Genomic DNA, 144,179 nt, shown 5'->3' on the forward strand with positions numbered 1-144,179 from the left:
GCTGCACTCACTGTCCTCTCCATGTGTCCCTGCACCGGCCTCCGCCGCTCATACTCCCTCATCCCTCTGTGCTACAGCACACTGCTGTATTTCTCCTCCTATTTCATGAGTTTTATTGGTCAGGCCGTCCCACCTCCAGTGGCCAGACTTTCCTTCATGTGGACGGACAGCAGGTTGCGGACCCTCAGGCAGATGTCATCACACCGCTTATGGCAGTCTTTTTGTGTGCATGGTATGGGGTTCACAGCCGACACCTTCTGTGCCGCTTCTAACCCAGATGACCTTTTTGGGTAGTTGGGTACTCTGCCGGAGTTCATTGGCAAACAGTTCCTCAGCATGCAAACTCGCAGTGAGGGCAATTGTATACTGCCATTTGGACGGGTATTGGCACATTTTTCATCAATTACTTGTTGCACTCGTTCACTTGCTGTGTGAAATCATGGTACAAGTGCTGGGAAAGTAAGGATGCAGACATGCTTTGTTGTGGGCATGTGAGTGATGTGGATGATGGACCACTCCATGTGTGGCACACCTGACAGTGCATCCGTGCCGACACATCTGCTGAGTGTGACAGATGTTCATGGATGTCTGTGTATGTCAAATTAACACATTGATATCTCTGGGACAGGGATGTGACATCTCATTCCAGAGCATTTGGAGCAAAAGTGTATGTATGTACATGCTATATATGTATGCTGGGCCACAGTAATTTGTTCCCTGATATGTGTTGCGGTAAATGTTGCTTGCTTTCAGGTCATGCTGTCACATGTGCATGTTGTTGACAGTTTTTTTTGTGGGCAGGTGCCCTGGTGCTGTTCCCATGCCGAGGGTTCCATGTCATACCTTTGTTGATTGGTCATTGATTAGGTGGGGTTTCAAGTTTTTTGTGATGTGTTTTTGGCCACTCAACTCTGTGTTTGGTTGACATGTGCATACCTTCACACTACACTCATGCAGCAGTTTGCATGGGCACGTACATATGTGTGTGTATTGTGTGTGTGTGTGTGTCAGTTCCTGTATGAAAAATGCTGCATTTTTGATGATATTAATATTGTGTATGACACACATGCATTGACAATCATTACTCATTTTAATGCGTTTTGTACCATTTTCCAAATGTTGCTGCAGTTCATGAAGAGGGCAGAGGCATTGCTGTGGAGCACAAGGGCAGGGACCAAACCACCAGACCAAGGCACCTACTCTACCTAGCCACAGGTGAGACCACTTCATCTGAGGGAGAGTTGGCTGGGGGAGCGCATGCAACATCAGGTGGAGCTGCTGGGGGTATGTCTCATGGGGTTGTTATGGTGGGGGACGCCTCAGTGGCTGTGGGAAAGGCTGTGGAAATGGAAGGGCCATCCAGGGAGGAAGGCTCTCTGGAGTCATCCAGGGTGATGGAGGTGGTGGTGGAGGAGGCAGATGAAGGCCAGCACACAGGGTCCAGTGAGGGCATCCTAGAGCGTGTTCAGGCTGCACCCTTGGGCCAGGGACAGGAGGATGTGCAGTGCTCCGTGGAGGGAGCTGCCCAACTGCCTGTCCCTGCTCCATCTGCTGCAGCACTTACCAGTGTTGTGGGTGCCTCTACACATACGAGCCCTGCCTTGGGACCAGGGGGATCACCCCTGATATGCTGCATGCCGTGCTGGGTGGTATTGCAAGGCAGACAGCAACTGTTCGTGATGATCTGAGAGCTATTCATAACGAGCTCTCACAGCATCACAATTCAATGTGCCTTTATCTGAGCCAGCTGGAACGTGCGCTACTCTTTGGTGCTCTCTGTGCGCTTGCGCATTCATCTTCCCCCTCCTCCACTGCCACCTCTGTACCCCAGTCATCCTCCAGGGGGGGGGGGGGTTCCTTGTCAGTTCCCATGACTGAGCCCTCTGTTCCTATCCCACCCACACCACCCAATCTGGTGGCAAGCACATCCCTGCCTCTGGTGGAAGTCCAGGCAAGTACACAAGGGGTGGTCACTCTGACTGCCAGGCACTAACACAGTCGGACAGCTGGCACCCCAGGACAGTGCTGGTACTGTACTCCCCCCCCCCCCCCCGATTTGCAACATCCAGACGGCAGGGGTACCTGCGCAGTGTGCTCTCGGCCAGCCAGCAGTAGATTAGGAGAGCCTGGATGCAATTCTCGCAGGGGCCATCAACATCTAGGACTCAAGCAAGGCAGCATTGTTCAGTTATCGGGCAGGAGGAAAGCAGGAGAATCAAGCAGTTTGTGTGCATCCGAGTGGACTTTAGAATGCAGCTGATGACATAGAGGCAGCGGGCCAGGATGAGGCAGGTTGCTAGGGCTAGGGCAGAGGTGGTGGATAGGAGGACACTGAGGCAGGTTGTCATCTTGGAGGAGGCTTGCTGGGAGGAGGAGGGGTGGAGAGGAGGACGTTGGAGGGCCTGCAAGCTATCCAGCAGAGGACAGTGGCCCGCCTCCATGTGGAGGATGATGAAAGTGACTCTGACATGGAGGTGGTGATGAGAGACTATTGAGCCCACTGTCTATTTATGGTGGTCAGTCAAAATGTCGAATAAAAAAGTCGAATGACAAAAATGTTGAAAAATAAATGTCCAAAAAAAAATCAAATTTATTATTTTTTTATTTATATGTTTCTTTTGGGTTCGGTAAGTAAAAAATAGGGCTAAAATAAAAAAAAATAGAAAAAAGGGGGGTTGGGAGGGAACCCCCCATTTCGAAAAAAAACGTTTTGAAAAAGAAATTCTGAGTTTTGCCCTTAGACATTTCCCCCTTCCAAGTAGCAATTTTTGATAGTGTAAATATGTTATCACACAGTTGCTGGTGTCTCTTTATTCATGTGCTTTATTTGGTTTACTTTGGTTTGGGTTTGCATGTGTTCTGTGACTGTCACGTGGGTTGGGGGTCTCACTGCGGATGTGTACGATATCCAGTCGTTATTCAGTAGGTTTGGGCCTCCAGTTGCATGGCCACCCACCTACGCAAATCAGCTACCACACAGTGGATGCTCTCATGTCATGCTGCAAACCTGCCACTGAAATGATTAATCTTCATATGTGAGTTTTTTAAGTCTGGTTGTGCACATCATCCATCTCCTAGGTTCACACACTCTCAGACACCCTTCACATCACCCAAACACATGCCTGTTGATCTTGTTGTTTGTTGCAGGGCCTTTGATTGCTATGCTTTCCTACCTGACTCCCTCCATTCATTGATTTCTGCATGCTGCTATGCACACACATTTCATGTGACTCAGTCCTATCAGTGATGTATTGGACTTGTGTCCTCCTAGGTCATTCACCTGCAGAGTAAGGGGGGCTGATGGGTGGTTTCTGGGCTCGAGGGGGCTGGTGGGTGGTGTCTGGACTTGAGGGGGCTGCCTGGGGGAATTGGTGGAGGTGATGGGTGCTGGTGGGTGGTGTCTGTGCTCGAGGGGGGCTGGTGAGTGGTATCTGCACTCGAGCGGGCTGCCTGCGGGTATTGGCGAAGGCGAGTGGGGCTGGTGGCTGGTGTCTGGACTTGTGGGGGGCTGGTGGCTGGTGTTTGGACTTGAGGGGGGCTACATGGGGTATTGGCAGAGTTGGGGAAGGCTGGTGGGTGGTGCCTGGGCTTGGGGGGCTGATGGGTGGTGTCTGGACTTGAGGGGGCTCTCAGGGGTATTGTCAGAGGTGAGGGAGGCTGGTGGGTGGTGTCTGGGCTCGAGGGGACTGCCAGGGGGTATTGACAAAGGTGAGAGGGACTCGTGGGTGGTGTCTGGGTTCTAGGGGTCTGCCTGGGGGTATTTGCAGAGGTGTGAGGGGCTGGTGGGTGGTGGCTAGGCTCGAGGGGGGCGGGTGGCTGGGCTCTAGGGGTCTGACTGGGGGTATTGGCAGAGGTGAGAGGGAATGGTGGGTGGTGGCTGGGCTTGAGGGGGGCTGGTGGCTGGTATGTGGAATTGAGAAGGCTGCAGTGCAGTTGGGGTATATGGCAGCAATATGGGTGCATTGGGTGTCGGGTTTGGATTTAACAGGATTGCAGGGGTGCAGCAGTTTCTTACGGGGTGCTTGTTCAGGATTGCAGGGGTTGAGCCGTTAGATACATGGAACCTCATGCAGATTGGCAGGGGTTCAGCCATTACTGGCGGGGTGATCAGGCAGGATCACAGGGGTTCAGCTGTTACTTACATGGGACCTCACACAGATTGACAGGGGCAGAGGCGTTGCTAGGGGGTGACTGAGGCGGCTATAGCCCCAGGTCTTTTGGTTGTAGCCCCGGATAGAAGCTCAGGGAATACAACCAAAAGGCTATAGCTAGCCCCGAATCCCACAGTCCTGACATTAGCTTAGCCCCTGATCTTTTCAAGACCTAGCAACACCCCTGGACAGGTGTGAAACAATTTCTTACTGGGGTGCGCACGCAGGATCACAGGAGTCAGACGTTTGTAACCTGGGACCTTGCACAGTGTCGCGGGAATGCTGGATGTTGGGTCAGTGTTGGACGCGGAAGTTTGCAGAATTGTTGCTGTATGGCTATGTTTTTGGTTTGCGGAGGGCATGTTGTGGGTGATCCTCTGGAAACTTTGCACGTGGGGCTGCGCATTCATTCACCGTGCGCAGGCTTTGCGGGATCAATGCACACTTTTCCATGAATCCGCCCCTTGGTGTTTTATGATTAGGTTCACTCTGGACTAATCTTGAATGCAGTTGTTTAAAACGATAAAACGATTGCCTTTTCGTTCTTTTGGAAGGATGTTTATGTGCTATGCAACAAGGCTTGTAAGATATGTGTTTTAATGCACCCATGTAAGTGCTTCCGTTTGAAAGAATTTTAAGAGGACAATATCACAGCAGAAAAAAATCACTAGCAGCCTATTAAATGTGATCAGGAAAAGAAGTTAGACCATAAAATTAAAGCAAGCATCCTTCTTCTTCATAAGGGCCAATTCTATATCATAAAGGATCGCGCTTGTGCGTGGATGCAAGGCTGCTGCGAAGAAATTCATGTTTCCAATGAGTGGCTCCACAACAGCAGAAAGATGAAGACGTACTATATTAATACATTGAGTACAGCAGTGGTATGTAGAGGAACGAATACTTGCAGTTCAGTCTTGATCCATAGCAGCGGATTTTCTGAAACTGTTGAGTGATGTGTAACTCCATCAAAGAGATCGTGTATAAAAAAGGGTGGTCGGGGGAGGCAAACCAAGGTTTCGGGCATTGTGAAAGGCATAAAAACGGAGCAAGCCAACTAATAAGAAAACCACTCATGGGGACAAAACAAATAGGAAGAAAGATGTGTCCTTTCAGTGGTGTTGACATTGCATACACGTAAGGGCGGGCAAAATAATTGAAAAAAGTTCCCACACCATATCCCATGTAATAACAAATAAGAAAAAAAAAGATTTCTCAAGGCATCTCATTTATAGATCGGGGCAGACATAATTTCGTTCTTACTCCAACAAAATGTGTTGGAGCAACTTTATCTGCCCTCCTATTTATCATGGACGCAAATATGTTCTTCGTTTCCGTCGTGTGGCCACAACTTCAATTGTGTTTCACCTCTTATTATCAGAGCAGTTCCATGTATATTCCACCTCTAACAGTGAGAGGCATTTTGGCACCAGGAGTTGTTTCCTGCTGGAAGGCACATTCTTTAATCATTCTCTATTGCTCTTTCCTCTGTCACAGCTTGAGAACATGAACAAGTCTTGAAGTCAACATAAGAGTGTCAACATTTGACCGTCTCCAGAGGTGATCAGTGCCTTGGTGTAAAACGCTCTATAAAGCAATCAATCAATCTCAGATAAGCGTAAATCACAGGGCTATTCCAAAATGGAGGAAGAAAGCATGACGGTGATGCACATTCCACTTTGTGCCCCTCTCGTGTTTGGGCAAGGCACGAGAATGAGCCTGAGTGCAAATTGAAAGCGCAAAAGCATTGCACTTTTCTTTTATGATTTGATTTTGTATTCCGCTCATTGCAAAAAGGCCCATAAAGTAAACGCTGAATGCAAGTTATTTTTTTACAGACACGGGACTCATTACAAGTTTGGCGGTAGCCTTGACGGTAAAACCAGCAGGCTTTTGCCAAACTTGGTAATTGTTCCGGACCCTGGCAATGGGGAAATACACTGCCATTACAACCCTGCCGGACCCTGTATTTTCCCATTGCCAGGGACCGGAAAATGATACTTCTCATTCCTATTTGAGCCCCATAGGGTTCAAAGGGAATGGGGAGGCCGATAGCTGGTGCTAACGGCAGTGTCTGTTCACGGGTGCCGGTACGCGGGCGAGTAGGCACTCGCGAGCAGACCTTGTAGTTTGCTGGTCCGGTAACAACGGTACCGCCAAGCTTACCTGTATCGTTGTTATCGGACCGGCAAACTTGTAATGAGGCCCAAAAAAATGAATCCTTATGGAATCTCCCTTTGTTTAGTAGTTGCCAAATGGAGGCGGAGTTCAGAGGAATCAATTGATTTTATGCATGCATGTAAATCTTCTGAAGGCATAAAGTGCAGTGCACTTTGAAGACGGAGGAGGACATAGCACTGTTGCTTCTTCCCCTCCTGAACCTTCAAACGGATGAAGGGGAATTGGGTAGAATTCTGTATTACTGTACTTGTGATGGACAGATCGACAAATTGTTATTTTAAACGCGTTTACTGTACCGTTGACACATAAAAAAAATATTCTAGCCTTTAAAATACTGTAACAGACATCAGAAGCAGATGGTGCCTGCAAATTTGCCATTAGATCGCTTTTCCTTGGAACTCGGCATTTAACTTCAAGAGGTGCCTGCTCTGTTTTTGAGGCTCATAATCAGTGACCTTTAGCTATTCGGGATTGAACTCACTTTGGGAGGCAGCAGCCTTGCTTGAGCTTGCCTAGGCTTGGCTTGGCGGGCCGTTACCGCCCATCTACGGCCCCAAGCTGGGGCGTGATTGCTACAATCTGCTCCTTTGAGCTGTGAGTTGTTTAACTGTTTTGTACACATACATTTTATATCTCCATTTAATTCATTCTTATTTTTATATTTTTCATTTATTTAAATTTTTCTGGGAAAAAGCTAAGCAACTGCACACACAATCATTTTGTAACTCGATATAGATTTCCATTTGAGTAGATTTTTTATTGCATTTTCCTTTTTTTCTGGAAAATACTTTTTATAGTTTTCTATCCGAACAGCTCATTATTTGTTCAGTTAACATGTTAGTCAGTTTGTTTATCAGGGAGCAGATATTATTGTTCCATTTATTTTCTTTTAGTTAAAAAGCCTTGTTTGGCAGAGTTGCTGCTGAGTTTCTGCAGTCTGTTGGCAGCCTGTATACTTGTTTCATCCTTGGAGGCGCTGCTTACCTGAAGGTGTTATACGAGGCGTCACGGGAACTCGAGTTACCCTGGAGAGCGCTGAGTTGAGGCTGCCAGTATGTCGATGAATCACAGCCGAGGAAAGAGCAACGCTAGGAACTGACCCAACCCCCTCCTGACGATAAACGACAGGATGGAACTGAATCAGCTCCCAACGCCACGAGGAGCTCTTCTCTGTATTAACGTGACGTTGGGACAGTGTCACCACTGACAGAGAAGGCCAAGCTGAGTCCAGTATGGTGTTCCAGAAACGGGTCTTCAGTGTTCCCACAGAGATTATTGGCACAGGTACCGGCAGGGCACAACACAAGCAGGAGGAGGCAGGGTACCGGCAGGGCACAACACAAGCAGGAGGAGGCAGGGTACGGCAGGGCACAACACAAGCAGGAGGAGGCAGGACAGGTTCACAAGAGAAGAGAGCAGGAGGGAGGAGCAACCCACCCAGGGAAGGATCACTCCAAGAAGTATGAGCAGGGCAAGATAGTAGCCCAGGCTGGCCAGCAAAACCCAGCAACTGAATCAGGGGGCAGGCAAGGGCTAAGGAGCAGGGCAGAGGGCAGGAAGGACTGGGACCCAAGGGAGGAAGCAAGTAGGCAGGGCGAGGTCTGGCAAGCAGAAACAGGAAGGGGACTGGAGGCAGAGACAAGCAGGGCTCCAGCAGCGCACACACGGGAAACCACGTTGAGAGCATGTTCCCGTGTATGCAGAGCCTCTTTATAGTCCGGGGCCAACGCGAGGCCTGGAACGCATGCTCCCGCTACTGCGCATGCGCAGAACGTCGGATACTGACGATCCGCGCATGCGCAGAGCATTCAAGATGGCCACGCCCATGGAGCCGGCCCGGACCGCGGGACGTCGCGAGGAAAGACGCCAGCGCGGATACAGTCTCCATGAGGGAGACCTCCGCGGCCGAGGAACCAGAACCCCAGAACAGGTAAGTGGTGCGCGTGCGCGCAGCGTGACACCATACCCCCTCCCGGACAACCCAGGGGCACCAGGCTTCCAGGGATAGCGGAGGTAGAAGTCCCGAACCAAGCGAGGGGCATGTACAGAGGAACGAGGCTCCCAAGTGCGGTCACAAGCCGGATAGCCCTTCCAACCGACCAGAAATTGCAGCACCCCGCGCCTGATTCGGGAATCACAAATCTCCTGCACCTCAAACTCAGGAACACCCTTAACCAAGATCGGGGCAGGACAGGAACAGGGACGCCCCAAAACATCGGGTACACAGGGTTTCAGAAGCGAGACATGAAAAACAGGATGGATCCGCCAAGAAGGCGGCAGGGACAGACGAAAGGCAACATGAGAAATCCGCCCAATGATGCGAAATGGGCCAAAAAAGCGGGGAGCCAGTTTCACGGGCAAATTGCGAACCGGTAAGTTCTTGGAGGAGAGCCATACCTTATCACCAACCCGAAGGTCGGGCTCAGTCATGCGTGCTTGTGCCACTGCTAGGGTACTGGCCGCTAGACGATGCTGGTCGTGGATAAGAGATACCATGGCATCAGCCGACGGAACTGCATTGGGAGGCGTAGGACGAACAGGTAGCAACTTGGGGTGCAAGCCAACAGAACAAAAAAAAGGGCTGAGTCCTGTAGCAGAATGGACAGCATTGTTGTAAGCCACTTCAGCGGTGTCCAACCAACCTGACCAGTTGTCTTGAGTGGCATTTGCGTAACATCGTAGGTACTGCTCAAGGGTTTGGTTGGTACGTTCGGTTTGCCCATTGGTTTGGGGATGATAACCAGAACTCAAAGCCCGCTGGATATCCAAATGACGACACAGTTGATCTCAAAAAGAAGAAATATACCGAGACCCACGATCCGACAATATCTTCTCTGGGAGGCCGTGAAGACGGTATATTTCATGGAGGAAACGTTGCGCCATCTGAGAGGCAGTGGGCAGTTTAGGAAAAGGAACGAAATGAGCCAACTTGGAGAAAAAGTGTACCACCACCATGATGCAAGTATGCCCACCCGAGAGTGGTAGTTCGACTATAAAGTCCGTGGCAATAGTATGCCATGGGTATGGTGGTGTAGGTGTTGGCTGCAGAAGGCCAAGAGGTTTCTTGCGAGGTATCTTGGTTTGAGCGCATACCGGGCAGGAATCCACGTATTGTTTAACCTGCTTGGCCCATCCGGGCCACCAGAATTGCCGTGCAACCAGTTCTTGAGTGGTTTTGACCCCACGATGACCACAAACAACGGAGTCGTGACTGTTTTGTAGGACAATCCTCTGAAGGTCCCATGTGGGAACGTACAGGCGATCCTTAAAGAACAAGCAACCGTTTCGTTCACTGACATCAGTACGTTGCTGTATTTGAGACCTGGAGGGATCCATCTGAGTGGCATCTAGTAGTTGATGAAGCCAAGGAGTCAACATCGACAAGAAATGCTTCGAAGCAATCAAGGGTTCTGGGCTCTTGGCTCTTTCGATGTCATTCTCCAAAGAACGAGACAGGACGTCGGTCTTTATATTCTGTGAACAAGGTATGTATGTCACCACGAAATCAAACTGAGAGAAGAAAAAGGCCCAACGAGCATGCCGGGAGGTTCTGCATTGCAAGGAACGTAAGAATTGAAGGTTACGGTGATCCGTGCGTACTTCCACCGAATATCTACCTCCCAGCAAGTGATGGCGCCATTCCTCGAAGGCTGCTTTTATTGCTAGAAGTTCCTTCTCGATGACAGCGTAGTTTCTTTCGCTGGGTGTTAGCTTCCGTGAGAAGTATGCCACAGGATGTTCTGTTTCCGTGTCCGGATCATGCTGTAATAAGACCGCACCAATTGCAAAGTCTGAAGCATCGGTTTCGACTACAAACGGTCTTTCATCGTCCGGATGTTTCAGAATTGGAGCCGTAGTAAAGGACTTCTTCAAATCTTGAAAAGCCGCTTCAGCCAGAGTATCCTAGAAAAAAGGAACTTTATTGCTAGTCAGGCGAGTTAGCATGGTGGTAAGGTGAGAGAAATGAGGTATGAAGCGTCGATAGAAGTTTGCGAAGCCCAGGAATCGTTGAAGTGACTTTATGTCATGGGGCTGCTTCCATTCCTGTATGGCTTGTAGCTTCGTAGGGTCCATCCGTACTCCCGTGCTGTTGATAACATAGCCCAAAAACTCCAAGCTTTCCTGATGAAACTGACACTTTTCAACCTTGGCGTACAGATGGTTGGCGGCTAGTCTTCGGAGCACTTCCCGAACGTGCGTGACGTGATCCATGCGAGTAGAGGAAAAAACCAGTATATCGTCCAGATATACCCACACTGAAACTCCAACAAGGTCCGAAAAGACAACATCCATGAATCGCTGGAAGACGGCCGGGGCGTTGCAAAGTCCAAAGGGCATTACCCTATACTTGTAGTGTCCAAAGGGAGTCTTGAAGGCCGTCTTCCACTCATCACCCTCTTTTATCCGCACCAAGTGGTAAGCCCCTCTTAAATCCAACTTGGTGAAGATCCGGGCTGACTTTAGAGACTCAATGATGTTCCGGATGAGTGGTAGGGGGTACCTGTCCTTGCACATGATCTCATTCAATTGCCGGTAATCGATACAAGGGCGCAAAGTACCCTCCTTCTTCTTGACAAAGAACAGCGGAAAACCCGCAGGGGATTTAGACGGTACAATGTAGCCCTTACCAAGGCACTCCTGAATGTATTCATGTAGGACCCCCTTTTCTGTTTGTGTCAAGGAGTAAATCTTGCCATGGGGAATTACTGCATCAGGTAGAATGTCAATGGAGCAGTCGAAATGCCTGTGCGGCGGTAGCGGAATGCCCTCTGGTTTAGAAAACAATTTAAGGAATCCAGCATATTCCTGCGGTACAGACTGAGTGACACATAGACAATCAAAGGTGGTCGTAAGGGCTGGGGACCCCACTGACCCCAAAGCAGCTGGAAAGGTTTCAAGAAGACGACATTCCCGAGGACAACGGGAAGTGGTAAAGACCAGGGTTCTGGAAGTCCAATTGACCTGAGGGTCGTGATAGAGCAGCCATGGTAGACCGAGTACCACCGGAAAAGAGGGAGACTTGATGACGTCTAATGAAATCCGTTCAAGATGCCCTTCCACTGATAGCCATAGTGGATCGGAATGTTGGCGCACCGGGCCAGAAGACAAGAGGGTACCATCGATCACCTCTACCACCGCAGGCTGTTCCTTGCGGTGCAACTGGATCCCATTAGATGCTGCAAACGAGGCATCGATGTAATTACCCGATGCACCACAATCCAAAAGGGCCCGGGTCTTCATGCATTTCCCTTGCCAGGAGATACCTACTTCTAAGACCAATAGAGGTACTGAAGGCATCGGAGGAAGGTCTGATCCAAAAGGACAGCCCGCCGCTGCCTTCTCACCATACAGCGGGCCCGCTAGTTTTCCTGTTTCTTCAAAGGACGTAGAGGACAGGTGCTTAAATAATGGCCAGAACCTCCACAGTACAAACACAGGTTTTGCCGGCGCCTTCTCTTCTTTTCCGCATCAGACAATGGTCCACGAATGGCTCCCAGTTGCATAGGTTCGGGTCCCGCGTCGGTAGCGGTAGTCGATCCTGGAGGATGTACCGAGGGCCCCGGATGGTATCGGTCTGTTCGGCGACGTTCACTTCGTCTTTCGGCCAACCTGTGATCAATGCGGAGGACCTGTTCCAACAATGCAGGTAATGTTTCTGGCTCAGGAATATGTAGCAATTCGTCCTTGTACTCATCTCACAATCCACGGCGGAACAATGTTTTCTGAGTGATTTCAGGCCATTCGGAGTCAGTTGCTAGCTGCCGGAACCGACTAATGTAGTTTATGATGTCTCCAGATCCCTGTTTAATATCCATTAGCTAATTCTGGGCCATGGCAGCCAAATTTGGCGGCTTGAAGACATCCAGGAAGGCCTTCTCAAAGGCAGCAAAATCCCCTAACAAGGGACTGTTGGAGGAAACCAGAGGAGCGGCCCAGGCAAGAGCGTTGCCGGTCAGATTTCCAAGAATGTAACCAATCTTTGCCTTGTCCAAGTTGAAATGACTCGATCGAAACTGAAAATGGATCCTACAATGGGTACAAAACTCCGCTACTCGACGTGGATCACCATCGAACTTCATGGGGGTTGTGTAGGCCATGGAATTCTCGGGTTGTGGAGGAACATTCACACCCCGCTCCATCGCCTGACGGAGGGTGTCGTTCTCCTGGCGAAGGGCAGACATCTCAAGGCGCATGGCTCGCATTTCATCACATACTTCCCGCAGGTCATCCATGTCGAGACTGGTGGATAGGGGTCTCAATCTGTTATACGAGGTGTCACGAGAACTCAAGTTACCTTTCTTTCCTGGAGAGCGCTGAGTTGAGGCTGCCAGTATGTCGATGAATCACAGCCGAGGAAAGAGCAACGCTAGGAACCGACCCAACCCCCTCCTGACGATAAACGACAGGATGGAACTGAATCAGCTCCCAACGCCAGGAGGAGCTCTTCTCTGTATTAACGTGACGTTGGGACAGTGTCACCACTGACAGAGAAGGCCAAGCTGAGTCCAGTATGGTGTTCCAGAAACGGGTCTTCAGTGTTCCCACAGAGATTATTGGCACAGGTTCCGGCAGGGCACAACACAAGCAGGAGGAGGCAGGGTACCGGCAGGGCACAACACAAGCAGGAGGAGGCAGGGTACCGGCAGGGCACAACACAAGCAGGAGGAGGCAGGACAGGTTCACAAGAGAAGAGAGCAGGAGGGAGGAGCAACCCACCCAGGGAAGGATCACTCCAAGAAGTATGAGCAGGGCAAGATAGTAGCCCAGGCTGGCCAGCAAAACCCAGCAACTGAATCAGGGGGCAGGCAAGGGCTAAGGAGCAGGGCAGAGGGCAGGAAGGACTGGGACCCAAGGGAGGAAGCAAGTAGGCAGGGCGAGGTCTGGCAAGCAGAAACAGGAAGGGGACTGGAGGCAGAGACAAGCAGGGCTCCAGCAGCGCACACACAGGAAACCACGTTGAGACGCATGTTCCCGTGTATGCAGAGCCTCTTTATAGTCCGGGGCCAACGCGAGGCCTGGAACGCATGCTCCCGCTACTGCGCATGCGCAGAACGTCGGATACTGACGATCCGCGCATGCGCAGAGCATTCAAGATGGCCGCGCCCATGGAGCCGGCCCGGACCGCGGGACGTCGCAAGGAAAGACGCCAGCACGGATACAGTCTCCATGAGGGAGACCTCCGCGGCCGAGGAACCGGAACCCCAGAACAGGTAAGTGGTGCGCGTGCACGTGCGCGCAGTGTGACAGAAGGAAGGAAGAAGAAGAGTACGAGACTCATATAAATATATGTTCCTCGCACAGAGCGCTGGCACTGCAGACTTGCTGCTCAGTTTCTGCTGTCTATTGGCAGTCTTTACACTTGTGTATGAGCGCGATAGAAGTAAAATATCAACATCAATATCAATATCATCCATAGAGGAGTGGCTACTCTGAAGGAAGGAAGAGGGAGAGGAGGATAATCATGTAAATATTCCTTCCCAGCCCAGAGCGCTGCCGATTTGCTGCTGAGTTTCTGCAGTCTATTGACAGTCTGTATGCTATTTCATCATTGGAGGAGCAGTTTACCTGAAGGAAGGAAGAGGAGGAGAATCTTATAAATATTCCTTCCTCTTGCAGAGCGCTGCAGAGTCGCTGTTGAGCTTCTTCAGTCTATTGGCAGTCTGTATACTTGTTTCATCCTTGGAGGAGCGGCTTACCTGAAGGAAGAGGATGAGGAGGAGAACAATATAAATATCACTTCCTGGCGCAGAGCGTGGAAGAGTTGCTGCTGAGTTTTTTCAGTCTATTGGCAGTCAAATGGTAGGTGTGTTAAGGCACCCAAGAGGTCAACATCTTCTCCATAACAAAGTCAGTTTCTGCTGTTCATACGAACGGGTGCAAATTGTTTTGAGATTAAGACTAAGGTCCCGATTCATGGAATTTTTGCACGGAAAATATGCAACTTGCGCACTAAACCGTGACCGAAATCACGTTTGTCGATTCATAGAATCGACTGCCCTAGTCTTTTTCTTACTATACAGGACTACACACAGGCTTGGCACATCTCTGCGAGCAGTCAAGTGCCTTGCGCGAGACACCACACAGAACGTGGACACGGCCTGCGCAGAGGGCAGATTAGGGAGCGGATCTCGGAAAATGATGAAGAACAAGGGAAAAAAGTGGATGTTACGAGAGATGGGCCGCAGGCAGTCCATAGCACGCCCACAAATGCACATGACAAAGCATATTCATGGCTGTGACCCCACAACCTCTCACCTGTGAAATGCCCATTCAAATTTATTCATTTCTCCGCCACCCGAAGGCAGGCGTAAAGACACTTCCGCATACGAATTGCAGCGCAGAGATGAGTTTGAATGTCAGATTTAGGGGTGCAGGTACCCAGTCTTGGCTGCAATCTAACCCATGCCGACACCTCAAGCAGCATGTATAGCCGAAGTGCTGCATGGAACTTCGGGTTAGAATAAAAGAAAAGGATTGCCTGTGTAACTGTGGCTTCAGTTAAACAGTCCACACACACACACAATTGCATGACTTCCATGCATTAGAGTCATAGTTACAGGCCTCAGGGGTGTATCAAATAGGTCAGGACAATGAATTCCTTATGGGCATTTGGAGGAGCAAGCTATTGGGAGTCATTTTGGAGAGAGGAGCCTGGAGAGGCTGAGTGGTGACAGAACACGGGAGGTTGGGGTGGAGTTATGGAGGAGTTGGGGAGTAAAGTTAGGAGGCAATGAGAAAAAAGATCTAAGGAGGAGGTGAAACCTCAACCCAGTCTTGTCCCCTAGAGTAGCCAAACTGCAAAAGTGATCAGTCTGCCAAGACAATCAAACTGTACCTCCACCCTAAGGACCAAACTGATGAATGCAGAAAGGCACATTCTGAAGCACACATACAGATCATTTTAAGGATGTGAGGGCATCAGGGAGTGATCAGTAAAGCCGTAGGAATCTGGTTTCCTGAGAGTAGGGGGAGAGATGTCTGCAGACTTCTTTCTTTTCAAAGAATGAAGATATCATCCCTCATTTCCAGGCCATGAGCCACATTGATTTACTTTGTATTTGGCCTTGTGTGGCATCTTGTTGTCTTTTGTGAGATTAGCCTTGCGTCACACTTAAATAAAATTGTGAAGATTAGACATGCTGCAACGCTTACCTGGACTCCTCAGGAGCATAATGCCTTCTCAGCCTGTGGACCTGGTACCTTGGCACTAGGATTCTATTTCTGTTAAATAACAATGACAATAGAAATGCTATGACATCTACTAACGGAGAGTGTACTGCATGAGATGTATACTCCTTAAATCACTCCCTTCTCACCTGTGTTTATTTATTGTGGAGCTCTCCATCCTGCTTTTCTACAGGGGCGCGTTAGGATGAAGAAACAATGGTAACGTGGGTAGCTGATGTAATCTATTGATTTCTTGCCTTGAAATGTCTATATTTTTTCAGAATGAGTATTTGGGGTAAGTAAGCTGGCGAAAATGTAATCCTTAAGGGCTTGAATAAATTCCTACGTTGGAGAGATATCTCTTTCTAATAATTAGCTCTTTCTTTCCCTTTTTGCAGGTTCTCGGAATTTGGGATAAGAGTTATGACTGCGGATGGCTGCGGAGTTACTCGGGATGAGAAAACGTTTTAAAATGTAAGTTTGCCTATACAGAGTAACTGCAGCCTTCAAGGAAGAGCGCGGAACTAACTGTAAGGTTAAAAGCTTATTAAACATCTTCTTTTATCAACTGTTAAGTTTGTTTGTTAATTAAATACCTTTTGTGTTGTTTGCAGGTTTTCGGAAAGCTGAGGAAAAATACCTTTGGAAGATGCAGTGGCTATGGAAGAAACTGCTGACTGAAGATGCTGAAACTGTGAATGAACTTTCTGACTAAGGATGCTGTGCCTGTGAGTGTAACTTCTGCTGAAGATGCTTCAGCTACGAGCGACATATGCTGATGGAAGAGAGCACAATCCCAGTTTTTTGTTCACCACCTGGATGACGATTGCCTCGGGAAAGCCCAAGCAGTTTTTTCGAAAAGGACCCTTCTGTTACGCTCACCTGGTATCCACGGGGGCGCCACACGATACTGTATGGAGGTCTAAGCGATATCCCAGACCCCTCTCTGCTTGGTTATGTGCCAGACATTGGGTAGCACCTATTACAGGAGAATGGAGGGTTAAGATACTGGTTCTGTGATGGGTGGGCTCCCACCTCCCTCTGGTCCAACTCCCCTCCCTTGGGGTTATTGCTCACCTTAGGTTTTTGTGCGTTGAACTCTCCATCCTGCGTCTCTGTGCAGGGGCGCGTGGTTGGTGTGGGCGTTCCGTGGACCTAGTTGCTTCACTGGTCCGTGTGCCCTTATGTCGGGTCCAGACCGGCTGTGACTCCGCTTTGCTGTCTTCCAGGTGAGTTATAATGTCTTTTCTGTCTTTATTCTGTCTCTTTCTCTCCCTCCATTTTCTTTCCCTCTGTTTTCTCTGACTTCTCAGCATCTTGCTCCACTACGCTGTTCCCTAACAATGACTCTTTTTGTTTTCACAGGGATGGTTGTGATCTCAGAGTTGCCGCGACCAATGGCAAAGACCACGGTGAGTTATTGATGCATGCAGCGCTGCGCTGTTTATTGGTGTTGATTGCTAACCTGCGGTGATGTTCCGGAGTGATGAGCGATCGAAGCGCTGCTTGCCCAGGAAAGTGCTTTGTTAATGCTGACCTTGTTCCTTCTCCCTTGCAGGTTGCGGTAAAACCCAGAGATGGGCGAGGTAAGAGAAGCACAGGGTGCTGCCAGGACTCGCTGCTTGCCCAGGTTAGAATTGTTATTAATGCTGTCCTTGTTTCTTTACCTTCGCAGGTTGCGGCGAACTCCAGAGATGGGCGAGGTAAGCGAAGCGCAGGATGGATTCAAGACCGGTTACTTCACAGGCAAGTGTTCTTGCTCGTGTTCTTCCAGGATATTAATGGAATCCGGATCTAGGGCTTGAGGATCGGGCTGCCGGAGAAGCAGATGAGCAGGAGCTGGACACAGTGAGCATTACCCTGCAGGAGTCCAGAATAACGCGAAGCGTGTTCTGCTGTTTGGGTTTGATTTAAATAGCCCAGGTAAAGTAGTTACACACTCAAAACACTAGACCACATGGCTTGGTTCTAAAGAACTGAGCTGTGTAATAGGCCTCCATGTTGGATTAAGGTCCAAAACTGGTGTTGCTTTATTCCTAACAATGAGCCTGGCGCCAAAGGGGCCAGGACTGACTCCATTTATGTTTCTGATGGAGTTTTAAGGCCCTTGGGGCCAGTTTGAAGGGCTTTATCCCCACTGCTGCCAGGGGGCTGTTATACTTGAGGGGGTCAGGGGCATGGATCATGACAGCACTCCCCCCTAAGCCCCCTCTCAAGGTATTTCCTTCATCTGGCCCGGTTTGGTCGGATGGTTCAGATGAAATTGTCTTAACAGGCGTGGTGCATGGACGTGCTCCCTAGGCTCCCATGTCCTGTCCTGAGGGCCGTATCCCTTCCAGTCCACTAAATATTACAACTTGAACCTGGTGAGTTTAGAATCTAGGATGCCCTTGACTTCAAATTCAGGTTCTCTTTTAACTAGTACCAGATGTGGTGGTGTTTTTACCCGAGTTCCAGGCTGAACAGGTTTTAAGAGTGACACGTGGAATATGGGATGGATCTGCATATTTGGTGATAAAGCTAGTTTTACTGCCACTGGATTTATAATAGCCTTGATGGTATAGGGCCCTAGATATCTGGGACAAAATGTTCGAGTTCCTCTTATGGGCACGTGCCGAGATGCCAACCAGACTTCATCTCCGACTTGGTAGTCTGGGGCTTTTCTTCGGTGTTGATCAAAGAATCTTTTCTGTCTTTCTTTGGCTTGGATCAAGTGTTCTGCTGCCTTTTTGAAGGCTTCAGTCATGGTCGTATGTAAAGTCTTCACCGCTGGCATTTCCAAGGCCATGGGGGTATCTAATTCGGGAGTACGTGGGTGTCTTCCATATACGGTATAGAATGGACTCTGTCCGCTACTGGTGTGTTGTTTTAGGCATATTCGTCTATCCACAGCACATCCTTCCAGCTTTCTTCCACTTGATGTAATATGCACCATAGGTATTGCTCTAGTGTCTGATTCGTCCGCTCTGTTTGGCCATCAGTTTGGGGATGGTGACTAGTGGACAGACAAATATCGATTTGGGCAGTTGCACATTTGTTCCTCCAGAATTTAGATACAAATTGACTCCCTCAGTCAGAAATCAGGACGGAGGGGAAACCATGTAATCGTACGATTTGCTCTAAAAAAACCTTTGCCAGACTGGATGCGTTTGGTAGACCCTTAAGCGGAATGAAATGGGCCATTTTAGAGAATAGGTCAACAACCACTAGGATAGTGTTGAACCCTTGACAGGGAGGCAGATCTGTGATGAAATCGAGGGAGAGTGTGTGCCAAGGTGCAGGTGGATTATCCAGTGGTTGAAGAAGGCCCGCAGGTCTTCGTTTCTTGGATTTATTCTGTGCACACATGCCACATGACAGAAAAAACTGCATAATGTCCTTTCACCAGGTCAGCCACCAATAATTTCTTTTCACCTTGGCTAGAGTCTTGGCAATTCCTGGATGTCCTTCTATCAGGGGGTCGTGATAACCAGAAATGACTTGTTCTTGTAGTACCTTATTCGGTAGATATAAATGCCCTCTGAAATACGGGAGTTAGTCCTTTGTTGTGTAATGTTCACTTTCAGTGGTCCAGTTTTGTAGAGCCTCGGTGTTCATTAGGAGCCGAATTTCCTTTTGGAGTTCATCCAGAGATAACGTTGTTGTAAGTCCTATTATTTTGTCACCTGGAATAATGGGCACCGGATCTGGGGTTGAATATGCATTCTCATCCATCCCCATGCGGGATAGGGTGTTGGCTTTTCCATCCTGGACTCCAGGTTGGTACGTGATTATGTAATAATATTCTGTGAAAAATAAAGCCCAACGGAGTTGACAGGATGATTGAGCCTTTGCCGTCTTGAGGTATTGCACGTTGCGATGGTCGGCGATTACTGTGATGGTATGTCTGGTGCCTAGGAGGTAATGCCGCCAAGCCTTAAAGGCTGCCTTGATCACTAGGAGTTCCTTGTCTGTTATTGCATAGTTAAATTCAAGTGTAATACATTTTTGCAACCAAAAGGCCACGGGATGTAACTGGCCTGTTTAGGGATCCCTTTGGGAAAGAACAGCCCCCATTGCCATGCTGGAGGCCTCTGTTTCCACTACATATGGGAGATCCGGGTGGGGGTGTCATAGCACTGGGGCTGAGGTAAATCTTTTCTTGAGTTCCTGGAAGGCCTTCTTCGCCTCTTCTGCCCATTGGAACAGTTTGTTGTTTTTTTGTAATAAAGAAGTGATCGGGTGCACAATCTAGGAGAAACCCGGGATGAATCGGCGATAAGAGTTCGCAAAGCCGAGCATACTTTGGACACCTTTGACTGAAGATGGTGATGGCTAGCTAAGGATGGTGTCTATTTTGTGCATATCAATCCGGCCCCTCTGGGTGTGAGGACAAAATCAAGGAACTCGACTTTGGTGATATGGAAGGAGAATTTTTCAAGTTTGGCATATAGCTTGTGCTGTCAGAGTTTTGCAAGGACAGAGCGAATGTGCCTGGCATGGTCCTATTTAGAAGAGGAGTACACCAAGATGTTGTCGATTTAAACTAGGGCACATACGTCGATCAATTCCCGTAGTACATCGTTCATGAAGTACTGGAATGCAACAGGAGCGTTCCAAAGCCCAAAGGGCATCACCTGATATTCGTACAACCCATACTTAGTACGAAAGGCGGTTTTCCATTCGTCTCCTTTCTTTACACGCACAAGATGGTATGCCCCCCCTGAGGTCCAATTTGGTGTAAATATGGGCATCCTTGACTTGCTCCAGCAGTTTCCGGGATAAGGGGTAAAGCATAATGGTTTTTAACTGTTACCTGGTTTAGTACACGGTAGTCGATGCACGTTCTCAAGTCCCCCTCCTTCTTGGTTATGAAGAATAGGAGCGAGGCTGCCGGAGATTTGGACAGGCGGATAAAACCGTTTGCCAGGTATTGGTCCAGATATGATTTCAAGTGGAGATTTTCAGGTTCGGTGAGTGCATAAATTCGACTACACAGGATTTGTGCTCCAGGCACGAGGTCAATCTGACAGTCATATGGCCTGTGAGGGGATGTAAGGTATTAGCCTGTTCTTTTTGGAAAATGTCTTGGAAATCATGGTATTCGCTTGGTAGTGTCCTTCTTACACCTAGTACTAATGCCTCTATATCTTGGACAGGCGTCTCTGGGTCAGACAATGGCATTTCCACTTGGTAGCACGCATGAACACACTCATTGGAGAAGGCTAATTTCATGGCTTGCCAGTCGATGTTAGGATTGTGAGCCACCAACCACGGCATCCCTAAAATCACCCGGAACTGAAGGACCTTGATAAGGTCGAAGGCAATGGTTTCCCGATGTCTGCTTTGGCACAGAAGTGTCAATTCTGCTGTGTGTTGAGTTATAGGACCAGAAGATATCTCCGTACCGTCGACAGTGGTGACCTTCTCAGTTGTCGTTTTCTGACAGAGGGGAAGCCCCATCCTTGTTGCCAGGCCTTGCTCTATATAGTTACCAATGGCTCCGCTGTCTATGTTTGCCTCCACAGCATGCATCCAAGATGGTTATTGGTGACTGATCAGAATCACAGACAGGGCAAGGTGTGAGGTCTTGGCTCTTTTCCTTCGCTCAAGAAACGGACCTCTACGCTTGCCGGACCTGGAAGTTTTCTGACTCTTGTTCTCCTCCTTCTTTCTCTGTAGCTCCAACTGTTCTCCTAAGGGGTTTTATGGGACATTCTCTGAGGAAGTGACCTGATTTCCCACAGTACAGGCATAGTTGCTGTTGTCTCCTTTTGTCTCTTTCGGCCTTGCTTAATGGTTACCCCCCTAATTTGCCCCCCCCCAATTTGCCCCCCCCAATTTGCATGGGTTCCGAAGTTTTTCTGATGAACGCGGACTGTTCTCCTTTGAGCATACATACACAGTCCGATCCTCCGTTCTGGCTCGATCTGCCCTTCGATCTTGCAGCCTGTGGTCTAGCTGCACCACTAGGTTGATGAACTCTGGATAGTCTTTTGGCAGGTTTACCACCTTAGCTAGGATGTCTTTCAAATATGCTTGGCCCTTGGTATGTCGGGAGAACAGCTTCTCCGGAGTGCGGGGCTACGTCGTCTGGCAATGGAGGTGAGTGTCCAAAGTCAAGACTGCCAAATGCATTTACATGATGTATAGTCCCCCAAGACCTGTCAAAGGCACCGTCTCATGCTGTCTTCCCCCAACCCATATAATGCAGAGCCAACTGCCACGCATTCAAGGGCCAAGTGCAAGTACATAACGCACATCACTAATTTGCACATACCATCATGCACACTGTGCTGCAGGTTCGGCAGTGTGTGAGCCAGACTGCACAATACCAGGGCAGGATGAGTCACTCCGACACCTGCGTACATATCATACTCATGCACATGTACTAGTGCTGTTGCTACACCCAAAAGGCCACAAACCCCAAATGACTGAAATGTGAATCCAGCCATCAATGCTATTAGGGCATCATACAATCACTCATGTTGTCCCTCTCTTCTACCCCCACAGGCACTGATCATGACAGCGGCGAGCCCCAGACGAGGCGTCCAACCACCTCCATGGGCAGTGCCAGGGTCCGCCACATTCCAGACCGGACCAAAACACCCACGCCAGCTCCCGAAAGGTCAGTGGAGGATGCACCACCCCAATCCCTCCCTGCATCGGCGCCTGCCACAATGGCCACCCCAACGTCGGCAGAGTCTAGTATTGCTGGGGAGGTGGCAGCTATGGGCCCCCAGGAGAATGTGGACAGCCCTTTATCCATCTGTGGGGCGTCCGAGGAGGAGTTTTATCCCACAGTCCGCACCCCGGAGCCCAGCAATGTCCCCCTGGCATCATGCAATGACTCTGGGGATCCTGAAACACCTGGCCGTAGTGCTCCAACAGACACACAGGGATACGATGATCGTGGCCCAGGTTCACCAGTCCAGTCCATGCCAGAGCATGTAGGGCCAAGTCACTCCAGTGATGAGCACCCATCATTTGATACACGTCGTGAAACTCAGCTGACTGACCTCATCACTGTGTTCATGAAGGACAACACCCAGGCCAGGGTGGAATGGCTAAATGAACTCCGGGAAATGCGTCAGGCCGTCACTGAGAGCACTAACAGGTTGTGTGACGTCCTAGGACGCATAGATGATGCCCTTGAGGCTGCATATTCCAATCCGCAGCTTCAGCAGGAGGACACGGCCACATCCAGTCGTGACACACCGGCAAGTCCTCCGCGACGCACTCTGCGTTCCATGCAGCGCCGGGACATGCCTCCTCCGGGCCCTGGGAGCATGCATTAATCGTCATTGCTGCCACATGTGGCCTTAATGTACTACATTGGAGTACTGTTGTGGAGTTGGAGGGGAGGGGTGGGGGGGAGGGTTTGTTGTGGAGTTGGGGGGGAGGGGGGAGGGGGAGGGTTTGTTGTGGAGTTGGGGGGCAGGGGGGGAGGGTTTGTTGTGGAATTGGGGGGAGGGGGAGGGGGTGAGGGTTTGTTGTGGAGTTGGGGGGAGGTGGTTGGGCGGGTGGAGGGATTGTTTACACTCATCCATTCAAAATTTAAATACACCTTTGGAGTTGCAAAGTTTAACCTGTGTGGACATTCATCATTCAGCATGTGTATCATGACGTCTGACAGTGCATGGTCTACAAGTATACACACACCCAGGGCCCTGTGTGCCCATGTAATGCCAGCCTCTGCTGTCTTGTGTTTTGGTTATTATGTCCAAACGTTGTTAGCTACACGACATGTCCCTCTCATGCACCGCCTCCATGATGCTGTCTTGCCCCTTCCTCCTCCTCCTTCACTCCTTCACTCAATCTTCTTCTGGTACTAGCTTTCCCATGTCAGGGGACAGAGCCACATTCCAAGGGATGCACAATTTGTTGAGCTGTACCCATGACATGGGGGTCTTGGACACCACATTGCAGTAGATGGGTCCCCCACCAGTCCAGCTTTGGCAACTCATATGTGCCTTATGCAAGCCAGGTGGCTGCTTCATCTCCACACATGCACGGGTATGGCCATTATAATAGGGCTCCCTGGGCCTGGTCAGTGGGTTTCTGACAGGGGTCCGGTACCATGGTGTCAAGGGACAGCCGTCAACACTTGCATGTGTAGCCAATTTAGGTGAGTGTCTGGACTGTCATGTAGGAGAACTGTTGCTTGCCTTGCTTTCCGTCTGCACGTTGGGGCAATGGTATTGCTTGCGGTTGTGATCCACCACATGCATGCCATGCAGGTCAACCTAATCCATGTGGGTGCTGTCAGGGGCACCCATGTCATTGGCATGCCTTCCAATACATGGGGGCCAACCTTTGTGTCATATATCTCCTGGGTAGTCCTTGTTAGGGATTTGTAGCCCCTTGTGTGCCTGAGGAGGTGCTCCAGCACTTCGTTCTGCGTCTGTGTACTGGACGGTTGTGACATGCCATGCATGGGTCCAACTGTGTGCACCACCTTCAATTGTGCTGGGAGAGCGGTGTGTATTTGTATGCTGCTCAGTTATCTAGTAATTTCGCCACCAAATTATGGTGGTGAGGCTGTCACATTCTAGCGGGTAGGGGGTGTGTGTCTGATCAGGGGTTTCCTTGAGGAACAGGACCTGCTGCGTGGGAATGGGGGCTGCTGGGGTGGTGGCGGAGGCTGCACTGGTGCTGCATGCTGGGCCTGTCTCCCCCTCCTTCTCCCCCTGTGTCTCCTCAGTTGGGAGGCCTGGTGTTTTTGGTGTAGTTCTAGCGGTTGTGACCTTGCTGGCAGGGCCTCCTGCCTCATGTGCTGCTACCACTATTGGTCTTTTCTTGGTGTGGGAGGGGATGAGGTGTGTGAGTGTGATCCTTTTGTGCTGTGGCACACTCCATTGCCTCCACCTGTGCTGATTGTGTGCACCTGTGGCTCTGTGGACCACTGCTCAGGATTCTTTACTCCTTCTCTGAGATGCCTTTGTGTACTCCATGCCGGTAAGATACTTTACAGCCTTAATGAGGCCGTTATTTACGTGTGCTCCATACTTGTGATCAGCTCCGGTTTACGCCATGCCGCTAATTTCGGCATGGTGGGGCGCGCGCGCCACCCAAGACCGGTATTTACAGCATCGGAGATTACGGTGCCGTAAATAGTGGTCTGACCGGTCGGAATGGCCCGTAGTGGTAAGCGATGCCGGTAATCCTTTACCGGCATCGTTTTTCCCTTTACTCCAACCTCGGAATGAGGCCCAATGTCTCTTTTTGTTTTCACAGGGATGGTTGCGATCTCTGAGTTGCTGCGCCAATGGCGATGACCACGGTGAGTTATTGATGCGCGGAGCGCTGCGCTGTTTATTGGTGTTAATTGCTAACTTGTGTTCTCTTCTCTTTGTACAGGTTGCGGCGATGTTCCGGAGTGATGAACGATCGAAGCGCTGCTTGCCCAGGTAAGTGCTTTGTTAATGCTGACCTTGTTCCTTCTCCCTTGCATGTTGCAGTGAAACCCGGAGATGGGCGAGGTAAGAGAAGTGCAGGGTGCTGCCAGGACTCACTGCTTGCCCAGGTAAGAATTGTTATTAATGTTGTCCTTGTTCCTTTACCTTTGCAGGTTGCGGTGAACCCCGGAGATGGGTGAAGTAAGCGAAGCGCAGGATGGATTCAAGACCAGTTACTTCACAGGTACGTGTTCTTGCTCGCTAATGCTGTTCTTGTTCTTCCAGGATATTAATGGAATCCGGATCTAGGGCTTCAGGATCGGGCTGCCTGAGAAGCAGATGAGCAGGAGCTGGACACGATGAGCATTACGCTGCAGAAGGGAAGAATAACGCGAAGCGTGTTCTGCTGTTTGGGTGTGATTTAAATAGCCCAGGTAAAGTAGTTCCAGGCCAAGTAGTTCCAGGATCAGCCACACCCAAAACACTAGACTGCATGGCTTGGTTTTGAAGAACTGAGCTGTGTAATAGGCCTACATGTTGGATTAAGGTCCAAAACTGGTATTGCTTTATTCCTGATAATGAGCCTGGTGCCAGAGGTGCCAGGAATGACTCCATGTATGTTTCTGATGGAGTTTTAAGGCCCTTGGGGCCAGTGTGAAGGGCTTTAGCCCCACTGCTGCCAGGGGGCTGTTATACTTGAGGGTGTCAGGGGCATGGATCATGACACCTTTTTTTGCACACCCACAGATTAGCAGGTAGGTCAGTAAAGGCCTCAGCACCATAGGTTAGCACCGGTACAACTTTCGCAACACAGAAGTCTATAATTGTCTTAAGTGTGAATTTACAGTATTTTTTCTTCAGTATGATCGCCTGAGAAGCAAGCATATCAGCTTTCTGATTTTGGTGTAAGAAGGAATCAGAATCTTTTAGATGTCTTGTAATCCAGATCCCCAGCTATTTAAAGCACTTAACCTGGTCTATTTCTAGATGATTAAGAAACCATTTCACTGATTTTTTCGTCACCATGCAACCTTTTTTCAGCGTGATGAACTTAGTTTTGCTGATATTTATTGACAGGTTATTTGCCTCCGCATATTATTGTAGACGATTTAATTGTCTTTGGAGACCCACTGCAGTATGGTCTAACACTACTAAATCGTCAGCGTATGGAAGTTGGGTTATTCTCATGTCTCCAAATATAGATGGAAATCTTAATCAGGCTTTCATAAATTCCTCCAAATCAGCGATGAAAGAATTGTAGAGGGCAGGTGCCAGATACACATACTTGGTTGACTCCTCGATACATTGGAATTTCTTCTGTTAAATGGCATTTCATAGATAGGTAAATTCAATGGTTCGTGTTTGTATACAGATCTTGTATTTGCTACAGCAGGTCGGGCGGGCACTGTTTCTCTGCCAATGAATCCCATAGAAGTTGTTTGTTAAGGCTATCAAAGGCCTTGGTAAAATCCACAAATGCCAGATGGAGTTTGACGTTATTCTCTGTAGTTTTACTCTTAAATAGGTTGACCAAGAAAGCAGGAGGTGCTGTGCCAAGGCCTTTGATAAAGCCTGCCTGAAAACGGTTGTTCAAGCTATTTTTTATTGTTCCTTTAAGAGTGCAGGAATGACTCAAAGAATGAGGAGGTGCCCCACAACCTGGGAATGGTCAAGAACATGTTGGTTGTAAAGGATACAGTTCCAATCGCTGTTCCCAATGCTTTATGACATCACACCCAGATTGCCTTGATTGGACGGAATGGAGGGGGCATGCAAGGAAGGAACCCTACTAAAAAGTGTTGGGATGCATGAGAAGATTGTTGCCCCTCCCAGACGATTTAGATTTTGGAAAATATATGAAATTAATTAGAATGGGTGCAGGATGGTGTAGGGGTGCTTTACTGGTGGGACTAATTGGCGGGTGTGGGAAATCACATAGGGGAAACTAATCAGCAGTTTTGTAATAGAATTGCCTAGTCATAACAGAAAACAGTGTTGTATTTAAGCGTAGTCCTGAATCCTCAGTCACTGTTGAAAACACAGAACAACGAGGCCTCATCCTTTGTCTAACCTTTACAATTCAATTCTCAGACATGGGTGTACGTACGTGTTTTCTTGCCATATCAACTCAGCCTTTTTACAATTAATCACACATATGTGGAGCTGATGAGGTGAGGGCTGCACCCTAGCATAAAGGTCACAGGGCCTCATCGCGCCAGATCACGGGTTTGGCGGTATTGGAAGTCCCCATTCCCCGTTGAGCACATTCGGGAATGCCCCATTCCCCATTGGGCTCAATGGGGAAATTTCGCACTTATACTGCCAGCGGATTTCCCGCCGGCGGTATGAGTGCGAATTTTCGGCGGATTTCCCCCCAGCTCAGAGCTGGGGAGAAATCTGCGGAAGCCCTGATTTGGAGTACCCTTAAATCCGGCGGTAATAGCACTACCGCCAGATTTAAGGGTTACCGCCAAACTTGTGATGAGGCCCCGACTCTTGGGAAGCGAGGCAGAGGCCTTGTGTTGCCAAAACATGGACTAAGATTTAAGACACTAGCGGCCCACAGGATGATGGTCATTCTATTTGAACTACCAGATGTGTAGGAAAATGGGTCCTAAATCATTTGTGAACTATATTGATTAGTGGGATACTAGATTTACACTTCAGTAGGAGAGCTGATCAAGGACAAAGCAAAGCACCACTTGATCTATGATTTGCGCCAGGGAGAGCCAAGAGTCATGCCCATGCAGTGGGGAGGGCATGATGGGGGCGCCAACGTGTCTGCGATTAGAAAAGGGCTGCTCTGTTTGCAAGGACCAAACTGACCTCGAAGTCGAATGCTGAGTGCATGTTGATAACCAGGTGTACAGCACATGCTCAGGATTAAAGGTAGGGTGGTGCCTGTTTCTATGTAACCATTCAATTTGTAGTATTTCAAGATGGGCAAGGACATTAGCCATGTGTGGTGAAGATTGGTTAGAAAACAGTGGAACGAATAGGAGAATGGGCTATGTGTAATTATTAGCATGTACATAGGTGACAGCAATGTGGGTGGGGGATTAATACTGTATATCAAGTCCATCATATGTGATGATTTTTGTATTTATAACCTGATTCTTGTACTGAGGACAAGAGAGCTCTATGGCAGTGGATTCATAATACCCTGCCGCCTTTTTCTTGTGTATACAAAATAAAAGCTCTTTTCTTTCTCGAAAAATGGTGCACTTAGCTTCTTTCCCTAGTGGGTTGTATTTTCTTGGTCTGATCGCTGGGGGGTCAACCTACAAAAGCAAGGTGGTGAGACCCTTCTCTGGGTTTACTTTTCCTGTCTTGACACACTAACCCCACACCCTTCCCCTTCCCACTGACTCCAAAGGCAGTCCAGGATCAGCTCCCTGGTGTGAGTGTGACTTTGTCAGTGCTGCCTCTGAAGCACTGGTCCCAGGAGACCTCAGGGGGGGGGGGGTGGGTGGCTTCTATGCCCTGAGGTCGATGAGTCCATACCTACTGGAGAATCAAAGGAGGCAGCATCCTGGCTATTCTTTGAAAAGGCAGCTGTGGAGATCTTCAGTCTATAATCCAATAAACATCAGTCCTATCATGTTTCAGCCCTGCTCACAGAATTGATACTGGTATGATAATACATAGATATGGCTTCATAATTATGTGCTCTTTACCAGTCTCCATGCCACAAACAGTGTTCTATAAGAAAATTACCTGTCACCTGAATGATTGAGGCAGGCAATTATAATTGAGATGAAACATGCAGACGTTTAATTGCTATCTCTGCCTGGAGTGACTTTGTGACCCCACAGCTGTCAGGGATGCACAGGTGACATTTTAACCTGTTCTGTGCCAGATATCCTAAAAAGAATTAGTCATCACTCTGCTGCAAAAAAATATGTATATATTCTCTAGACTCCATTGTTAGGGAGAATTCTCTTATAAGGCTAATTTCCCAAACCTAGTGAGTCCGCCAGCAGCTTTGCTGGATTTTTGGGGTTTGTTTTTTTCTCCTGCTAAGAGTGAGACTCTTTTCCTTCCACTCCTAGGCATGATTTGAGGTATGTCTTTGACTTATTGTTTGCATATGGGCTAGGGGGTCTTTTACTCCATAGGTTATCATCTGTTTTAGTGTATGTGTTACACAGCACCCTCAGTGCAGTAACACAGGGGTGTCATAGTGTCCCCCAAACATAGACTCCATACCCTGGGACTGACTACTGTCTCCCAGGGCATGTCAAGTCACCATTGGCTTTACTAGTCCAAAATTGTGAACAGAACCAGTACAAACCATCATATTGTGGAAGTACTGGAAGGGGTTAATTAGATTGCCCCTGGGTCTGTTTCCCAGGGCGCACTATCCAGTCCCCCCTCGCCGAGTTTCTGGCTGGTGGCAGTGGTTACCACGCGAAATATTCCACCAGAATATTTCCTATGGGATTTTGCCATTGATTTTAAACGCACCACTTTTTTGGTGCAATGTTAAAGATACCGCTGGTTTATTTATTTAATATAAAATCACCGGTTGGGTCTTTTCGGCAGAACTCTTTTCCAAAATAGCATTTGTGGCCGTCTCTGTAACTCCAACCAAGGTCGGGCACTTTGTTCCACTTTTTGGTGGGCTTCTCCACAGAAGCCCTCCAACTGGTGCCACTTTGTCTGGGTTCCACAGGATGTGTGGGTGGGGGAATTGGCACCCTGGACTGTGTTGCCTTAGCAACTCAAGTCGCACTCTGTTCTGATTGGCCCAGTGGTGAGCTGCCCGGCTCACCACTTAGCATGTATGAGTGACAGCTAGGCTGTTGAATGGGGGTGTTTCTGCATAAAAGCGGGGCTTTTGGGACTGGAACTTCAGAAGTCGCCACAGGACCTAAGAAATCCGAAGAGGGGAGAAGCTGAGCCATCTGCAATGATGACACCACCGGTGGAGCCCTGCTGCAAAAACCTCACCACTTTCCCGACGAAAAGAGAAGATCTTCTGCTATAAGAGTCTTCTCCCTTTGAGCTGGTGGGGACAACCAGTTTGCCATTCGCCTTCCAGGATGTCCCTTGGTCCAATCGCCCGTGCCAAGCACCCCGGCGGCCGGATAACCAAGCTTCACCACTGTGACCGCGAATAAAACGTACGCACCTTTTAACCGAACAAACTCCACGGCTGGTCTCTTCCCTGGGCAGTGCAACGTCTCCAAGTTTCCTCCTCAACGAGATCTTCTCTTCCCCTGGTCGAAACCATGAACTGCACCCGCTGCCAGGAACAACTGCCACCGCTGGAGCTTCCTCACTCTTTAACGTACTGTGTTCCGCCTGGCCTCCCTTTCTGCGGATTGCTAAAGGTGACCCTTAAATCCTTGGTTTTCCAACTTGGTTGGCCCCCAGACCTTCTAACTTTACCTTTCGGATCAAACCAACCTCTTTTCAACATTTCTGCAAAGACTTGAGGAGTGCTTTTTAAACTGTGTGATCTTGGGCACATTTCGCCTTGCTCCATTTAAATTTGGCCTGGCCTATTAACTTTGGCTCTACAGTAGTCCCTGCCTTCACTAACTTGCTGTGGTCTTAGAAAAGTGTTGGGAACTGTTTTATTTCCATGACGTGCCTTTTTCTCTCCCTTTAACTTAATTATTGGAGTGCCATCAACGTTACGCGCTCACATCTGTTTTTACAAATAGTGGTGTTTTGACCTAGACTTGTCTAATAATTATTAAGGGAGGTGTGTGTACGTTATCTGACTGTGTTTGAACTTGCTTTGATTTATAGTGCTTAGTGTATTTCCTAAGGTGTGTTTTAAATAAATAATTATATATTTTTGATACCAAGCTCTGGTCAGTGTTTGCTTGCTCTACTGTGTTTTTAGCTCTATTGTGTATCCGCTGTATACTGCCCTACTCATCTTGAGGGAAGTCTGACTGCTCAGCCACAGCTACCAGGTAAATCTGAGTGGTGCCGACTGCTACCAATTGGGTTTACTACTTACTCCTGTAGTCTTAATCTTCTTGCAGTGTTCCCTAAGGGAACTGCACAGGATTCTGTCTAACATCCATGTCCTGTTCTAATTCCAGACCTAGCTCCAAAGCCCTGTTCTTCTTAAAATTGTTGAGTCTCGATACTTAGTAGCTACAGGACTTTATAGAAAACCACACGCTTCCAGGGGACTGACAATCAGGGTTGTGAAGAGGGAAAATGGGATGATCCCTTCCCTCGATCCTCATCCAGACCATGGCCCAGGAGGTCACGACCCAAGCACCCCCCACAAGAGGAATTTGACCCACTCACCGCCACCCCAGACGTCAAGATCCACTGTGGCCACACCCCACACAACCAAGGAGGCTGCCCATCAATCAAACCACGTGCCGACACCTCAGGTGAAGCTGTTATCAACCGCATGAATCAACTTGATTAGACAGCAACCACTAACACCACCATCGTTAGAGATGCCATGACGACATAGCCAGCGGACAAGAACAAACGTGCCACCAAGTACATTGGTCATACACACACCAATCCACACGAAGAACACACTCAATGCTGTGACGTAGAGGACCATTCACATTCACACATGCATCGTTGTTATTTTCCACATAGGCCAGCTACAGCACCGCGGAAATGCAAGACACCAGAAGAGCTCGTGTAAATGCTTGCAGATGCTTCCTTGCCACTAAAAACCATGACGATGTAACCACTGTTTATGGACTAATGCATGCGAATCTCCATCGCCCCTCGCGACCCCCATATTATGGACGAAGTACCGCCACCCATAAACCAGGCTGTGGTAGGCCGCAAAACCAGAGCGTCCAGGCCGTAGCAGCTCAGACAAAGCTGCAAGGTGCTGATCGTGCAGAACAAGGCCCCGACAAGAGCCCCCAGCCAAGGTCGCAATGTTGCAATCTACATGGCGCGCTCCCCGTGCCAAGGTTACACCTGTTACTGCTAAACGCTCTCCGAGCCAAATTACAAATCAAATGCTCATAATTCTGCTCCAGCCACGGTCCCGCAACACGTGACCAGGCCGACCTGATAAAATGCCAGGCCCCAGGGACCAGAGAAGCGCTGGGGTCTCACATCTGTGACACAGACCACAACAATGAAGTAACAAATCGGACACCAATAGCGATCGGAAAGACATGCACACCAGCTAATAGTCAGACCTGTCCATTGTCTGCCACTGACACATAGTCATACTTTGTCGCCAGCACCAGGTACACCGCAAGCTGGAAACAACGATGGTCTCAGGCATTGGGAGGTTGTGAGTGATCCAATCAGAATATGAGGGGCACACCGCTGATGCCATTATAGCTTAGCCAATCGTTAATCGTCCCCATGTAACAATTCACTTGTAGCGATTATTAGGGACGACCCAAGCGTACCACCTGACCCTTTCTCCACCACTAACTATCCTTTCTATATGTGCCTATACTAACCCCACCACTCGGAGAGCCAATCCAAGGTGGCGTTAGGTTTGGGGGCTAGTTCTCCTAGGTGACGTACGTAACTGCGTCATACAGCTAGAAAAAGGGCCTGTGAGCCCACCAAGAGCGAGTGGTCTCTCGGATTCCTATGACCTGTGAGCCCGTCCCTGTAATAAACAGCAGTAACTCTTTGCTCTTGTGTGTGCCTCATACTCTGTTGGGACACGGGATGAGTTGGGGCCTCCCCAACCCCGGAGGGCCACGGATGGCCCTGCTGGCCCCCAGAAAAATACCCCGACAAGTTGGAGGCACTGCTGAGATCTGCTGAGACTGGGTGAGATCACAGCGAGACTGCTTACGTCAAGGTGGCCCGGCAACATGGCCCCCTCTGCCTTTGCGCCCTTTGGAGGACTACAGGACCATCGCAGAACTGCGAGAAGACCAGACAGCGTAATCCGGAGATTGGCCGTCGGGAGCCGAATTGAGAAGGATCCCGCCCGCGGTTGGCGAGTGTCCAGACGTGATCCAGACGAGGGGAGGCGGCGAGCAGATTGGGAGGGGTGCCCATGGTTGAGCGGCAAAGGCAGGCGAGAACTCGATGTGAGTATGGCACACACAACCAGCAATATGATGTTGTGCGGGAGGTGGGAGGAACTGTAAAAAGGGTGGCGGGTGGTTCTTATAGGGTGTTAAGAAAAGATTTTGGCCATCGAGTGGCGATCGATGTGTAAGGTGTAACGGGGACTGGCACAAGGGCCGTCCCCTCTAGTGTTTCAGATCAGGCTGGGTGGGGTTTAAAGCTCCCACGTGTGACTACGGGATCGCGCTGATTTGTCAAGATTGCGGACACCTGTATAAGGAGGTGTGGCATTCCTATGAGTTGGCGTTGTGGATCAATGAACAGATGGAGATTACTATTGATTGAGTGTTTTAACTCTGTGAATAGATGACGTATTCCTGCAGGAGGTAGCTAGATTGTTTCTCAGTGCAGAAGATAATTGGCTGGTTAAGCTCCCCTAGAGAGGGGGCGTATCACACGCGAGGCGACGCAGAGTGCGCAGTCTGATTATAATAATGATGAAATTGACGAATACTCCACTCCAGGTGTGGTGGGAAGACAGCTGTGGGGATAACGGGGAACAAGTTTGTCAAATATGGCACGCATTCATCCCTTGTTGTAATTGTACGTACTTGGAACCCTTTGCAGTAGTTGGTGACGTTACCCAAATGGCTTGCATAGGATACTGCGGTCTTCTTCCTCCAAAAGAGATCAGGGATCTGGGCAGGGATACGCGGTAAGGGAGGGGTGAAGGGAGAGAGACGGCCGTGCACGGAGAACGCCGGCATGCACCCAACAACGGGCTTGGGAGGGGGATCAGAAGATCGTACACTGTGCAGACAGTGAGGACAACGGAGAAAGAGGAGGAGCTAGAAGTATGTTGCAGGTACGCCAAGTAGCAGTGGCACGGTAAAGGCGGGCAGCTCAGAAGCACGCTGCGTGGGGCAAGCAGCCGCAGGGGGCTGGTATGCCACAGGTCAAAGGGGGCCCTAGCTCCAGCAGGAGAAGCATAAAAGGAGGTGACACTGCTGTAGGAACAACGAGGGCGGTGGCGCCCAGCACAAAAGCATTGTAATAAAAAATTGTTTTCATTGCAGTGGAAAATCGGAGTTTACGGGTCCAGGTAAGGGTGTTGCTGAGAAAGTAAAGTTTTAAAGATGTCTATGTATTATGGGATAGGGGCAGGGTATAGGGCCAGAACCTTAACAGCACCACTCCAACATATCTGTGCAACACTAACACCACACAGAGATAAAATAGTAAAGCACAGCATTGAATGGACACAAGGCTCAGATAACAAAATAAGGATACCATGGCCACTCAACGGCACTTTTGATATGACCACCCAACATTCACTACTAGCGTATTTACATAACACATACAAGGGAAAGAAGTTGGCGAGCCACTTAGAAGTTTTCGACCTCTGGAAAATGTTTCAGGGGTGTGCACCAGGGGTACAAGGGGTGTTCACACTGCAGGGAGTAAAAGAGGAAAAGGTGAGTGGAGAGGGCAGGTGCAGAAATCCTGGGAAACACCCAGTGCTGAGGAGAGTGGGGAAGAATCAGAAGGATCATTCGCAGAAGTGAAGAAGGAAAGTGAGGAAGTGACACCCACAAATAAAGAAAGAAAGAAAGAAAGAAAGAAAGAAAGAAAGAAAGAAAGAAAGAAAGAAAGAAAGAAAGAAAGAAAGAAAGAAAGAAAGAAACAGAGGGGCTGTATCTGTTGAGAGAGTTGAGGGAAGCAACACATGCACAACTAACAGCAGCCAAGGGATATTCCAACCCTGCATACAGCCCACCACCCTACGCGCCGGTAGACAGTTACCAAAAGGGGGTGGGCGCGAGAAGTGCAGCGGATATGAAACAAACACAGGTACACAAAGGAGGAAAAAAATGGGTGCAGCTAGACTTAGCAAGTGTAGGACCAGGCGAATGGACAGCAGCACAGGTGCTAATGAAGCTTCGAGGGCCATTAACTGGGGAGGAGGAAGAAGCGGTAAAGAAGGCAAGTAAAGAAGAGACAGAATACACACAGAAGGGGTGCGTAGTAAGTAGAGAGGAGGAAGGGAGACTGACACTGGAGGAAGAGGAGATGCTAGAGGTAAGATTAGACAACAAATGACTACCCGCAGACACACCAATACAACAGACACAACTGGGAAGGGGGACAATATTGGGTCACAACCCATACACAGGGAACGGACAGTCACTGTATCCACAATAGGACAGCCCACAGACGTCTTTTATGTGTCCCATCCTATCGGCAACACCTAACCCTGCAGAGGAACCACGCTTAAAGGTGGCGATAGGTGACAAGACATTTTCTTTCCTGGTTGACACAGGGGCCAATAGGTCCTGTATTACAGAGGGGAAGTTCAACTTGTCAGGCGAACCTATGCACACTCAAGGATTCTCTGGGGCTCGAGGACTGGTTCCTTTCACTGATGACATCTCCTTATCTGTTGGAGATCACAACCTGTCTCTACCACTGCTATACTCAAAGCAGTCACCAGTAAACATACTATGGAGAGATATAATGAGCAGGTTGAACATGACTATATCCTTTACTGATAAATGAATAGTGTGCTCAACACCAGGCATCAACATACTCACAGCACGACAAATACTTCAGGCGTACTGTGGCAAAACAGTAGCAAGGGCAGAGCCCGTGGATGGGGACCTCTTCCAATATGGGACGGACATGGCACTAGCATGCCTACCAGGAATTGAGTGCAAGGTGTGGAGGTGACCAGCAGTTTACCTTTTTAGACCAGAAACAGCAACCAGTGAAGGAGAAGGGGCTATAATACCAGTGTGCACAGAAAGCATTGTGGCAACCACAGACTACATTGCAGTTCACGCACAGGATGGGGAGGGGAAAGCATGGAGAGCAGTAATAGGACTGGCAGAAGGATGCAGGCTAACACAGGTGTCAGATGAGGAACTGTTCTCAGACAAAGCAGGAGATGGGGAAATGGTTTACATTTGGCTAAGAGTGACATACAAGGAGGTAGCACAAAAAATAGCAATGGCACTAGAAGCCCCTACCATTACCCAGGTACCCTTTTACGAGGAAGATTTAGCTGAAGTACCGGCCTCTTTATGGACCACTAGTCCATATGACATTGGCTGCATAAAGAGCATTGGAGGAGTAAAAATAAAGCTAAAGACAGATGCAATACTGACCAGGGTGTAACAGTACCCACTAACCAAAGAAGCTGATGAAGGGATCTATGAAACAATAACTGCCCTAGTGGATAGAGCAATATTGGCAACATCAGAATCACCTTGCAACACTGCGGTGTATCCGGTGCGCAAGGCAAAAGGGGGGTCATGGCGTTTTATACAAGATTTGAGGCCCCTCAACCATATTGTAGAGGCAGAATACCCCATAGCAGCTAACCCAGCTACTACACTGTGCGGGATACCAGCAGAGGCGTCATGTTTCACTGTGATCGACCTCAAGAATGCCTTCTTCTCAATACCTCTACACCTTGATTCACAAAACTTAACAAGCTTCACATACCGCAACACAAAGTGGAAACACACTAGACTACCACAAGGGTACTGCGAGTCACCGTCCATCTTTAACACAGTAATACAAATGGACCTGGGAAACATTGAAATGGAAAGCACGGTGCTACAATATGTAGATGACATCATCATCTGCAACACCACCGAGGAGAAGTGCAGAAGGTACTCTGTAAAGATGCTCACAGTGCTGGCTGAGAAAGATACAAGGTTGACAAGGGGAAGCTACAGTACTGTCAAGAACAGGTGCGCTATATTGGGCAGATTATTTCACAGAAAGGAAGGAACATTGCACCACAAAGAGCACAAGCAATAACGAACACACAACAGCCACAGCCAATAAGAGAAGTGCATCAGTTTTTGGGCCTTTGCAACAACTGCAGGGCGTGGGTCTTTGACTACAGCTCATACATAGGACCACTGCTTGAGGCTCTTAGAGAAGCACAGAGGGGAGAAAAGAAGCTGGGATGGACAAGGGAAATGACAGAGACATTCAATGAGTTAAAACATGCCTTCTCAACTGCACCAGTACTAGCTACCCCCACTATGAAGAACAATTCTACATATTTTCACATTGTGATACTGCAGTAATGAAAGCAGTACTGACACAAAAAACAAGCATGGGACATAAGCCAGTGGCATTTTACGGTGGCCATCTGGATCCTGTAATGATGGGTCATTTTCTGTGCGAACAGAGTCTGGCTGCAGAAGCATTTGGTAGTAGAAAAAACATCCTCAATAACAATGGGATCCCCCACAATACTGTACGTGGAGCACGCACTCTTTGCAATACTGAACAAGCCAAAATCCACAGTGACAACACAAAGAGCTACAGGTTACGCGATTATACTCTCCAAACTGGAATTCAAAATAGTAAGGTGCAGTAATGTTAACCCAGCACAATTCATGGCAGAAGTAGTGGAAGATGGACAGTGAGCACATGACTGCACCCAGGCTATTGAAATTTACACAAGCACCAGGAAGGTGGAAGAAAATGCCCTAGGGGGGAGAGATAATGTACATAGATGGGTCATCAACAATTGACCAAAGCGATGGGATAAGAAGAACATGAGCAGCAGTAGTACGGTTGAGGGAAGAGTGCTCCTACGTCGTAGTGAAGTGTGTACAATTACCCCAACATTATTCAGTGCACGCAGCGAAGCTAGTAGCACTCATTTTAGCATTAGAAGAAAGCAATGAGAAAAGAGTAACTATATATTCTGACAGTGCATAAGTTACATCAACAGTACACTCCGGTCTAATAAAATGGCAAAGAAGGGGGTTCAGAATAGCAGACAGTACCCCGGTACAACATGCTCTCCTACTTGCTGAAATAATTGAAGTAATTCATTACCCGGAAGAGGTAGCATTGGTAAAATGTCAGGCCCACACTAACGGGGATGATCCAATATCAAGAGGTAACGAAACAGCAGATGCACATGTGAAAAGTAATGCGTATTTTGGTGAGACAAGGTCCCTCCCAGAAAAACTAAAAGATAAGGGGGGTTAGACAGATGTTGATGAAGGATGGGTACACACACATCCCAGAGACACAGATCATGGAATTACAGGCAGCAGCACCAATGGCAGAAAAGGAACTATGGCTTAAAAGAGGATGCATCATATCCCACATAGATGCATTATGGCGGCAGAATAATACCAGAAAGGTTGTGATGCCCCTGGCACTATTGAAAACAGCCATGACCCAATTACACTGTCCCACACATACAGGGAAAGAAGTAATTGCTGCACGAATAAAAGAATCATGGTTCTGTCCCGAGCTAAACTCATATGTTGCAAATTTCATTAGCAACTGCCTCACATGCCAGCAATTTACGGCGGGTCACACACTGCAAGTGATCAAAGGTACAATACCCCGGCCTGAAGGACCCTTCCTGCACTTACAAATCGACTACGTTGACATGATCAATGTATGTCAAGGCTACACATACATGATTGTAGTAGTATGCCCATTTTCAAGGTGGATCGAGGCTGATCCCTGCTCCCATGCAGACGCGTTCAGAGCAGCCAAATTTCTGGTGAGGGAGGTCTTCCTGAGGTGGGGGGTTTGCAAAGTATTACAGTCAGGCGATGGCCCACACTTTGCCAATGAACTGTTCCAGCACGTAACTGCCCTTTTGGAAATTAAACATACGTTTGCATGTGCATATCACCCGCAAGCAAATGGCATCTGCGAACGCCTCAATGGCTCCTTTAAAGAAGAGATAGCAAAGATTCAACAACCACAAAAAACAGCTGGCTGTACTGCCTTCCTTTGGCGTTATTTGAGTTGAGAAATAGGCCAGGGTCGGACCACCACCTCACACCCAACGAGGTGGTGACCGGACGTCAAATGCACCTCCCACTCACACCACCATCAAGGGCCACAACTGACTGACATGCCACAAGTACTTTTTTTGGTGAAGAAATGCATGAGTATGTCTCTTCCTTGGTCACTAGTGCTGCTTTTATCTCTCAACAGATCGAACGGGCACAGGGCGGGTCAAAGAACCATCAGCAAATAGAAGCAACCAACGAGGAACAAGAACAACCAGCACAGTGGACAGTAAAAGAAGGAGACCAGGTCCTCCTACGAAACATCTGCAGAAGTTGGAACAGTCCTTGATTTACTGGTCCATACTTGGTGGACGAAATACCCCCTAGAGCGGTGAAACTCAGGGGAAAAGACATGTGGACACACATCCACGACATCAAGCCCTACAAAGCACAGACCCACACTCACCTCGGCAAAGGGGCCAACGCTTCAGCAACGACAACTACCAACAACAAAGAAAAAGTGCAGACATTAGATACCCCAAAGGACATAACCGACCATTCACCCATAGCCCACCCTATGATCACGAGATCCCAAACAAAAGCATATGAGCTAGCAAAAATGTACTCCTACAACCACCAACTAATGAAGAACATTGTCAAGCAACTTGCAAAATACACTAAACTGTGTAAACACGTGCATGTTTTTTTCTTCACTTTTTGCCTCGCACATGCAGGTATTGCGTATTGCTACTGTGTATATAAGAAAGATAAGTAATATACGTCACTGCCCAGGAGTAAATGCTACCAGCGGACAATAACACCCCAGAAGCAGCACTGTCACACCAGTTTGTATACATTATAAAAAGGCCAAAATACTTAAGAAGAATAAGAATATGCATATATTATAACACGCTCCTTATGATAATAGCCCAACCATTTCCACACCTCCACGCAGCACTACCCGCCCTAAGAGATAGGACGGTAAGGAAAGCGTGGGTGCAGCTTTTCGTCTGGGCATTGAATGATTATTTGTTAAGCAGGGCTTGAATAAAAATACTAACAATATTAATGCATATTTTAAGAGATTTTCAGGCGGGCGGCTATATCATCTAGAGTAAAGGAGCTGCAGGACTGCAGCAAAGGTAAGAGAGAAATGCCTGTGGTATTAGCAACTGTAATAAAAATGTTAGGGATATTCTTTACTACTGGTCTGAGTACTGCCGCTGTCTGGCAGACATACTATGCTTTCTACGTGATGGCATCTCCCTCTACTAACATCTCCCCTACCATGGCTGCAACAAGCACAGTGTCAGGTGATACAAGTAGTACGGGGCACAAAATAAAGAGGGATAAATGTAGTGTCTCTATTGATGTGCATGTCATAACCCACAGAATGCGCCCCTTCTGGACTTCCTGGTCCTTGTCACGGCGGGGTTTGCATTAATTGTTTCTCCCAACATGGCCGTATCACGTGACACGCCTCACACCAGCCTTCACGGCAGACATAGTACATTCCATAAATATGCCACGTCCCCGCTGCCCCACGCATCTCAATGCTATTGCGAAGTAGCGACCAGGCGTGTGCTCCGTAGCTCCCGGTATTGTTTCCCTTGCTTCTTCCACTCTACCCCAATTCTAGTCCCTTTCCTTCCTTCCTTGATTCCTGGACTCGTGTGCTAGTTGCGCACCCTGTTATTTCCTGGATTCCTGGACCCCTCGATTCTGGTACTTGAACGCACGCTGGAGTCGGAAGAGACTTGTGCAGCCTTATTCAAGACACGAGCAGTACGCAAGAAGGCATCGATCAAGAAATCCAGCAAAGATCGAACTCAGGTGAGAAGGAGGGAACTCCTTGACAGTTTGAGACGCCAACCGACCGAACTCGATATGGACATGGAAGCGGCCGTCCAGGACCTGATGCGTGGCATGCAAGAGCTATCAAACGAGGTGCAGAATCTAAAGGCGGAAAACACTGCTCTCAAAGAACTAGTTCTATCCCGCGATTCTGCCACAAAAGAAAGTGTATTGCTGGGCGGTATAGTGGACAAATATGATGGCTCACCAAAAACCCTTCGAGGATTCCTGGATTCATGTTTGGTTCACTTTACTTTTAAGCCCTACTACTTTTCAACTCCCAGGCCTAAAGTGGGCTTCATAATTTCCCACCTTTCAGGAAACGCCTTAACCTGGGCCACACCCCTCGTTAATTCCGGCGATGTTCTTCTAGATGACTATGATGGCTTCATACAAGCCCTTAAAACCATGTTTGACCATCCAGAACAGGTCTATAGTGCCCAGGAATGCCTATTAGACTTTCAGCCAGGATCCCAGGATATGCTCACCTATGTTAACTGATTCAAGCAGTTAGTCAAGGAAGCTGATTGGTCCCCTGAGGCGAGTTTTGCCCTTTTTTTTTTCAGAGGACTGAATGAGGAGATTAAGGATGAATTGGCCAGAGTGGCTCGCCCAAACTCATTCCAGGCACTAATGGACCTTGCCATGCAAATAGATTTTCGTATCCAGGAAAGAAAGGCAGAGAAGAAGAAATCCAAAGCTAATCCTCCGAAGCCGTCCTTTGAGAGCACCACCAAGGCGGACACAAACCCAGGCTGAATCTCTGAACCAGAACCCATGCAGATAGGAGCCTTCCGTGGACCTGTATCCCCGCAAGAAAGAATGAGAAGGATTCATACGGGGTTGTGCATGTATTGTGCCTCAGACAAACACCTAGTTGGGGAGTGTCCTCTGGCCCCTTCTCGGCGTTCGGGAAACGCCAGCTCCCGATCCTATATGGAGCAGACCTGAAGACTGTGCCATAGATACAGATCCCTCAGCAGTGATTCCTTTTGGCAGAATGTTCATTCTTTCCGAACCTGAGAAAAAGGCCCTCAGAGAATACCTGGATACCAACCTTGAAAACGGCACCATAAGACCCTCAAAATCTCCAGCCGGTGCTTCATTGTTCTTTGTTTTCAAGAAGGACACCAAGGAACTCAGACATTGCCTCGACTATCGTGGCTTAAATCAATGCACCCTCAAAGATCGGTACCCACTACCCCTGATCTCGGATATCCTGGAAGCTGTGAGAGGCGCCGTAGTATTCACAAAGTTGGATCTCCGGGGTGCCTATTATTTGATCCGTGTCCGGGAAGGAGACAAATGGAAAACAGCCTTTAGAACACCCTTTGGTCACTATGAATATCTAGTCATGCCCTTTGGACTAGCTAATGCCCCAGCGGTTTTTCAACGTTTTATGGAGAGGGTGTTTTCTGACATGTTATTCCTTTTTGTCATTGTCTATCTGGATGACATATTGATGTTTTCCAAGGATCCTCTAAAGCATGAAGAGCATGTAAAGGCAGTACTGTAACGACTCCGTGAACACAAACTTTTAGCCAAACCAGAAAAATGCTTGTTTCACGTTACTTCTGTTCACTACCTGGGATTCATCCTTAGCCCAGAAGGAATTGGTATGCACCCATCAAAGGTAAAGGCCATACTGGCATGGCCTGCTCCCACCTCCGTGAAACAAGTTCAATCCTTCCTGGGGCTTGCCAACTTCTACCGGAAGTTCATTTCTACCTTTTCCGAGATTGTCCAGCCGATTGTTGCTCTCTTGAAGAAAGGCACTCCCTTTATCTGGTCTACACCGCAAGACAAAGCATTCCAACGATCGAAGACAGAGTTCATGCAAGCCCCCATCCTGGCCCAACCAGACATAAATCGCCCATTCCTGGTGGAAACGGATGCCTCTAACTATGCCATAGGAGCGGTCTAGAAACAGGAACTTGAGGATAAACTGGAACACCCCATTGCTTACCTCTCACGAACCCTGACTCCCAGTGAGACACACTATTCCGTCCTGGAAAAGGAACTGTTAGCCATCCGCCAGGCCTTCACTGAATGGCGACATCTACTTCTGGGTGCTAGATATCCAGTTCAGGTCCGCACGGACCATCGCAATCTTCAAATTCTACAATCATTGGAGTGCAGGAACAGTCGTCAGGCGCGTTGGGCCTACTTCTTTTCCCAATACCAATTCCAAATCACTCATGTTCCCGGATCACAAAACATGATTGCTGACGCCTTATCTCGATGTCCTGACTATGTAACTACTGAAGACAAGGCCTATCCTAAGATGTTTCCCCACACGATCTTTGTAGCTCAAGCAGTCAACCTCCTGGAAGAAATTCGAGTACAAAGCCAATCCTCTGACCTCTGGAAGAATATTTCAAGGAAGAATCCATGGAACCTAAGACTTAAGGAAGGATACTTATTCGAGGACAATGCACTGGTCATTCCTACACATAAATTACAACAAAGAATGATAAACCTCTGTCATGATACCCTTCACTCCGGACATCGTGGCATAACCAACACCCTCCGTCTTATACAAAGACAGTTTTGGTGGCCTGGAATGAAGACCGACGTACAGCAGTACATCAAAGCTTGTGCTGTCTGCAGTCAAAACAAACATGCTAACAAGAGACCGACGGGTCTTCTAATGCAACCATCGCTGCCAACAAGGCCATGGGAATTCATTGCTACAGACTTCATTGTGGAATCACCACCTTCCCGAGGGTACACGACCATCATGGTTACCATAGATTTGTTCACTCATATGGCTCATTTTACACCCCTGTGTAAGTTACCATCCTCGTTCGAACTTGCTGGAATCTTCCTGGAACACATATTTCGTTTACATGGACTCCCTTCCAAGATCATATCTGATCGAGGACCTCAGTACGTCTCTCAATTCTGGAAACATCTCTGTCGCATTCTGGGAATCCAACGCACCCTCTCATCTAGTTATCATCCCCAGACCAACGGGGCCACAGAACCTGCTAATCAGACCCTGGAACAGTATCTTCGATGTTTCGCCACCAAGGTTCAGTATGACTGGTCGCTCCTAATACCCGTGGCTGAATTCGCTTACAACAATTCTGACCATTCAGCAATTAAGACCAGCCCCTTTTATTGTAGCCAAGATTTCCATCCATCAGTTCTACCCTCTGTTCTCCCTCATCCTGCACCAGTACCTACTGTCGACTCCTGGATTGAAACCCTCATCAACGTAAACCAAGAGGCCAAAGAAAATTTAGAGAAGGCCAGAACACAGACTAAGAGGTATGCAGATTTAAAAAGGAGACCAGGTCCTTCTTATGCAATCGGTGATCAAGTCTGGTTGTCCTCGAAATTGCTACTCTTGCATCTATGGCCAAACAAGTTGGCCCCTCAGTACTATGGTCTATTTCCCATCAAGGAAATTATCAACCCAGTTTCATACCAGATTAGTCTACCAGACTCTTGGAAGAAATTTCACCCAGTATTCCACACATCCTTATTAAAACCCTACCACCAATCCTCCCGGAAATCCCATGACCTCCTCCTCTACTGGTCAACAACCAATTGGAATATCAAGTATCTCGAATATGTGACTCCAGGTATAAACAGGGTCAGCTTCAATACCTGGTTGAATGGAAAGGGTATCCTCCTAGTGAAAGAATCTGGGAACCACTTTCTAATCTCAAGACCCCTCGACTACTCAGAAGATTTCAACTTATACACCAGGGCAAACCTGGTGGAACAGGTTTTCGGAGGAGGCATGCTGTCATGACCCACAGAACGCGCCCCTTCTGGAATTCCTGGTCCTTGTCACGGCGGGGCTTGCATTAATTGTTTCTCCCAACATGGCCTTATCACGTGACACGCCTCGCACCAGCCTTCACGGCGGACGTAGTACGTTCCATAAATATGCCACGCCTCCACGGCCCCGAGCGTCTCAATGCTATTGCAAAGTAGCGACCAGACGTGTGCTCCGTAGCTCCACGGTATTGTTTCCCTTGCTTCTTCCACTCTAACCCAATTCTAGTCCCTTTCCTTCCTTCCTTGATTCCTGGACTCGTGTGCTAGTTGTGCACCGTTATTTCCTGGATTCCTGGACCCCTGCATCCCGGTACTTGAACGCACGCTGGAGTCGGAAGAGACTCGTGCAGCCTTATTCAAGACTCGAGCAGTACGCAAGAAGGCATCGATCAAGAAATCCAGCAAAGATCGAACTCAGGTGAAAAGGGGGGAACTCCTTGACAGTATATGGGGTGGACACATACCTTACAGAATCCACACACGTCTCTAACAACATGTGGTACAAGCACATGTCCAAAATTGGTAAGGATACGACTAAGGACAACTGCTATGTGTGCTCGTTGATCCCATATGCCATGAGCGCCTCAAGAACATTTGTGGCAACAGAAGTACCTGCAACAACTGCTGAATGCTTGTTGTATCTAGCATTGTTCCAAACACGTGGGCGATTCCAAGGGAAAAGAGCAACACCAAGATGGAAATCAAGGTCAAAGTACCCCTATGAAGATAACTTCATTAAAACACTACCAATGTATGATGAATCGTGGCAACTGACTAAAGGGCTCAATTACATAACAGAGGGATCCAACAAAGGAGAGACAGAAGAAGTTACACTGAATTACCTACCATGCGAGTGGTACATAAAAAGAAGTTGCTGGAGACCCGGGATGATATGATATGGCATTTATAATGCACCTATACACAAGTGTTTCAAGGAGCGACGAGGCGGAGGGGAACAAGGGGAGACAGACAACGATCCTACTAGGCCAGGTGTCATACAGATTGCGCAAGGGAAGAGGGGAGGGGAAAAGTGCAAGGGGGAAAGGGAGAGGGGAAGTGCAGTACAGGGTTAGTAGAATAACAAAATAAATAATAAGGGCCAGCTGGTGGCAAGTGCAAGGTAAGTGCATACAAGTGCTGGGAAGGGGGGCTGTAGGGATACAGAGACAGTCCCAAAGTGCAGGGGTTGCCAGGGAGGCAGTGCAAGGGAGAGTGGCTGGGCCAAGGACCGAAGTTCGGTGAGTGGCCCGGATTGCAGATTCAGTGCAGTTTCAGTAATTTTAGTAGGGGAGAGGGGGAGAGAAAGCAGAGGCAAAGAGGAAGGTTTTGAGGTGCTTCCGGAACCGGAGATGGTTCTCCTCAAGTTTCAGGGAGGCAGGAAGGCTGTTCCAGAGGGAGGCACCTGCTGCGGAGAGAGATCTACCCCCAACTCGTTGCTTGGAGAAGCGGCTGACCCTGAGGGAGTTGGAGGTGGATGAGCGAAGAGCTCGAGAAGGAAGATATTTAGGAACAGAGAGTTGAAGGTATTTTGGCCCAAGGCCCCAGAAGGCCTTGTGGACAATGCAGAGGGAGCCAGTGTAGTGATTTCAGTCCTGGAGAGATACGGTCCCTGGGCTTGAGGCCAAGGACAAGTCTAGCGGTCCTGTTCTGGATGAGTTGCAAAGGGCGGAGAGTAGAAGCAGGCAGATTTAGATAGAGGCTGTTGCAGTAGTCCAGCTTCAAGAGAACCAGGGCTCTAGAGACAGTGAGCTTCTGGGGGAAGGAGAGGAAAGGAAGGATACCTTTGAGGAGGTGTAGCTGGTAGTGTGACTTCTTAGAGACGTCAGATATGTGAGGAGTGAAGGAGAGATGCTGGGAAAGGCCTCTGATATTAATATATGGCAAGGTATACACTAAGGATGGATGGGTGGACGGAGTTGTGGGAAGCAAAATATTGACTTTGGCAAAGTCTCTGGTAATGACGGTGCAAGTAGAAAACGACAAATGCTACACGGAATGGACAAAGAGTGCAGCACTGGTGAAGTGGTTAGATAAAGTGGAAGATGGTTATTATTATTATTATTATTATTATTATTATTATAAAGAAGAGGAACCAAGTACCAGGACAAGTACTGTTTGCTGTTGCTGCCTCGTCTCTCTATTCGTGACTTTATTCTTCTTGGACCTTTTTGGATTGTGCACGACGGAATTGCCCAACATCTCTGTCACGGCCTGGAGGACGTCTTTTAAGGGTGCACTAACGTGCCTGGCCCAAAGGTCTTTCCTGTTGTGGAGGCCCCCCATATCGTGTCACGCCCTGCAACCTGCGTCCTCAAGTACCGGTTGCCTCGCGCACCTGCGCCGCGCACCAAGTACAGGACAAGTACTGTTTGCTGTTGCTGCCTCGTCTCTCTATTCGTGACTTTATTCTTCTTGGACCTTTTTGGATTGTGCACGACGGAATTGCCCAACATCTCTGTCACGGCCTGGAGGACGTCTTTTAAGGGTGCACTAACGTGCCTGGCCCAAAGGTGACTGTTTACCTAATTAGTGCTACACACAGAGGGCTCTCTGTGTTACTTGACAATTCCAGCATTGCACAACTGTGCCTTTCACAACTGTGCCCCTTTCAAATTGTGTGTTATAAGCAGTGTTGCTTTACGGCTTGTGCATGGCAGTTTTTTCCTTTGTGCTCCTTTACTAAAAATCGCCTTTTCTGCTTTCTTCTGCAAAGGTCTTTCCTGTTGTGGAGGCCACGCCCCCATATCGTGTCACGCCCTGCAACCTGCGTCCTCAAGTACCGGTTGCCTCGCGCACCTGCGCCGCGCACCAAGTACAGGACAAGTACTGTTTGCTGTTCGCGGTGCGTGGCTCGGGGCCTCCCGATACTGGTTTCCTTGTTGACAAAGGAGAATTAGCTACTGTGTGGTGTAGGCTTTACAATGGTGGTTAGTCTGCGAAGCAGTAAGAGCCTCGCTGAAGGCAATTCTCACGCAGGGATGTATGTCTCTAATCCAGTGCTATTACATGACTCCGATATGGATTTAAATTCAATTGCAGCGATTGGTGAAGATGGTTTAAACGATATAAATAACATCCCGTATAGCCTGCAACCATTAGCAGTAGAACCTAATGATGATGAATGCAATCATTTACAATCTTGTATATGTAATGCTCCGCCTGCAGATGGTGAATCATTTAAAAAGCCCACCATTAGTAATACTGATGATATAGCAAATTCAGAGGAGCCAGTAGGGAATTTGGCAGCTACTAAGAAAGTTGTCAAAACTTATGTGGCATCTAATATTATTTCGGATGTTTCTTATCTGGGCCCCGCATTGATTGGCGAATGGGAGAAACGCTGCCGGATTTCAATGACACCGAACTCACCTGTTGTATTTTTGCCTTCGGAGGTTGAACGCATCTGTTTGCATAATATTCATGATGGGCCCTCTATCAATTCATCTGCGTGTATTGATCCTTACCATCATGAACATGCAAAGCGACCCTCCTGCAGCTTGCCTATATTTTGTAAAACCTCTACTGATCCAGGTCCCATTTCAGCCCCTAAACAAATGGTGAATGAGACCTTTGATGAAGATTTGTGCTACGAGATAGGGGCACGATCATCACTAGTCAAACTTCAACAATCTAATCCCAAGGATCTAATTAAAGATGATGATCTAAGTAATTTTCCGGTGATTTCATCTCTCTTAAATCTTTTGGATAAGGGTCATGACTTAACTCACATGCAAATCAACTCCCTAAAAGAAATAGTGTTAACTCTCACTAATAAGGTTTCAAAAATTGAGGGCATGCTGATTTCGCAATCTGCTGTTCAATCAGAGAAACAGGCACTTATTGATGCATGCCTACTGAAAGCTTTGTCAATCAACAACCAAACGCGCATGAATCAATTTACACAAACTGATGATTCTTCTGTAACTGTGGCATTTGATTCACGCACGTATGCAAGAGCTGTAGTGGAAGGACCAAAGGAGGTATGCTCCTCTGTGATTTATGCTGGTTCTACTGCCTTAGTGGATGAAGTGAAACAGAACTCTCGGACATTAGATGAGTTAGTTCGTCTATTAACAAGGCAACATTCAGACTTAAAATTTGGTGGGGGACGTCTTGATGAGCATGCTGTTGCTATTGGTTCTGTGTCAATTCCAAAAGAGAACACACCTAATAGCCCCTCTCCCCTGGTAAATGTCATAATTGAAGCCGAAGAAGAACAACGAAGAAACGAAACTATTCTCGCTGAAAATTTGGTAAAATTTAGTGAGAAGGGAGTCATAGTGAGTGCTGAGTGTGATGACTTTGATCCTGAAGGGCCAGAGGCACCTTTTATGTCACGCAAAATGAAGCGAGCACATATTAGGGCAATTAAAAGAGAAAATAAACTGAAAAAAAAGCTATCAACACTGGATGTAAAAAAAACGAGCCAGGCTGATAGCAAAAAAAATAAAAAAAACAAAAAGAGAGAGGCTATCGCCGCTGACTCGGATGAGTTGCAGTCCTCAAACTCAAACTAAGGCTCAGCAAACGTCTCGAAAATTGACTTGACTCAACTGAATGATGAATCAAAGTTAGTCCTAAATGTGGTTCCTGCAACTGCTTCCCATTCTAATTTAAAAAAAACGAGAACCTCTGTAAAGCCATCTGTGGTAGAGTTGGGATTGGTTAATTCAGGACAGATGGCACAAGGCAGGCTTTCGACTTTTTATCCTATCATTGAAAAAAAAACCACGGTTAAGGGTCAAATGAAGGATTCTGCTCCAGATAAGCTTACCGGGGCAGTTACTAAACAAAAAAAGGCCTGCGCTATGTTGACGGAAAAAAGTTCGGCAAGGAACACAGATAATCCCCGATCTGACGAGGAATCTGAAAATAACGACAACTGTCCAGAAAGCCAAATCGATTCAAATGATGTTGAGGGGGCATTTATAAATGCAGAAATGGATGTTACTGATACCAGAGAATCAGTTGAGAATAAGCCTCTGCCGCCAGGCAGTAATGATAAAGAAGAAATTAATTATGTATTTGAAAGAAATGTTAGGTACTTTCTAGGCTGGTCTAGTGATCAGGCAATTAATGGTAAGCAAAGGTTGAACAGATCGTTTTTGTTTAATATCTTTAGAGAGTGCCCCAATCTAAGAACCCTCCGCATGGATGATATTGAGTGGTTAAGGCTAGCAAACCATAACAATCTCAGAATGATTTGTGCCCCACATTCGGCGATGATACTCCGGTTATTGTGGGACCATAGAGAAGATTTCAAATCCAGCGGGCTAACCCTACATTTATTTAGAACGATTGAAGAAGCTGAGATATTTCTGAATGAAACGTTAGAACCTGAGGTTGTGAGTGGTACCAATCGAGCAAACTCACCAGCTGGTTCCGAACATACTGTTGAATTAATTACAAAAATTTCTGAGCTGATGGAAACCACTTCGAATATTTCTTGGTTAGCTCCCCTTATGTCCTCCATTCTTGATTTTTCTAACAAGCAAAATAAACAATAGACAAATAATGTCACAGCTCAGAAGGTTCAGAATCTCAAAATAATATCTTGGAATTGTTGTGGGAAAAGTAACCTAGAGAAATGGTCATCCCATTTTGCTTCAATGGGTCCGCACACTATTATATTCTTACAAGAAACTATGTGTGTCGACAAATTGAATATTGAGGGTTATTCCAACTTCTGTGTACCTGCTGTGAGAGGTGTAATTGGTCGACCGCTTGGAGGTATTGGTATACTCATTAACAACAACATAAATCACATGTCAAAGGTTATGTACGCAAAACACGGAGTGTTGGCAGTTGAGTCTATCCTTACAGGCGCAATGTCAAATATAATGTTATTGGTATGTGTGTACCACAACCCAGCCAATGTAGCGATTGAGGCTGCATTGGATAACATGGATGAGCTACTCGAGGAAGCCATGGTTAGAAACCCAAAATATACGATTGTAATTGGGGGCGACTTTAATGCCTTCTGTCTATCAACGTCATCTAAGTTACTTCACGAGTGCAAGTCTTCCTTGAGAGCTTCGGAATCTATGGGGAAGCGTTGGGTCTCATATCTTAAAGATTGGAATATCCAATTGCTGGAATTTCTTACTGGCGACCACAAAGGTACATGGAAGAGGGGGATCCACTCCACTTATATAGACTATTTTTTTGTCTCATCCGTATGCATGCCTTTGGTAAACAATGTTTTAATTCACAATCAAACGATGAGTGACCATTTTCCAATAAGTACAAGTATTAGATGTGATCTGGCATCTTTAAATAAAGAAGCAGCGTTGGGATTGGTGACTCTCCATCGACCACAGAATTCTGTAGGCTGGTCTCCTAAAATGTGTAGAGAGCTTTCCTTTTTGGTTCATAGAGATGTGATTCGGGTTTATAACGGGGCTGAATTGTTTTTTGATGCATGTAGAAGAGAGGATTGGAACTCCTTCGTAATTAAAAAACATATTGACTATTTAGTCCAAAAAGTTCAATCACGTACCCCATCAGGTGAGAGTGGGTACAATTTGGAAATAGCAGCAATCAAGAGGGAAAAAAATCGATCTATTCGTGCTTTAAAGAAAAAAAATCTACAATCTTACCTGTTTCACTCCACAAAGATGGGTATCTTAAACGAACATAGGCATAAAATTGCATCTATAAAGTTTAATGCAAAACTATCGGCCAATCAGCAAATGATGAAGTATATCATCACTCATGATACCAGGAACATATGGGCAATACTCAACAATAAAAAGGGGGCGTTGTTGCATGACTTTGCCTCCCCAATTGCTGCAAGTACATGGATCGACTATTTTAAATGCAAATATAGTTTGCCTGTCCAATTTAAAATACATAACTCTGGTATACTTGAGCAACATTGTAAGGATCTTATATTATTCTCTATGAATTAAATTGTTGAGGCCATCAATCTGCTCAATTATTCCAAAGCTGCCGGGCCTGATGGTCTACCTGCCTGTATTCTAAAAGATGACCCATATTTTTGGGGTGCGATTCTCTATACTAAATTTGTATATATTCTATCTACCAATCTCATCCCAAAATCTTGGCTTAACGCCATCATAATTCCTCTATATAAGAAGGGGAATCCAAATTTACCCTCGAATTTCAGACCAATTGCATTAATGGATGCCTCTGAAAAGGTTTTTTCTATAATTCTACTTCAACGGCTCCAAAGTTTTATTAGGAATAAGAATATTTTCTCAAAGTTTCAAACAGGGTTTCGTAAGTACATGGGGACTTCGTTAAACGCTCTCATTATCTCCCACATATTTGCTCAAACCAAAATATCAGATTATGGCACAGTCTATATGGCTGCACTTGATATGAGCAGTGCTTTTGACTCAGTCATAAGAGAGGTTTTATGGTCAAAACTCTTAAAACTTGGTTTTCCAAAAAGATTGATTCAACTGATTGCAATGCTACACAACCACACGACGTATCAAATTAGGGTAACCAGAGATGGCGCCTTAACTGCTCCTATTATGACTATGACAGGTGTCAAACAAGGCTGCAATATGGCTGCCACTTTATTTAATCTATACCTTTGTGATATGGATATGTTGTGGAATGAATCTGGTATGTTTCCTGTGAAACTAGGGGAACTGAAAATTTCATGGTTATGTTTTGCAGACGATATCTTACTATTTGATCGCACTCCTAGTGGTCTACAGTTAAAATTGAATAGTTTTGCTAAATATGCAGCCTCTCACAATATATCACCCAATTCGTCAAAATCACAAATTGTGGTTTTCCGGAATTTCAGGAAAATTAAATCGTACAAGTGGCAACTTAATGGTATTGATATCGAATGCGAAAACTCGATTCGTTATCTGGGGTATCCCCTAAATGTCCAGTACTCTCTCATATTTTGGCAGAAATACCTAAAAATGAAGGTTCGTCCACTTGTGTCGATGATGAAGGTCATGCTGAGAACAATCTGTGAATTTTCATTGCAACCATTGATTGATTTTTATTTATTGAAAGTGGAACCGATTCTCTTATATGGGTTAGATATTTGTCTTCATGATGTCGGGGTCATATTGAATCAAATTCAGGGTAGTGTGTGGAAAAGTGTATTGGGGCTATCTACTTCAGTTCCCAATTCTATAATTAGGCACGAACTTGGTCTAGTATCTCTAGCAGCTAGATGGGTTTGGCGAAAACTATCACGCTATGCTGACATTATGGCACCTCAAAAATACTCTCTATATGTGGATGTACATGGGTTGGTTGTGCGGTCTGAATTAAAATCCATGTGTGCTTTTGTTAATCAAATGAATTCAATTCTCGTTGATTGTGATTGCACAATTACTGACCTAGTAATGAAACTTCCAAAAGTCAAAAGAAATCTTTTTGATCGGGACTGGTCAACCACTTTAGATTGTAACAATTCATATCGTCTGTATGCGGAATATGCCAAAAGGCCACGTAGGAGAGATATGAGATCGTCGTATTTGGCGTTATGTCCTTCAAGTAAGATACGGAGAGCATATTTAAGGTTTAAACTAAATCAATATCATACACTTGAAAGAATCTACATGTGGAGCATATATAAAGGTGCCTTTTCAACTCAACACTGTCGCTTTTGTGAATGTGACATTATTGAAACCATGAAACATCTTGTTATTGAATGCATTTTTTTTTAACAGGATAGGAAAAATTTATTGGGGAAATTTGCTCCGAAAGATTCTGATATCTCCAAAACATCATTATGGGACAGTTGTATGTATGGAGGGTCTTTGGTACTTGTCATTTCGCTAACTCGTTTGTTGAGTAAAATTGAAAATGCGTTAGAAAATGTAAATGTCTATTACAACCCTACAAGCTAAATCTGTGCATTTTAAGGTGTGTTTTATCAAAATCTTTGGTATGTCTTGCGCAGGCCAATCTTAATATGGGTATAAGAAGGTCGCGTGAAGTTACAAATCATAAAGATACAATGTAATCTTCTGAATTAACAATGCCAAATTTTAAGTTGCAAAAGAAACGGCTGATGATCTATCTGTCTGTCATCTGAAATTTTAATGAATAACTTATGAAATTTCGAAAGTTTTGTAAAAGTTTGCTTTTTGTAAAACTATAAACAAAACGTTAATAAAAAAAAAAAAAAAAAAAAAAAAAGAAGAGGAACCTATAACAATACTTCCACTCACTGCGCCCACACTGTGTTACCAGCATGATGGAGAAGTTGACGTTGGAGTAAATGAAGGTTGCAAGAGAACCATAAAGATTCCTGAAGGGGGTGCAGGAACAGCAATTCTGATGGATCACTATTGGGCATGTTGATTGAAGGCATACCATAGCCTTTCACTGTTGTGCCAAGATGCACGCCAAGATGGAAGAAGAAGCAAAGGGAGTGAAGAAAGACGGCAGCTGGTTCTCTTACATCTGGTCATGGATGCCATCTTGGCTCTCAGATGGTCTTAAGGTTATGGCAGGATGCATAATTCTAGGAATGGCTTTAGTGATGGGGATAAAAGTATGGAAGGAAAGGTCCAAACGTACTGTTGAAGAAATGATTGGTATGCACGTCCTAATGCCAGCAGAAGATGACAAACACACAGACGTCATTATTAAGGAATGTGTACGGCTGCGCCAACAGATAGTAGAAGCAGACTTATACCCTCCATCAATAAAGGTTGAGAACCCAAGGAACCCGAAAAGCTACGTAGGGAAATGGGTTTATTGCAAACCCGGTGTTGAATGTGTTTATATCTATTGGTTTGAAGATCATGCGGACCAGTACGGGCACTTGGCCAGGAATAACGAAGGTATGGTGAGTACGAGGAGACAAAAGAGTGGATAATTTTGTGGTCAACAAGTCGACCAGAGGGGGGACTGAAGAGGGAAAATGGGACGATCCCTTCCCTCGATTCTCATCCAGACCATGCCACGGGACGTCACGACCCAAGCACCCACCACGAGAGGAATTCGACACACTCACGGCCACCCCAGACGTCAAGATCCACTGCGGCCACGCCCCACACAACCAAGGAGGCTGCCCATATATCAAACCACGCTCTGGAGCCTCAGGTGAAGCTGATATCGACCGCATGCATCAACTCGATTAGACAGCAACCACTAATACTGCCATCGTTAGAGATGCCATGACGACATAGCCAGCAGGCAAGAACACACGTGCCACCAAGCACATTGGTCTACACACAACAATCCACACAAAGAACACACTCAGTGCCGTGACGTAGAGGACCACTCACATTCACACATGCATTGTTGCTATTTTCCACATAGGCCAGCTACAGCACCGCGGAAACGCAAGACACCAGAAGAGCTCGTGTACATGCTTGCAGACACTTCCTCACCACTAAAAAATCATGAAGATGTAACCACTGTATATGGACTAATGCTTAAGAATCTCCATCACCTCTCGCAACCCCCATATTATGGATGAAGTACCGCCACCCATAAACCAGGCCGTGGTAGGCCGCAAAACCAGAGAGTCCAGGCCGTAGCAGCTCAGACAAAGCTGCAAGGTGCTGATCGTGCAGAACAAGGCCCCGACAAGAGCCCCCAGCCAAGGCCGCAATGTTGCAATCTACATGGCGCGCTCCCCGCGCCAAGGTTACACCTGCTACTGCTAAACGCTCTCCGAGCCAAATTACAAATCAAATGCTCATAATTCTGCTCCAGCCACGGTCCCGCAACATGTGACCAGGCCGACCCGATACAATGCGAAGCCCCAGGGACCAGAGAAGCGCTGGGGTCTCACGTTTGGGACACAGACCGCAACAATGAAGTAACAAATCGGACACCAATAGCGATGGGAAAGACCTGCACACCAGCTAATAGTTAGACCTGTCCATTGTCTGCCATCGACACATAGTCATACTTTGTCGCCAGCACCAGGTACACCGCAAGCTGGGAACAACGATGGTCCCAGGCTCGGGGGCTCGCGAGTGAATCAATCAGAATACGAGGGGCACACCGCTGACGCCATTATAGCTTAGCCAATCGCTCATTGTCCCCATGTAACAATTCACTTGTAGCGATTATTAGGGACGACCCAAGCGTACCACCTGACCCTTTCTCCACCACTATCCTTCCTATATGTGCCTATACTAACCCCACCACTCGGAGAGCCAATCCGAGATAGCGTTAGGTTTGGGGGCTAGTTCTCCCAGGTGACGTACGTAACTGCGTCATACAGTTAGAAAAAGGGCCTGCGAGCCCACCAAGAGCGAGGGGTCTCTCGGATGCCTATGACCTGTGAGCCCGTCCCGGCCTGTTTTGTGTAATAAACAGCAGTAACTCTTTTCTCTTGTGTGTGCCTCATACTCTGTTGGGACGCAGGAGGAGTTGGGGCCTGCCCAACCCCGGAGGTCCGCGGACAGCCCTGCCGGCCCCCGGGAAAATACCCTGACAGTTGAGGTCAAGTTGTGGCTCAAAAGTAACACTTCTGGATGTGTGGGGGAACTTGCTCCAGTTGCTGAAGGTAGAGGGATCTGGATCTGTTGATAACCTTTTATAAGGTTGATCACCGGGTCCAGTTGGATAAACTTGATTCAGAAATAAGGCTCAATGCCATGGCTAGGAACTGGTTCTACTCCTTTCTTCATAAACTCGATGGCTATGAATAATACTTTGCCTCAATGGAATGTGGGGTTCCACAGGGCTCTTGCCATTCAGTGTCATTGTTTAATATAAACATTGAACCACTCCTTGACTTGTTGGTCAGGTAGGGGTGTCATTCTACTACTATTTGGACATCACCCAGATTTTGATGAGGCTGTCAGGAAACCATGTGGAAAATCATGCTTGCATCCAGACACTCTTTGATACCATTGAGACCCGGATTAAGGACATCCAGTTGAGTTTATGCCAAACAAAAACAGGATTTCTTCTCCCATACAGAAGGCAAGGTAGGGAGCTCTTTATCATTTTATTCCCACCTCTCAAACCCAGATAAATATGGCAGAGAAAGTTACATCTCTATGTGTTATCTATGGCTCCACCCTCTCCATGTCATCACATGCCAATGCAATTGAAAGTTTGTCCTTCTACCACCTGATGCTATTATGCCAAATTCAGTCCAGACAGAGTCAAAATGTGCAACCATTGCCTTTGCCATAATTGGAGCCGAAATTCACTACTGCATTGTCCTCTTTGTGGGGAAATAAATGACTTCTTTGTCATTTTCAGGTCCTGCTGGACAATGCAGCCAGAGCCAAAAGCAACTAATTGTGGCATGCTCACATCTCTCTGGTTATTAGAAGGCAACCTTGGCTGCTTGTGTAGGACAGGGTTACTTTTAAGGCACTCACATTGGGTCACAAAACCTTCTATGGCCATGCATCTTCCTATCTTAAAGATAAGGTCATATGGTTCAACGTCGTTCAGACTGCCATGCCATGGAATGCCTCACCTCTTAATGTTCATAGGATGGATAAATGTCTGACTTTCGGAAAAAACAAAAAAGCACTTCCATTCCAGTAATTCTTCAGTCACTCAGACCCCCATCGCTGAGATGCTTGGTGGGCCATGTCCACTATACAAATATCAAATCAAATCAAGCAGAGGAATAGTGTTGCCATAGTTAAGCAGTTAAAGGATATGATGGGAAGAGAAGACAATGTACACAAATAATTCCAAAAAAGTTGGTGAAAGAGTATGTATTCAAGGGTTATATTCACTAGAAAATTACTGGACCATATTTATTAGGTCTGAAGATTGCACCCAAATGAGAGATTACTAAAAGAAAAACTTTAATTGACAGCACAGAAGGAATGATGCCACTGTGCATTTATTCGCTTCACAACTGTCAACCACAGAACCCAGAAGAAGACATGGACCCAATACAAAACCTAGTCATCCTACTCAATGACGAATCAGACCTAACAGAACACAAACTACCTCCTGAGAATAATAAGAAACATCAGCAACAAGACCACATAGAGACGAAATCAAGAACAAAAGAGGACACTATAAAGAAAACGATACACTGAAATCTAATCAATGCAAGATCAATGTCCAAACACGCAAACATGAGTTATTATCTACTCTGCGATGGTGGCATTGACATCTTATTTGTCCCAGAAATGTGGATAAGTGATAACTAAAAAGTTACACTAAACAGCTGCCTGCACTGCAACTTCAAATGCATACAGTGTATGAGTGAGATGGGTGTGCATGGTGTGCCTTCCATCTATCAGACTACCAGCGATGTCTTGATGCCATCATTCGACAACAGTGGATGTAAATCTACTTTTAAGAGGGCTGCTCCTGTTCCCTGCTGTCCAGACCTCACCCAGAATTCACTAGAAGCACTAGTCTTCATCGCAGAAGCCGATTGTATGCCGCCCACACCTAATCAGGAAGCCCTGCTGAGCCGGGAGGTGATTCCCAACCTGGCACAATGGCTCAGGTCTAATGCCCCTGTCTCTCCCCAGCAGTGTGTGTGTGAGATGGATCGCCATGATGTGCTTTACATCTACCAAACTACAAGCGATGCCTTGATTCCAGCATTCAAAAACATTGGATGTAAATACACTTTTAAGATGGGTGCCGTTATTCCCTGCAGTCCAGACTTCACCCAGGATTCACTAGAAGCACTCAGCTGCATCGTGGAAGCCGACTAGAGGGTGCCCATACCTAATCAGGAAGTCCAGCTGAGCCGGGAGGCAAGGCCGTGCACAGCACAAAGGCCTGGGTCTAAGGCTTCTTTCTCTCCCTGTCTCCCCCTGGCTGGCTGAGATGCCCATGATCATAAGCTACCAAGCACGCTGACAGCCATTACAGGCCTCTCTCATCCGCTGCTGCATATACCCATAGCATGGAGCTCAGCGATGCTCTCAGGTAAGAGGCGTATGTGGTCCTCTTCGAAGCCCACTGCCCCCACTGCCACTGAAACACTAATCACCATCTGGCACCCCACCCAGCCCTAAATAATACTTGGCTGCACTTCTGGGGAGTGCCCGACTCACCCTACGTGCCTTCTGAGCCTTCCCCCTTGCTCCCTACCTTCACCAATCAGATTCCTGCTGGCATTATATCTGAACTTTGTGCCGAGGCTACTGAGCTTCCCTGCATCCTCTGCCTTCTGCCATTTGGTACAAACCCAACACCCTAGCCTCACACTGCCTGAACCTCAGCACCCATGCGCCTCTGCTCTCCCCACTCGCTTTACTCACCCTTTTCCCACAGAGGTGAGCTTAAGGTCCTTTAGGAACATGCATATGTAATGGATGGGATCACACAGAATAACTTCTGAATCCAAATAACCGAACCAACTCAGGAAGATGGCAAAGTACTGTTTTATGACCAATTATCTAAAACAGGGAGTTTACGACAAACATCAACAGGCGTACACTCAGGTTCTCCCAGTGATCTTTCCATAAACAATAGCTTTTATACAAAAAATAAGTCAGAGGTGATGTCATACTATGTGGCAATAATGAAAACCCCACTAACTATCGGGATTGGCTTAAGGGGAACATCTAGATAAACTTTCTATAGGAACTAGGATTGTGATTGGCTGCCAACTATCAGGTGGACAACATATGCCTACCTCTAAAATATGTAATCTTCAGAAACATTCGATACACAGTTTCTCATTGGTTTTCAAACTATAAGGTCCTTCGTTGTATGGACTACTATGATTGGTTGACATGCTTGTGCCAAGTCTGGAACATTCGGTTCACTTAGCAGCACGTAAGTCCAGACCCAGGTGCAAGGAGATTGGGCATGACACTACCCCCCCACACAATTAGCCCAGCATATCTCATCACCCATGCCTTCTGCCATGAAGATTGTCTTTGAACTTCGCCTTGCAAAGTATCCTTGTCTTTAGAATGCATGGGAGTGAGAGCACTCACTATCGTGTTCTGGGACTCAACGTACAAACTCTATTTTCATCCTTGGGTCACCTGACAGCAGATCACGATTTGGTCAATTTTGCAGGTTTTAAATGCTTTCAATGAATTAAACTTGGCACTCTTCCTGTTCTTTATTTGCATCTTAACAAGGGATGATTCATCCTTTGCACGTTTGCCCATTTGCAGAATAGACAGCTGACCTTGGCTGCTTCAGTCTTGACTCTAGGCCAGGCAACCTCGTCTTACAGCTCCACTATTCCACTTATTCTTGCTGCAACACAGCTTTCCATTCCCTCTTAATGGGTCCTGGCTTACTAAATTCATGAAACTGATGTCCAGTTTCTATATAATGGTGGCTTCGCCTGCGCTCCATTCTCTATGCATAGCCAGCTTCTATGATGAATTAGTCTACCTTGTGTTTCAGCATCTGTATATTTATTGATCGGTTGATTTTCTGCAGCACTTCGTGCACGTGTAATCTTCTTTTTCATATTTAAAGGTTCACTTGATTCTTTACTTTGTCATCAGTTTCTTTAAAGTCTATAAATCCTCTTTAGTCAGTATCTCGGGACGTCGTACATACTTTTTATTACGTCATTGGCTCCTTTCCTTTGATTTCTCTCATATTCCTTCAGGTAGTTCCCTTCCTTATGTTGTCATCCCTTCGAAGATACATTTAGTAGGCATGTCTCATTGGGTAGCTTCGTTCGAACACATGCTGTGGTATTGGCACAACTGCTGGTGTCAAACATGGCACAATCTCAGGTCTCCAACGTATGGGAGGAAGGGGTCAGGTGTTCCTGCAGAGGCATGTAGCTACTCCTCTACATTGATGCTGGCATGACCGCTCCCGAATGTCACAGTCCTACCTAACTGCTCTGTCACAACTAACACTTCAGCCCAGGCCCACTGGCCTCATAACAACCTTTGTCTGCCACAATAAAGACTTCCTTAACGTAATGACTTTCTATGACACTCACAAGCTTGTCATTGCAGACACCATGCCCTGTGTTAATATTAAAGGAAGACATAATTGCCTACAAAGAACACCTAAAAATAAAAGCAGCTTATCCACTGAGCGTCCTGAACTGCAAAGCTCTCATCCTTCACTTGACATCGGACCCACAAACAAACCTCACATTTGTACGCATCTGTAGACCACCGACCTATAATGCAACCTTCATAGACATCTTCATAGAAGCCATCTCAAACCTGCAATAAAAGATGGTCACCTGATCATCTTTGGGGACTTCAACATATGGTTCAAAGAATAGAATGCAAATTCACAGAAATAACTAACTAAACAGCTTGAGACAATGAGAAAGCAACAGAGGGTGAAAGGAGTTACACGCATGGCAGGACACACTCTGCATGCAATCTTTGTCAATATTAAATGAATCTCCAGTGCTCCACCAATACAATTACTATGGAGTGACCACCTCATTATACTGTTTGTGATCCAACTAGCAGCAAAAACATACAAACAGCCCCAAAAGTATCCCCGCTCTGCACAAGATACTGGATTGTCTTCAAAACCAGTAACTTAGAAGAACCACTAGCATCCTCAAAAGCATCAATGGCAACCTTGGATGCAACATGCCTAAACGAAAAGGCAGACCTGAGCCAGAAATGGATCACTGAAAACATTGACAGCAACTCCCTGGAAACCCCTCATCCCATCACAAAAGAAAACAGTGACAAGATGGTTAATTCCCCACCTTAATACAATTAAAAAAACAAACCGAAAACTGGAACAAGAATGGAGAAAAAACTACGACCAAGACAAAAATAGAATTTTTCAAAATCAAATTCAAGCATACAAGGAAACTCAAAAAAGCCAAAAAGAAATACTAGGACGACCAGATCACAAAAGCCACCAACACTCAGAAATAACTAATCAACACAGTAAAAAAGATGAGAAATCCCCATGGTGTCTTCACAAAATTATGCATTGATCCTGCAGATCATTTTAAGAATAACATTTTCAACATGCACCAGTTCATTCAAAGTAGAGCAATCAACCAGGTTGTGCACCATCCCCTACCTATCCCAGGACCACATAACAAGCTAAACAGCTTCACCTAAATGCCAAGAGAAAAACTCATCAGTCTGGTGGAAAAAAAGCAACAAGGCAGGCTCCCCTACGGACCCCTGCCCACCAGAAATCTATAAATCAATTATTACACAGGGTACACTATCAAAATGCTACCTAAATCTCTTTAACCTATCACTCTCAACAGGGAGAGTACCATGAGCATTAAAATTTAACTACATCAAACCTCTCCTCAAGGACACAACAGGCGATGTGGAAGACCTCTCAAACTACAGACCATATTCAAACATTCCCTATCCAGCAAAACTATTAGAGACCTATGTATACAAACAAACACTGGAACACATAGAAAATAATCAACTATTGGACCAGGAACAAGTTGGCTTCAGACCTATCAGAGGCACAGAAAAGGTACTTCTGTCTATATGGGATAACCTAAAGACCACCGCAGACTCCAACATGAACTCTGCACTGATTGTACTCTGCCTCTCCGCAGCATTTGACACAGTCAGCCATAACATCCTCATCAAGAGACTGGAAGAAATAGGATCACTGACAAGGCACTGCTCTGGATTAAATATTTCTTGTCTGAAAGAACAGAAACAGTATGGATCAAACCCTTCAAATCTGCACTGCGGAACAACACCTGTGGAACGCCACAAGGATTCTTCTTATCCCCACTCCTCTTCAACATCTATATGATGCCACTACTCAAACTGATCAAAAGAAATTGCTACAACTATGCAGATGATACCCACATCATCTACAAAATTGGCGATGAACAACAGGAGAACACAACGATAATAGACAGTCTCAAAGATCTCTGCCAATGGATGAAACTAATAACCTCAAAATCAACAGGGACAAGATGGAAATCATGATTACATCCAATATCCAAGGACGCATCAAGTACATCCCATGTCTCACAGAATTGGGAACAACATCCTCACCATCCAAAGTGATCAAAACGCTGGAAGTCGTAATGGACAACAAGCTAACCCTAGAATTGCAAATTAACGCAATAATTAAGAAATCCTTCTTCCATCTACACACGGTCAAAAAGATTCTACCATTCCTCTCCTTCATGCACAGAACACTGGCCGTCATCTTCCTCATCATGTCCAGGATAGTCTACGAGCATATACCTCGGAATGCAGGACTATTTATGGAAGAAACTGCAAAGTATTCAGAATGCAGTGGCCAGACTTCTCAAACTCTCACAAAGGGAGCACATCACTCCAGCACAAAGGATTCTACATTGGCTCTAAGCCAAAAAATTATTCACCTTCAAAACAATGCGCATAACACACAGAACAATCCATGGCCTAGGAGCAGAATTCAGACAAAAGCAAATCACCATCTACCAGCTGACTAGAACACTCAGATCGAGTGACAACATCCGCCTAGAACCTAAACCATACACAATAAAAAAAAACTGGTGAATCAGCATTCTCTTGCTTAGCCGTAAAACTTTGGAACTCCCCCCCCCCAGAAAAATCCAACCGATGATGGACCGTTTAAAATTCAGAAAAAGTCTAAAAACCTGGCTCTTCAACTCTGACCTGGACAAAAATGTATGAGCAACACACACGCACCATGAAAAAGAACACAAAACTGAGACAGACTGGGGAGTAGGCTGGACCGTAGTGGAGTGCAGGAAAGAAAAGAGGCATCTGAATGGCTGGAAGACCTAGATGTACTCTTTCCTTTAGAGGGTCAAACGAGAAACAAGGCAGAGTTATGGGTCCAACTTAATTGGGCCATTGATAGCGGGCCTTAGTTGAAACAAGGGGAGATTGAGATGATATTGGAACAGTTGGACCAGAGGTCACAGCAAACATCCCCCCTTGGAGGAACACGTGGGAGTGGTAATAGCTACACACCAAAATATACTAAAGGGGAAGGGATGTGGGCAGCACTTAGTCTTAACACTATGTAGAAAAGCTACTGCCACTGAATAGCCTTATGGAGAACCAACACTTCTACACACAACATAGGATTGGTGTGTGGATGGGTCTTTAGTCACCTTAACCCAAACAGGCCCACCACTTAAGAAGTGAGTACACGGTTGTACATAAAGCAAGTTTATTGTACAAAGCTCCAGAGAGAGGTTAGATGGTGTTGCAGGACCAAAATAACCCAATTATCAACAAACCACATCAGTTGACATCTTATATACAATTTTGCAACAGTTAAAACACTCCCATACACTCTATTACAATCCATCCCCCACATATGATTGGACAAAAAACCTCTTCAACGATATCCCATCTTTTCTCAATTCGTCCATGTACATTGGCCAGTCTTATCTTGATAGTTATCTTCAGATCATATTCAGAACATACCTCTTCTTAGGATTTGTCTGTAGTAGGCCTTGACGTCAGTACATGCTTAAAACATTTGTATTGAAACAAAATTCATTACTTGCAATAACTAGCCTAGGTCCTTTAACTTTAAGTGTGACTGCACATGGTCCACTTACATATTTTAGCAAATGCGAGGAAAGCCTGAATAAATAGAATCTTCTTTAAACTGCTGATTGCAAACTCAACAAATCCAGACTCCTGGCGCTTCTAACCTCATAAATCATGTGACCACCAGTACAGAAAATACAGCCTATGGTGACCTGTAAAAACATCTAACAGCTGGATATCCTGGCCTTGGGCCTCATTTTTATTACCAGCCAAACAAATGATCAACCCGCTGGTATTGACTTCAATACAGTGAGCGAGATAACATCTGTTCCCTTGCGGGACTGTTAAATCTTAAACCTTGTCCGGTTTGCAACCTGACCTTCTTACTAGATGACTAATTCTTCTTTCCATTAACGAATGTCCCTGCTACTTAAAATGAATGTGCAGCAGTTAACCACAGAGATTAAAGTTACTGATTTACTAATTTCCTGCAGTCTAGAAACCCGAGAAAGTCAGTTTAAAGTCCACATGCTTTTTGCAAAAGTCCCAGCTGCCATATTTTTTTACAAAGCACCCCATTGTGTAGATTGTGTTCATGTTGCATTTGATTTGCAGTTTTAATATTGTATCTTTCTACGTGCGTGAAGATGTAATATGTATAAATTGTAAACAACTGTAACATTAAAAGTAACATATCCCATCCATAATTAACTGCAATCAATACATAGGGATTTGCGGCATTGCGCCTAGTCCGCTGCCATCCCCCCGTCATCAATATGGTGCGTGCAACATGAATCCCTCATAATAATGCGGACCCTTCCTGACAACCCCGACATTGGTAACTGTAACACACCGGAATGTGCAATGGGAAAGGATATGGGCCACAGTCAAAACCGAGGGGGTAGGATAGGGTACTGCCACTAACCAACCCCCTTAAAAACGAATCTTTCTGCATACACCTCTCAAACCCTGAACTCAACACAACCAGACCTCCACAGCGCAAAAATTGCAAGACACCACAACAACAAAACAAACCACACATAGCTTCGCTCAACAACACATGGCGTCTACCAACCAAAAGGACAGCAAACTGTGTCAACCAAACTGATGCTGCCAATAGCACACCATAGCTTTCTTGCTATTTTCTGCCACTCAATCCTACTAACTAACCCCCCTTGATTTACAGATCTGCCAGAGTGCCAAGAAACAATGCAGTTGGTGACAGTGCACGGTATAGGAACGGTTTATAGTCATTGCATTGAATGCAATAGCATCGAATGCCATACCAGAGAAAAAAAAGCATTAAAAAAAGCATCTTATGCATTTTTGTTCATGTTTTTTTTTTTAATGGCCCCCCAAACTTCCTTTTTTAACCTTTAAAACCCATTTTAATTAAACTAACCCCTTTTTCTTAACAAAAAAAAGCAATTTATGCTTTTTTTCGATGCTTTTTTTTCTCTGGTATGGCATTCAATGCTATTGCATTCGATGCAATGGCCAGATACCATAGGAACCTTTAACAGAATTTAACATAGCATAACACATTAAGGTGGCCGTGGTGCCACTGCATAATGTTGGTGACTGACTGTAGGAGAGACATGGGTGGGAGCACAACTATTGGACTTTATTACTGAATCAAGCATACCAATGAAAGTCACTCTCCTTCTGTAATCATTCTGATGCTGGTGGTGGAAAGTGACATCCCACACAATAGTGTGGTTTAATGCAATCTCGTACTGACACCTCCCTCCCAACATTAATGATGTTGACCGAAAATGCATAGATTGCACTCAAAATATTTTGTTTTGTTGATAAGGAAGGGTGAGGTCACATTTTTCTTGCAGCCCCTATATCTCTGATTGCCCACCAGAAAAGCTTGTGTACCATGAAGAATTAATCTGCGGAAAAGGTCTATAGCAATGACCTTGTGCCAGAAACATGTATTTATGCCTGCCAGCAGCCCTTCCTCTATCCTGTGTTTAAGGCCGTGCGTTAAATAGAACGTGCGTACATACATTGAATAACTTGCATAAACGAAGTGCGTCAACAATCATCAAGTGACTCATGGGCGTAATTTTAGGGGGGAGAGGGGTGTTTGTCCCCCCAACTTTCATGGCACACCATTGTGTCCCCATTCATTTGGTAGTGGCACCTTTTCTTCAGATATCATGTCCCCCCCAACATTTTCAGCAAAGTCACTCCAATGACTGACACATTGGCAGGGGTGGACTGGCCTTTAGGGAACTCTGGAAAGTTCTCAGTAGGTCTCTGGACCCTGGGCTTCTTTTGTGTGGTATTTCCCAATATTCCCATAGGAAACGGGTTGGGACTGCTGAAAATGTGTAATATGGGGCCACTTTGAAAATTAATTCCATGGCCTCTTTTGGTTTTCCAGTGCCTATTTTGGTTCCCAGTCAACCCCGAGACACTGCGGTGGGCATTTCGTGCCTCTTTTGCAGGACATTGGATAATGCACCATTGTGGGTGCAGCTAAACCTTCACTGAGGGGCAGTGCGATTTGCACCAAGTGCCACACGATGGGTATAGTTGAGTTATAGATCAGGATTTCTTTTAAGAATATCCACAGTAGTGGGTGTCATACGGCGAGTGGGAGGCAAAGAGTAGACCAGACTCAAGGAATAGCGATGGCACCAGTTATTCTCTTTACACCATCAGAACAGTCTATTTAGGATCAAGAGGGAAACGCAGATAGTCCCACAGCATGTCCGACCCTGTTGACCCTGTTGCAGCTTTTCCAAGGGTTCCCAAGCCAGTTACTGGGAAATATCTACATTATTGAGACTGAGATATAGTTCTGTGAGCTGCAAGGCACCTGCGGAAGTCGGGTTTGAGGATACCACTTCTACCCGGATTTCAGTCCAGGAGGACAGGTCCTAAATAGGTCAAGACAATGAAGAAACTACTACAAAGTTATCCTAAAGAGTACTAAAAAACTGCTAATTGCTATGAATTGTAAAACCCATTTTTCAGAGATGTCAATGCAATGTGTGGGACCTGCATTGATGATTGGGATATCTTCTCATTGGCCTTCACCTGTACCATCACGTAACCCGCCCTGAAGATATCAATTGTGACAGGTATGCGTGGTGATTAAACGAACACATGTTTTGATATCGTACCATTATCTTTGTTACACATATACCCTACCCTACATTTTCATTTTGCTTACAACTATGTTGTTATGTAGTGATAAGCATGGGAATAAAATAATGAGGGGTCAACATACACAATAGTAAAATGTAATAATGGTATGTATCATTTTTACTGTGTCATTTTTTTTTTACGCACTGTAGGCTGAGCTGGGGATAGCTGCCAGGGGATCTGCCGAGATGACCTATAGCGATTACCTATTGAGAGTGTCACGGGTGCCGAAGTTTGGGGATTATCTCTAAAGGTTGATACACTCTGTGGATGGGGGTCAGGGTAGGATCTTGTTATAGGTTTGTACAATCACAGAGGCTTCAGTGAGTGGCACAGAATGGCTTTGTGAGGAAAATACCATTGATAGACCTGCCTGAGAGCATGGGCTTGAGTTTCTCAGCTATGCACATCACAACCGACTGAGGGGGAGGAGATGAGGAAACACCTATGTCATGCAATATTCATGGGTTAAATAACTTCCAGAGTAAAGTTTTGGTGTCCTTTGTCCAGATGCATGTAGACAGCCTGGTAAGCCTACAGGAGACGTGTTATAATTATAATTGGGTATTTATAACGCAGTGAATACCCAGTAGTTTCTAAGTGCGGACCCGGGGATCGCCAACCTGTGTCGGTCCATGTCGCGTTGCTTCAAAGGCGAGCGCGTTGCACCTGAGCTATCCACCTGATGTTTGCTGGCCGTTAGATCTAATACATTTGAAGTTTCCTGGGGGAATAAATGATGGAATGCCTCTTACCCTAACAATGCCTGTGAAGTTGGAGTTTTAATACATATATATGTCACTGAGCTTTGTTAAATCAAGACAATCGCAGACCCAGAAGGCAGGTTTGTCTATATGCAGCGAAATTTGGTAAACATACATTGGAAATAATAAATGCTTGAGCGCCAAATGTTAACTCACCAAAGCATGTTTAATATCACCAGCCACCTATTAATTGTCTAGATGCAGTGACATTCTGCTGTGGCGGTTTTAATATCATATGGGATTCAGAAGTCAGCAGCTCACATGGAGATACTAGATCACTACCAGTCTTCTTAAGTAACAATGCCCTTCTGAAAACTAGTGGATGAGTGGAGGTTACAGCGTGCAACATTCCGAGAATATACATATTAGTCTGGGGCACATGTCTCTTCCGATGGCATACATTATGTCCTATGCCATGTTAGGGTTTGGCCTGGGTTGGAGAAAGAATTATGCAATAGAGAACAGTTTCTGATCATAACCCAGTCATAATATTTATCATGCTCCCCTGCATGTTGAACAGGGGCAAGAAGTTGTGATTTAAGCCTCAAGCAACGACTGATGCTATTTCCTTCAGACTGTTATAATTTAATTTGCGATGAATGCAGGCACTGTATTGTCTTTTGCTACTCTGTGGGATGCCTTTACAGCCTACATTAGTGCACATTTGAAGAGGTAGGCATCCCACAGGATATTGTGAACAGGCCTAAAATGCTAGAAGCACGTGCATATCAGTTACAGAATAATTATTATGTGTCTAGGGATTGTGTGGCCTGTCTTCAGATGCATGAGAATCGTACATAATTTGCTGAAATGGCAGTCAGGAATTAGTTACTAACTGTTACTCTGCAGAAATATGCTGAAGGGGACAGAAAAAGTACCACACTTTCATCAATCAAGAAAGTGCATATTCGATTTTACAAGTAGTTGCAAATAAAAGGCGTAATAATTACAGATTATCTTCAAGCAAACAGGAATGATCAGCGATTTTTATAAAAATGTGTACTCTTTTTACCTTGCCGATGCATGTTTCCCTATGCTTCTTGATCCGGCTCTCTCTTCTTTTGTCTACCTTCACCTTCTCAATCTGTGTAAATCCACGTCATTTTGCTGTTCTGGTTTGGTCCCCATTGACTACACTACATGGCTAGAAGTATGTCCAGGAATATTGACTTAATGCGCTGAACTTGTGGTTATGATAAATTGGATGTCGCTCATGAGGAAGTAAATGTGGTTATTTTTGTTTACAGCATGTTTGAAACAGAGTTGAATTTGCTTTTTGCGTAAGGATGGTGTGGCTGAGGAGCAGCTGTGGTGACAGCGGTGCAATGCGACGCGTAATGAATAAGGGCGGATTGGCGGAATCTATGACGAGCATTATCTAATTGTGCATTTGAATTGGTTAATCAGGGTTCCACCTTCAGCCCCTCAGCAGTCCCACCACTTGTAGTACCGCCTCTCCTTGCACGCCGGGGGCCTCCTCAGAGTAGCAAAATGATAATGCATGGTCATGTTCAAGAGAAATGTTAAGGTGTAATGGGTGCCCTTCCTGAGCTACGGATTGTATTGTTCAATGTATTGAGTCAATGAATTTCTTTGCTCTAGGAAACGCAATAAAATTCTATAACATCATAAAACGTGTACACTTCTGAATGCATCTCCTCCGATTGAAATCTCTCCATATATCTGGTCAAGATTGAATTAACGTCGAACGTTGCTCTGTTTTATTTATTTTGTACTCCCACAGTTTATTTCGAGGTGTTCTGGAAGACAGATGTTTGTTTGGCATTACAAGTTGTGTTTGTTTGGTTGCACTGTATTTCTTAACGATAATGCTAGCATGTTTTTCTTTTTCTCACTATTCATTTGTTCTTGTTTTTAAATTTGATGTACAAGACATTGACTGGAGCAACAAGATTCACACTTGCAGACAGTAACCCAACTGACACCGTTCCTATTACTGAGGGCATCTTTCTCTGTGCAAAATACATCTGACTCCAACTGCAGGAACTAGGATGGCACCACAATATGTCAACCTATTTATGGGAGCACTGCAAATCAATTACTTTTCTCCCTGATGGATACAACCTCTAACTTAAACTGCCCTACTTTAATAACATTCACTGCATTGATGCCATACTACTACTATAGTCTGCCAAATGGCTCCACCTTGTATATGGATAGATAGGTAGACATCTTATAAAGTTGTGCAAGGTTTCTCTGAGCTGTCCGCCACAAAGGTAATCATTATGTGGGGAACAGCCAGGTTTTAAGGTGTTTTCTGAAGATCTAATACTCAGGCATGTCTCAAATTGAAAAAGTGAAAATAATTCCAAAGTTTCAAAGCCTGAACAACAAATGTGCAGCCACTCCATTTATGTCTTTTGAATTTGGGAGTAGTCAAAGGTTTAGCACAAGCAGACCTAAAATGTCTCCCAGGGATATAATACAAGAAATGGTTCCTAATCGACGAAGAACCTGTTTTATAATAGGCCTGATGCATAAGTCAGTAGGAAATATAGTCAACTCTTTCGGCCACTGGTAGCCAAAGCAGAGAGCAAAGGGAGTTTGGAAATGTAGTTACATGATTTAAGATGGAAGATCGGATTTGCAGCCACATTTTGAATGAGCTGCAATTTAGCTAAAGATATTTTAGGAAGCCCTATAGAATGGCCTTGCAGTAGTCAAAGCGACCAGATGCATTCATTAACTGCATCTACTCTTGAGAAACAAAAATAGCTCAGGAAGCACATAAGTTTTTCAGATGAAAGAAAAGTTCCCATCCAGATTCCAATATTGCTTACTATATCTGATGGCTTAGGGGACGGACCCAACACAGGTGGCCAGAAGTCCCAATGTCCTGTAAGTTCTTGTACAATTGTATTGATCTTATTAGGTCTGCAAATACTTTTTTCTGTTTTTTTGCTTGTTCATTAAGAGGTAGTCGGTCATCATTCAGATTTTCACCTGTGCAATGCAGCGCTTGAATTGATCGATCAGATTCTCATCAATGTTACCCGAGCGCAATATTACCTGGGTGTCTTCGGCGTTCATGTTGCAGGTCATGTTGAAGCAACACACTCATTTTACCAGAAAAATCATATATAGATTAAATAGCACTGGGCTAAGGGAAGATCCGTGATGGACCCAACATGTGACTTCCCTCGTGGCTGAGAAAGAGAGTAGGAGTGCACTGTTTGTTTTGGATTGCTCAAAAAGAAATGGATCCATTCCCATGCCTTCCCCTGTAGTCTGAGCTCGTAGACACGATGCAAAAGGATTTGAAGGTTATCTGTATCAAAGAGTCCAGTAGGATGAGCGCACTTGTTCCTCCAGCATCTGCACACACCATCATATCTTCTAGTGCAGATAGCAAGACGGTTTCGGTTTTATAGCCTGGATGAAAACCAGCCTCATTATCATCATCGAGCCAAATGGCTTCTTCGACAAAGGTTTGGTGTTGTGATGTTACCACAGTCTCTAGATGTTTCCTAATGTAAGGAACTTTTGAAATCAACCCGTAATTAACAGGCAGCACAGGGTCGAAAAAGTTTTATTTTTTAAATTAGTTTTAATAGATTTTTAATACAAACAGGTCACTAGAATAAGTGCAAGCATTTGAATACAGGACAGAGTTGAAGACTTTGCAATCAAAATTAAAAATACAACATAAACTTGGTATACTTTTCCAACTTCAGTCTGCAAATCTTTGAAGTGACCGGTCCCATCCCTCTTTCCCCTTTGGACACCGTCTAAGTCTCTGATCCAGCCCAGGACCTCGTCTCAGTACACCTTGATTCAGGGACATCCCCACCACATGTGCCAATAGTCCGCAACTTCACCACATTCACGCCAACATAGTGGGCTGGCTGACTGGTACATTTTGGAGAGTCTGTGTGGGTCATGCTGCCACAGATGTAATAGTTTGATAGCGTGCAGTTTATATTGACATGATATGGATGTTCGAGGCGCCGTTCGGCACATTTTCCCCCACGTGTCTGGGTCAATATGATCCCCCAAATCTCTCTCCCAGTTCTTTCTCAGAGGCTCCATAGTTCCCCTACCTGCCTCTATGAATGCTTTGTACATAGCTGATATCAGTCCCTTCATCTCTGTCCTGGAGTTTAATAGCATTTCAAAAGGGTTAAGTTCTCTCCTCAATTTATCCTTCCACTCTGCTCTCGTCAGGATGCCCTTAATCTGCAGGAATTGGAATGTAGACAGTACCCCTATTCCCAAGGCGTCTCCTAGCTCTGGGAGCGTGATGAAGGAATCGTTTTTCAGGAGTTGGCCCACTCTCTCCAATCCCGCTTCGTACCAAGTTTGAAATTTCTCTACGTTGATGATATGTTGATGATATGTTCATTAATACCTGGGGACCACAGGTGGCTTAACGGTGATGGCCATGTGGAAATGTTCCTCATCTCTGTGCCCTCCCTCCATAGTTCTCATATGGTTTCTAATATTGGGTCTTCTGTCAATCTATTTAAGAGTCTCCTCCTATGGGCCCACAACCACTCCGAGACCGTGGCCGGGGATAGGTACTGGTTGTCCATTAAAATCCACTGGGGCTCTTTTTGATTACGGAGATGGGGAATTAACACCCGTTGTCAGGTTTCAGGGATTAAGGAGCAGGTTGAGTAGAAAAAGACGTATTTGTCATAAATAAGTTGGGAACTACACTTCCCATGAGGCATTAGGGGGATGTGTAGTTCCCTGCACTTTCCAGGCACCAGCTGCAGTTAATCAGGAAGTGTGGTTAAAACGGCCAACCACCCGTGCTCCGGTGGTGATGATTAACGTTGGAGAGCACGGGCGGTGGCGATGAGGCAGCAGACTGACGGTGCAGTGAGCAGGTCCAGGCGCAGATAGCGGCGGTGAAAGTCTTTGGATGCCTACTTTCTTCAGGTCCGGGGGCAGCCGTGGGAGGCAACCGGACAGCCAGTTAAGTGGTCCATATGTCTGTTAAAAGCGTAAAAAAAGGAGTTGTTTGAACTCGGGTTGCGGCGGTGACAGAGGCGACCATACGCTGTGTTGTGCTGCATTTCACTTGTGTCCGGACGTCCTCACGAGGCGTCCGGGCAAACAGTTAAGTGGGTGTTTTCTACTCTCAACACTCCAAGGGTGGAGTGAGGCGGCACTCTGCACCTCTCTTCATTTAAATATGTTTTCCCAAACAAGGGTGCTATATGTTTGCAGAACGTGGCAGATAGGCATTTATTACGCCACTATTGAGTTTGTGTTCATGTGATGTTCCGCTGACAAAAGAGGGTCACAAGGTTCTTTTTGTGTGCACGCATCTCAAAGCCTAAAAAAGCGGATATGGCCAATATGTGCACTGTTATGTTTCCATGTTCTGTGGCTGTTACATGTGTCTCAGTCTTCAGCATTTCATACTAGATCTATGTGTGTGTGCTCATTCATTGCGCAATGACATGTCCAGAGTAATAAGAGTGTTCATTCATGTTATGTTGCAATTAAGTCATAATCACTAACATCCATGTTCAATGTGATGTGCTTTTGTGTTTTCATTGGAATTGTATCAGGATTTTTGTCAAGGTGTTAGGTCAGGGTCCAGTGGAGTATAGCGGGGTAGAATACTAGTGGTGTTAAGGCAGGAACCGTTGGGTAGGTTTTAATATTGTGTAGATTAGGTATTTCCATGTATGCTTATTGTTTCAACCTTCCTTACCTTGGTTAGTCCATCCCCCTTCCCTAACTCACTCTTCCCCCCATTGGCTGCCACATGGTTTCCTGTATTTATAATACTCAGGCGCCCGTGCCAACCACGGGAGGGTCGATCTATTCGGCTTCTGTGGTTCGGGAGAGGGGATTGATCTCCTCCTCCTTAAGCTTTTTGTGACACCCGTAGTTGGGCCGCCTCGTAATATTTCCTAAGATCCGGGAGACCCACCCCACCCATGTCCTTAGATAATGTCAGCGTATCGTATGCAATTCTAGCCTTTTTTCTTTGCCATAGGAAGCTTACAGTCACTTTCTTGACTTCCATGGAGAAGTGTCCTGGCATCTTGATGGGGAGCATTTGAAAGGGATAAAAGAACCATGGGAGGCAGATCATTTTTATCCTGTTGAGCCGTCCTAGTCAGGATATCGTCAATTTGTCCCATCTAGGAAGGTCCGCATTGAAACTTTGAAGGAGTAGTGGGAAGTTGGCTTCGTATAGGTCTTCTATCTTTCTTGTAATTCGTATGCCTAAATATTTCAACTTACTATGGTCAATCGTGAGACCCAGTGAGGAGTATTTAACTTCATTTATCTATGCAAACCCCTATAGGGGGAACAAAATTGACTTAGTTTTATTTACTTTGAAACCTGATATTTGGCTGTATTCCTCAAGAAGGTGCAGAGCTCTGGAGATGGATGTTCTCGGGTTAGACACCTGAAGGAGTATATCGTCGGCTTACAATGCCACCTCATACTCAATCTGGCATACTCGTAATCCCTACACCCGGTTGTCCTCACTCATTTTCTGTGCCAGTGGTTCCAAAGAGAGAGCAAAGAGGATAGCTGAAAGGGGGCATCCCTGCCTGGTGCCTCGTTTTAATTCAAACCATCTAGAGTATTCCCAATTTACAAATACGGAAGCTTTGGGTGCTGTATAAACTGCTCAAATCCCTCTTTTAAATTTTGGCCCTATCCCCACTTTGCGTAGGACTGCTGTCAAGAAATCCCATTCCACCCTGTCAAAGGCCGTTTCCGCATCAATGGAGAGCAGGGTGGGCTCATTGGTCATATTATGGGAGGCGTTACAAGGTGCAAGGTCTTTTGCATTGTGTCGGCTCCTTGTCTCCCGAGTATGAAGCCCACTTGGTCAGGATGGTTGAGATGAGGCATAAGTGTCCCTAATCTAGAAGCTAGCACCCAGGTGTAGATCTTTGCATCTACATTAAGTAAAGATATGGGGCGAAACTATCTGCACCTTTTGGGGTCCCTTCCGTCTTTGGGGATTACCGTGATAAGAGCTCTAACAAAGGAGTCTGAGGCCCTCCCTGATTCTAGAATTTTGTTAAACAGTTCAACCAAGAATGGTGTAAGTTAGGTACTAAAAGATATGTAGAATCCGGCCATGTAGCCATCTTCTTCTGGGGATTTCCCTAGCATCAGCCTTTTTATTGCATTTTGTATCTCCTCTTCTGTTATGGGGGATTCTAAATGAGCCGAGTCAATGTCTGTTACTTTGGGCATGCCGATAGCAGTTAGGTCATTTTCTATGCCAGGCGGATCTGGGTCCGCCTCCAGGTATACAGTGATTCGTAGAAGGCAGCAAAGGTGGGTTTGCCTGTCGCTGTGCCAGGCCTTTCCTAGATTATCTTCAGCACCCTGTGATCTGCCTGTTGTTCCCTAAGCCTGGTGGACAGCAGTGCATCTACTTTGTCCCCTTTTTCGTAAACTTTTTGTTTCAGCAGGTGCAGTTTACACACTGTCTGGTCGTGTTCTAGGAGGCGAAGTTCCTCCCTTTTCATTTTCACCTCGCTAAGTTTGTTGGGATCTACCGTGTCGCCACCCTTAACCTCCTTATCTGACTGACAAATCTCCCCTCAGAGTCTATTTTCAATCAGAGCTCTTTCTCTTTTCTTACGGGCCCATTCTCTTATTAAGACGCCTCTCCAGGTTGTCTTCCCCGCTTCCCACACCCCTTGTTTAGAAACCTCCCCGCTGTTGTTCAATTGAAAGTATTCGGCAATCTCTGTTTCCATTTCATTCCTAAAGACAGAGTCCTTCCATAGGGCCTCATTACATCTCCATTTACCTCCCCTAACTGTTAGGTTTTCCCACTGTGTTTTGGCAATGACCAAATCATGATCCGACCATGTGATTGCAGTGATCTCTGTTTGTGTCGTGATGTTACATAGATCTCTTGAGAAGTAAATATAGTCAATCCAAGTAAAGGTGTTGTGCGGGACTGAGTAAAAGGTGTAACCTCGTTCATCTGGATGCAATCCTCTCCACACATCACTCATCCCATACACATCCATCATGTCTGCAAACTTGTTACATTCTCCTTTGGTTCTATCTATCATGACAGGGTTACCAGTCTTCCGATCCATAATAGGATCTGTCCATAGGTTAAAGTCGCCGCCTAGAATGATGTGCCCTGTGGCCTCAAGCATTATTTTGGGGATTGTTTTAGACAGAAATATAACTCAGTCTATGTTAGGGGAGTAAATCGTGGCAATTGTCATTGATAGATCCTGTTACCAATAAAGCTTGGCCTCTGCGTCTGACCATGTTTTAGTGACCTTAAAGTCTATCCCTTTTCTAACGAGAATTCCCACCCCTCCTTTTCTCAGCGGGCCAGAGCCCCAGAATTCCATTCCTATGCATTTCCCAAGAACTAGCCGCTCATCCCCCTTCCAGTATTTGTTCTCCTGCAGAAGGAGGACATAAATTTTTGCTCTACGAAACTTGAGACCCTTGACATTAAGCGTTCCCACCCTTAGGGAGTCCCTTCCCCCTTATTCAGCGGTTATTGTCATTGTGCAATATCGGGGTGAAAAAGATTCTTAACCGCAACCACCAACATGCCATCTGCTCAACATACCACACATCATTTCTTTCATCTTCAGTCACTAAGAATGTTGTTTTTGCCTTTTCCCTTACCCTGCTCTGTGCCGTTACCTCCCTCCCCTACCCACTTTCCCTCCCCCCAGTTGGTGGCGTCCGATCGAGTCCAGCTGAGAGTACTGGCCCGGCATCGAACCACCAGCGGAGAACGTTACGTCACGGTCCCTCGCAAAGGTAAAATCAAGACAGAAATGAGCCCCCATTGCACCCCCCCTACTCTAAACTTATGTTTCGCAACCAAACATGAGTCACTATGTTAGTCTAGTAACCAATAATCAAACCGTTTGCTTTGTAGCCAATTAGACTTAGATATACTGAGTCTGATAAAGCCTAATTTTCTCCATCTGGGGAGATGTTGCCTCTTCGATATTTCCTCGAGCCTTTCACCCGCTTTCTCCTTGGACCTTAAATACGCCATTCTCTTCCATCTTTTTTCGATTCCACTCAATCGTCCCTTTCTCCGTGTGTTTCAACCAGCTCCGATATGCACGCTTTTATCTCTTTCTCTGATCTTAGTCTAATCTTTGAGGCTTCATGTTCAAAAGAGAGGGAGAAAGGGTATCCCCATCTGTAGTGAGTGTCTAGTTCCTTCAGCCATTTCGTGAGGGGTCCACACAGCCTCCTGAGAGCTAGTGTCAGGGAGGATAGGTCTTGATATATCGTTATCTGTGTCCCTCCGAGGGTGATCGTACCTCCATTCCTTGCCTTTTCAAGCACCCTGGCCTTGTCCTGGTAATGATGAAATCGGACGAGGACTGATCTTGGACTCCCCGGGGGGCCTCCGGCTCTGTGGATACGTTCAGTTTTGGGTTTGTCGATTGTGTCATCGGCGACCAGAAGCTTGATGATGTTGTGAAATTTTTTCTTGAGGTCATCCTCTGTTTCGCCTTCTCGCTCTGGGATTCCGAAGAAGCGTAGGTTGTTCCGCCTTTCACAATTTTCCAAATCATCCATTTTGAGCTTAAAGTCTTCTTCCCTCTGCTCCAGGTTGGCTATTCTATGTTCCAGCTGTGTCTCTAGGGTGTCTATCGAAGCTTGGTTGTTCTCGACTCTGTCTAGCCTATCTTCAATTTTGTCTAGGCGTTGTGTAATTTTGACAATTTTCCCACCTATATTAGCCCCCATGCTCTTTATTTCGCTTAGGTGGGCGGCAATGTCCCCTTTTGTGGTGGCCGTTTCAACATTCGCTGTCGCTGTGGATGCCATGTTGGAGTTGCCGGTGCAGTGGGATGACGGGGCGTAAGCAAACATAGTCAGCTTTTGTTGTGCGTTCATATACCCCTGAGTTCACTTTATGGTGCCTCCCAGAAATTCTGAGTATGTCAGGGCTAGAGGATGGGATGACAGAGTCATTCAGAGGAGATAACTCAAGTTCCCTGTGGTCACCAAGCTCAGGCGGTCCTTCTTGTCTCCACGAGACAATCGCCCTATGATGTTGTTGGGAAAACTGTGCCTCATAATTGACTAGTCGCCAAGTTAGGAACAATGTGGTTGGTATCTCGTGATGTTAAACATGGTACTGCGTTTCTGCCCACTTTCCACATGTTCTATTAGACATTTTTTTTGTTCCTCTTTCCTCTGTGGGACTTCACTATCTGGTCCAGTTCCCCACAGAATTGACCTCAGTCACGGGTGACCCCAGTATGATTCCAGGAAATAGGGATGTGCGCTGTTAGTGCTTTAGGCTAGACGTGATATCTTGGTCTTTCCAGGGTATGCGATCATTGTCACCATTAACCTGGCACTCTACTGAGTACAGTCTGCAAGTTCCTTTATGCGTGCCTCATGTGTGGAAGCCAGAGCTTTGTCCAGTCGCCCTCTGAAGGGGAAGCACAGGGGTGCCCGGCTCGGGTCGCTAAGAATGCTGCAGTCTTAGTAAATGTTCTTTATCTCAGTGGTCATGGGCTCCCTCCTATGATGCCTCCCCCGGGCCTCGTTGTCGGGCGTGTGTCCTGTGTTCGGATTAAATGAACGCTTATAGGTTTTCCAATTCAAATGGGCTCCTAGATTGTGCTGGAGCCCATGAGTTCACAATGGTCGCTGTTGTTTGTGCCTTCATACGCTAAAATGTGCCTTCCCACACGCTGTTGGGCCCTCTATGCGCGCTATAGGGACTCATTGTCTGGGCCTGGTCTCCGCTCCCGATGTTTTCCTCCTCTCTGGGCATCTAGTGGGTTGCTGTTTATTACTTTGTAGGGGGCCCACTGGGGTGCGCTGGTGTGGGGGTCGCTGGAGGGGTTTCAACACCGGAGGCTGCGGTGACGTGCGTTGTACGGCTCTGCCGTGCCCAGGTCTCCGCCCCGCTCCTGCTCTGTGAGGGCGTTTCACTCATACTCTCCCGGCGGGGTTCAGCGCGGTCCTCCGCTGCTTCGGATCTGCTCCTGTGTATGCAGGTCATGCTGAAGGGGCCCCCAGGTCTACCGTGGGACTCGGTGCTCTGCAGGAAGGAATAGTAGTCTCCTTGATCGCAGAGGATAAAGGCTCACGTGGTGCTGCTGTCTGTCTGATCGTAAGAAGCGGATTTCTCTGCGAAAACTGGTCCGATTTTCCTCCAGTTTTCTCCCAGGTGGTGGGGGGTCTCTTCCGACCTTTGCTCATACACTTTCTAACCTGAGGGGGTCAAACAGCGGGGGCTCTTACCGATTTTCTGGACTCGAGGTGCAGAGCTCATACGGAAGAGGAACACCTCTGTGTGCCCCCTGGTGGCCGGGTCTCAAGGTTTTTTTTTTTAAACTGGGGAGACAGCTGCTTTCTTAAATTGATCATACTTTCACATTAAACATTTACATAATATGATTGGTTATTTATAACGCACTTAATACCCAGAGGTGTCTAAGCCCAGACCCGAGGTTTGACCCTGTGTTGCTTTGTGTCGTCTTAGACAAGCACATTGCCCCTAAGCTATCCTCCCAAGACAAATATTAATCAAATTACTTTCTATCAATATTGAATGTACACATTCTTAAAAATAAATTTAGTCATGGCCACAATCAACAGAATCAATAGCAGAAAGACAAAAATTATGAAAACTTTTCAAATTCCACAAAGACTGCCCTATTTACATTCAGTCTTCCAAATGAAACCCATTGATCCTGCAGCATCCATAGCCAGTAATATAGTGCGGGCACAGTGAAAATGCTTCAACTGGGCACCTTACCAGCACTGCCACACAAGGGATTTCTTTGGCTGCACGCGTTCCTTTTTTTTCAGTGCTTTTAATGTTTGGGGTGTTGTGTGGAGCCAGTACTTGTAGTGCAGTGTACTTGTGGGCATCTGAGACTGTAGATTGGTCTGCTGTGTAACGGACCAATGACAGGTAGAGAGTTTGGTTCACTGTGGATTGTGCTTTCTGAGTGGTGGTTGAGGCCATTAAGCAACCTCTCAGAAACCTTAGGCAAGATGGTGGCTATGTGCTTCCTTCTGGATATAAGTTTTTTAAATTTGTTTATTTTTACATTTGTATAGCGCACACAAACCCTTGGGCATCAGGTCGCTTGAGCAAAACCAGTTACATGTAGCCCAAATGCGCATTAGGTACATAGTCGACCACACACTTTACATAAAGCTGAAACAAGAGATAGTATTTAGACAATGGCCCTCATTACGACCCTGGCGGAAATTGACTGACCGGACCGCAACAGCGTAAATAGCGTTTCCGCCATAGCACGAAGGAGCAAAGTGCGGCCAATCACGACCCATCGGGCACGAGCATTACGCCATGGCGGAATCCGAAAGGCTGCGATGGCGGAAATGACCCCAAAACGGCCCTTACCGCCGCCGTACGCTGCACCAGGTGCAATACCGCCACCCATCTTAGCGGTCACCGTAATGAGCGGTCACCGTAACGAGCGTGCACCGCAAATTACGGCCACCGTAAATATACGGAAACGGAAGTAAAAGCATGTGGCCGGAACGGGAAACAGCACGCCGCACAACTATAAAATCCGAATCCCAACACAACCATAAAAAATCCGACCCTGACACACATCCCAACCCGTTAGCAACCCCAGTTAAAAAAATAAATATGGGAAAGGTAGCCAAGAAAGCGTGTGACCGCAAGCGGCAGGTACACTTCTCCCGAGAGGAACTGACCGTGCTCACCGAGACCCTACAGGAAAATTCCGCCGTCGTCTTCTCCAGTCAAATGACCAGGACGGCCCTTGCCAACAAGAAGGCCATATGGGTCCTGGTGGCACAGCGCGTAAGTGCGGTGGGGACAACACCCCGCACGCCACAGCAATGTCGCAAGCGGTGGGACGACCTGCGGATCCGCGTACGCAGCATACTTTCTGCGAACAGGAACATCGCCACAGCTACCGGGGGGGGTTCAGAGTCGCCCATCAAGTTGACCCCCTGGGAGGAAATCTGCGCCTCCACCATAGGAATGGAGAGCATAGAGGGAGTCGGAGGGATGGAGAAAGGAGTGCCGACATCCGGAGAATCAGGTAGGTTGGCCAAGAGAAACAATGCGAAATCCACAAACCACGAACATGTGCAGTACCATGTGACCCCATAGTGCAATACATACTTAGCCCTGACAGCGCCCTCTAAAAGTCAGAATGAACAAACAAATCAATCAAGAAGCCATAAACAACCCCTACATGTGCAGCATGCACCCCCTAACTGCAGGCAGCCAAATGAATGCATCCTCAATCCACACGAAAATGAGACCACCTCCAAGGCCCAGTCCCAAATCAGCCTCATGTACCACCCCAATGCATTTGATACGTTGCCATTCCAAATCCGACAGACCCATAACTAACGCTCGCCCCTCTTTACTCCACCACAGGGTCCGATACCAACGACGAGCTGCAGGACACCCCTACCAGCACGCCTGCAAAGAGGGCCAGGACCAACGTCCCAAGAGCCTCCACCTCAGGTGCAAGGATCAAGACACGGCAGCAGCAGGAATCAAGTGGCAGCACACTGGAGGGGACTGCAACAGGCACCCCAGCAGCCAGCAAGTCCACAACCCCAGCACCACAGGTCCCCCCAAAGAACGTATCTGATGGCACTGCCTCTGGTGGTAGCAGCACCATAGGTGACACAGCTGTCATGCCAGCATGCTCCGACACGGAAAACAGTGCTGGCGACGTAGGTACCATCCATGACCTTTCCCAATCCCCCTGCATGTTCCATCCCCTACACCATGACGAAACCACGCAGGGGCACCCTGAAGACGACGACTGGCCAACCCCCACAAGTCCTGTGCCAAGGCAACATGTGTTGAGCAGCCCCCCTGTCACACCACCGCAAATGTCCATGGCCCAGCAGAGGCAACAGTCCCTCGACCTGCTGATCGAGCAACAGCAGGAAGCGTCCACGCTACTCAAGGACCATGCAAATGAATGCGGGGGTTCCAGGGCAGCCATGGAAACATCCACCGAGACACTCAGGGCACAAATAGAGAAAAGTAGTGAGAGCCTCAGGGGAGAAATGGAGAGAAGCACCGAGAGCCTGAGAGCACAAATGGAGAAAAGCACCGAGAGCCTGAGGGGGGAACTGCATGCGACGTCCAAAGACGTCTGTGCTGAACTTGCTGCTGTGCGCCGTGTGCTCTCGGAGCTCTCACAAACCCTCAGAGACATGCATGGACGCGAGCAGGCAGAGACCTCATCCGTGGCAAGTTCCGTCCAGGGCAGCCCCCAACGCAGATCTGGCAGGAACCTGCGCTCCACGGGCAGGGGTGCCCCTGATACCCGTAGAGGGGGCTTGCAATAGCGTCTACCCACGGACAGCATGCATATTTGGACACTGGTGTTGGGGGGGGAGGTAGTAGGGTGGAGGGGGTGTGTTGGGCTTCACTGGGTGGCGGGTCCATAGGGTGTATAAATCAAATCACATCAACAATACAGCACCTCATTATCATCCAATGACATGTGTGGACATTGATATTTGCGTACGAGGCCTTCATAGGCGTACAGTCCACAATGTGCCTGTACTACACACACACAGTGCCACAGGTCCCCTTTCCGTGTAATAGGCACCATGCGTGGTTGCTAGAAGCATGCATCTATGATGCTCTGTCGGATTGCACGTGCATCCTGTGCCTCATGGACTCCTTGAGGTGCCTCCACATCCCCACCCTCATCATCATCATCATCTTCAGGTGCATGCAGTACAGCGTCAGGGGGCATGGGCACATTCCTACGTATGCACATGTTGTGCAGCATGACACATGCCATGACCATCTTAGAAACCTTCTCATGGCTGTATATGAGTGCCCCGCCAGACCTGCTGAGGCTGCGGAAACGAGCCTTCAGTAGGCCGAATGCCTGTTCAATGACCACACGGGTACGTGAGTGGGCATGGTTGTAGTCCTCCTCATGCTCGTTCTGTGGGTTCCGGATTGGTGTAAGGAGCCATCTCTTCAGTGGATACCCGGCATCACCTGTATGAGACGAATAAAGGGTGTCAGTGGAATGATAGTGCTAAGTAGCCCCCCCCCCCCCTGCAAGGTCATTGACGCATCAAATGGGCCACGATGTCATGCATGGAATGAGACTCACCGAGTAGCCAGGATCTGTGCCCTGCGTGTCACTCCATGTAGCGTGGTATTCTTGTGTTCCTCAGGACCATAGAATCATGGGTAGATCCTGGAAATCTGGCACAACAATGCGTAAATATCTTGTTGGAGTCACACACCATTTGCACATTGATTGAATGAAATTGTTTCCGGTTGCGGTACTGGACCTCCATGGCATGTGGGACAACCAATTCAACATGGGTGCAGTCGATGGCACCAATGCAACCCGGGATGCCGCCAAGTGCATGGAATCCCACTTTAGCGTTGGTAATCTCCTGGTACGTGCGTGGTAGTGTGATGTGGTCGTCGGCGTGCTTCAGGAGGGCATCGTGCACTTGGAAGAGTGTCCGTGAGAACAGTGGCTGTGAAATGCCATGCAACTGTCCCACTGTGTGCTGGTAGGTGCCTGTGGCCAGGAAGTGGAGTGCAGACACCACCTTCAGTAGGGGTGGGATGGCGGTTGGGCTATCTATCATGCTCACGAGGTCAGCATGTGTCATGTCCACAATGGCGATTATGGTGTCCCGGTCCAAACGGTAGAGGGTGTGGATCTGCTCAGCAGTGAGGTTGAACGGATCGGCTCGGAGGCGTGGGATTGCGGGCCGCCTGCGTGGTGGTAGTGGCAGTGCTTGTGGGCCTTGCTGACCCTGCCTTGCCCTCCTCCTCCTCCTCCTCCTCCGTCTCCCCTGTGCGCCCGGTTGTTGTACCTGTTGTTGTTCGTCGTCTTCTTGTAGTTGTAGCACTTGCAGTGCTATCTGGTACCCCAGGCCCAACATCGCTAGTCCTGCCGGTAGCATTTTGGAGTGGGAGTGGTTGTGGGAGGGGTTTGGGTCTGCAATATATGTGCTGTCGGCCTGTATGGCCTCCACCTGTGCTGATTGAATGAATCTGTGGCAGATGCAATCCCTTCTGGTCGAGCACGGCCCGCACGTAAGGCTGCATTTGGCCGCATGGCATCTTGGGATTGGAATCATGTATCAAATCCCGATGGCAGTGTGATGTACTTTGACTGATTTTCATGCTATGCTCCCATTGTTACACATGCTATGATTGCAGCCGCTTACATACCTGTGAAGAGTCAGTGGTATGTAGGGCTCGATCGATGGCCGACCCTCATGCAGCACAGTAACGTACTTCACCGACGGGCGTGGCGTCCCATTTGTGATTGCAGCCAGTTAGCATCATGACACACAGCCGCACTACATTGATGTAATTGTGAATGCAAGCGTTCACAGAAGCCTTTTCGACGTAATGTTGCAAGTGAGGAATTCGAAGGCCAGCATTTTTGGTTTTGAAGTAGCGGCGAGGATACGCCCACAGGTCTGGCTGGAAATGTAACATTCTATTGTAGAATGTCCTTGGGACATGGCCCATAACGAGCAGGCAATGAATGATATGAATTGAAGGGGATGCGCAATAGCGTAGTGGACGATGAGGCAGGACGTTCCCAAATCCATCTTGCTTCACAACACTACAGATCCGGCCAGGGGCACAGTGGTTTTTGCGGACTGCATTACGCACAGACGCGATGGAAGTTTCACATATTATGTGAGTGAATATTCATGCGTTTTCATTGCGGGATGAGGGAATGATGTGTGGATGCATGGACTGATGAATCCGTTTAGGGTCTGCCATGTACATGGGTTTTTTGGTTCACTCCCCTTCCCCTGCGTTATGTGATGCAAGGCTGCCATAGTGGGACATACGTCTCTCTGCCCTTGTCGGATCCTCCCTGTCTCGACGCGCCTTCATACACTTGTGTCTAGGCACGTTACTAATCCCATGTCATGGGTTCTATCTTGACGGACGCATGCACAGTAACCGACGTTGCCAATGGTGTATTTAGCTCGATTGGTTTCGTTGTGATTCGATACTGGATTAGGGGTGTGTATATTCCTTTGGAGTGGGCTAGCATGCATATGGGTGTGGATTTGGTGTGTTGAATGAAGATTGTAATGCATCATGAGTCCCGTAATGCAATCGGTTGATTTGTGTTTCTTTTGGGTGACAGGTATCTCCTGCCCTATTGCAGATGCCATCTCTACGCCACTCCTCCAGATGGTTTTTACTCTCGACTCCTGCAGCTTCGGGTGAATCAGTGGAGCACCATTTCGATCATATGGGACGATCGCCAATGGGCCACATGCCCTTACGCTGTACTGGTGGCTAGGTGCAACATTTCGGCCTTTCAGCTCGACTAGTGCCTGCCTCATGGGACGGACCTGCGGTTCTTGCCGCTTCCATGTTGCCTTTTGGAACGTTGATGTAAGCCCTGTGTGCCATGATGGTACAGGGCGTCACACAAGTGGAAGCCGGTCAATTATTGCAGATGCAGCCCTCGGTGATGATGGTTGTTTTGGTGGGATTTTGCAAATTGATGTGGGGCCTTTGTCATTTGGATGTGCATTTAAATTGTATTCCGATATTTGTCGTGTTGCGTTGTTCTTTGCAGGTGATGTGGCGATTTTCGCTTTGTGGCGGTATGTATTGCGTGATGATCTGCTTTGTGTTCCGCCTTCTGAGTTGAGTTGTGTGGTACAGTACTGGCCGCGTTTGCCTACGTAGCACAGTATGGTCACGGATAGAGGCTGCCATTGTGTCTGTTTACATGATGTGCTGTTCAGGGGCGGGGGATTGGCTTTTGGCCGACTGGTGCCTGTCAGCCAGGTCGATTGGTGGAATGATGGGTTGTTCAGAATGTGGCTGGTCACAGGTGACTGTGTTTGCGTGCGTTTGTTGGAGGGGGACTGGGGTCATGTCCATTGGAATAGCTTCTGTATTGATGCCATCTGTGCCCTGCAGCTCCCATCGGCCCCTCTTGGGATGAGCCTGGCTGCTCAGTCACTCTGCCGACTTGTGTGGTACATGCTGGTTGGTTTGTTTACTGGCATGAGTACAGGGCTGGTGCAATCCCCCTCAGGATGCTGTTGTGGATGTTGCCTTGCGCTGGTGGCAAGCGATGGGGGACTACTGTTGTTTTGTGTCATGTGTTCTTGATTTTCATTTTGATGTGTTGTACCTTCACATGCCTGTGCTGCGTCAGTACGGCTATGGTGACATGCCGTACATGGATGCCCACTCACGGGGCGCTTTGAGCCCCTGCATGCTTTTCTACGTTGGCATGCATGGGTGAATAGTGGATTTCACTGGTTGCATAGTGTGAGTACATTGCGCCTGCCAGGAGTTGTGCAATGAGGCCAGGGAGTGGAGTACAGGCACTCAGTGGGCCATTTACGGTTGGTTCGCGTTGCCGTATTTCTCGCCATGGCGGAATGGTACTTTACGACGTGCTTGATGGCGTTCAGTACATGTCCGCTAGGGTCAGAATTCGCGTACCGTTGCGCCATGGCGGTGATTCCGGTTTTGCAAGGCGCGCGTGCGCGTACTTGGTGCAGTTAGCGTTGCCGTTCACTGCGGTGTCGCTAATGGCATCGTACTTTACGGTGACGGGTCATGATCGCAACGAGCGGTGTTCGATGGCGGTATTGCATTTCCGCCATCATTTTTCCATTTCCGCAAGGGTCGTAATGAGGCCCAATGACATAGTTGCTATTTATTATTTTTTAACCATGAACAGCCAGGTTTTGAGGCTCTGCGGAAGGCCCAGTAAGATTCTTCGGCTCTCAGTGTAGGTGGAAGCTTGTTCCATTGCTTGGCGGCAATGACTGGAAAGCTCGACCCTCCAGCTCTGTCACGTTTAAATTTTGATTGCACCAATCTGTGTATGTAGGGGGTTCTGGTAGGTCTAGTCGTCAGATTCTTTGTAATTGTTTGTGCTAGATAAGGAGGGGCAGTTTTGCAGATGCACCTGTGTGCAATGGTGAGTGTCTTGAATACAATCTGTCTCTGACGGGGAGTCAGTGTACTGCTCTTCGGGCTGCAGATATGTGGTTTGATCTGGGGATGTTCAGTGCAGCTCGTAGGGCATTGTTTTGGATAGTCTGGAGCTTTTGTAGGTTGCAACTGGATGCACCAGTGAAGAGTGCATTACAGTAGTCCAGCCTTGCGCCGACTACCGAGCGGGCTATTATTAGACAGCTGCCCGTAGAGAGGTAAGGTCTGGTGGCATTGAGGAGTTTGGTGGAGTAGGCTGCTGAAGATGATATTGCGTTCACGTGGCGGGATAGTGAGAGTGTGGAGTCGAGCTATGGTGAATATGTTGTATATGGTTGGCGAGACACATGACCCTTGGGGCACTCTACAGCTGATGGGGGAGGGTTCCGCACTGGCATTGCCGGAGAATACTTTCATAACTCTGCCTTCTAGGAGGGAGGTGGCCCATGAGGCCGCTTTTGGGGGTAACAATGCTGACGAGGTGCGGTGATGGCATAGTATGCTATGGTCAACCAAATCAAAGGCCGCAGACAGGTCTAGTAACAGCAATAGTGCAGGTTTTCCCTTATCCCTGATTTCATCCATTTGGTTCTTACGGTCTAGAAGGGCTGACTCCATGCCAGGGCGGAAGTCGGACTGGTGAGCTCCAAGGATGTGATTGGATTCAAGATGTTGTTCGATTTGGACATAGACAGCCGTGTTGAGAATTTTTAGAAGAAAGGGGACTGTGGTGATGGGCCTGTAGTTATTGCTTAGTGTAGGGTCTAGTAAAGGTTTTTTCAGGAGGTGCAGGATCCATGCTCCTTTGCAACTGGATGGTACAATGCCTGATGAGAAGGAAGAGTTAATGAAGGCTGTGAGGAATGCGGTCAGGGCATCTGCACAGTCTTTGATGAGGTGGGCTGGGCAGATATCTTCTTTACATCTTTAAAGTTTTAGGCTTTTTAGGATATGTAGGGTGTCTTGAGTAGTAATTGTGTTGAAGCAAAATAGTGGAGCTGCTGGGAGGTTGGAGATAAGTGTGTGTGATACTTTGATATTCTTGTGTGAATGTGGAAGGCTAGTTTGTTTAGCAAGTATTTTTTTATGCAGCATGTGAATTTTAGAGAGCAGAGCATTCTGTATGCTGGTGCACCAAGCTCAGTCTATGATGATGGTGGAGACTTGAGGGACTGCAGCTTCCAGCTATCTAAGTATGGAGAATAATTCTCTGGTGTCTGAGTTAGCATTAGCTATTCGTGTGTTAAAGGTGGTGGGTTTAGCCTGGATAATAGCGTGCTTGTATTGGGTGGATAAGCTGATGAATTTTTGTTTAAGGGCAGTAGTAGATGTGTTTTTCCAGCTGGATTTGGCCAGCCTTTTTTTGGTTCTCAGATTGGAGAGATCCTGAGAGTACCAGGAATTGGCAAGTGCTGCAAGTTTGGCTTTTCTGGAATCCAGAGCACGCAATACTGTCAATGGCATTAGTTAGTGTGGTGGTGCAAAGATCAGCTAGGATCTTGGTGTCTGAGACGTTGTCCATAGACTCAGGATTGAGGGTGTCTAGGAACGGTAGAAGACTGACTTTGGTTAGTTTCCTTGAAATGTGGGCCAGTGACGGCAGTAGCCGTTTGGCAGGAGGTTTGGTTTGCCGTACAGAGGAATTGTGAAATTAATACTCAGAGGAGCAAACATTGCAATAAGCAAATTGAGGCGCAAACACTGAAATCCATGAAGAGAAGGAGAGCTAATACAGCAAATCTAAGGTTAAAAATATGAAGAAAGAATCAAAAGCAAATTGAATGAATCTAATTCAATTGTTACAGAGTTAATCCTCAGAGGAGCAAACATTGCAAACATTGCAAAAGCAAATTGAATGCATTTATTTGTTATGGAGTAAATACTCAAATTTGAACAGAGAAATAAGAATGAATAATAATTAAAGGAGAGAAAACTGAGGAGAAAGTATCCTCAATTATATGGCAATGAATGAATGAAAATCAAGTGAAGGCACACAAAATCGGATCCTAAAGACTCTTTTTTCACTAATTTCAAAGCCCTGGTCAGCCTCAGGACACAAGGAAGCTATACTGCAGCCTCCAACTCACATATATACTTTTGTTTCTACGAGATTATAAGGGAATCATAAGGGAAGCACTGATTGCTGTTTAAGGCTGGAAATGGTATAGTAGGTTTCAGTGAGTTAAGTGTCAAGTTGTCTAATTTGGAAGTGGTCTTTGGCTAAAAAGGTGACTCCACAACCTCTGGAGTGCGTCCAATCACTCCTGAAAATGGAATAGCCTGGGGGGATGTCAAGAGACAAGGCGGGGCCGCAGGCTGCATGTAGCCATGTCTCAGTGATGGCAAAAGCCTCCAGATTACCTACGGTTAGGAGATCTTGGATGTGTAAGGCATGGGCAGGGAGTGATCAGGCTTGATAAGGGCTAGATTGAGAACAGGTTTGGTGAGGTCTCCAGTACCTGATTCAATGTTCGGAAAGGTAATGCTAATGGGAGCAATGATGTTGGGGGCTAAGCTGGTGGCTGCATTGCTGTTATTCAGCGGATATGCCGTAGACTTGGGGGGAGGTACGGTGGCAATGTGGGTGGTACTATAGCCGTAAATTGGGGCAGCATTAACACACCCAGTGCTTACGTTCACTTTTTTCAATTCAGTAACAGGGCAAGCAGGGGCAACATGGTCAAACGCAATATTTGATTTAACTTTGCTCAATGAAGTACCAGGGCATGCACGGGCAACATCAGCACACACAACATTAGACTTTACCTTTTTTTATTTTTTTTATTTTGGTACAGCTGAAAGCAATCAACTTTTCAAAATTACATATACATAACCATCAAATAAGAAAAACAATTTAAATTACACTTTCATTTCACATTCAGTTGCATTTCACATAGGATACTTGGAGACAGGAAAAAGGAGCAATGTAAAAAAAGATAAAATAGAATAAGTAAAATAGGTAAAAAATAAAAAGCAGAAACTCAGCCAGGGAATCAAAACAGATGTAAACAGCTAAAAAAGCATTTTAGAACTGACTTCACATTTATCATTTTAACTGACTAAGTTCTACTTGATAATCAAGTTATTTCAGTCGGTAAGATTTTTTCCAGAAATTGTACCAGGGCTTTTATGACAGCAAACCTGGGACTGTTTAATAAAATGCTCCACGTCTCAATTTCGTTCCGTTCCATATGCAAATTTAACAAATTAGAAAAATATTTATTTCTGATGTCCTTCAATTTTGGACACGATACTACCACATGTTGCAAAGTTTCTCTTACAAAATGAAGCTCACAAAATCGACAATAGTTTAAGTTAAGGGAAAGAATTTGACGCCTCACTAACTGCTCTCTCGTAGGCCATAAGTTTAGCCTTATACGCAAATATTGCTGTCTAATTTTTGCTGAAGGGCATTTCAAAAGGTAATTCGCCACTTGACCCAATTTCTTTTTACCAAAGATTCTGATGTCAAAGTCTTTATAATTAGTGCAGAGTTCATAATTTTGAATCCAGGCCCATTGATAAAAAAAAAATGTTTGGCACTTATTGGGCTATCAAGTAAGAACTGTAGAGAAATGTTGGCTTCCACAAGAATTTTGAGAACAAAAGTTCACCATGTCGTCGGAAAGTTAAATCGGAAGAGATCAAATAACGAGTAACTGTGCTCAGAATATTATTATTTGTCACACCCAATAAACATTTGCGAAAGAAAACGCACATTCTCCATTTTATTCTACTCGCTAGTGAATTTATACCCAATTCAAAACGTAGAATGGGCATGGGCACACAATTTGGTAAATGTAGCACCTTTTTCCAAAAAGCAGCTTCTAGCTTGTCCCATGGTTGATCGTTTGAATAGAGTTTTGAATCAATGCCATATAATAGGCTGGCAATCACTGTTTGTTCATAAAACATAAATAGGTGCTTTAAAGTGAATTTGCCATATCTGTAAACCAGTATTTTGGCTTGTGACACTAAGGATAGTAATTCAGACTGCAACATGGTCAAATGTTTGGGATCGCCAATAGTATTCTGAATGAACAGACCTAAATATTTATATTCAGAAACTATGTGCAAAGGTTCCAGTTGGGGATTCCAAGCAACATTTTGAGCCATGAATTTCCCCTTTGGCCTACATATCATAATTTTTGATTTTTCCAAATTTATGATTAAATGGTTTTTCGCAGCACACTCTGCAAGTGCAGATAACATGTTCTGGAGGCCCCTAGGTGTTTGCGATATTAAAACCAGATCATCAGCGTAGAGTAACCATGGTATACGCTGATGACCAATTCAGGCGCATCTGATATGATGCGATGAAAAGTGTTACCTATGTCAAAAATAAACAAATTAAATAAGAATGAAGCCAGAATGCACCCCTGTTTGAGTCCCAAGAATGTAGTGAAAGATGCTGATAAAGAAACTTCGAAGGAAAGTCTAACTCGCATAGTAGTTTCTGAATGTAGTTGAATAATTAAGGATAACAAAGTAGATGGATAACCAAGTGAGTGTAACTTAGGAAATAACAAATTCCGATTAATAGAGTCAAAAGCAGAACGAAAATCAATGAAGGCAAAATATAAGGATTGTTTTCGAGCTGCATATTGGGACTTAAGCATATTTAATGAAATCATGTTAGGTAAGCTGCCAAGGGCGGAAACAAAGCCTGATTGTAAAGGATCCATTTTTGAGCATTTCTTCGACCAATTTTTCAATTCTCTAAGAATTAAACGTGAATACATTTTACCCGGCACTTCAAGAAGGGAGATGGGCCGATAGCTGGCAGGATTGGCTCGATCCCCCTTCTTATAAATTGCGATGACAATAGCCTGCTTCCATGATATAGGAATGCTCTGTGAGGCATTGATAGACTCAAACAGGAGATACAAAATATCTGCCCAAATGTCCGGGAATTGTTTGAGATGGGTATTAGCCAAGTCATCAGGGCCAGGGGCTCTAGAATTGCTTGCCTGTTTTATAAAATACATTATATCATCTCTATCAAAGACCAATTGAAACGGCGGTAGGACCTCTAAATTGGCTAAATCTCCAATAGGGGGGGGCTCAGCAAATAGAGTTGAATAGTGCTGGATCCACATAGACTCCGTCACATCATTTGCTTGGACAGCCACCTGATGCCCCGCTGTAGATTGGTTAATAATAGTCCAAGATTGAGCCGAATTCTTTGCAGCTAAAGCCTTTAACATAGAGTAACCATCGGATTGATATAGTTTTGCCCTCATGCCCCTATTCCAATTCCTGTACTTTGTTCTGATTTGGGATAAAACAAGAGCACGCATGTCTGGTGGTAGCTTAAGAGCAGCTCTCCTATCTGCTCGCATGGAGGCTTTTTTACTCTAATTTCCTGATCAGGTAAATGGAGATAAGGTGTCCGTTTCTGTTTATGGAGGGAAGAGTTTGATTGGAACACTTACATTAAGTCATGGTAAACAACATCACCCAGAAAAGAGAACCCTTTTTTTTCGTTTAATCAGTTTTGCTTGATAGTGATCTCTAAAGGCTATAAGTGGTTTTTCCGACCATTTCAATCTGTTCCTCGCAGGATTGACTTTAATGGGATATATTGTATTTGAAGGTTCCAAATTTGATGTAACAGATTTTGAGGAGCACATCATATTTAAAATATTATGATCGCTAGCTTCTGTATCAGTTATTTCAAATGCTGTGATATTATTCAAGAAACATGCATTTACATACATAAAATCAATGATACCTTGACTTCGACCATGGTGCCAAGTAGCTCTGGGTGGTATATCCTGAGGAAAAGTTCCATTTAGCATAAACAGATTACAAGATTGAACCAAACTCGTCCACTTTTATATGCAAAGTTTTTCAGAGTTACATGGGGGACTCAGACAATGCAAGTTTAAATCACCAGCCAATAAAATAAAATCAGTGAAGCCCTCGAGCAAGACTATGTCCAGGGCCTTGGTCACAGAATTTAGAAAACCATTATCAGCAATTCCCAGGGGATTCTAATAAACATTTATCACAGCACATCAGAAACTGTTACCCATGATTTTTGACATTTGTAAAAAAGCGTTAAGATAGAACCATGCTTCAATTTTTAGCAAAGAGGATTCCTTCACCGCAGTTAACAGTCCCGAAGTGGGACGCCCCCGGCAACCCTTTTCAGCTGGATTCAAAAGCACATCATAGTTGTTCCAAGATGGTACAGTGGTAAACCAAGTTTCTTGCAACATGATGACATCACGACCCAAAAGCTGTGCATTATTGTTGTTTAGCAGATGCGCATGCCCTCTTGAATTCCAACTAACAAAGACCAAAGAGCAAATTGTGATATTGTGAAGCTAGCATTGGTTACTCTTGGAGTCATACAAACAAGTATGTGAGGTCACAGCCTGTGATTTGTTTAATGATTGAATACAAGGGGAAACCTCAGGATGAATTGAAGACGAGTTCGATGTCTCTGACATAGTGTGAAGCAAAAAACCCAGATTAGAGAGTTTTTGTTTAACGGCCCAGATAGAGTTTACCACAAGTCGCGAGTTTATCCAGATATTTACAGATGAGCAATTGCCCTTGTTGATAAATTCCACCAGCTCGATGTCTATAGAGCCGATGTCATCTAATGCAGGAATTTCGCTAAAGATTGCGAGAATGGAGGCACGATTAAGCTTATACTGTTTGGCTGGAACAGGCATACAAGTAAGCGTTAGAGCATGAATCACTGGTCGATTAAGGCCGCCACTCAGAGGTTTAGATTTTTGTGGTGGAGGCACAGCTTTAGGCATTTGCAAGGGTACACTAGCAAAATTAGGTTTCACAAAGGCAGCATTCCCAAAGAACTTATTCAAGGACGTGTGAATCAGTTTTTCTATGTCTTTGGTAGTATTATTTTCAGCCACAGAGCCAATAGCTGTGGACTGTACAGACACTTGAGAAGTGCTTCGAGGTAAAGGCGCATTGATAACTTTTAGAGGCAGAGTTTGCAAGTGTTGCGCTGGACAAGTTTGTAAAATAGTTTGAGGAGCAACAGCATTTGCGAGATGTTGTGGAAATTTTTGCACATGCTGCGGCGGCGGAACAAGGGATTCTTTTATAGGCAGACTGAGACGGAGCAAAGATCAACTTTTTGGTAGTGGAATTGGATGTCATGTAATCATCAATAGCTTTTCTTAGATTTTTTAGTCGTATATCATTATCTGCAAGGCCCTTAGACAAATTTGCTTTATGTGCCAAATCATTTGTTGTCTGATTCAAGAGTGTATTTTTGGACATGTCAGTCGCCACTCTTATTAAATCATTTAGCGGGCTATGCTCCACTGGCACTATACTGTTTGGCTGGAACAGGCATACAAGTAAGCGTTAGAGCATGAATCACTGGTCGATTAAGGCCGCCACTCAGAGGTTTAGATTTTTGTGGTGGAGGCACAGCTTTAGGCATTTGCAAGGGTACACTAGCAAAATTAGGTTTCACAAAGGCAGCATTCCCAAAGAACTTATTCAAGGACGTGTGAATCAGTTTTTCTATGTCTTTGGTAGTATTATTTTCAGCCACAGAGCCAATAGCTGTGGACTGTACAGACACTTGAGAAGTGCTTCGAGGTAAAGGCGCATTGATAACTTTTAGAGGCAGAGTTTGCAAGTGTTGCGCTGGACAAGTTTGTAAAATAGTTTGAGGAGCAACAGCATTTGCGAGATGTTGTGGAAATTTTTGCACATGCTGCGGCGGCGGAACAAGGGATTCTTTTATAGGCAGACTGAGACGGAGCAAAGATCAACTTTTTGGTAGTGGAATTGGATGTCATGTAATCATCAATAGCTTTTCTTAGATTTTTTAGTCGTATATCATTATCTGCAAGGCCCTTAGACAAATTTGCTTTATGTGCCAAATCATTTGTTGTCTGATTCAAGAGTGTATTTTTGGACATGTCAGTCGCCACTCTTATTAAATCATTTAGCGGGCTATGCTCCACTGGCACTGACAATACCCTCTCTTTCCGGTTCAGAGACTGCATAGCATATTTTTTTGCAACTAGTTTAGCTGCAGCAATTGTAGTAGCGGCAGGTATAGATAGATTTTTAACAAATACTTTGGTTTGCCTACCGCGTTTGCCCACAGATTTGATGTTTTTGGATTTTTTGACAGGGGGGGGCTTTTTAAAATCCCCTTTAGTGATGTCACACGAATTTAGTTTGCCATCGAATAAGGGATAAATTGGTTTCATTGATTTTATTTGCTGAACTGGAGAAGAGTTATGTCCAACACTCATAAGATCTATGATGGGGTTAAGAAAGCACGGAATGGTATGATATTCTTTTAATGGGGTGGTCGACAAAGGAGAGGTCTGAGACGCTATGGACCTCCTGATTTTAGAAAGGCCATAAGGTAATCTCAAACTTTCTAGTTTGTTGCCAAATGTAAGATGGTCTGCCAAAACTTGATTCAGTTGGTTGGAGTGTAGATCAGCCTTTGTGGCTAGGAGCTCAAACAGTTTGGCTAAAGCCAAAATCGCTGTGTTCATCGATGTCAAGGCTATTCCAGTTTGGACACTCTGTGATTCTGTTGGGCCCAAATCAGGATTGCCATGAGAATTTACTTTGCGCGGGGTAGGGGCACTGAAAGACAAATTTGCTACGGAATTCGCAGCACTGATGTTGGTAAATAGGATGGGAGATTTGGACAGATTGTCAGAGAGTGTATGCGTGGAGAAAGCAGTATAGTTTGAATTAAGGTCTATTACCGGCATGTCACCGGAGATTGCACTTTTTGAATTTAAGTTTCTAATGGAAGTAGCATGCTTATCTGGCATTACAATAGAAGGAACAACAATACCAGTTAGTATATTTTTTAGCAAAATACTATCAGACAAAGATACATTTTCATTTGCAAAGGAGACGATTTCTGGGGTCACAAGGCCGGATTTTACCATGTCTTTGTTTTTGTCATTCACCAAAAGATTCCTGGCTGAATGTCCATTTTGAGAGTCCTTTTGTGACACAAGGGAACTTTGGACTTCCTGACCACATGCTGATAGTTTGATGTTTCTATTTTCAGTTTCCACAGATGAAGCCTCACTTTGATTACTACAAAAGGGTTGAATATCCATGCCAAGAAGAATTTCGGCTCTTGTTTTCCCTTTTATATTTAGATTGCCTGCTCGAAGTGTGGAACTCAGGCGAGGTTTTCTTTTAGCCACAGGTGACTTTTCACCATTGGAGTAGTGAGATGCTGTAATAGGAGGCATCCCTGTTTTTAAGGTAGAAATGCCTCGCTTCATTTTTTACCAAACACCCAAAAAACGAAATAGTAAAAAAGGCGTAATTGTGCCAAGTTAATACAGAAAAAGGTAAAAGAGGGGATAAGAACGCCACCCGCCGTGACGAACGCGGCGAAGCGGCAAAGCGGGACTTCTGGGACTTGCTGGGTGAGCGCGCGCGGCACGCGCGCGCGGTGCATGCGCAGCAGCCCTTATGTAAGTCCCACCTCTGAAATGAGGAGCAAAGCCTTCTGGGCGTCGGAGTCTGGTAAATCCAGAAAAATTGCAATTCGAGGAGAGCACAACAGACAAGTCTCCCGCGGCAAAGCGGGACTTCTGGGACTTGCTGGGTGCGCGCGACTTTACTTTGTTCAATGTAGTATCATTGCAAGCAGGAGCAGCATGTGTACAAACAATATTTGATTTAGCTTTGTTCAATGCAATATCTGGCCGAGCGGGGGCAACATCAGCACACACAACATTAGACTTTACTTTGCATCAGCACAGGCGGTATTAGGCTTCATTTTGTTCGAGCCGGAGTTGGCACCACCAGTGGTAGTATTGGAACATATGGTGGTTGCTTTGGCCTTATTCACTTCATGTATACTGGTATGGGTGAGGGTGTGTGCCATCGTAGTGGAAGGAGTGATGGTGCCAGAAGGGTTGTTGATGCACACCGGATTTACCACCCTGAAGATAAGGTACGGATCAACATTGGTAGTGAGCATAGGCATTATAATGTTACTTAGAAGCGTCATTGTGTTGAGTAGGGAATCTGAGCCATCCGGCTAGTGTTGTTGCTTGTGTGCAAGATCGAGGGGGTGATCATGTCACAGTGGTTCAAGTGGTGTCATGTTGCATACTCCCGGAGAGCCAGTCCAAGACCGGCAGCCCCGGAAGCACACATCTGGTACCCAAGGGAAGGTCCAGCAACCCCAAATAGGGGCCCTTTGGACACAGTCCTGGCGCCTTTGGTGCCAGGCTCATTTTGGACACCAGTCATAAAGGGAGTGCTTTTGGTGGACTTACCTGATGCAGACCATGCTGCCAGATCCAGACCTCTTTGAGGCCTGAAAGGAACTACTTTACCTGTGGGACTATTTTGCCACTTGGGCGTGGTCAGGGAAGGATACATACCTGGTTGGGGAAGGATACATACCTGGGACTTCTTTGGAGGCTATTTAAACCACGCCCAGACAGCAGCTCACGCTTCGCGTTGCTCTGCTCCTAGCAGCTGGACGCTCACCGTGTCTGCTCCTGCATCCTGACTCCAGCCACGCCCGCTTCAGTTATGGAACACCTAAAAGGAAGAAGAGAGGAAGAGAAGGTGAATAAAGGACATTACCTGATATTGCATGGGATCCGGAGCCAACACGCCGACGATCCTAAAGGGAAAGACATTATTTTGGGATTCCTCGCGTTGCTCGTTGCAGCCCTGCGCTCAACTCACCTGTCCACAAGGAATTCCGTACTCCTGCGACCATCCGCACGTTCCGCTGCATTCCAGCACCTAGGAAGGAAAAGAGAAGAACAAAAGGTGAGCCAGAGAAGACATTGGGAAAAGACTGATTTGCCTGAAGGCTTACCTGGCGATTGGTGGGGGAGAATCCTTCCTCATCTCGGGTCGGCACGCCTTTTGGCAGTACCGCGCCCCGGCCCCTATGGGGAAAAAAGAAATGCGCATTAGTGGGTGAACATACAGACATTAGAAAAACCACCCCAACATAAGCTCACCTGAATTATCCACAGCGAATTGTCTTCTCTACGTGGAATCTTCGCTCAGCACCTGCGCTAAAAGACTAAAAGCAGTCCATTGAAAATAAAGGCCAAACAGGAAGGGAGAACAACCCTTGGACTTGATAAGACATATACCTACGAAAGCGCCTTATTCATCCAAAAAACCAGTGAAGCAACTGGACCTGAATGCCCGTCCGATAACCAGTGAAGTAACTGCATTCTACCGCACCCCTGCACCAGAAGCAGGATGGAGAGCTCGTCATTTCAAATCTTAATGTGAGAATTAACGGGAAGGTTCAGAGGTGGTTTGAAGACAGAGTAAAAGGGGAAAGGAGGGGTTCGACTCGTCACTCCGCAGGTGATTAAAATCCTGTTCCCCATCTACAGAAAGATCTTCCTACACATCAGACAGGCGAGGTTTGGGGGTCCGGCCCAGTCGGTGTTCCTAGTCCTGCGCATCACCTTAGAAGAGGCCGCAGCAGCCCAGACCTGGTCAGCGTCTCCGTGGGAGTCAGGTGAGCGTTACAAGTGGCGGAGGGGAGAGTGTGAAGACTTACATCCGTTCATTGTGTAAGTCAGTTGAGGTGCTTGCTTATGGGATTTGGCAGCTGTGCGATCGCGGTTAGAATCATGTATCATGGTTGAGAGGGTGGGTGACAGACAGTGATTGCGGGTCCTTCAACATAGATTCAAGTTTCTGGTGGGAATCAAGGGGATGCAAGTGTTGAAAGAGGTTGTGTGACAGGCAAGAAAGGAACTTTTGAGTAGTTGGGTGAAAGCTGTGACTTTATGAGTCAGCAGGATTGAGCAGGCTGCTGGGTGAGCAAGGGGTCTTTGGGTGCCAATCTGCAACTTTCCGGCAAGATTTGAAGCATCTTTGGAGCGTGTGGTAGTCACGGTGTAGCATGATCTGTATGTAATAAAACATTGATGGGAGTTAGAAAGGGGAAGGGGCTGGAAGAGGGAGGTTGTTCGCAGTGACAGGGTGGATTACAGTAGTCAGCTGCTGCCTTGCATTAAATGCAGGATTATTAGACAAACTTTTGTGAGCTGGGAGGGATGAGCCTTACATTGTCGATCCCGTTGGTTTGAAAAGGATCACGATCGGCAAAGCAGGTTGATGCAGGCTGAGGTAGAGAGCAGCCTTAAGTGCCGGCCTTAGGGGGCTTCCAGGACACTTGTTCTAGGGACTATCCAATGGCCTAGAGGGCAATGCAGTTCAGCTTGCTAGTACTTCACGTTCTCATCTGGAACGGCAGTGGCCATCTAAGAATCCCTGACCACTTCCATGTGCTGCCGGGGCAGTCTATGTTGCTGGGGGTCAGTGTCTTCCCATATCAAGAACATAGTTGGCTTACCCAGAAATGATGTTGCTAGCCTCTCCTTATTTAATTATTTAATGAGTGGATTACTTTTGGTGAGTTCACATCAAAGTATCTGTTCTACTTTTGAAAATTTGTTTCAAAGCTGCTCCTATGTGAGTTCTTTGCAGTTTTGTATGCCCTGTTTCTCTCTTGCCTTTCCTCCATGCCTTTTTTCTTCCACAGCATAGGAGCTTACTCTGTGTCTCTCCATTTTCCCTGTGCTCTCTTAATCCAACTAACTAAACCACAAGAATCGTTGCTTTCAGAAAAAGAAGTCGGATTTCTGCAGCATCAGAGGATGTGTACTGCTACCAGCTTCAGCTCAGTCCATAAGCTTTATTTCGTTCATTAACCCATAATAGCGAAACAAACCCAAACACAACATTACATAAAAACTCATTTGACAATGTTAAAAACAGATAAAAACATCAGTTTCAAGCTTTTCTTTAGGGATTTGAAATTATTTTCACATGATAAACATGCATATATCACATTATAAATGTGAAAATATTAAAACACAATGGTTCTTTTAAAAAGATATTTTGTGAATTCTACAAAATATCTCATGAATGGCTGGCGAAAATGGAGTGCACAATTTATTTTATCTCAAGTGTTGTGCTACCAGGGAAAACGTTACTGCCTCTGACCAAGTTCACTTTACATGTGTTTTCTTGGTGGGTGTGCAGGGCAACTATTTTATGCTATTAGCATACTTTTTCCAGGTGTACATGTAACTGAGGAAAGAGAGGAGACTCTATGTGACGGAAGATTATCGGAACGCTTTCTGAAAGTTTGGCGATATTGGGCTAAATGCTGCACTTAAAAAAAAGAAGAACTGTAGAACCGAAACATAACAGGGAAATCATGAAACAATACAGTACTTTAAAATATCGTACAAAATGTCGTACAATGGCGAGAAACCATACTATTCCATTACAGAAAAAAAAGATTGATGTGCACACCAGAAGCAGAAGCTTAAGAAGTGGCTCTAAGATGGTGTCCGCACTACAGGGAGCAGAAGGAGCAAACCAAACGCTATCGCCAGGGGTGCCAGTACTCGGCCCCTATTTCAAAGTAAGTCCTGGGGCTGAGCACTGACATCCCTGGTACAAATGAGGCACTGGTATGCCCTCAGTTAAGGGTCAAAGGAAGATAAAAATTAAGAAGTATGTCTGCCATTGACAGTCACAATATAATTTGATTCCCCCCTCTGGAGTGAATTCCTAATTTTGTCTGCGGCCACCGGATTCTGGTTGACCGGATACAGAGCATCACAATACCTATAAACAATTTACTATAACAGAAATGAGAACAAACCATCAATCATGTTCCCAAGGTACCTCGTCCACTTAGAGGTAAATGTCCAGAATTTTCCAGAAGGAACGTTTGAGGGAGGTTTTTTAAGATGTTAAACAGTTCATCTTCTTCATCACGGTTTGTGGAAAGCAGACAGTCCAGCCTCAGAACGGAATGTGATGTAGAATCATTCCAAAATGAAAGCAGCAAAATATACGTGTACATTGGAGAATTGGGTGCAGCCCACATACCACACATTTCTGAGGGCCGCATTCCAGTAATGTTGCTTTGCATCGCTGCAAGTGCAATTAGCACTAGAGTAATGTTCTTTCAAAGCATGTTCTGCACCAGGGCACATTCCACAATATTGCAAGGAATAGGGAAAACATTAGCCTAGTGAAGAAATGCAATCAAAGGATCTATTTTATTGCATTAGGACACGTTTTGCCCTGTTGCTACTTGCACTTTAATTGGTGCAAAGGTTCTGAAATACCTCCCTGAATCTTCATAATTGAAGGCCCATTCAGCTTCAGCTCTACAAATGTGCCTAATCTCAGTATGCACACACAGTGCCCAGGGAGCATGATCTATGCGTCTGAAACTGTTCAGACACTCTGAGAAAACATTAACACGCAAAGGAACACCACTATTTAGAAATACAAGTGGTTGAAAAACAGCAGTCCCCAAAACAGACATCGCAATATCCTGTAACCACAAATAAGAAAAATGTGGATGGATGTGAGTACATGGATTTTCTAAATGATATCTTCTACTTAAAATGAGGTGTGTGGCAAATACATTCATTTGTATCATGGCACAACATTCTCCTGTGGAACAAAAACATGCTGAAGCTTGGAAAGATGTTGGTTCCCACCAGTTAAATAGTAATTTAAGCTAATGTAAGTGTTCTTGAATAGCACTCTTTTGTCACACTGTGAGTGACTCTGTAAGAAAAGAATAGAATAGGTTTCACTAGTGGGGCAATGGGAGCGGCAGATCCGAAACCTTTGATGTTGATGGGTGGGGGTCAAAAGTTCCCAGTTCCTGCTTACCAATCTGTTTGCAATGTGATTGGCAGAGAAACATGGGAGTATGTTATCCATATTGTAGAGCCCAGGATGTGATTGTCTACAGTGCTTTTGGTCTGGTTAGAGGAGCCCATAGCCATGGCTCAGTTAGTGTGAATGTGTTAATGGATGGTCCTGTACAGGCCGTCTGAGGGTTGTGTGGGTGGGTGTGTAGTGTAAGGTGGTAGAACATCTTAGAGGAGGGCCGGTTAGTCATGCGTAGGGAAGGAGGAGACCTTGCAAGGCAAAACAACCTGCAACCCTGCACTTCTACCCTTGGTCATTTGCAGACAGGCCCCATTTCTGTAGCTCACAATGCCACCTATTAATCAGACTATCTGTCTCTTGCTTTCTCTCTCTCTCTCTCTCTCTCTCTCTCTCTCACACGCTCACTCACTCTTTCTCCCTCACTCTCTCTCGCTCTCTCTTACTCTTTGATTAAAAGATACTGTGCATCTCAGGAGGAACATAGCAAGCATCTAGGAGTTGGCAGATGAGGGAAAGGGACAGTATCAAAGGTCAGACATTACCATGTGCTACCTGCTATGGGTTATGGTGGACAACAAGAATTGGTTCAGAGAAAAGGTTGCTTAAAATTTGAGGACCACAGTCACCCATTTCACCATCTTTAGTATATTAATTGGCAGGCTGGGAAATGTCTCAAACATTGCTCTAACATACTCAGGTGCTATGCTTAGTGGCCTGATGGGCAGAGTAAGGCGTTTGTCAGGTATTGGTCTGGCATTGGTCAGGGCAAGGGCCAGAATTTCTGCTCATTTTGCATAGAGGTCTACCCCGCTGTTTCAACATAAATCCAAAACTCTTAACACACAGTGCAAAATGAAATACCCCCTCTTGTCAATTCCCACAACTCATCAGGTTTTGATGCAGCACCATGCCATCAGTATCCAAGTGATGCTGCAACCCTGCATTAAGTTCTTCTCAAAGAATCTATGAGTCCCAAAGATAGGAGGTGGAGCATGGATTCCTCATAATGTGCATCAACATGGCATAATAAAGGGGACAGGAGGGTGCAGTGGCTGCTGTGGGATGTTCTTACCCACTAGTCTATGCCCTGCAACATTACTGCACGCTGTTTTCATCAAAAACAACAGGATGACCACCAAAAGATCTATGCGCTAAAAATCTCTGAAAGTGCGCAGGAAAACCTGAAAAATAGGCCGCCAATCCATTTTGCCTATGTCAGTGATAACACAAGAGACCACTGCCATAACCTATCATTGGGCTGCCCACAGAGTAAAATGAAACTACTTGAAAAAGCAGTGCTGCATTGCAAGGGAAACCAAGAACTGCTTTAAAAATCCGTTTTTCCTTGGCTGTGGAAAGTGCAAAAATCATGGTTCCCAAACAGCACAAAAGATCCAACATCCTTGTTGGGTGTTAAACATCACTTTATTTAAAGAATCTACCTAAGCACAATGTCATGAGAAGCACATTTCATCATAAGAAAATCCACATTCAAAGGTGCTTGCTTGGAAAAATATGTCAGATATGGGCGCAGTACCGCCGCTCGCCTGTGTCAGAAGCTGGCATTTACTTATACTGTCATTTAAAACTTGTACATTAAAATCAAAGTATGGAAAAGAAGAGACTTCCCATCAGAAGCAATATAGGGATACAATTCAATCTCTATGTTTGAAAAAGGCTGGAATTAAGAGATTTGTGGCTATATTTGTTAAAAAAGTAAATTGTATTTTAGAAAAAGACTATTTTAAACATTGTTTAAAAAATGAGCTAAAGCCAGCCACACTGGACTTCAAAGACATTCCACAACTTCTCCCAAACAAAGGAATCTTCCCCAATGCTCTCTGCTGAGGAACTGGCAGGGAGGTGTTAATGGAGGTGGGAGGAAGACTTTGGCCTGGTGCTCTGACAGGAAACAAAAGACTCCCGCGAATTAAAGGAATTGCAAATTTGGGCGTCAACAGAAACCAGCTGCTGGCAGAAAGAGGCTCAGGTTGCTCTGACCCAGCCAAAATCTTGGGGGCGGGGCTTGACTGAAATGTGTATCTGGAGCAGTAGAAAATATATTTTTGACAAAAAGACTCATAGAAAACTGTGACAAACTGGTAAAAATCTGGAATTTATAGGTTGTGAAAATGAAAATGTTGCTCACAAGTAGAAACTACTCTGGAATGTGTGCGATGTTCAGAGACTGAACCACTAAAATGTTGACTTTGTAGCAATGGTGATAATGCTAAAAATATGAAACTTTACAGGAGTATGCCCAGATGTCATGCGCATGTATGGAGAAAAATTTGTACAGATCTGACTCTGGGTAACCAACCAAAAGTGCAAAAAACTGTCAGTTTTGAACCTAAGCTCTCAAGAAGATGAAAATTGGACAGATACGTGCTTTATTAAATCTGTGATGTGAATATGTATTATTAGCAAGTTGATGATATTGTAAATATGATTTATGTGAAAAATAAGATATACTGTACAGATACAAAGGGGAGGTTTTTTCCCTGGACCATAAACACAGCATCATCATGACACATCATGACACTCTGGTTGCTTCTCAAATCAGGAGAGAGGGAATACTTTGACCAATCAGTTTCCTAGAGGTTGGGCTTATTATAATCAGCCTACCTGCCCCTTTGGGAAATACATAAATAGGGACTGTTGAGGACCTAGAAAAGGACACACACATTCACCCATCAAATGATTTACTGGTCAAGCTCCCTGAGGGAGAACCCAGATCCAGACTCCAGAACTCTGAAAGCAGAAGGCCCAAATCCAAAGCTGAACCTTTCTCAGCTGGCCTTTAGAATCTTGCAACTTGATTTTAACCCCAAACCTCCAAGCGGCATAACAAATTTAACAGCCGGGCTGTGCTGTTTTTCTGGTTCTTACCAAGAACCCTTGCTAGAACCCAGAGATTCAAACCAGTAGAGCAGAGCTGTAACCCACAACCAACCCGTCAGATCCAGTACAGGAGGCCGTACAGAGACAGAGTGCCGTGCTGAGAGCAGAACCAAGCGCCTGAATCCTGTCCGGTGGCTAGCAGATTCCAGTTCAATCCCCTTGACCAGATCCTGATGGGCCTATTCCAAAACCATAGTTGTGACTATTTAGCATAGAATTGTCCATAGCCAATCTCTTACCCCTAAGTAATCCTATCCAAACCATTTTAGCATATCCAGAACCGCATTGTAGAACCTCTTTTGTCTGTCCTGAATCCTTCTCTCATCCATATAGTCCTGTGATAATTGAAGTGATAATCATCTTTGCGCTAATATATATTTGCTGAAGAAAGGCAAGTGTCGCAGCGGGCAAAAATCAGACAGAGGCACCTCTGGACTGGTGGCTGTACCATTGGTATCTCGCATCTTCATAGCCCCTTAGTGTTAAGCCAATCCTTGTTTGTAATCTTCAAAAGCGCATCTTTCATTTGAAATCTTGACTCTTTTTGAGAAAATTCGACCTTTACTAAAACCTTCATAACTTCTGAACCGTACATGTTAGGAACGAAATGTAAGTTTCAAATTTAAGCTAACATCCTCAGCTTTCAAATCCTCATAGTTTTGCCGCAATCGCGGTTAACGTGCGTGGAAAAGTTTGCCGCGAATCTGCATTCATCTCAATTTCACCACATGTAAAATAGCTATTTCTTTGCATTCAACCTCTGAATTCAGTTTCCTATCTGCCAGCCATTCAAGCATCATTGCTAGTGTCTACCTGCAACTATTCAAAGTGTCTCCCACTAGTTCTGAATCCAATTCAGAGAATTAAAGTCATTTTTCAGTATTGTTCCCATTCATTACAAGCCACATTTAAAAGCATCTGACCTTTTTAAAATCCTTCCTGTTTCTCTCTATGCTTGCTGGGGGAATTGGGATTGAAAATGCATTTGTAGAGTGTTTATTCTTGAAACCTGTTTTCTCTCCTTCCTTCACTATATTCCATATTAGGGGGATTGAGTAGTATCGGGGGAAAGAGTGATTACATTGCATTTGATTGAACACCCAAAAGTATTATTTCTGTGTTGCATTAATTTCATTGAACCCACACAAAGTTTATTCTATGCTACATTATTCTTCTCATCCATACTCCTATTGATTAAAGAGATTGTTGATTGTAATATCACCCAATGCTGATCATTGTATAAATATTAATAGTGTGATATACATATATATATATATATTGTTCAACTTCATAAAGGTGTGATATATATATATTGTTCAAATCCATCAAATACATCTTTTAACTTTGCAAAACAACCTACTTCTTGGTTCAGTGAGAGTGGGTGGGATTCAAAGAGAGGGGCGTGATATAAGGGTAAATCGTTCAGAAATAAAAGAACTTTAGACATAAAAATATATAATTAAGGGTTCCAGCTGTGCATCACACGCTAAGCATTGATTTAGGTGGAGTGCTGGGTTGAAACCACTTACACTGCAGACTGGTGGAAGAGCAGCATGTTGGCAGTGACAGAAAGGGGATTTGACTACTGGGATAGGATGGACTTTCCAATGGTACTGCAATATAGAGTTTGTGGTCTTTCTGGCCCCTTGCTAGCTGAGGGTCTCAGGTGGATTTTCTTACAAAGCTGCGTGTTTGTGCCACAGCAAAATGAGGGGACCAGGGCAATGGCAACCAGATTTAAAGGGCTGACCTTCGAACGGTAGCAAGGATAGTGGAAGGTACTGCCTCACCCTCAACAGCCATTTAAAATACAGAAAAGAGGAAGGAGAAGAGAGTCTGCCTCTCTGAAGTCGGGTGTTGACAGAATTTTGATCTTGCATTCACAACTTTTAAACACGCTGGCAAGATATCTGTGGAAAAATGTCAGAGAAAGTAGAACAAGTACCCACACTTTTCATTAAACTGTGCTGCTGCTGTGTGTGCACGCTGTAACCACAAAAGTAATGGGACGGTGCTCTCCCTCTGCTTCATGCTAATCCAGCTGAGACATTTAAAGAGTGGATGTGCATGACAATGGTAGGTAGTAACTTACCTTCCACTACCAGTTACATGAGGCATTAACCACAAAAAAAAAAAACTAGGTCACTTGTCTAGGACATAGCAGACAATAGCTTAGAGTGACAGAAGAGGATGTGTGCATTCAAATAGAAACAAAGACATTGGGGAAATGTTATATAAACTTTGCACTGGTGCAAAATTCAATTAGCAATAGAGTCGAATTTGCCTCGATCAACAAATTCTTTCAATGCTTGTGTGCACCAGGATAATGTTTGCCCTAGTCTTTAGCCTTTTCCGCTTTGCAAAAATGCATTGACAGAAAGGGGCTCATTTTCTATAAAAAATACAATTTGATGGCGGGGCGCTATTATGTTCACACTGTAAATTAAGCGGCTCCCCACTGCCCAATGTTCATCGTGCACTTGGTGATGCAAATGTAAAGGACAAAGAGTGGCGTACAAGTGTGTACGCCATCTTTTGCCGTTCACGTTTGCACCCCACAGTGCAAAGTGAGTAAACGCTGCCTAGCATGCTGGCATGCCAGGAATCATTTATTTTTGTTTGTGAGCAACACTTGCCATGCTTGCTTTATGCTTTGCAGCCGAACCTCATAAGGATCTACAGCATCTGCGCCGGCATAAAAATCCATGCCAGCGCAGATGCTGGAGCATTTGTATGATGCAGAGGAAGGAGGTGGCAGAGACGCAAGTTGCTTTCGGCCCCGCTCTCTGCCATACACATGATTGAAAATAGTGGAAGACCTAAAAGCCTTACTCTAGACTTTTACGCTTTCCATGAACGTTACGCCCCAATGGAACATGAGCCCCAATATGTTGCATGCAGTAGAGTAATTGTTGTTTTAATACTAACTGCACTTGTACCAATGCAAAGATGTTGTACTATGGCTCCTATACTCTGAAAGTTTGGACTAAGCAAAGAGAAAGTGTGTGCAGTTCACAAACAAAGTACATATGATTCTCTCCTCTCCTACCCCAGCTTAAGTCTGCTTTACGAACCTATACACAAAAAAAGTCATTTGCATTGAATCCACATCCCACCTTTGTTTACAAGATACAGTCAAACTCTCGTAAGGATGTAATTTGCTTCCATCCCGCTGGCTACTGGGAGTAAACAGCGACAAGTCATGAAATATGCAAGGCAGTACACAGGCCAGTTACTGTATCTCTTCATAAAAGGTTTTAGAAATAAACAACGTTCCACCTTTCCTTGGCATTCCACAGTTACCAGTCTGGTGATAATACTTGCTTTTGATTAACTGTAAAATGCTATTTATGTAGCTTATGTGCCTGATTTCTACAATCCACTGCATTCATATGAGAACTATTTGACAAAAAGGACCATTGTCATCCTGAAGGTTTGTAAGAGCATGCAGCCTTATCAAGAATTGGCACTGGAAATGTGGAGTTCAATGCCAGGAGACTAAAATAACAACTACCTGATGTAGCTGGATATACCATGGATATACCATGCCATTAAGATTCAATGACAATGGCTAGTTCCAAAAAATAAAAAAAATAGAAATCAGGAAAAGCATTAAAAAGAACAATACATATAGGAGGAATGTGAAGACTGATTATTATTCTGCATCTGAAGCCCCTACAATAGGACATTATCTCCACACATTTAGTGATTAGCATAACACAGGCAGAAGACAGACCACCAGCAAAGTGACATGATTCTCACTTTGGTTCTGGGAATGCCAATTCATTGAGTGTTGGCATGCTGAACTGTACTATATGCTGCAGTGGGCTATGTCAGATAAGTGATCAGCCAATCAACTAAGTTCAACCTATGATTAATGGATTGACTTCTGATTATCAATTGATGATTTTATGAATGTTGGCTCTATTAATTGGCTCAATTAATTTGAACACTCGATTCACTGTACAGTATTTTATGGATGATATATGTGATATTTAATGTGATTACAACTGAAAGTTTTGCAAATAGGTAATGAACATAAGGTATTTCGAAAACAGATACTCAGTTGATGTATTATGTGGTTTAATGTCTGATTAGTTAATGTTTGTGCCTTTATCATTAGTAGTACATTTTTGTGACAGGTGACTGTCATTGATTTATTAAAATGATGGTCAAATTGCATAAATACAGTCAATTGTAAGACAATTATGAATATACGTCTCTACTTTTCTAATTGCTTTTAATTGAGTTTCCATTTTGATTGCCTAAAGTAAAGACATTGGGCCTCATTACGAGTCACCCGGTATGGAAATAACGGTGGCGTTAAACCCGCTGCCACCGTTGTTTCCATACCGGGTGATTCGGAGTCCTGCAGGCGGAGGTGTCATTCCCGCCAGGTCTGACCAGGCGGGTTTAACACCGCCCACCTGCAGGCAGACGTGGAAACACCGGCACCATCGCGAGATGGTGCCGGTGTTTCCATGGTCCCCATTCCCATTGAGTCCTATCGGACTCAATGGGAATGGGGATTTACCAAATTCCACCTCCGGAATTCCCGGGTCACCGGGGTTTAATGCCCCGGTAATTCCGGGAATCACGGAGGCAGAATGGTAATACGAGTCCGGCGGTAACAGAGCCGGAAAAACCGGCAGGTTACCGCCGGACTCGTAATGAGGCCCATTTTCTTTCCCTGTATCAATAAAAGTTACAAATATATGAGATTCTTTCCCTGTATCAATAAAAGTTACAAATATATGAGATTGGTATTCAGTCCTACTAGGAGAACCATCTTCTGGCAATAATGGAAGTTTGTAAGTTCAAATATACAGGAGTCTAATTAGTGTATTATCCTTTCAAGATTTTCAAGATTTCTTAAAACTGGCATGCTGTTTCAAAACAATGCAACAGTTTGATCTTTAAACATGACAGAAGGAACGTGTTGGTACTTAAAGAAAAACATATAGACATGTTGATGCATTTTTCATTTCTCAGCCTTGAAAGTTTTTTTGAAAAAAAAAAAAGATTCTGCTCTGACAATTCGTTAGATTCGGTTGAAATTGTGTACGAATAATTGTGAACTATGAGACACATATTTATGAATCACAGGCAACTTTAGTCAAACAAGACTACCTAAGTTAGAATGTTGAAAACACAAGGGATATCCATAAGAAATAACTGTTGACACGCAAAATTAAGTAAAATTACATCTGAACACTGACTGATGTTATCTATATTTTTAAATCAATGGGCCTCATTACGAGGCCTTAATTAGGGCATGGCTACCCCCAAACTCGGGTCCGCCTCCGGGTCCCGCAAAAGGGGACTTACCGGGCCATTCCGACCTTGGAAGGCCCAGTAATTCCCTTTCGCTGGGCCCAAAGCCTGTTCGTCCCCATTCACATTTGAGCCCCCATAGGGCTCAATGGGAATGAGGAGGATGGTAGCAGCGGTACCGTTCATAATGGTACCTGGCTACCATCCTGGTCTGCTCGCGGGTGCCTCTCTGCACGCATGGTTTTACCAGGCATCCAGAGCGGCACCCGCAAGCAAACTTCGTAATGTTGTGGCATGGCAACAAAAGCACCGGTAGCACTACCGGTGCCGTTGTTGCCTTACCACAACGGTCCTAATGAGGCCCAATGTGTGTTTAAGTGAAGTACTTGATCGGAAAATAAGTGCACCTCCTTAACAGAGGGAAAAGAACACTACTAGGATCATTTTTTGATTTTGAACAGACAAATAAATTAGGCAGACCCTTCAAATATGTGAACATTTCCATCACACAATTGAGAGGGTTATCTCCTATGTTTGGCTTCTGCAGATGGGGAAAGTTTGCTATTTAACCTCACTGCTGATATATTTAAATGCCATAGTGCAGGTAGTTATTAAAGGGCATTCAAAGTGCAAGTAATGTGAAACCCTGCATATAATCCTGGGTCTGTCAAGGACTGTATACTTAAACTGTAACATGGCTGTTACAAGGCGGATCGACCGACGCATGTCGGGTCCCTGCTCTGCAGAAGTGCGGCCAAGTGAAATCTTCAAAACGGAACTGCGGGAAGGAGGAATCATGGGTGCGGGTGTCCCGCTGGCCCTGCCTCCATCCCTAACAAGACGAAACTGCAAAAACCGCATCGGGGGAGCTGCACAGGAGGATCCTGTGGGTGCAGCAGTCCCGCCAGCCCAGCCTCACATTCCGGGTGCCGGTGAAGGAACGAGAAGAAGGAAAAAGTGGTGCGGCCACAGAGCCAGAACCCGGATGCACACGTGTGCACGCAGTCAAACCAGACACAGGATCCTGCATGTGAGACCCAAGGAAAGCCACTGAAAGGCCCAGCATGAAGCTGAGGGCACACATGCCAAAGCAAGCTCAGTCAAGTCAGTGGGGCCATATATACTGATCACAACAGCAGCCCAGCAGGCCCAGGCTGAAAAACTAATAGAAAGGGAAAGGAAGGCACCATATGGCCCACCCCACAGCAAGTGCTACGGTCCCCAAAGGACTCAGCCAACATCCACCGGCCAAGATGTCGGAAGAAGACAACCTAACAGTACCCCTCACTCTGGCAGTGGCCCTGCCCTCAGGACTACAAGACAGTCTTATCATACAATTGCCCCTGATGGAAGAGATGGATCAGGGGTTTCGAGGTGTGCATAAAGGCCATCGGGCCTACGGAGGAACACAGTCTCCTCACAATAGCCATGGTCCCCAACGTAGGAGAAATTGTTGACTAATTCACAACAGCAATTACAGGAACAAGGGATATCTACACCAATCTCAAGACAGCCCTCACAGAGTATTTCACACCGGACACCAACATAGATTACAAAAGACATATTTTTCACGCCACCAGACAAGTAAAAGGAGAAGCAATGGACACATTTGTCATGTGACTATGGCTTAAATTAAAACATTGTGACTTTATCAATAACTGAAATGAAAAACCAGTAAGGTCACAGATAGCCGGATGTGAGTGCACCAACTTCAGATAGAAATTGTTACAGAAGCCTCGTTCTCTTGTTAAGCGGCTTCACTTCAACACTACAGCTAAGTCAATGCCTAGTCTGGGATGCTGAGGGAAACCCTTATTGATATATTTTTAGGTCCAGTTCATGTACTCTGGATGACAATCCTTATATAACACCCCTCTCTTAGAATCTCCCTGACCCCACTGAGCCAAGAAGTAGGTTTGTTTTGCAAATTTAAAAGGTTTATTTGAGAAATATAACAATATATATCTATCACACTTTTATAATACATTAATATTGGATATCACACTTAAAATATGACAGTGATCAACAATGGATAATGTTCTACTGGTAAACTGATTTGGTTACTTAGAAGTAGTATAGAGGATGAGGTAGCTGAAATGCTTTATGGTTTCAAGGAAATGCAAGGTGGAATAAATGCAGTACAGAAAATAAACTTGATATGATTTCCACCAACAACAATGTAATCACCTTTCTCTGGGAACTCACTCCCCCCCTTTATACAATATAAGGAGATGGAAAGGAGAGCACACAGTCTTCAAGAATCCCAACAAATCACATACAATACGGAATTCAGTCCCCCCCCAGCAAGCTTAGACAACAGGTATGCTTTTTAAACACGGGCAAGAGTGCTTTGTAATGTGGTGGCAAGGAAGTGAAAAATGCTAAAATTGCTTTTAATTCCCTATAGGAGGTTCAGGGTGAGTGGTAGACACTTTAAATCAGTTCAGGTCAGCCCTAACAATGGTTCAGGGATGGTTATTAGGTTGCAAACGAATTTTAGCAGTTCAGGCAAAAGCGGCTATCTTTTTACAGATGACGAAATCAGGCCAAAATCGCAAATCGCTGTAAAGTTTGCGAGTGCGTAAATCGCGATTACGGAGGCACTATAAAGAGTAGCAAGTCGGTTCTAGGTCCGTTGGAAAGCCTAGAATCCCAGCTTTAAAATGAAATTTCGTTCCTAGCCCAAACGGTTCAAGAGATACGGACGATTTAATAAAGGTAGATTTTCGGATTTAAAGTAAAACTCAAAATGACAGGTGACAGTTTGCAGCTTTAGAATGACAGATGACAGCTCGCAGCTTTAGAATGACAGATGACAGGATTACTAGGAGGCAGTTCTACTTAGGTTAAAATAGTTTGGATTAGATTATTTTAACTAAGAGATTGGGTTCTGCACAGTTCTGGCGGATACTCACTCCTAATTTTGAAATGAATGGGCCTTGTCACAGATCTGGTCAACTGGACTGGACTTCGGGCAGTTCTGCTCACAGCATCTGGGTCAGCTCTGCTCTGCTGGTCTAGCCTCTCTGGATACAGCGGCCTCTGGTTCTGGATACTGCTCTGCTTTCCAGTCCGGATCAAGTGGATTCTGGATGTAACACTGCTTTCTGGGTACTGGCAAAAGTTCTTGGCAAAGAATTCAGACAGCTCGCCCGGCTGTGGAATAGTTTGCAAAAGATTTTGAGGCCTGCTGACAAATACTTTTGCTTGCAGTGGGCCTTCTTGGTTCAAAGTTCTGTAGTCTCTGTTTAGCTTGGAAGTCTAAGTGTTGGATCTCTGGATGTGAAGTCGTCGGTCAGCACGCTCCGCGGCAAATGGAATTGAACCTCTCTACCTGGGTTTCAATGTTCCTTTTATGTGTTTTGAAAGTGGGTGTGTGCGTAGCATCACTAAGCCTGCCCCTCTCTTGATTTGATAGGTCAATAGATTCTTTGGTCCCTGATTTGGGAAGGGATAGTGTGTCAGAGTGATGTCATTTTTATGGCCTCCAGAAAGAACACTCCCCTGTCATCTTTACACACAAATCTATTTCTGATCCAAATACATATTTCCCAGGTACACAAGTGGTTGACATTACATGTACATATTACACCTTGCTTAAGGTAGTCTCTGTTCAGACTCTGACGTTTCTAGGAGCTTGCATTCAAAAATTACAACTTATTTTCGATTTTAGTGGGTTTTGCAATATGGGATTTTCATCAAAAATTCTACAAAGGTACATTTCCCTTCCACATATATCCCAGTAACTTTCCATGTCTCTAGCTTAAATACAGTGTCTACAATATTCATAATTAGCGGGGTTTTGCCCCAGAACGTGGTACAAATTGGAGTTTGGACTCAAATTATGAGGGCATTTTTCATACTAAGACTCTCAAAGTTGTACATTCCTGTCATTTGGTTACAATAAGTTATCACTGTTTCTATAAAATATATATTTGTTGCAATTCAACTCCCCAAAGTGTTTGGGTCCGCCTCCAGAAGTCTGGGTGGGTCAGTGATCACATGTCTCTCCTTGCTGGCAGAGGGCTGTTGACAGGAAACACTCAAAATTAACATACCCCATTCAACTGAAAGGGGCTATTGTCTCTCTCCTCCAGGCTGAAGGGGAGACCCCCCCTCTCACTCAGAAGGGCCATGTGATATCCTGCCTCCTGTTGTGAGTCTCTGGGGTGTTAAGAGTTCTCAGCCTCTTGGCCTCTGGGAACAGCTGGTGGCTAAGATTTTTTAATTAACCCACAGGCTTTGAAGTACAGTTGACTCAGGTCCCTTTGTCAGCCAGTTCTCCTGTCAGAGTTTAGACTGCTAGCGCCGCCTTGTGGAATTTGTCGGTACTGCATCCATTTTTGAGTTGTCTTGAATTTGACAGGAGATTTTTGCTATTATTTTGATAGGCATCCTTACATTAGAGTGGTTATGTGGAACCCCCCCACAAGAAGGTTGAATCTTTAGAGTGGTCTTGTGCCCATGATTTCAGCAACTTTTTGACATCAGTAAAACGGATTTTTGAACAAAGGTCTCCGGTATTAGCTATCTTGCAATGTTTGAACTTGACATTTGGAGCTTGCCCTCAAAGAAGCAGAGGTGATTTAAAAGCGCCTTTGCTCTGACAGGTGCTGCTATTTTTCCTTTGGCAGCACCTTTGACCCCTGGCGCTTTTGGTATGCGCACAACTGCACGGTTCTCCTGGACTCTGGGATGGAATGATGGGCAGCGGCAGCTCATCCCCACATCTACCCAGTCTATTGATTCAGCATGGGTCAAAACCCTTCACACTCTGGAAGAAATACTGTGCCTTACACGGTCAGACGCAGCATTGCGTCTCAAGGGTAGGGCTAAGTGACATCAAGATCTCTCATGGGAAATTTGTGAAAATACACAAACTAGACTTGACAGAAGCAAGCAAAGGAAACTGTGAAGTTAATCCTCCTGCTACAGGTGTGGATATGAATTTCCCCACAAGGGCACCGGCCCCACCATTGGTTAACAGTGCTCGGCATGTGGAGGAGACAAACCATTTTAAAGAAGTATGCTGCATGTACAGCAGCTAAGCAAGCGGTGAAGGCAATGGAGGAAGACCCTCACAAGGCAGAGAGATACAAACACAAAGTCCCCCAAGGATGTCAAGCCAACCTTACGAGCCACCTCATCGAAGACACAGAGAGGACAGAGAAGAAATGAAGCCACAAGATAGGACATGAGGCGAATGGAGATTGAGCAAATCAACAACATCCAGATCTAGGAGAAGACCCAAAAGATATGTACGGTACCTCGTTGAGCAGTCACATACGGGCAGTAGGTCCAGTGCATCATCAGAAGAATACTCTAGCAGAAAGGAAAGACTCAGAGAAGAGCCAAAAATAGAGGATACCTATATGCTACACCGGGCAACCCGACAGCAAAAGAACATAACCCAGTTTTACTCCTCCAGATAAACGAAATGGCGCCTGAATTCCTAGTAGACACTGGAGTGACCGTAAATGTCATAAATTAAGAGGTCTACAACAGCCTACCCCATTCTCCATGCCTCTGACCAACAGTGGTACACAACTAACCATATGGATCAAAAATACCACTCCACTGCAAAGGATACTTTATGGCACTATGCAGGTACAAAGCACAAACAAAGAGAATACCCGTGCATGTTCTGGAAGCAGCAATAGACAGTGGCTGCATTCTGAGCTTTAAAGCCACAATTGACATGGGCCTCATACATGTGCTCTACAGACTTATAGCTCACAAATATCTGGACCCATCTGCGAAAATAGAACAACTCTTCCCATCATTGTTCAAGGGTTTAGGCAAACTCAAAGACCGACAGATTGACCTACATATTGACCCACTAGTACCACCAGTAGCTCAACACTACCACGGAATTAGGGGGAGTGGAAAAAGAGCTATACAAGCTACTAGACACAGACATTAAAGAGCCGGCGGAAGGCCCTACAGCATGGGTATCACCCATTGTCCCAGTACCCGAGAAGAATTCCTCTGACATCCATATGTGCGTGGACGTGCAATGGTCAAACAATGCAATGCTAAGGGAACGTCATCAAGCCCTCTGCATCACTGACATGGTGCACCTATTGAACGGTGCTAGGGTAGTCTCAAAATTTGACCTTAACAGGGGATGCCACAAACTTGAACTAAGCAAGGAATCACGATACATAACCACGTTTGTCACCCACTTATGCCTTTACAGGTACAAATGCCTCCGTTTTGGCATGTCCTCATCCGGCAAAATATTCCAGGCAGAAATACATAACGTCATAAAACATATCCCCAACTGTCTGAATTACAGTGATGATATCCTGATTTTCGGACACAATCAAGTCCAGAATGACAGCACTCTCACCCATGTATGCATGGCAATGGAAGAAGCTCACCTCACACTAAACAAAGAAAAATGTGAGTTCAGAAAACACACCCTTCGATTCTTTGGACACTTGTTCACAGCAGAGGCCATGACCCCAGATTTTGATAAAGTAACTGCGCTCACTAAGACGGAACCAGCTACAAACATTTTGGACTTAGGATCCTTCCTAGGGCTTGTTAGCTACTGCACCCGATATATTCAAGACTTTTTGTCTGTGAGTGAACCCCTCCAAGCACTCACGAAGCTGCAAACATTCTTCAGTGGACATGGTAGTGCCAAAAGGCATTTGAGAAAATCAAACAGAGAATAGCGGACACCAAAAAACATGGCATGCTCCAACACGACACAGGAAGCAGAACTGATCTTTGATGCAAGCCCTGTGGGGTTGCTGGCCATTTTAACACAGATCGACCCAAAAGACAACAGCAAGTGCCACATTGTCTCCTATACCAGCAGGAGCCTAACAAAGACAGAGCAAGCCTACTCACAAGCAGATAAGGAGGGCCTCGCTGTGGTATGGGCTTGTGAGCACTTTCATCTTTTCTTAAACGGGAAACCATTCACTGTAGTCACCGACCACCAGGCTTTACTCTTCATAGATGGAAACCCCCAATCAAGAAGTGCCCCCCAGAATTGCCAGATGGGCACTATGGCTCCAAGATTACAGCTCCTGCATCATCTACCACTAAGGACAGCGATCCAGTGGAATTTCTATCACAATACCCTCGCATGGAGTCTAAGCTCACACCCTCCATAGCCGACCAATACATACACTAGATAATGCATGAAAATACACAGAGAGGTTTAAGTCCCAATCACATTTCGCAAGAGTCTGAAAACGACCAGAGCTTCAAGTCATCTTCAGATGCCTGGAAAAGGGACGATGAAACAAGCCAAGCAGACAGGAGAAATCACAAGCCCCGAAACTCAGCAGGACATCAGCAACCTGGTGGCTGTAATAAAGAAAGAGTGAGCCCGAACTGAGGAAGGACTGCTATTGAAAGGAACCAAGATAGTGATCCCATGAACTCTGCAAAGAAAAGTGTTAGAACTAGCACCCGAAGGACACCGGGGCATCGTGTCCACTAAAAGGATGCTATGACAGAATATATGGTTCCCTCAGCTTGACTTCCAAGTAGAATAACTGCTCAAACAATGCCCCACATATGCAGTCATCAATCCCATCACCCGCCCCGAGCCAATGCACATGGCGGACCTCCCCAAAAATGCATGGGATGAGATTGTCATAGACGTCTTTGGACCTCTAAAAGGGGGAGAATACATATTTGTGGCCATAGATGAATATTCCCGGTTTTCTGATCTGCAGCTGGTACCATCCATGTCAGCCTACCACACCATACATGTGCTAGACAGGATGTTTGCCGCCTACGGAATACCTCAAATAGTGAAGTCAGACAATGGTCCTCCCTTTACAGGACAACATTTCAAGATCTTTGCTGAATACATGGGCTTTGCGCACAGAAGAATTACACCACTCTGGCCACACGCCAACAGCACAGAAGAACGCTTTATGAGCAACATCAAAAGAAACGTACAGATCGCATGACTAACGGGAAACACATAGAGAAGGCTCTATATCAACAACTGTGGGAAGGCCGCAACACACCACACATACCAACTGGGAAAACATCACCTGAGGTGATGTTTGGAAGAAACATATGCACAAGATTACCGCATGTTACGAGCATGGACAAGAGATATAAGGGAGATACCGAGATGAGGGAACATGATACAAAAAGCAAAGAAAACATGAAAAGGAGAGTGGATGAGAACAAAAGAGCCAGAGAAAATGATCTTGGTGTTGGAGACATTGTGATAGTGTGCCAGCCACCAACCAGGAAAAATTTGACTACATTTGACAAAGAACCAATGACAGTAAATCACGTGAAATGATCTCTTGTCTCAGCTGAAGGAGAAAGAAGAGTTATAACTCGAAATACTTGACATTTCAAAAGGATGCCAGGAATCATCACATCCAGTTTGTCGGCTGCAGAAACAGAACCCCAAGGGTGGGACCCTTCCTACTACGGCGACGGTGTAGACTCCAGTGAAGAGCAGACAGTCTCGCCTGAGAGAGAGAGAACCATCCAACTCTGCACTTGATGGAGAGGCCACATAAGGCCAACAGTCGACCCCAGAGACTCATAGAAGAAATCAACTAAGTATGACATTGTGTTAAATAAAGGGGAGTGGTGACGTTGTTGAAGACAATTTCCTTGGCACATGGAATTGGACACGGGTCTTGTGGGAAAGGGGAGGGCCGGAGAGGGAAGTTCAGTTAGAGCTGGAGTTGAAGGAATAAAGTCCATCATATTCCTCCTCCTGTGTCCCCCTCTTCTTTATTGCATGTGACGGAGAGGTAGCTGGTAAAAAAAACGAAAATAAATCTGTGCTAACATGATTTATATAACAATGCTGTGTAAATTACTTGGAAAAAAGAATTCATGTTCATTTTATTTTGTTTGCCAGGTCAACCTAATATTTTTTTTCATGTATGTGTCTTTTGGTGTTACTTGTTTTATTTCCGCCTTCTTGTTTCTCTTAAGTACTATATATGTGTGCCATTGGCATCCACTTTCCCACTTTGCCGTGTTTTGGCAAAAGGTTAGTTGCGAAATGGAGAGCGTTGGTGTGGTCGCCATACGAGGGACTTTTGGACTCACTGTGGAGAAATAGATTGTTCAGGTGGCTGTACCCAACTCTGGGAACAGCACATGTGGTTTGGCCCGGAGGAAAGTAAGCCTGTGCTTTCTGGTGGTCAGGGAGAGAGGAGCCTGAGCAGGTTAAGGAGGACACCAATCATGTATTGTCCTGAGTGCTAGGATTTGGATTGTCGTATGTCTTTAGCAGCACCTACACTACATTTTAAATTCCCTCTGTGGGGAATGTAGTGTCGGCCTCGGAGCCGATGGGGAATAAAGAGGTTTTTGGCACGTGCACAGGCGGGAGGGTGAAGCAAGAGCCTGCCTTTGATGGTGCCTCGCCGTTCTACAGGAACATAATCTGAGGATACCAGAGTCGTCCTGACCCGGTTACCTTTGGTGATGTGGTAAAGAAATGACCGGAGTCGTGATCTTGTGGTTGGCAATAAAAAGTGTGGTTTTTATTGTGTGGTTTTTATTGCAGACAGTAATAGCATAAAAAAATTGGGTACATTTATTTGTCCAAAAAACACAAAAAACACAATGATAAACAACTGTTATCTTTTGGGCACTGGGCCAGTGGCATCTACCTGGCCCATACTGCCAACTCCTTTCCACAAATTTGTGGGCGCCATTTGTTGCCCTGTTGTCCCTCTCTTCTTCTCCCCGTTAGGGTGGGTGGGTTTTGGGAAAAGAAGACGAGAGTCTTCTGCGTTCACAGATGACTGCTGGTACTCAGTGCAGAGTATCAAGGAGAACTGGTTTTCTTTCAGCCAGGACTTTGCTTACATTCCCTTTTGCACTGCCTGCAGGCATGCATGTCACCAGCGGCTTCCTGCCCCTATGGCTAGCTGGTGCCGACGGAAATTCACACCTAGGTGTGTGGCCTTGTACCTCCATTCCTGCCTTACGCCTCAGCCCTGATGTTCCCCTTTTCTTGCCTCCTCCTCCCTGTAGTGTAGCAAGTGTTTGGGAGGGGGTGATAGTGGAGGCAGTGCCGGGCTGCCTCCTCTCTATCTGATTATTTGCAAGGGCTGCTTGATCTCCTGTTCCCTTGTCCTGCCCCCCCCTGATTATTCCCCTGTGCCCTTGAGCTCCGCAGCTTATGGACATAACACGGAAAGAGCGTGGGCGGCAATACCCATACGGACCTACAATCCTTATTTTTTCTGACAGCTGCATGTAGGGTTGTTAGAAGGGGTGTGTCTGGTAGTCCAGCCCGTGGCGTTGTGAGCAGTAGAGGATGATGACCAAGATAGCGGTAATCCCTGGGTATTCATCCAGGGTTAGGTACGCCATTCAGTTTGTCTTGAAGTTTATTATTTATTTGCTTCTTTTTGACAAAAGAAAGTGACGTTTCCAGCCAGGTTGACCTGTGCGCCTACGAAATAAAAAAAATAAAAAAAGTGAAGATAGCATATGTTTTCGGGGAATTGAACATTCAGAGTTTTTCACCATATGGTACAGTAATGCAGGGTTATTAATGGAAGCCCTCAATGGGCTGTTACAAAGGGGGTAAAGCCGTCAGAGTTCATTATTACCAGTAAAAGCAGCTCATCCATACTTTCCCCCGTATAGGTTGGTACTGTCATGGGGTACAAATGTAGTTGAGTGGGATATACGTATCAACAAAAAACAAAGAAAAGGAAGAAAAAAAACAAAAAAACAGAAGAGACAGGGTTTTTGTCGCTGACATACGAAGGCAGGGTTTGGGTGATGTGGAAGTTGGTTGGCCCTTACAGAAGAGCCCAGCATCCCTGTTATCCCATCCTCCTAGTATACTGTCAGTCTTATACAGGAATTGTTAGATGTATTGCAGTGTAAAATGCAAGCTGCCGCTTCCTGCATTAATTTGGTGTTAGGCCAGCTAGGGTGTGTTTTTTTTTTCTCACACTGATTTTTGTTTAGACAATTCCATGGCAAGTTATTGACAAAAAAACGCCCCTCCAGATCCAAGTTTGGAGAGTGGTTCATTGAGTGTAGGTTTCACTGGTTTCGGTTTGCGTGGGACACACACTCTAAACCCTTAATGGTTCACTGCAAGGCCTGCATTTATCTTTTTTTCTCTCTCTCCCCGTTTCATTTTTATATCTCAAAGACTAGGGCAGTGGGAGATTTTCAACTCACACAGCCATCTCGGACATCCATTTACTATGTAAAGCCCCTAATCTTGGCTGAGTATCGGTTTGGAGATCTGTATAGTGTTAATGGTATGGTGTTGTCTCCCTTTGCTATCTGTGTGTATCGTCAGTAAGTGTTTATGGTAGACTGCAGCTACCGTTGTGTTTAGGGCTAGTTATTTATATTAGAAAGTGATAACAAGGAAGGTTAGGCCTAGAACCTGAAACTATTCAAGAATACAGTCTGCCGCTATTTTAATGTATCACTAGAACCAGTTAAAATTGTAAATCTGGTGTTTATGTTTTGGACTATATAATTAAATTAGACTGAGAGCACAAGGAATGTAAAGTCTGGCAACTGAATGAAACATAGTGTATTAGCTCACTAATAAATATATATAGCGTCCATGTAGTTATGGTTAAAATGGTGTTTCCATAGGAAGAGCATTTTTTGGGTCGCTTATAACTTCGCTCCCTCTGGACGAATCCTCACCAAACCTGGCAAAAAAAGTATATGGCCCACTCTGAATTTTTTTGCAAAGTTTGGTGAGGATTCGTCCAGGGGGGGCAAAGTTATAGCGGGGTCCCAAAACGTTTGTTTTTTCCCATTGGGAAAAAACTTTGTGCACGCCTACAGCCCAAACCGCTGGACGGATTTACACCAAATTTGCGCCAGGAGCGGGGGCTTGGTCCCAAAATCGTGCTTTTGCAAATTTGGTGTAAATCCGTCCAGTATTTTTTTTTAAAATGACGAAAATGTAAGGCAAAAAAATTAGTGATATCTCTGTTTGCTCCGCCGACGGACTTCCCGGTTCGCTCCGCGGACAGTGCCGTGATTGGCCGAGCGACTTGCGTGATGTCCACGGACATGCAACGTGTTTTGCTGATTGGACGGCGTGGTGCGTGAAGCGCGTCAGATTTTCTGTGGCGCCCGCCATCTTGCATTCGCAGACGACCGCGGACAGCGCGGTGAAACTTGGATTAAAAATTGTATTTAGTGGAGTGTGTTGGTGTGTAAGAGTGTTTGGGGAGGGTGGGGGAGTATGAGATAGGTTCAATGTTCTGTTTTTTTTTATATACTAGACACTTTTGTTGTGTTCGATTTGTCTGCGGACAACACGGCTGTTCTGAAATGTTCTATACGAACTAAATGGTGGGGTGTTCTGAGGACGGAGTATGTGTCCGTTTTGTTCGCAAGCAAGCTAAAATTGACCTAGGAACTGTCACGGCTCGCTCCCTTTGCTCCCGTTCCCGTCACTTGGGGGCATGTTTTGGGGTTTATTCCCTACTGGACATTTCCTCCGAACCTTATGCTACAGTGCTGTGATGAATTGGGAGCGCTAAAACCTTATTTTCCAAGTTACTTCCCTTCCGGATCCATTCCAGGTTTTTGGCAGCCAGCATGCTACTTTAATCTAATGACTATGCTTCCCAGAATGCCTGGCTCACTGCTTCACCTCCTCCCTTGCAGTACAAGGTTGGGTGGAGGATAGGCAACACCTGTGGCTGCAGGTGCAGCAGGCGGCACACATGAGGGGTGTGCTCGTTAAGCAGCTTTAAAAGCCTCAGTTTGCTTCAGTCCAGCGCTGGTCATTGTTGCAGTGTTCCTGTTGTGACTGGTCCCTTGTTCCTTGTTTCTAGCTTTTGTGCCTAGTTCCTAGTTCCTGTTTCTTGTTCCTCTGCCCTGGATTTCGGATTTATGTGCTTAATTGATTTCTGCTTTCTGGATTTCCCTTTCTGTCTTCCTCTGTCTGCAGGCAGCCTTTCTCTGTGCTTTACCCTTTGATGCTGCCCAATGTGCCTGTGTTCTCTGTTTCTTTTATGCTGTCCTTTGCTACTGAAAAACTTGATGCATTAGTCTTTCCCTTTATAGATTTAGCTTCCTGCCTTTTCTCCTTGGATGGGTGGGAAAGGTTTCCTTTTGTGATATCAATTTCCCTGCTCTTGATCCTTACTTTCTATTGGGATCCATTCCATGTTTTCCATTGCACTTCTGCATTTATTTCCCATTGATTATTAGGTGTGGGGTGCTGTTGTAACTAGTCCCTGTGTGAATGCCTTTTGTTTTCCTCACTATTCTATAATCACAATTCCTACTTGCCCCTTGCCTTGGGTCTTATGTATTTAGTTATCCTCCACCCATTGCTGTTATAGCCTTCTGGGTCCCTGTTTGATCAACTGGGTTCGTGGGTTTACTGACATTCAAGTGGTCTTTCCGGTCCTCGTGAGTACTGTTTCTAAGTTCCTTATTCAGTATCATCCAGAGTGTCAGCTCACAGATCCTGTCCTTGCTTGCCCTCTACGTGGGCTTAGTGCTGCCAGTATCTGTAATAGCATAGTGGGTAAGGAGTTTGCCGACTTTCCTTTCAGTTATAAGGAGGTTCTAAGTGCTTACCCCACATCCCTTTTCATATATTGGTATTATTGTTTCACTCTATTTGCACTCCTGGGTTTTAGTATACACGAGTCTTGGGTATTGTATGCACGTTGTTAGATTCAAAGCTGTTCACTGTGCGATTCCGTGCACATTTCCCTTGCCATATTCATTGCCTTCTTCCTTTCTTAACAGAATGACCAGCCGTTATTCCCGTTTGAATATGGCCAGTTTAAGAAAGAAAGGCAGCAAGGCCACTAACAAGTTTGTACAGAAAGCTTCCCTTACGTTTACCTGTGACAATCAAATCACTGTTCCTGACTTAAATGAACTCCTTGTCACGAATGGGTATTTACGTGCAAAGTATTTCTCCCACAGGATGGCCCATCGTACATTGCCTGATCCTAGTTCTGTCTTTAATTTTGATCCAGATTCTATGTCCGCACAAGCCTTAGCAGCGGAAAACAACACACTGCTAGATTTATTACACACAAGTACCTCTGTTGTTGAACCCCATGATTCCGGTTGTGCTTTATCTCAGATTGAACAGTTTCATGATTCAAACATAAAGAATGGAGGGGTTCCTTGCATATCTTCTGTTTTCAGCCCTCAGTCTACAGCTTACTCCTCTGCACAAGTACTTACTGTAGTTCCTAATGCCAAGAGCTCTGATGTCAATAGTCTGCTTAAGGGAAACACAGACCAAGTCGGTAAGAGAGAGTATAGATCACAAAACCTGCAAGCAGTAAATGACAATGTACAATCAGTGCACATCCGGATGGCTAGGGCAGGATCCAGCCCTGATGCCACCATGCCTTCCCCTGTGCCTACTGATAGGGATGTACAGTTAAGGCGGGGCATGCTAAAAGCTGAACTTGAGGAGTTTAAACAAGAATACATTGCTTTACAAGAGGAGAATAAAACCTTACAGTCTTTTCTGAATACACCTCAAACTTTATCCGTTGATGAAGTGAATACTGTTCAGTCCCTCAGTGCGGAGATTTTTGTAGGTCATGATACTTGTCAATATGTAAAATCTATTGGGAGTGAAAGTCCTTTTTCTAGCACAGCACTTATTCAGGGCACAGGTTCTGACAATTGTTCTACCGTTTGTCAGGAATTGCTGTTAGCTGAATATTTACAAGCCACTCCTTTACCTAAGATTTCCTGTGTAGCAGTTTGTCATAATTCTGAGCTTGAACACATACATGCTTCTGATTCCCAAACACAATCCACAATGGTGGCATACACATAATCAGTCACTTCTGTAGGCTTAGGTTCTGCCCTTGATCTAGCTGCTGAGACTGAAATAGACATTCAAGCTGATGTGGAAAACGATGCTACCTCTGTGTTCGCTCCTCCTTCTGCCAATTTTTGTCACAACGAACAGTCAAAGACAGTACAGAATTCTAGTTTTGATGGACTCATTCCACAGTATTCTGAACCAAAGACCCGGCAGGCGATTCCTGAACTGTTGATTGTTAATATGCCACTTTCAGAAGCTAAGACAGAGGAATGGATTTTTGACGAAATCCTGATTAACAGAGACTTTACTTTGGTGAATCCTCTGGTTGATTTTGACTTCTACAAAGGAAGAGACTCTGTGTCATCCACTAAGGAGAGGGACGGCATGGGTACAGCTCAGTCTTTGGTTACTGGTGCCAAGGAGTCAACCGCCCTAAAGGTGCTTTCCATTCCTGAGCCACAAATGTGTCTGTCGACTTCTGGGACTTCAGTCTGTCCTCCTACAACCATTGACTCTTCGATTATCCAGTCCACGGCTCTGCAGTCATCGTTGACACACGTGTCCTCAATCAATGAACAATTGCTATGTCTGCCAGTCACTCAAGAGCCTTCACCATGTACGTGGTCAGAGCCAAAGACCTTGACAAGTTTGTCTTCAGCTAACGAGACGGCTCCAGCTTGCATGCCCTCAGCCTCAGAATTTCCTCTGGCATGCCTGTTTTCGGCTACAGTGACTCATCCAGCGGATTATCCTTCAGCCATGGAGCCTCCGGTAGCACATCCTGAGTGCATGTCTTCAGTCCCAAAGCCTACTGCTAGTTTGGCTTCAGTTCATGAGAGACCTGTATCCTGCTCAGCCTTGCTGCCAATATCGGAGGTGTACCTGTCTACTCTGTCTGATCATGTTGCATATTCTTCTACTTCAGAGATACCTCCTGAATCCCAACCGTTTATTACGGATGAACGTCCAGCCTGCCCTTCTTATGCTTCAGGGGGATCACCAGAATGCCTGCCTTTTACACAAGTTGATTCTCCCAACTGCTTGACTGTAGCATCAGCGCCTCCCGAATATGCAACATCTGAGTCTGAGACTTCTGCCAGCTCTCTCTTCAGAAACATCAAGCTGGATCACGACTCAGGAGGGCCTTACATGCAAGGCCGTTGGACTTGCCTGGAGTGTTACGAGAGGGAGATGGATACCATCCGCCATGGCCCAGTCACCGAACAAGTAGCCAACCAGGATAGCGGGCTGGACGGTTCGCATTTGGGGGCCGGTTTGGAAAAGCCGCTTGACAGCTTTCTTGTTGCCGGATCCCACATGAGCCTGAGGGAGAGGACGGGCACGGCCCCCCAGCTGCAGCACCAGTCGGGTGCAAGTAGCCAAAGGAAGGGTATGACTGCTGCAGTTCAAGATGTGCCTGTTATTGCTCCTGCTGCGAGTGTGCCTGATGTACCAAGTACTGCGTCTATCACTCCTATCAGTAGGCCAAACGTCCCTGCGGTTGTATCCCACGTGCAACAAGGTGGCTACATGACTGACACCAGGAGTGCCAGCCTCGTACAACCCATTGGACTTCCAGGCCCCCAAGGCGTGTAACAGATGCAGTCAAACCTTGATCACCCTCAACCACAGGCCTTTACCCAGATGGATGAAGGGAGAAGATCCGAACCTCTACCTCGGCCGCCACCTTCTTTTTCTGAACATGAACATTTCCTGAAACCTGCTATTTTCTCACCTCCTGTATGTCCGCTCTCGGCAGGGAGGCTACCAGAGCATCTACCATTGTCTAAAGCATGTTGCAGCAGCCTGCCTCCCTCCTCAATGATGTATGAGTGTTCGCTCCCAGTGTCTGAGCTTCCTGGACCTTCCAACTCTGCTTCGGGTCCTGCAAGCTCTTCATGCCTTTCTTCGACCCATGAGTCTCTTCCTCACCGAAAACCTGCCTATGGCTCTTCTAGACTGCGGCCTGATTCTATTCATTCCAGTCCCTCTGCTTTTGCCCGCGGGTCATCGTTTCCGTCAGTGCCACCTCCGAAGACAAAGCGCTCCAGTCATGGAAGGAAGATGTTTTGTGCGGGTGACGGTCGCCTGGAGTCGGCCGTGGGAGGGGGTATACTGTCACGGCTCGCTCCCTTCGCTCCCGTTCCCGTCACTTGGGGGCATGTTTTGGGGTTTATTCCCTACTGGACATTTCCTCCGAACCTTATGCTACAGTGCTGTGATGAATTGGGAGCGCTAAACCCTTATTTTCCAAGTTACTTCCCTTCCGGATCCATTCCAGGTTTTTGGCAGCCAGCATGCTACTTTAATCTAATGACTATGCTTCCCAGGGTGTCCTGTCAATTGGTCGACTGCAATTTGGTCGACTGCAATTTGGTCGACACCATTTGGTCGAATGCCAAATGGTCGAATTTTTTTTTTTTATTTATATATTTTTTTTGTGGGTTTTCGTGTGGGGAAAAAAAAAAAAATTCGACCATTTGGCATTCGACCAAATGGTGTCGACCAATTGTCCTGTCGACCAAATGTTTTCGACCATTTGACTGGTAACCGCTTCCCAGAATGCCTGGCTCACTGCTTCACCTCCTCCCTTGCAGTACAAGGTTGGGTGGAGGATAGGCAACACCTGTGGCTGCAGGTGCAGCAGGCGGCACACCTGAGGGGTGTGCTCGTTAAGCAGCTTTAAAAGCCTCAATTTGCTTCAGTCCAGCACTGGTCATTGTTGCAGTGTTCCTGTTGTGACTGGTCCCTTGTTCCTTGTTCCTAGCTTTTGTGCCTAGTTCCTAGTTCCTGTTTCTTGTTCCTCTGCCCTGGATTTCGGATTTATGTGCTTAATTGATTTCTGCTTTCTGGATTTCCCATTCTGTCTTCCTCTGTCTGCAGGCAGCCTTTCTCTGTGCTTTACCCTTTGATGCTGCCCAATTTGCCTGTGTTCTCTGTTTCTTTGATGCTGTCCATTGCTACTGAAAAACTTGATGCATTAGTCTTTCCCTTTATAGATTTAGCTTCCTGCCTTTTCTCCTTGGATGGGTGGGAAAGGTTTCCTTTTGTGATATCAATTTCCCTGCTCCTGATCCTTACTTTCTATTGGGATCCATTCCATGTTTTCCATTGCACTTCTGCATTTATTTCCCATTGATTATTAGGTGTGGGGTGCTGTTGTAACTAGTCCCTGTGTGAATGCCTTTTGTTTTCCTCACTATTCTATAATCACAATTCCTACTTGCCCCTTGACTTGGGTCTTATGTATTTAGTTATCCTCCACCCATTGCTGTTATAGCCTTCTGGGTCCCTGTTTGATCAACTGGGTTTGTGGGTTTACTGACATTCAAGTGGTCTTTTTGGTCCTCGTGAGTACTGTTTCTAAGTTCCTTATTCAGTATCATCCAGAGTGTCAGCTCACAGATCCTGTCCTTGCTTGCCCTCTACGTGGGTTTAGCGCTGTCAGTATCTGTAATAGCATAGTGGGTAAGGAGTTTGCCGACTTTCCTTTCAGTTATAAGGAGATTCTAAGTGCTTACCCCACATCCCTTTTCATATATTGGTATTATTGTTTCACTCTATTTGCACTCCTGGGTTTTAGTATACACGAGTCTTGGGTATTGTATGCACGTTGTTAGATTCAAAGTTGTTCACTGTGCGATTCCGTGCACATTTCCCTTGCCATTTTCATTGCCTTCTTCCTTTCTTAACAAGAACACTCGCGGTGTCCTTAAATGTTCGTACATAAACAAAATGGGGGTGTCCTGAGGACGCTGTCCGTATTGTACTCTGGCAAGTTGAATGTGTTCTAAGAACACTCGCGCAGTCCTGAAATGCTCTGATTACTTACTGGTAATCTTCATTACTCCTAGTCCTACTATTCCTTGTCACAGTACTGACGACCCTCCTCACCCTCCCTGCGGGGAAAGTCCCATGCTCCGGGTTGGTAATATGAAACTGAGTGATGTGGATGTGGGGGAGGAGTTATAGGAATTTAAAGTAATAGAAGAAGGTCCTGTGTCGGAGGCAGGGGCCTCATGAAGTAAGTACTGGGACGAGGAAGAGTGGACGTGGAGGTAATGTTTGCAATTAAACAAAATGGGGGTGTTCTGAGAACGCTGTTCGTGTTGTTCATTGTCAGGTTGAAAGGGTTCTAAGAACCATCCTTATGTCCGTTGACATTACAATTTCCTATGGCCCTTACCCGACTTTTTGCCCACTAAACAAACGATAAATCAGGCTGCTGTGCGTCGACATTATGTGATAATCCTATCACTTGCCCCATCGACCTGGCTGACCTGCTTTTGCAACACTAAATCATATCTCCCGCCCCTAAGCCTGACATTATCAAAGCATTCATATTCCCCGTCTCTCTCCGTGACGGTACAGGGTGGGTAGCTAAACGCCCTCAGTCGTCTCCAGTCCTACGCGACTTTACACAGAACCCGGAAAACAAAACAGATCATCTCACAACACAGCGTGCAACAATTCGGAATATGAAACTGTGATTTAAAAGCAAACAGCAAGATTGTACATTTCGTAAAGTACTTTTATTTGACATCAAATGTTTAGAGAATATTCAGCGATTTGCATTTGTCTTTGCTGTCGATCCGCAAAAGTTCATCTTGAGTCACGCGCTGTTCCTTTGCGGTACACAGGGTGTTTGTTTATGATAAAAGAAGCACTATAGTCGCACTGATAATCGGAAGGCAGTTCCAACAACGAGGCATTAGACCACCATAATGGTTGGTATGTTGCTTCTAGTCGCTAGTACCGCGTAAGGCCCAGTCGTCTTCAGTCCTACGCGACTTTACACAGAACCCGGAAAACAACACAGATCATCTCACAACACAGCGCGCCACAATTTGGAATATGAAACTGTGATTTAAAAGCAAACAGCAAGATTGTACATTTCATAAAGTACTTTTATTTGACATCAAATGTTTAGAGAATATTCAGCGATTTGCATTTGTCTTTGCTGTCGATCCACAAAAGTTCATCTTGAGTCACGTGCTGTTCCTTTGCGGTACACAGGGTGTTGGTTTATGATAAAAGAAGCACTATGGTCGCACTGATAATCGGAAGGCTGTTCCAACAACGAGGCATTAGACCACCATAATGGTTGGTATGTTGCTTCTAGCTGCTAGTACCGCGTAAGGGCATATTGGTCCTTGGCGATTGTCCCATAAAATGGTGAGGGTCATGAAGTTGTTTAGAAGTAGCTGCACCTGGCAGTTAAAAAATCCGTCGGCCGGGGTCTGAAAATCGTGGCATGGACAGTACGGAAGGACATACCTGTTTTAAAAAACATAAATTAGTCTCACCAGCCGATCTTCATTAAAAAAATTAATTTTATTTATTAGGGCGTGAAACTATTTGCTAGCGAGGATAGTGCAACGGAGTATGTTAACTTATTCCCATTAACCCACCCTCTGTCCTCTGCCTTTTTCAGAGCCCTCTAAGCGACAGGGGACCAATTCGGCGGTGATAGTGCGTGGTAGAAAACACTATGCCACATTGAACGAACAAGTACAACTTAACCGGGCTTTAACGCCGCGCTATTGTTATTATATTCCGGTATAAAATAATCTAAAGGGTTACTTACATTATATTAGCATTTTCCATTGTCTAAGCATAGTGCAGTCCCAAAATACGACTCCGTCTGTGCCAACGATCTTCCTCATAGTGATATAATATATAAAAGTGGTTTCGTTTCAGAAATGTCATCCTTATCGTGTCTTACGTTTTTGCAACACTCCTTCAAAAGAAGTCTTTTAGCACGATCCCTGTCTGTCAAGGCCAAAAAACAATAGAACCTTATAGTGCGAGTCGTGGGTCTCTACAGCACGCAAGCAAAAAATGGAAGCAGCTGACCTTCACTGTAAACGACCATAAATTCTTAGTTTGCAACATTCTGTGTACAACCATCTCTGAGAAATTGCTTTTTACACTCCATCTTTGTATATTGTTTGCATGCTAATAAAGAAACTTTGTTAAAGGGACGTTATGGTTCCAAGTAAAACCGAAAAACCCCTGAAATTCACCAGTTATGGCAAGCTAAGCAACCATAACTTGCGCCCCACCGTGCACTGCTAAGACTAACACCCAGGACATCAAAGATGACATCACAAATGTCATTGATGACATCACTGATGACATCACATGTGTATGTACTTTTCATGAAATATGTGTACAAGGGATTCTTATTATAATATTGCGAAAAAAGTGTCAAGGATCATTGCAATAAATATCATACCCTAATTAGTGCTTTGAACGATGCATTGATATAAATAGCATTCTATTATGGGGTTCTATCTAGTATACTAAGCTACTAATGCATAAACATAGCATTGTGTGCAGCGTACAAGATGAAGGTATAATATTCGTAATGGTAATATGTTGAATAATGAAATGATAATTGTTTTCTTAATAGATTTTTGTGTACTGTGAAATATGTAATAAGTAGCTAATAAAACCCATGTATTACATAATTGCATTACTATGGAGAAAACAGAAAGAGACAACAACACATACCAATATACATATACATAGGGTAAATAGCAGCTTTGAAACAGAGAAATCATCATTTATTTTCTTGAAAATAATGCTGTCTTTAAATCTTGTGTCTTCCCTTATGTATATGTTTCATATGATGTGACTGGACTCTAAGGGAAATTACTATAAGAACTTACTTGTAGGATACGTCTACAAATAAAATACAATTTTTAGTTTCCGACTGTTACTGAACAAAACAATGTGGCCTAGATATGTCAGCAAAAGAAAAAAGAGTGAGCCAGAAGAACACTCGCAGTGTCCTGAAATGTTCGTACATAAAGAAAATGGGGGTGTTCTGAGGACGTTGTCCGTATTGTTCGCTGGCAAGTTGCATGTGTTATAAGAACACTCACGGTGTCCTGAAATGTTCGGAAATAAACAAAATGGGGGTGTTCTGAGGACTTTCTCCGTATTGTGTGACTGCTTAGCTGTAATCAATGAGGGAATGGCACAGAGAGTGAAGTGGAAATGGTAGAAGGGCTGTCCAAGAGTTACGCGGTCTGCGGACACCGCGGCTGTCTGTGGACAGGGCGTGCATACATCCGGGGTTTTCCGGCAAATCCAGCATGGAAAGAAGACTGTAGGGATCAGCCAATCAGATGTTGAGGTTGTGGATTTGTGTTGAAAGAGACTGTGTGTAGTGAAGATGGCAGAAGTGGAGAAAGTCAGGGTGTTGGTGCTCTGAGATATGTTTGTGCATGGTTTACAACAGTATGCTCAATGCACGCATGTTGCAAAGAATTTTGATGTTAAAGGAGTGGAGGTCGTGTGGAGCACTGTGCCTGGTTGCAATGTACAGGGAATTGTACAAGTTTGTGAAGATATGGGCAGGATCAACAGTCCCCATGTGGTAGTTTTGCACTATGGTGCTTTCCGTTTGGGCTATGTCAGTGCCCCTACTTTGTTGGCAGATTTGGAACACTTGGTTCAAGCATTAATGAACATCCTTCCAAATGCCAAAGTAATTTTTTCTGGATTACTACCTAGGGCAATATGGGACAATAGTTCAGTTTTTTGTCCTCAGCAAAACAATGCTAGGTGTGTAATCAACCGAGGCATGTGTGCCTTCATGCTTAGAGCTGGTATGTTCTTCTGTAATAATGAGAATATTGATTCCAGTAATGCTGTTTATTTTACAGAAGATGGCATTTCTTTATCTTTTATGGGAAATGCCATGCTGTTTTGGAATATAAGGGTTGCTTTGGAGAAGGTTATGTGAAGATTTTAGGAGTAAAGTAAGAAAAAAAGAAGAAAAAAAAATACAAGCATCTGCAAAAAAAACAAAAAAAACGGCTCTTTTCAGAGCCAACCTCAAAGGGGAAATGGGGCACACTATTTAAATTTACATTCAACACGCTCAGATTTTCGATATGTCCCCGGACATGGCGGTAGTCCGCGGACATCGAAGTCACTAGCTAGGGGTTCAGTATGTTCTATGTTACATGTATTTAAAGTCAGGGATATTATGGTTAAGTTGTGCTACTAAAAACCTATGAAATTCAGTAAAAAAAACTTTGTTGAAGGGACGTTATGGTTCAAAGTAAAACCGAAAAACCCCTGAAATTCGGCAGTTACGGTAAGTTAAGCAACCATAACTCGCGCCTCCGTGCACTGCTAACACTAACACCCAGGACATCAAAGATGACATCACAAATGTCATTGATGACATCACTGATGACATCACATGTGCATTTACTTTTCATAAAAACTCTGTACAAGGGATTCTTATAATGCTGACCAAAAACTGTCAAGGATCATTGGGATAAATATCATGAGCTAATTAGTGCATTAAGCAATGCATTGATATAAATAGCATTCTATTATGAAGTTCTATCCAGTATACTAAGCTACTCATGCAGAAACATAGGCAGTGTGTGCAGCATACATGATGAAGGTGCCATATTCATAATCTTGCCATGTTGAATAGTGACATGATAACTGCTTTCTTATTAGAATTTTGCGTACTGTGAAACATGTAATAAGTAGATAATAAAACCCACTTAATACATAATTATTACAGACAAAACACAAAGAGACAACAACACATACAAATATGAGTATATACAGGGACAGTGAAGTAAACAAAAAAGCAGAAGTAGTTGCAGAAAGAGTTCATAACCTAACTGATTGTCTTTATGCAGAGAAACTATTGCTCTGTTTCAAAGCTGCTACCTACCATATGTATGTGTATCACATGATGTGACTGCACCCAAAGGAAAGGAGAGTGAGTATAATGTATACAAATATGAGCATATACAGGGAAGGTAGAGTAATACAAATAAAACTATGAGAAAGTGCTGATAACCCTAATGATTATCTTCATGCACAGAAAGGATGCCTGTGTCTTCCGCTATGTATATGTTTCATATGATGTGACTTGACCCTAAGTCTACAAATATAGTACCTTTTCAATTTTTACTTCCTGACTGTTACTGAAGAAAACTATGTGGCCTAGATATGTCAGTAAAGGGAAAAAAGGGAGAGCCAGACATATGATGGCATCAGTGATGTCATCAATGACATTTGTGATGTCATCTTTGATGTCCTGGGTGTTAGTGTTAGCAGTGCACGGTGGCGCGAGTTATGGTTGCTTATTTTACCATAACTCCCGAATTTCAGGGGTTTTTCGGTTTTGCTTTGAACCATAACGTCCCTTTAACAAAGTTTTTTCACTGAATATATATATACATATATATATTCAGTGAAAAAACATTGTTTGCTCATTGGATTCCCTCTGCCCGTCGAATACCACGCCAGTCAGCAGATGTCCCGAAACTTGTGGTGTACTTTTAATTAGTTCGGGCGTCCTGCCCTTGTCCTACGGACACCTGAGCACATGGGTATCTGATCCCGTGTGCCCTCCAAACACCGCACCTGTCGAGAACTGTCCGCTGCACGTGTTGCCCTTTCAAGCACAGCGCAGTAGTCCACAGACACCCAAAACATGTTGGTTGTGGCAGCATGTAAACCATTGCACTCTTCTGCAGGAGAAAGTGGTGGCTCTGAAAAGAGCCTTTTTGTTTTTTTTTTTTTTGGAAGGTTTTTGTTCAAGGTTTTGAGAGAGAGAGTAGGCAACAGGTACATTGACATGTTTGATATATATGCAAACATGGCTGCAAAGCAAGTTGAATATTTCGCCGAAAAAAAGTTGATTACCAGCATCAGTAAGAAGTACTCCATCTCTGCGAAAAATATTGCTGCTGTGAAATGTAATGTTATCATTGTGGAAAGAGGTCATAACAACATCTCTCAAAAATGCACAAACAGCCTTGTTGACTTTGTGTCTCGCTCTCTCCATTTGTGGGCCAAATGAACAGGAGCACAGCCACATCTGTCTCTGGGCAATGTGAGAAAGAATTACTTTGGTATTTGGATACATGTCCATCATTTTCCCAACTGTCTCCTTCATTGCAAACTGCAGTGAAATTCCTGTTACATAGCCTAAACTATTCCCTCCACAATGAACAATAATAACGTCCAAATGATGGCACATCACCAAAGTGTCACGAAGTGGCAGCAAGTTCACCCACTTCATGCCGCATACCACATACCACTGCATATCAACATGATCAAATCCAAGATGTGCATCAACTCCGCAGTGCTCTAGCATATACCTGCAACCAGTAGATCCACGAGTCCCCCAAAATCCACACACTCTCCCTCCTGGAAGACACATCCATAGCCATTGCCATCTGCACTCCTCTCAGTGAACAGACCTTCTGCAACACTCTCTCCTTGCATACCACACCCAGGACATCTTATTGGCCAATCCCCTGGCCTCCACAGTCCCATTTCCATGCCCGTCATCCTCAAAAGCCCTGGATGTGGCACGTGTGATCTGCGGACTATCACAGTGTCCCCGGACCTATTGTCCAAATCAATGGGGTGGGGACAGAAATGTAACCCACAGTAGGAGATTTCCCCTTTAGTGGTGGCTCTGAAAAGAGCTTTTTCTTTTTTTTTTTAGGTCTTTGTAAACAAACTCCTTTTTTTAAAAAGTTTTTGGGCCTTTTCTCTTCTTCTCTTCCTTACAGGCTAAAATGAACCTCTTCAAAGCATCCCTTACATTGTAAAGGAAAGTGGCATTTCCAATGTTGGACAAAGAGATGCCACCTCCAGCAAAAAAGTTCACACTCTCAGAATTCATGTTCTCATTCTGGAAAGAGAATATCCCAGCACTACACAGAAATAAAGACATGCCTCTTTTCACAAGACACCTTCTTGAATGTTGCTGAGGACTGAAGACATTGGGGTTGTTCCATACTACTCTAGGTGGTATGTGTGAGACAACTACCTTTACACTGGGAAAAAGCAGCATCAGTGCCTTCACCAAGTCCTTCAGTGGTGCATTGCGAAAACTTGCAGCACTGATGTAACCCAATTGCACTCCCCTGCAGTGCACCACAAGACATCAGGAGTACTAAAAATGGCAATATCTCTGCAAAGTGCAAGCACTTCTTGTAAATTGCGGCCAGACACACAGCACCACAAAGCCTCTAGTCATTGAAATCCAAGATTGCCAGAAAGGCCACTACCATCTGCATACCTCTGCAGATCACTCACAAAGGAATCTCCCACCATCTACACACTAACTCTCTCCATCTCTCCAACAACAGCCATCTTCAGCACACACAGACAGCAATGAAAATAATTATTATACCCTCTTCCTATAAAGCACAACCTGAACATCTGATTGGATAATCCACACAGTTCCATGTCCATGCCAGGCATGCTGAGATGACCTGGATGTGGCACGTCGTGTCCGCGGACTAGCGCGGTGTCCATAGACTCTGTAACACAGTGTAGCCCTTCTTCCCTTTCCACTTCACTTATTGCAGCACTCCCTCGTTGGCTACTGTTTAGCAGTCACACACTTATCCACCAATCACAGCCAAGAACTCTACATCTAACTCTGTCATCTCAGTTCACCACTGCAGAGGTACTGTTTAACACCCAGAGTACAGGTCTCCTGTGATTCGCAAGCACTAGCATCAAAATGTACTGTAAAACTCTCCAAGATTTCTACTTCCAGATTCAACCACATCTGCATCTAGCAACACAAAATGCAGCTATGCATATATTTTGTTCAGTAAATTGCCAACTCAATCAAACATGCATATAAACAGTGTTCCTGCAAATTAGCCTGCATAACCAGCTCAATAATCATACTGTCATTTGTCCCATCCCCTGACATCAAGTGGCAGTTACTTACAATATTGTCTGCTGAGAACATTTTCTTGTAATGAGCACTTTCATAACAGTTTCAAAACAGACATTTCAATTGCAGCAGCACTTTGTCTGATTTTTTTGTAACAGAAAAGAAATCCCCATTTCAAACATTTCCACGGCATGTTCATGTGGCAGACCCTATCGAAACTGTAATATAATGTCATGCATGCTTGTCCATATCTCCCATTCTAATATGCAAACTATTATTTTGTTCTTTCCTTCAGTCACTTTTAAAACAACTTCTCCCACTAGCACACCTGCAGTTAAACTTCCACAATGCACACTGAAAAGGTAAACTTAATGTATGTTACTGAAGCATGCCATGTACATAGATTGAAAAATGGCAAAATGCACTGCGTTTGCATCTGGTCATTTCACCACCATTTGAAGGAAACCAAATATATGCATGTACACATTTACAGCAGTGCTGTCTGGAATTTTTAGTAAATAAATGAAAGGAAAGGGAAAGCATTTTCCAACAAACTGTAATAGCACTCATGTATGACACATCCATGTGTGGGAATGTTATTGAAATTGCACACACTAAAATTCTCCTTTCTAATCTGTACATCTGTCTTGGCTTCTCCATTTATCTCAGCATACTAGGATTTGCAGTACTCCATTTCCAATATAAACAGGACAACAACAACTTGCACACTTTGAAAACTGCAACTCCGTGCAGCATACTTATCAGAGGACCACCACCCCAATACCAACAATGCTAGTGCTTCCAAGTCCCCATTGCCATACAGTGCTGTACAATTGCACACACATAGAGAGTGACATTTTCCAACACCTGACTTTCCAGACCAACAGGACCTGTAATATACTAGTGACACTGAGAAGCTACCTGCCAAACAAGTATTAGGAATTTGGTGCTAACCCGTCTGCATCAACAGCAGTGTTACAACCATATTCATAATCAAGTGCATTGTTACTAACTCTTCTTGCCAACAAATCCTCCTATCATATAAAATAATGTGTTCTTCCAGTACAATTATTTTTCCCTTACCACACATAACCACACATTTTCTTCTTTCCCAATTGCAGTGATGAAGAGCCTCCTGAAAGACAGAAACGTCTGTAGCGGAAGATAAAATCTGGAAGAAAAGTACTCTTCACATCCAACAAAGTAAGTGCAGTAATGTACTAGTATTCTTTCTGTTACTGATACAGTCCAGTCTAGCCATATAGTAGCCTACAAGATTCTATCCAATTGAACAGCATTTGCTTCACTCTTACTCATTTCACCTCAGCAGGCACACTCTTTGTATTCTCATCTGAACACTAGTATCGTAACACCTGCTAGTTTCATGAAAACATTGTAATGTCCTTACTTATTCACACACAGTACACCTTCATACGCACTGCAGCAAGCCCTTCACACATCAACACACACAGCTACTATTACAACCTTCCCAACCACAAGTAACACAGCCCTCTATTTATGCCTGCACTGATATTCAGACACTCATGCATAGGGCACGCAAATACATTGCACAACTTTCAAACTCACACTTTCCTTTTTTCTCCAACAGACAGAAGAGAATGCCTACCAAAAAGCAACTCCGTAGAAAACAACAAAAAGCAAAAAAAAACTAAAAGCATACAAAATAGTCATTCACCTCTTGCAGAGTTTGTAGCAAATGTTAAAACAAAACTAATAAAGTCACTCAACAGAATAGATGCAGCTAGCAGGAAACAAAATATGGCCCCTCTTTCAAAAAATAAAAATAAAAATAAATGTATTAAAAAGAATGAAAGTACCAATAGCGCTAGCACTGCATCTATCAATGTTAACATAGCCATAGTCAAGCATTCAGAAAAATGTATTTTACAAAACATTTTCCACCATAGAGTATTATAAAAACAGCAGAGAAATCACGCTCAACCCTTAAAACTTACCGCAGAAGACTAATCCCGGAAGCTCTAATTGAGAGTGTATAATGCTCCTAAAAAGAACATTTTTATATTCATTTTAACCAGAATGAAGCCTCTATCAAAATTAATCAGTAAACTACAAAAAGTACTTTGCAACATGCACAATGTCAACATAGATACCTTTGAAAACTACTGTGCAGGTGAGTGGATTCACTCAACCAGCACAGAACCATATTTCATTAAAGAGGCTTACAAACAAGAGCAGAAAAACCCATTTGCCATGCATAGCAGCGGCAGAGGGTATGAAATGGTAGACAACACCATTATGGCAAAAGAAACCCTTGTTAAAAGAATGTCCCAAACAAACTCACTATCAACTCTCCATTCCACCAAACCAATCTGTCCCATCTACAAATGGCCCTGCACCTCAATGTGCAATGTACGAAAGCAATCCTTCAAATCTTTACAGCAATTCCACAATCACTATGTGAAAGAGAAAACAAGAATAAAAACTTTGCAAACCATGGACTCCTGTCCAGTGCGCAAATACACAGGACTGCGAGGACATTAATTAGCCTACATTTCGGGACCTGCTTGCAAAAAGCACCTTCCACCACATCAAAATGTTAGTGACACACCATTCCACTATACGGAATCTTGTACACAGACTGTACTATGCAAAACATCCTGATTTAGAACTGGAAGATTTTAATCACATTCTCCTATATGGCACAGCCAAAGAACGTCTTGAAGAAATAGACCACATCCAATGCAAATATTTTGGAAGTGAAGATCACATAGAAAATCCAGTACCTTTAGAGAAGAGTAGTGAAAACCGTACAGATGCCAAACTTCTAATACACACGTACAAAAAAGAAATTGCAAAGTTTAAAAGCACATCCACTGAAGTACCAAACCAGATGTGTGTGTTGTTGCAGAACTCTTTATACAAAGAGCACAAATATAACGATATAACGTACAAAATAGAAGACAATGAGGAATCCATATGGTTCCAATTAGCTCTCTATCTTATAGCAGAAAACAAATACAAAATTACTAACCCTTCAATACTTTGTACATACTGCACTACAAAGATTGATAATAACCAAATGCCTTCACAGGCTATCACTAATAACGTGGAAATATTCCCACTTCCAAAACATCTCCAGCAGCTTTATTTGCATGAGAGCATTATAATCCAAACAGTACACCTAGTTCAAGCTATAATATACCTTCAACCTAAAACAGCCAAGTTGCCTCCTTCTGAATTACTAAAAGGCATTTGTGGCAAAGTAGTTTATTTGTCATTAGATCTTAAAGAAAATGTAGACACTCTGGGAGTGCAATGACCAATAGACCATTCTTTGATTATCCTGTTGAATGGTGTACCTACAAAAGACAAAATAATTGGTAACAACTAATAGACTTAAACAAAGTTAGAGAAGCCCTACAATGGCCCTCATTACAACTCAGGCGTTAAGGGTTAACGCCACCGTTAACCCTTAACGCCTGATTCCCACCTTAACGCCTGCTTTTTGCAGGCGTTAAGTTCCATGGTGCTAAGGCACCTTGGTGCTAATTACGGCACCGTAATTTACGGTGCCGTAATTAGCGCCTTCCCCACTCCCATTATGCCCTATGGGGCAAAAATGGGAATGGGGAAGGGAAAATGGGAAATGGGGATTTTATCGCCCCACTCACCTTGTAATGGGGCGGTAAATCCGCCATCCACCATGGTGTAAACGTAGTTTACACCATGGTGGTAAAGTTGGTGCACTTAGCACCTCAGTTGTAATGAGGGCCAATATCTTGAAGAGAACAATGAATACTACACAGAAATAAACATTGAAGAAAACCTAATGGAAACCACCGAAATAATTCAGGATTCCTCATCAACCTGCTAATTGGAACATGTAGATCATATTACGTCATCCATTATTTTAGACCAGTATACAATTCACCCACTGCACTCCACAGACAGCATAGACAATGCACTAAAAACATATCAAATGTGACAAGCCAAAGGATCTCCAATCAGCATATGGGAATAAAGTGTAGAAGCACAAGCCTTTCCTCTGATCTTTCCTATTGGAAAAGGGGGACGGTGTAATGAAAGATGCATAAAAATAACAGCATCTGAAAACCGCTCTTTACGAATGTATCCTGAAGACCCCAGATTCAGACCAAATGTTGAATACATATTCCACCTCCTTTTTTTAAAGTAAAATAGCAACTCTATGTTATAGTGCTGCACACACATTGAAAACAGGTTCCAATTTTTTTTTTAAATGTCTGATATGCAACTACTTCAAAAGGTACAAGACAAAGATGACGTTTTGCACTCAAGTATCACAAATCTCTTGGCAAACATGTGTGGAACAAAAGAATACTGGTTCTGAAGTCACGCAGATGTATAGTGTATGATACAGAACCATGGCCCAGCCATATGGTTTGACACTTTAAGTTGTGCAAAGTATGCATGGGAAGAGTTGCACGACTTCCTGCGCATAGTAAACCAAAACAAAGCAGGGATAGACATAAAAACACCAGGAGAACTCTGCTCTCTTGACCCTGTAAATGCATCAAGGTACTTCCACCACTGCTTTATTGCAATGCAACACTTCATCTGTAATAAAACAATTCCTCCCCTCGAAGAAGTGCAACACTTCTTATGGAGAAAAGAATATCAATCCAGAGGAGCACCACACATCCACATGGTTTTGTGGATAAACGATGCTCCTACATTTGGTCAAGACAGTGATGCCACTGTTTTGCAGTTCGTTCACAAATATGTAACTTGTGACATCCCTTCACAAAGCACACATAGGGAGCTATATACACACATCTTACGGTTCCAAAGACATAACTGTGGCAAATATTGTCGATGGAGATATAAAAACAAAGGCAAATAATACACCAAATGCCGCTTTGTTTTCCCTAGACCCGTTTCAGCAAAAGGAAAAGTAAATAGCTTCATGTCTTCTGTTAGACACAGTGTAAAAGGAAAACACCTAAGAACACATACTGCATTAAAAGAAGTGAAGCTTCCAAGTACATCATTGATTACAATGCAACCATTGCCCTCTTGTGGAATGCCAACATAGATATACAGTACATTGCAGACAATTACACTGCTGTTGTATGATATGTCACAGCCTACCTAACCAAAGCTGGAAAAACAGAGCTGAAAGACCTCTGGGATGACATATCATATGACAAAACACTGTCACAAAAATGATACAGCTTTGGCGTAAAAAAGTTCTCCAATAGACAATGTGCTTGCTACGAAGCTGCAGACCCTTTAACAGGCAAATCTGAAAACATAGTCTGGCTAAGCCTTGGCCCTGCTGCATCGAGAAAAATAGTTCTCAAATCGTTCCAAGACATAGAAACAATAACCAAAATCTATCCCAACAGCCAGGACATTTTGAAAAACAATGTATTGTACACATACTACCCAAACTGGAGTACTGCTTTGTAAAACATGTGCCTATACCACATAGCACAACATTTTTTATACAAGAATAATATTAAACCAGATTTTTTTAAAAAAAGGTTACTACATAGTGAAAACATTTGAAGGCAGCCTAGTTAAACTTACCAAACCCAGCCTAATTAATCATATAAAGTTATCATTTAAAACTCCTAAAAATAGAGAACTGTACTACATGTCCCTACTCCAACTTTTTAAACCATGGAGAACAGAAGAAGATGTATTAGGCACTCATAACTCCTATAAAGCTGCTTTCAATGCAAATTAAAGCAGTATAACAAATATCAATTTCAAGCAGAGCAAAAACATGTTGGACAATGAACAGCAACAAGAGGAAGAAGTTCATGCACAACTAAATGAAAACACTCCTGAGGGCAGTCAACCTTCTGTTACAGGACGCCAATAACCACTTGTTGAGCCACTCATAGTAAATGAAGCAGAATTAGCCCCGACTGAAGTAGAAAATGCCATGTGTCAATATGAGGAATCTGAAATCACAACTCAATGATGACCAAGGTAGCATTTTCCGGGAAGTAACTAAAGAAATTGAACATGGTGTGCAGCACGAAACTAAAACTTGTAGCTGTCAACTTTATAAACCTCTACTTCTGTATGTAAGTGGTGAAGTTGTTTCAAGCAAAACATTCTTAATAATAATCATCAGCAAGTTTCTGAACAAATTAAGAAGCAACAAGCTTTCAGCTTTTTTAACAGCTTTTTTAACAACCCTCACAGGTTTAGCTGCCTTCAACATAGAAGGTGTTACTGCTGCTCCTTCCAGTAACTTTCAACAGAAGCTGCTATGGAGCTACTCAGAATTCTGAAACAAATTCTCACTGTGATCTGCTTTAATGAGCGATGCGGATCACCGCAAGACCAGGAGACTACACAGACACTCACCCGAGAGAAGAGGTTTCACCCTCTACCATTGCGGAATATAAGAATTTCAATTCCAACCATCCGGGAATACCCTAACCCTACATTTGCCCTGAGAAAGACATCAAAGGTTGAAACACATGTCGGCACTGATGGAATAAAAGTATATCACATACTCTGTACCACATTTGAAGTTTTAGCAAAGAATATGTTGGTCACAAGAGTGACACCCAATGTGTGAATTACTGAAGGAAAAATAAATCAACAAATGTTTCAAACACCTAACGTGTGTGGAAATTGATACTCATTGGATATTAAGGAACCATTGTCCAGTGCCTAATTTCAAGTGTTTGGATCTCAGTAACCCAGAACAACCCTTACAAACATTGGGACCTTAGGAGCTTGGTCCCTCTGAGATCCACCTGATAGGCGGCAGGCAACATAAAGAAGAAAACAACGCACACATTAGCACAAGACCCACAGTCCTAACAAGCTCTCAAACCACTTTAACTATCTAAACCTAGATCAGGCATTGATTGACATTTGCAGCACAGTCTTTAACCCCTTAGGTGCCAAGGATGGATATGCTCATTTTTTTGTTGTTGCATAGACTTGCATAATAGCCTGGCAGTTGAGGGGTTAAAGATGGTATGTGTTATGTAGCACTGTCATGGCTACGTACACCTGATGGACTATTTCTAGTCAATTTTGATACAAACAAAGTCAAAACATTCCTTGCATCGTGGAGTACAACAGACTACCTGCACTCCACACACCCCATCTCTATATGTACCCTATTCATCATAAAGGAAAACTTGTTAAAAGAAAAGTAATGCAAACAGAACGTATAACAGATCTCCCAACAGTACCACCAAAGAAAGTGAAAGCAGCTGCCACTCCATCAAGTAGCACAGCCACACAAGTATGTAGTGCAATGCAAGTGCACATCAACAGCACAAACAAGGAGAAACATGTCTTCTAAAAAAACAAGTGGAGCTTCAGCAAATGACACAGACACAGAACTATCAGGTCCATTTACATTTTCCAACACAACTGGTGTAAATTGCTTTGCAATTGTAGCAATCAATGTTCTGTTCCAATTGACACCAATTGTACAAAGCATTTCTCGAACAGCGCAGACCAGCTGTGTTTGCAAATGCTCCTCCTTCATAGAAATGCAACATACAATCCTGACAACACTTACAGTGTCTCCGGAATAAGGCAGGAATTGGACTACTGCGTGGGAATGGTTAGATTCACTATAAACACACAAGAAGATCCACAAGAATTTCTAATGTACTTACTGCAAGTGCTAGAAGCCCAAATATACCTATAAATGAATATTCCAGATTTAATATATGTGGAAAAATACATGCACTCTCTGCAACCATGTTGCGCAAGAGCAAGTCCTTAATGAGCACTTTGTGTATGTATCTATACATAATTGTGAATCCATTCCATTTCAGCAGCTAGTGCAAAATGCAAATCATGGCATGTTATGTACTGTTTTACAATTCAGACAATCGTTCCACCTTAGACATAAACTCACATAGCCAATACGTAATAGTAATGCTTTTAAGATGCAACGCTGATGGTACCAAAAACTGATGCTTACTAGCTTAACACCAACGTGCAAGTATCGCTTGGCAAGAAAACCTTCACAACAGTAGGCATAATCTACCACATGAGTGCCACAACCAGTGCAGGTCACTATAATGCATGCATTTAAAAAAAAATAATTGTGGTTTGAATGCAATGATACTTCTGAAACAGAGATTATCAGCAAATCTAACAAATGCCTACTTAATATTCCTGAAACCTAAATGTACTCACTGACCTGTAGCAGTAGCATATGCTACTGCCTGATAGACACCAATAGGTATGTAAGTGAAAAAGTAAAATACCCATCTGACCTGTAAAAGTATAACAATTTAGCATACAGCAACTGCTATGTGAGGGCTATGCAAACATCCTTCTATCATCTACATTCCATAGCCAGACCCTCCAGTTTATAGCGATTTTGCGATCCCGC

The sequence above is a fragment of the Ambystoma mexicanum genome, chromosome 2p (genome assembly GCF_040938575.1).
Source record: "Ambystoma mexicanum isolate Mex_15411 chromosome 2p, UKY_AmexF1_1, whole genome shotgun sequence".
NCBI classification, from domain to species: Eukaryota; Metazoa; Chordata; class Amphibia; order Caudata; family Ambystomatidae; genus Ambystoma; species Ambystoma mexicanum.